The 144,179-nt window shown below is 40.5% G+C and overlaps 2 protein-coding genes and 3 long non-coding RNA genes across 8 annotated transcripts; 1 reads left to right on the plus strand and 4 right to left on the minus strand.

Moving 5' to 3' along the window:
- Window positions 1-55,533: 55,533 nt before the first annotated feature.
- Window positions 55,534-67,376, minus strand: LOC120438266. 4 transcript variants are annotated; one of them, XR_005611748.1, is made up of 5 exons: window positions 67,347-67,376; window positions 58,566-58,677; window positions 57,679-57,828; window positions 57,188-57,246; window positions 55,534-56,215 (listed from the first exon to the last, which is right to left on the minus strand). It is a non-coding gene; the product is annotated as an uncharacterized LOC120438266 (long non-coding RNA). The 4 variants fall into 4 exon arrangements; XR_005611747.1 differs by lacking the exon at window positions 67,347-67,376 and adding an exon at window positions 58,762-59,258; XR_005611749.1 differs by lacking the exon at window positions 67,347-67,376 and having other exon boundaries at window positions 58,573-59,258.
- Window positions 67,377-69,597: 2,221 nt separating this feature from the next.
- On the minus strand, window positions 69,598-72,269 carry LOC120437648. Its single transcript, XR_005611319.1, has 3 exons — window positions 71,749-72,269; window positions 70,112-70,213; window positions 69,598-69,658 (listed from the first exon to the last, which is right to left on the minus strand). It is a non-coding gene; the product is annotated as an uncharacterized LOC120437648 (long non-coding RNA).
- A 13,166-nt stretch (window positions 72,270-85,435) lies between these two features.
- Window positions 85,436-85,936, minus strand: LOC120437647 (zinc finger and SCAN domain-containing protein 22-like; the record flags this gene model as incomplete). The annotated part of the gene is made up of 1 exon (XM_039608177.1): window positions 85,436-85,936. A coding segment is annotated over one exon (501 nt), but the record flags the coding sequence as incomplete, so codon positions are not given.
- A 57-nt stretch (window positions 85,937-85,993) lies between these two features.
- Window positions 85,994-104,048, minus strand: LOC120437649. Its single transcript, XR_005611320.1, has 3 exons — window positions 103,989-104,048; window positions 95,122-95,223; window positions 85,994-86,053 (listed from the first exon to the last, which is right to left on the minus strand). It is a non-coding gene; the product is annotated as an uncharacterized LOC120437649 (long non-coding RNA).
- Window positions 104,049-123,843: 19,795 nt separating this feature from the next.
- Window positions 123,844-133,864, plus strand: LOC120437650 (CD226 antigen-like). The gene is made up of 4 exons (XM_039608178.1): window positions 123,844-124,098; window positions 130,300-130,635; window positions 131,896-132,228; window positions 133,155-133,864. The coding sequence occupies exons 1-4, from the start codon at window positions 124,029-124,031 to the stop codon at window positions 133,346-133,348; spliced, it is 933 nt and encodes a 310-aa protein (XP_039464112.1). The 5' UTR covers window positions 123,844-124,028; the 3' UTR covers window positions 133,349-133,864.
- The last annotated feature ends 10,315 nt before the right edge of the window (window positions 133,865-144,179 follow it).

Consider the following 144,179-nt stretch of genomic DNA (forward strand, 5'->3'; position numbering starts at 1 on the left):
AGCTGTGACTGACACTGGAATTGAGTCGGAGCTCAAATCTATTTTTCTTGATTTTACAACTGCACTCTTCAAACACTCCTCCATCTTGTCTAAAAGTGAAAGTGAAACTACTTAGTTTATCCTCCATGTTATTATATTTAATTACAGGACAAAAAATGATAGAAAAAAAATTTAAGGAAAACAGGAATAGAGCCAGAGGTATTTGAATGTGATACTAAAGAAAACTCATCATTCTGGTCAATGATGCTTCCAGCCTTGTTAATCAGTGCATTGTTCCTGCTGGCATCTCTGGCACTGATGTTGTTCAGTTCCTGGACAGTTTTCCAAGAGATGAAATCACTTCAGCATTACTGAGGTTGGCCATGAGGCCTCCGCCCATTTATATGTGTGCAGAACAGCCACCTTCACTTCAAACAAAGCCCTAAGCTCAACCTGATTGATCCAACAGAAACACATCATCTTCTCAAAAAGTTGCCAGAAGCCATCAAACAGACACAAGAGTTATGAAGGCAGTATATATAAATAATCACCTGTTCTGGAAGTATCTTTATGACTATGTTGTTGTTACTATACCTAAAAGGGAGCTTTTCCTTCCCACTCTTGACAAAGTGCTTGTTCATAGGGGGCCATCTAAATTTTGAGGTTTTCTCTGTGTTATTGTAGGTCTTTACCTTACAATATGAAGCATCTTCAGGATTTGAATTGAGATATATTGTAACTTGAGTGAAGAGACCGACTTCACGTTTTGTATGTTTGTCCTTCATATGACCACTAGAGGGAGATGTTGGGACTAGTATGAATGCGTCTTGAATGACAGTTGATCAACGGTTGCAAAGTTTGTTGAAATCTTTTAAAAGCTTAATTATTTTGGTGCAACTATAATAAATACCTACTATTATTGAAAAACAGTGTATTTTTGCAGTTCATTTTTTTCTGCACTACTTTTCATGTCATGTCAAGTTTTGCATGCACTCTGCAGCATTATATCATTTTGTATTTATGTACCTAAAACCTACCACCTACCATCACCATTGTGGTGGTGATGCAGCATTTAAATGCTAATAATCTAGATTATAGTATAAAATATATGCCTATTTTTAATTAACTGAAATAGGGTGGTGTTGTCATGATCAATAGGCAGGCTGGACTCAAACGCAGCACAAGGAAAATAGGTTTAGTGAGTTTATTTACAGTTAATGTAGAAGTTAAAGTATTTGCTAATGATGGTCTGTTTGAAACTCCAGCCTGTGTCTCAACAAAAACCTAACTGCTCCAGAAGCACTGTGTCGAGGCGTGATCAGAATAGAGTCACACGATCAGTGACGTCTGAAGCTTCATTCGGTTCATCACTGCTTCATTACCTGATTCGGTGGTTTATAAGGAAGTGAGTCATTGGCGGGATTTGTGCTTGTTGCTTTGATTTTGTGTGAGAGAGAACCAGTGTGAGACATGGAGGCAGTGGAAATTTCGAATTCCTCAGCACCCACATCAGTGAGGATCTCACTAACCCATAACACACAGCATCATCAAAAATGCTCAATAATGACTCTTTGTCATGTTCCTCAGTCTGTGGACTCTGTGTTTATGCTTAAGTTTATTAATATTCTGTGGTTTTGTTTATTTTGGGTTGTTTGTGATTATCCCTAGTGCTTTGTATCCTCTGTGCTCTCCTGTTCCATGTTTCAAGTTCCTATTTTCTGTCTCCCCAGTCTGTGTTAAGTTTGTGTGTTTAGAGCTCAGTCAGTGTGTTTCCTCTTTTATTTTGAAAGTTCATGTCTCTTGTCAGTGTTTCTAGTTTTGCTTCCCCTTGTCTCGTTATGTCCAATTAATCCCAGCTGTGTCTGCCTCCTGTTTCCCTGATTGCCCTGTGTGTAGTTAAGCCCTGTGTTTTCTTGTGTGTGTTGCTGGTTTGTCTGTGTTACCTCCCTGCGTCACTCTGTGTTCATCCATGCTGTTCTCCCTGCTTATTGTCCTTCATGTTTTCTCTGCTCCCTCGTGTTCTGGTTTGTTGTTTAGTTTTCCCAGTTAGGTTGTGTCTAAGTTTTGTCTTTCAGCACCCCGCTTGTGTGAAAGACAATCGATCGTGGCTCAAGAGTTTGGAGTTCGCCTTGTAATCGGAAGGTTACCGGTTCGAGCCCCAGCTTGGACAGTCTCGGTCATTGTGTCCTTGGGCAAGACACTTCACCCGTTGCCTACTGGTGGTGGTCAGAGGGCCCGGTGGCGCCAGTGTCCGGCAGCCTCGCCTCTGTCAGTGCGCCCCAGGGTGGCTGTGGCTACAACGTAGCTTGCCATCACCAGTGTGTGAATGTGTGTGTGAATGGGTGGATGACTGGATATGTAAAGCGCTTTGGGGTCCTTAGGGACCATAAAGGCGCTATATAAATACAGGCCATTTACCATTTACCATTTGTGTGTTTCACTCCCCACCAATAAAAGCTCACTCACATCAGCAGTGCCTGCGTCTTGGGTCCTCCATTCACAACTCACATGGCTTGTCTGCCAAACCGTGACACTCTTCTTCCTAAGGAAGCTGAGAAAATTTGGATTAACCTCCAAACTGCTCAGTGCTTTTACAAATGCACAGTGGAGAGTATCCTGACAAACTGCACAGGAACTGCACCACTCAGGACAGGAAGGCTCTCCAGCATGTCATTAAAATGGCTTAACTCATCTATGGAGTGCACCTCCCAGCACTACAGGACATCTACAACACTCGGGTCAGGAAAAGGACACATAACATCATCAAGGACAGCACACACACACACACACACACACACACACACACACACACACACACACACTGTTGACACTCCTGCCATCTGGCAGACGCTCCGGGAGTGTGAAAGCGAGGACAACTAAAAAGCAGTTACTGTCCACAGGCCATCAGGCTACTGCATCACTGACTATTACCAAATTGTAATTATCCATAACTGTAGATTTTCAATTTTGTACATTTATACACAACATAATAAAACTGTAATTACCCTTATCCTGTAAATGTAAAATTCTGCACATGTATATTAACCTGTAAATTTGCAATTTGTGTGCAAATCTCTACATATACACCTTAATTTTGCATACTCTGTATATAATATCACTGTGACAGTGTTGCAACTACTAGTACTTTAAATTCTGATTACACCCACGCACTGTTTTACTTATTTATTACTTTCTTTTTAGTTGTGTGAAGGGAACCTGCAAAATAAGAATTCCATTGCTATTGTAACCATTTGTATTTTGTGGCGTACATGACAATAAACTTCTTGAATCTTGGAGAGCAAATGAAGCTTGTATTGAAAAAAGATTCATTACTGGAAGCTTTTCTTCTTGGTGACATCTGGTGGCCAAACATATAAAAAGCAGATTGAATCTAAAACTTTAAATCAGGGGTCGGCAACCTGCGGCTCTTTAGTCCTTATAGTGCGGCTCTGCGTGGTTTGGGAAAAGTATTTAGCTGAAGTGTATTTTATTTATGTTAGTTCTTTTTTAACTTGTAGTTTTAAATTGGAAGATTATTGTGATATTGAAATATAAAAATAAATTATATTCTATTATTTTTTCATCGCTCAAAATAAGTGTCACACTCGCGGAAGCCGGTATACCCGCCGAAACGCCGTGCATTTATCGAGACTTTCAACCCCAGGTAGGCCAATTATTGATCTTCGGATCCACATTATGTTGGCAGCTGTTCTCCACCGTGAACTATGTTAAAGACAAACACAGCTCACGGCTCACAGATGACAGCTTACAGTCCTGCATAAAGATGAAAGTGACTTCGTATATCCCCGATTTGCAGACGCTGTGCGCAGAGGTTCAGGAGGAGAAGTCCCATTGTACTACGGCAGACCTGACGATGTTTGCATGAACACGCTTTTCAGCATCTCTTGACCACTTTTCACACACGGTTGCTGTACGCATACAGCCAGCTGTAGCTTTTCAGCTCACAGCCCAACACATACCAACACAACAGCAGAGAGAGCACAGACGTTAAGGCAGCGAGGCGTGATTGCGGGTGCCGCTCAGGTGTGTTCGCCTCCCCTGCAGCAGAGCTGCAGACCACGCCCCGCCACACACATTAACCAGGTAAAATACATATTTAGGCAGAATTTTGCAAATATCTATTTTTCATCTTTCAGCAGCATAGTGCTTTTTTTCCAAGTACTTTTTAAAAGTCAGGTCAAGGCTCCAAAAGCCCAAAGGCGATATAAGGAAGGTGGCTCACAACAGTTTTTGTTTGCTACATGGATCATTTTAGTTCAGCTGGGTGTCTTTCCTTTTGTTATATTTCTTTAAGAGTTCAAAATGTGTTAATTACATAAATAAAATGTAATTTTCTCTGTAGCACTTCATAGATTTCATAAACAACACACCTTAGTTGTTCTCACAAAGCATAAAGGTAAAAAACAATATAAACAGTGTTATCTTCATCTTTTGCGTGGAAACCGGGTCCAAATGGCTCTTTCGGTGTTAAAGGTTGCTGACACCTGCTTTAAATGAACTGCTTCATAACTCAGCTCTGCCCACTCTACAGAGCTGAGTTGCCAGCTCTTCTGTTTGATATCATGTGGCATTTCTGTGAGACATCAGAGTACCGTTGTGGTGCTTTGAATATGTGGGGGTTTTTTTGTTGGTTTTTTTTTTTTTTTGTCTATTTGATTAATAAATAATTTTGATGAATGGATATGCTTAAACATGTGTCATGTTGTGTTATCCCTTTGCTGTGACTTATTGATTTAAAATAAATAAATAAATAATGATAATAATAACAAAACAGTCTTATGATTGGTTGGGAGCATGCTTTTGCTGTGAGGTCCCTGTCACCGCGTGGTTATGTTATGAACTGTTTTTGGGAGTATTTTTATTTTTATTTAGCAAAGTATCCTCTCTTCCTGGCTCAATGTCTCTAATCATGTCGCACACGTGTTTCCAGTCTCCCGCACAAAATCACCAAAAGACAGCGAAAAGCCCGCCAATGAGTCACTTCCTTATAAACCACTAGTGATGTGTCCTGTGTGTCGAAGCTTCGAATCGTGTGTCGGCTAATCTCGGGGGAGTTTTTGTGAAGCGCGTATCGAGGCTCGCTTTGATTACGTATGCAGTGACGTTCGAGACCTCTCGGGCAGTCCGTACCACGTGACTGATTCAGGAACTGTCTCGCTGGTTCGCGCCAGATTCGAAATAAATGGGCAGCAAAACACAGCTGATTTCCCATCACACTGTGTTGTGGAATTGGATTACGTACGTGCTACATAGTTACTTGAGCATTTCTTCTTCGATGGAGCCTGCAAGGAAGAGATTTTTTTCCTCTTCTATAAAGTATGCACACAGTAATAAATGTCACAAATGATAAGTACCATAATATAAATAAACAACACTACAGATTCTATAACCTGATATATGCCTTTTAGTTTATTAAAAAGTGAAGCGCCACACAGTTTGTGTCATTATCCAGATGTACATAAGCATGATTACACAGTTATTGGGGTGGGTTTTGATTATCGATTAAAATCGATTCTAGCTTGGATAACGTGATATTGATTAATTAAAATCCTGAATCGATTTTTAATATAAATTTATTTTGCCCGAAACGCCAAATTTCAACAACCACCAAACAGCTAAAACAGTAAATGAGAGCAGGAACACAGATTCTGCTCATAGACGCAAACACAAAGCGCGGACCTGCTGTTGGATCAGAATCAGTGAGATGTCGCATTTCTCACCCGACGATATTGACCGAACCAGCAGCAAAAGAAGATCAGAATTACGCTTCATATAAACATCGTCATGAATTCCCTCTGACTTTTGCTGTTTTGCTTCCACCAGGATAAAACCACACTTCATGCACAGCTCTCTCTCTCTCTCTCTCTCTCACACACACACACACACACACACACACACACACACACACACACACACACACACACACACACACACAGTATGCTTCAAGCACAGTTTCCCCTCTAAAAATCTGTTTTCTACATTATTCGCTTGCTTGTTACACATAAGTCTACCGTTGTTTACAGCGCTGTCAGCCGCTGTTTTTTTCCTTTTACTTACTTCCGAAAAGAAAACCTAATTTCTGCTGTTCAATAGGCTACTGAACAAATGTAAACTTTTTAACATTATGCAAAATTTTTAAACGCTAAGGTGTGTCTCTAATAAAACCGCTATAATTTGCTCTGCTTCAATTCAGCAGCATCAGGTAATGTTCATTTGTTGATTAACGGTTTTCTTTCATTTTTGATCTACTGCTGAATATTTTTATAAAATCGTTTTTCTGTTTTTAGCCTTAGCTTCCTTTTGATAGTTATAAAAATATGTAAATGTACTGATCTATGATCTGAATTATACTATTGACTGACTGTCTGAGCCTAACAGTTACACAATCATACCAAAACTCTGTCCTGATAGTTTCCACTTTCTTTTTTGTATCAGACATACTGAGACAATATTCGGGATAAATAACCATGAAAACAATTTATTCAGTTTAGAGGTTTACTATGGGCAGAAATCTGTGCCATCAGAAACTGAATTTGAATAAGTTAAATTTGAATTTGAATTACTCGGATTGAATCTGAATTGTAACTTGAATGAAAGCTTTTGAAAACTGAATTTGAATTAGTCTAATTTGAAATTGAATTTATGGTTTGAAAATGAATTGATTTGCTTTGAAACTGCATTTTATCCTTTAAAAATTCAGCTCTCGAATAATTTCACATTCACTTCTCACCATTCAGTTTCAGTTCTACAATTCAATTTCAGTTCCAAAATTCAGTTTTTTGGGACTTACATCCGGTTCCGGTTCAAGCGCAGATTAATAGAACTACAGACTGATAGTGTTACTGACGGAATCTACAGCGTCTTGAGCTGAATTAAGACTTCAGAAGTCATTCGTCATGTCGAATGACCAGCGGATAAACTCTCAGGTTGGTAATAAATGTATTACATGTATAAGAACAAGCGTCATGTTAACAATTGATAGCCGTACAGTAACTTTTATGCTTATTGTAGCTGCTAGCTAAAAACGCTAATTTAGCCTAGTTTGCCCTGGATTCAGCTTTGACAAACAAATATGATCGACTGTTTCTAGTAGAATTCCAAAGTTGTCATCTTGTACCCTCTCAGAGCCCTGTATGCTTGCAGAGACCCCTACAGTAGGGAAACATGCAAAACGCTGTCCAAACCTTTGTATTTGAGCTTTATTTATGTCTTACACAGCATCCCAACTCTTTAGCGAACTTAATAACTTCAGCTAAAGTGAATAGTTAGTCTTATTCATTAGTGCAGCGTTACTGGATCACCTCTGTTTGAAGTGATATAATATGATATACAACTATCACTGTGTTTAACTATCATAATAATTCTTAGGGTACTGAGTGCATGCTTAATTAGTTGGGGGTTTTTTAAACATACTGCTCCATTGCTATGTTTGACAGGCTGAAGTTGTCGGGTCACCTCCTAAATCGACCATCTTTTACAGGTGTTTTGTGTCAGAAATGGAGTGTCCACTGAAGACTGAAGATACTGAATCTTTACGCCGTGCCATTGATCCCTCCTGTGCCTTCATCTAGACAAGAGACATTAACTTAACCACTCTCACATGCTCTGTACCTACATCACCTTCCCTGACAGTCGTAGCTTGGCTCATCTGAGGGTGAAATTATAAGAATGTGTTATTTTGCAAAGTGCTCTCTAGGGTTCCTAAATAAAATATGGCATTGAGGTCATTTCTTTTGAATTAATCCCTTCTTCTGAAATATAAGAACCTCTCCTGGTTTAAATGGCACTTTCTGTTCCTTACTTCCTGTTCCACTCCCAACCCCAAATAGATGCTGACAAGCTGACACAGTAACATGGAAGAGGGAAAGAAGCTGGAAAGGACTACTACAAATAAACCTAATGCCTAACAATGAAAAATGTAAAATAAGAACAATAATAATAATAAAGATAAAAGATGAAGTAACAAGTTTTTTGTTTTTTTGTTTATTCCAAATGATCATCCAGATGTCTGTGACATGTGATGACAAACACCATAATGGAAGGCCTTATTCATCACATGCTTAAACTCATCATATATTTTTGCATATGCTGAACAGGCAGTCAGACATGCTGTAACTGTGGGGTGAAAACTGCATAAACACCATACGGCAGGGGTCTCAAACTCCAGTTATCAAGGGCATGGAAAAGTTGCATGACACCGGCCTTCGAGGAATGGAGTTTGAGACCCTGTCATATTCCATATGACAGGTGTGGTTGAACTTCATGAAGACTCTGAAGTTTCTCTTCTCTTCTGGCAGAACAGGAATGTCGCCTTGTCCTGTGAGCCACCGTAAGGATGTACTTAGAGTAGAACTGAGTGTCACCGCCTCAGGCTCTTCACCTTTTCAAAGACAAAGCAGTCATTTAGATAAAATATTAGATATTGTTTACCTGTAAATGCACAAAGAGAATTTAGAAATGTAATTATTGTCAAGAGTGAACAAGCACTGATAGTGTAATCTACAGCTGTGGCCAAACGTTTAGAGAATGAGAAGTGTTGTTTATTTACAAAGTTTGCTGTTTCAGTGATAGTTGTATATCATATTATATCACTTCAAACAGAGGTGATCCAGTAATGCTGCACTAATGAATTAGACTAACTATTCACTTTAGCTGAAGTTATTAAGTTAGCTAAAGAGTTGGGATGCTGTGTAAGACATAAATAAAGCTCAAATACAAAGGTTTGGACAGCGTTTTGCATGTTTCCTTACTGTAGGGGTCTCTGCAAGCATACAGGGCTCTGAGAGGTACAAGATGACAACTTTGGAATTCTACTAGAAACAGTCGATCATATTTGTTTGTCAAAGCTGAATTCAGGGCAAACTAGGCTAAATTAGCGTTTTTAGCTAGCAGCTACAATAAGCATAAAGGTTACTGTACGGCTATCATTTGTTAACATGACGCTTGTTCTTATACATGTAATACATTTATTACCAACCTGAGAGTTTATCCGCTGGTCATTCGACATGACGAATGACTTCTGAAGTCTTAATTCAGCTCAAGACGCTGTAGATTCCGTCAGTAACGCTATCAGTCTGTAGTTCTATTAATCTGCGCTTGAACCGGAACCGGATGTAAGTCCCAAAAAACTGAATTTTGGAACTGAAACTGAATGGTGAGAAGTGAATGTGAAATTATTCGAGAGCTGAATTTTTAAAGGATAAAATGCAGTTTCAAAGCAAATCAATTCATTTTCAAACCATAAATTCAATTTCAAATTAGACTAATTCAAATTCAGTTTTCAAAAGCTTTCATTCAAGTTACAATTCAGATTCAATCCGAGTAATTCAAATTCAAATTTAACTTATTCAAATTCAGTTTCTGATGGCACAGATTTCTGCCCATAGTTTACACATCATTATAATCAAAGAGCCTGTTTCACTTGAATCGTCCACTTGATGGCGCAGTAGAGCAAGTGAATCATTACAATGCTTCGAACCATGAGTCGACCAGTTGGATGGAAAGCTTCACTTCATCACGAGGCTTCATCTCACCATCACTAATCTAAAGTCATCTGTGGACTAATAGCTGATCAGCATCTTTCAGGATTGGTATGAACCCTCATTTAATTTTATTTATACAAACAATAAGTGAAATAACACAAACAACAACTGTAATAATTGTATTAACTACAATCAGAACAAAAGAAGCTTCTAGAACACTCAGTCCAACAGATTCCTCCAACAAATCCAGCCATTTGGTTCCTCCTGGTTGACCTGCAGGTAAGAAACAGATGTGGAGTGTCAGCTGTCAGGTAGATGAGTGAAATAAGTAAGTAAAATTTATTAATGTAGCACTTTTTAAGACAAGAATCTATTACAAAGTGATTTAACATTGATATTAACCCTGGAGAACCCATGGGGTCAAATTTGACCCCATGGGTTCTCCAGGGGGTCAAATTTGACCCCATGGGTTTGTTACACCACTCCAGGACAACTTGGTGTAAACAGCAAACCGAGTTTATTTGGGTACTCCATAACCGTGGCTTTTACATACAGAACCCAAGAATACTCTCTTCTTTTTTTTACAGAACATTTTTTTTTCTTTTTGCCATGACTGCCCTCTACTGGTGGAAAACATGTAGCAGCCAAAAATCCAAACATATAGTTGAATAACACAAATACCAACAGATTTATGCAATGTTCTAGACATATTTTAGCTTTACACTTTACCAAGTGCTACATTCCTCCCCTGCTAAATAAATGTTGTCCCAACATTGACAAAACATGACAATAAGAAACAAAAATAAACAAATATACTTCTTTTTCCTTGTGACAATGTAGAGATGGCGTAAGTTGGGATAGGGTTTAGCAGTGCTTTAAGATCACTTCCACGATGCACTATTGGACCTCAGGTGACAGAATCACACATTACTCGCTTACCGGAGAAGCATAGGCTTATAACAATGCTGAGTTGTTTCCAATAGTCCACATAGAAATATTACCCTCTAAGACATTACTATCACTTTATCACATGCTCCGGAGCTTGTCAACTTAGTAACCATTTAATCACAAATAACCTCATCAAACATAACACCATCCAATGTCTTACGCTACCATCCCAAGAGCATCAAATACTTGTGTCACCATACTGGTAAGACCTTGTAAGTACTCATACATTTTTGAAAAATAACATCATTTAAATTCAGAAAAACTCTTTCACAGTTCAATAATAACTAACTGGTACATAAGCTGGATAGTAAGGCATTTGTAGAGCTGCCCAAGGTACTCCAAACTGTTCATAGAATGGAGATGCTGTTTCACTGGCATACAATGGGTTAACACTGTGACCAATTACTCTTTGAACTGGTTGGCCAAATGCATCATAAGTCAATATTTTCCGTGGACATCTCTCCCTTTGAGATCTTCTCGGCTGCGGTTCCGACAGTTCTGGGTTCATTTCACTGGGCTGATCTGGCGAAGCAACAGTGTCTGATGATGCTGAGATGTCATGTTCAGCGTTACCCTGTCCATTCACCATATCTGCTTGAAACTCTTCAGTGTCCACTCTAAGCTCCGTGCTCTTTCGCTGAAGGTCCTGGTCAAGTTCAGAAGCAGGTGCAGACACCATCGAATCCTCTTGAGGCTGGCAGTGGTGGTGCCTCACTCTCTGAAACCAATACTGCTCCTCATCATCTGAACTCTCTATATGGTTCAATGTATCTTGTAGGTCTCTTTGTTTTTGTGTCTGTGTAGTGCGGCTTTGTTCAGTTCTTATTATTTTGGGAAGCGGTAATGCATTACAGGGCATTAACATGTTGCGGTGGAGAATACGACCTCGTCCAGTACCACGCTCCGGCTTGACCTCAAAAAAGGGCTATTTTCCCCCTTTGAGAGATCACTATGTGAACTTGTTCCTCCCAATAGGAGCGTAACTTTCCCGGCCCTCCCCTCTCTGACATGTTCCTGACAAGTACCCTGTCCCCAGGTGAGAGTACAGCACTTTGTCTCTTCTGGTCATAATGTGATTTTCCTCTTGCCAGAGTCTTTTTAATGTTTCTGGATGCAATGTTATATGCTTCTGTTGGAAAGGCTGTCAGCTGTGTGGGGGAGCCCCCTTGTGGCGAGAGAGCACAGTTGCACTATTGAGCACATGTTCCAGTGATCAGAGTTGGAGCTAACACATAGCAAGAGCCACCTGACAGACTGACTCAGCAGGGGATGTCTACACACGGTGTGAGTTGTGTGCGTCGCTAAAGAACTGTGAGTAGACGTGGAGCCCTGCCTGGAAAGGACAGTTTTAGTCTTTTATGCCATTTAGACATTTAGTGGATTTAGAAGTGCAATGTGTATTGACCTGTTCGCTAGGTGGCTAGTTCATGCTACTAATGCTACTTGTTATGCTACATACTTGCTAGCTGTAAGCTAAACCCATTTGGTGTTTTGTGATATTGTTGTTGTTGGGTGTATTGGCAATCAATGTCATGTGCTGTAAGGGTTTGGGGGTAGTGTATGAAACTTGTGCATGTAAATGTTCATATAGGATTTCCCATTTGTAGTTCTGGTTAGATTTGAAGAAAGCTAATGAATCATAATTCATGACTCAGATGTTTATTACATTCAGTATTCTGTATATGTTCTGTTCACAGACCACACACACCCACACCCCTCACCACTTTGTAAGCCTGCGGTTGCATTACTGTGTTGCTGTACTGTGCTGTTAAGCTAAGGAATCACAGTAAAGACGGTATAACCTTTAACCATGCGTCCTGTGTGTTCTGACCGACACCCCAAGGTGAACACCACTGCTATTCAGCCAACGCCTATACAGTCCTGGGTTCAACCCAAATTGACAGCTTCTTTCATCTGTTGTTGCTGTCACGGTCCTGGGTCGGTTCGACCCAGCATTTTGAGTTTCTTATGTTTTAGTTTATCTTTTGCATTATGGATTGTTCCTTATCCTCTGGTGGTGGTGGTTTGATTATGATTATAAATATGTCTTATTCTTGGTGAGGGATTAATTCTTATGTGCAGGGTTTTTCTCGGGATTATTAGTTATATGCTGTTTTCTTTGTGATACTGGTTTGATTATAACTATGTTCCGATTCTTTAGCTATCTGATGATGATGATGATTATTGGTTTAGGTTTTGTTATCTTGCCCTCATGTTTAGTGTAGGTTTTGCCTGTGCTTAGTCTTCTCTGCCCGTATGTCCCTCTGTCTGTCCATGGTGTCTTGTCTGGTAGTTTTCTGTTTTATTCTGAAGGGGCCTTGTCTTATGTGAGTGTGTTCAGTTTATGCTTCCCCTGCCTCGTCAGTTGTGATTTCCCCCAGGTGTGTTCCCCTCTTGTTTCTCATCCCTTGATTACTGCCTCTGTGTATTTAAGCCCAGTGTGTCTTTGTGTCGGTGTCGCGTCGTACCATCAGATCATGCCTGTGTGTTCCTGGTTCTCCATGTTCAGTGTTCACTTCATGTTTTGTTTTTGTACCAGCAATAAAGCTGAGGTTTTTGAGTTTCAAGTTAGTGTCTGAGTCCTGCGTTTGGATCCTCACCTCCGCCTGCCCGCACACAGAGCCCTGACAGTTGCCATTTGTGAGCATAATCCTCATGTGATTTGCGTTTGTTTGTCTCACTCAGTCCAAAAATTACATCAATAGGGAGACGTGGATGTCCACCAAAGAGTAAATAAAAGTGCGAGTATCCTGTCAAGTCACTAGTTGTGCAATTATAGGCATGCACAACTTTGTTTACATAGTCACTCCAGTTTTCTTTCTTTTCCTCATCCAGGGGGTCCGTTCTTCGTACCTCGCTAAGTAAGTTAGCCGGATTTGAATGTTGATGATTTCGCGTGATCTTGGATCGTTCGGTTCTCCGAAGCTCATCTGGGACTTGCTGTCATAGCAACAGATCCGTAAGCGTAAACCTGCTCGGGAGCAGGTTTACTTTATGTAAACAGGATTAGATCGCGGCCTCTCAGGTATGTCCGCTGCAGTTATATGAAAGCAAGAGCGATATTTTGCCACTGTTTTACCATAAATAAATATTATCAATGTAACTAAAGATAATGTATTTGATTCTTTTATTGATTTCATACAGATACATACAGGTCATTTCCGAAAAAAAGGGAAATGTACTGTTAATCATTCTATTACATGTAGTAGATCATGTCAGATGTAATTCATATTTTAGAGTAGTAATAGTAAATTACTACGTGCAATCAAGATGAGAGACCACGACTATAAAAGCGAAGGTGGATTTGGGAAGTCTGTCGCAGCCATGTCCTGTCCGTTTGTACGCGAGCAAGGAAGGTGCAAGATTGATAAGGAGAGTTTACAGAATTTAGCGTATATTGCGGGATAGACGGGATCCTTTAGCTCGGCGCGACGGTGTGCTCATAGAGAGATATCGATTCTCCCATGAGGGTATTATTTACTTTCTCTCTCTCTCTCTCTCTCTCTCTCTCTCTATATATATATATAGAGATACATATATATATATATATAGAGATACATATATATATAGAGATATATATATATATTATATACTTACTGTACTGTATATACTTACTCCCGACTTACTGTGCATGCTTCAGTCACCCCTTGCATGGGAACAGGTAAAAGTGATGGAGTGTTATGTCAAACTACACACAAAAAACCCCACAATGTCAATAAATGTCACAGTACAAAAAGGGGTGTGACGAGGGGGTGCAGGACCACCACCTGTCTTTATTTGCTCTGCCCTTTTCTTGGTTGCTGTTATAAACAAACAAACAGATTATTTCAGGGTCTCTTGTCATAGACTAAAAGCAATATAAGTGATAAATATTACCATTCTGTAGAATATTCTTATATTTCACTTTTACTTGTTCCCATGTTCTAGTGGGTCCTGTTGTGGCTCTAATGTGAAAGAGGATATGATGTAATATAATGTGGAATAAAATAATATCACATGATATAATGTAATATCATGGATCACTTACGAGTTTAATTTGTCAGCAACTTTCTGCCAGCCCTCTCTCCTTGCTTTTGCAGCCTTTGCAGTGTTCCCCTGCGTTTTAATTAAACTCTGAAACTCCTGATATCCCTCAATCAAGAGTTCTTGGTCTGCTGCCGTGAGATACTGCGCACACTCCTTCGACATCTTCGCCGACCAATCACAGGGTTGCCGATCAATGTTTCTACTATCGATGCGTAGCCCCTTTTAAGCCACCCAGTGATCTCAGATTACTTCATCCAGCTATACTAATCGTCAACAACAGGTGTGTTCGGAGAACCGGATTAGCGAGCTCAAAGTTAGCGCGATGATTTGATCTTGGATGTGTCATTTGATCTTGGATGTAGTAAGCGAGGTACGAAGAACAGGCCCAGGGTCAGCAGCATTGACAGCAAGGTGCGATTAAACCTTTCCACTGGGTTCTGTTAGGGTTCAATATTGAGAGAAGAATCCATAAAAACCACAGATCCAGGCGTGTGCAATTTAGACGGCATTTTAATAAACACATGTGTGAGTTCAACAACCCAATCAGTGTTGAACTGTCTTTCTCATATTCAGACAACTGTTTTATGGGGTTAAGAATTGTACAGCCCCCTTTTCTGTTACTAGGCAGATTTACGTCACACCAAAACCACAATGACTTTTAACATAGAACATCATCTTCGTGTCGACGGCTGATGCTTCCTGTCTCCATTCTCGCTGTCGCTTATCTCCCGGAACATCAGTTGCACTTCCTCTAAGTACTTGGCACACTTCTGCATTTCTGCCCTACCAAAATAGACCTGTTATGGTGTGTGTGTGAGTGCGACACGTGCGTGCGCGCGTGCATGTTGTGTACTGCGACGTGTCATGACCTCTCACTATTTGTCTGTCTGTGCGTGCAGAGTTTGCATCTGCTTTTCTGATCCTTAGTTGACCTTAAACTGAACTTTCCCCTATCAGTGATTCCTCTAACTAAGTGTGTGTTAATCAACGATACATGCATAACACCCTGCTCTTTGGCTTGCAGTCACTCTGCTTTCGGTTTCACTTCTGCAAAACATGCTCTGCAGACAGCGTTTCGTTTCCTGTCTCATTTTGGCACAGAGAGTATTTTCCTGTCTCTGCCCTCTACACAGAGATCATAAAAGCATTAATAACTTTTAAATTATAGATTCAACTCAACCCTTTAAAATGGTTCTTCTTTGGACCTGTAATAAAGGCTATAACCATATATTTGAACATCTGAATGCATCTAACTGCAACCTCACTATTAATACTGAAATGTTAATGATGATTATAAAAATAGCAGCAACTAATAGCAGGACAATATTTCTATTCCTGACACTCCCACTCTTGACCTCTTGACCACAAGAGGTCACCATACTGTGTGTTGGGTCACTCCTTGGCCCATTCAGCTGCTCCCCTGTCCACCCCTGACATCATGGACATTTAGGATCACTGTTCTTAGCTCTGACCCTCTCTTGGCATCCTGTGACTTAACAAATCAGACAACCTCATGTCATCTAGGTGGTCTTAATAATAAAATGCCAGCTCCCACTTGAGAACACTTCATGCTTAAGTGGTCTCTGCTCCTCTTCTGGGTCCCACTCTAGTGGAAATCTGGCCACCTGCAAAGGAAACAAAACACTTTCTCCCTACTATGCTCTAAGTTACTCTGTTCCTCGATTGTTCTCAAAACATGAACCTAATTTCGTATTTGGTTTTGACTTTTATTCCTATATAATCTTAAACATCACTCATCTCAATCTACAGCTTTCTAACAGTCTTACAGCACTGCTGTCATACGTTTCCTGTTTTTCCTTATCTGATCATCAACATCCTGTGCACAAAACTGTCCCTGCTGCTGCAAGTGCCTCTCATCTAAAGTCACCTCTCACCAGCAAAATCATCATAAAATCATTATAACGGCTTATTCTACTAAAAGGATAATAAAAACAACCGCTTTAATCACTCAGTGTAAGCACATAGTTAATTGCTCCTAGATAAACTTCATCATAGCTAAAAGCTGAACTCTAACTGTATTTTGAACTCCCATTTTCTGGGTGATAACCTGTTTGAATATATCATTTTATTTCATTTTGCTGCTTTTAATGTAATGACTCCTTCTAACTTAAACTTTATCAGACTTAACCAAAATATATGAGCTTTCTCCCTTTGCTTCTGTTTTCTGTATTTCTGTATTCTGTAACTGCTTTTTATATAAGAGGACTAAGTTAGAGCTGCATCTGTTATCTCAATATTTTATATGTCACTCAGTTTAGTTACAAGCAAAACTCCTATTCAGTTCCTCTTTCTGTCATTTGTTATTGGGCCAACTCAAATTCAGTTAAAAGCTAAAGGAATTTCAGGCCCTAGGCCTCAAATCAATACTGTCCTGTGTGTTGATGAACTCTGTATGTCTGTAAGCGTGTGCAATCCTTCAAAACTCAGGTCATTCTCACAGTAGATTGGCTAATCATAACGTTAACCAAAAGTTTATGACCCTCAAGAGACGACTCTCTGAGCCACAACTCCGTTAAAGGCACCAAAATGCAATGTGTATGAAAAAATCATTTCTACATATATAATCTCCAATATTATTCATTTGAGTCAGCGAGACTTTTAACATCCTCATAAAAAGCTCTCCTCTACCCTAAAGCCTACCTTATAACAACATTCTAGCATTATGTCACTGTTACAACTTATCCTAAAAATCAAAAAGAAAAATCCCACATTTTCTACTCATAAAATGTTCACTATTTTCCCCAAAGCATATCCTTTATTCCCACAGTTTCCCCTTTAAGTTTTGTATACAACTTCTTATGAACACCGCATTTTATCTTCTAAACCTAATTCAGTTCATTTTAATCCTTTCTTTTAACAAATCCTCAGTTTTACTATATCTAGATTATCAAACAACCCCAATCATTATAAAATCCTAGTAAAACCCCTTTCAAATTAAACAAATTAAATCTTAAATCCCTCTCTTTTTTGACACATCTCATGTGGCAAAAAACTCAACATGCTCCACCCAAGCTTAACAAATTAAAAGGAAAAAAGGTTAGTCATTTCATTTCTCAGAACAGCTCAGCAATTCTCCTCTCCGGTGTTTTGCTCCAGCCCTGAAAACCTGTGTTTAAGGAACAAAATCAATTTAATCATCATGTCAAATCTCCTCCAACTCGTTGCTCCATGCAAAGTCTGGATCCTTGGAACTTCCTGGAAACAAAACCTGTACTTTACATTTCATACTCTCCCTTTATGATCCAGTCTGTGTCATGACAAAAAATAAACTTGAACAGAACAGTTATTAATCCTGAGTTACCTCAGTTAATGGTAACTTGAATCTCATCAAACAATGTTTCCCTTTTAGCATTTAGCATTCTCCCAACAATATAATGTAATCCCATAATCTAACCCCGTAAAAGAAATTTTCTCAAAGCAAACATCAGCATCCCAAAATCAGCCTCCCCAGATTTAAGTCTCCCACTTGTCCTGCCTATGGCAAAAGCAAAACAAAGCATCCTCTTTCTTTTCCTCACATGGTAAATTTGTCCACATTTATTCATTCCCACCTTAGTCCAGTCACTCACATTCACTCACATGCATTCACACATGATATTTTTTTTTTTTTTTTTTTTTTTTTTTTGATCTGCAGCCTTCTGCGACGTCATCAGATGCTCCACATCAGCAAAATGAGCTCAATCATTCGTTTTATTTCGTTTTCCTGTTTAGGAAAATAGTTCTCTATACTTTTGACTGGATTGAATCGATACAATCCATTTTTAGACAGAGACTTGCCGCCAATCAGTCTCTGATTGTAATCAATTATAATTCTGTAAAGCCCACCTGATTTTCGTACTTGGTAATTTTGTCAGCGCCGTCCGTTCACTCTCTTCCAGGCCTGCTTAGAACAAAAATGAAAAAAGAGAGCTGATTATTAGCTCATCAAAGTACCAAACAAAATCACCTGACAGGTTTTTCCTGAGTGCACTACTACAAAAATTTTGGGGCCCCTCTCAGACATATCCATGTCTTAATTAAACACCCTCTCTGGAAATAAAACAACAGCCTCAAAAATCTGAAACAATCTTAAATTTCACCCATTCAACACACGAAAACCTCGTCAAAAGATCAAAGACCGTTTTCATTCAGCACAAGATAAAACCAATTTCAACAACGTATCATCCTTAAATTATAAATTTCCTGTCCAAATCTGCCCCTCTGAACAGACCTGACCACCGTAATCAAATATCCTGATACTTTACCATTATATTTCTCCCAATACTCTTCAACAGCCACTGCTCTCTCTTGAACTGAACCGAAAGCCTCCGACACACACGCACACAGGAAGTGTCTTTGTCACTCACTCACTCCAGCTAATTTGCATAAACCCACAGCTCAACAGCCAACTTAACAAGAGGAATACATGTTTAAACTTTATCACGTTATTGAATTATTTTCATTTTCTTTCTATACTAATCACTTACTTTGATAAATCAGTGCAAGAGCACTCCTGAGTCACTCTTATAGACACTTTTCTTTTGTTTTTTCCATCTATTTTAAATCTTTCCATCAATTGTATTAACCATTCACACCATTCTCTCACTCATACAAGCAGCAAGCAGATCTTCATTGCATATGCTTATGTTCTTAGCCAGGTTTTTAATCAATATCTGTTCATTAAGCTTCAGGAGCTTGTCTTTATAAGGTTAATGCATTTTCTGTTTGTGTGTGTATGGGTATATGTTATTTTGCATCTATGACTTCACAGTCTCCCAGACTTCTTCCCAACTCTCCAGTTAAGCAGTCAGTTTTCTTTTTCCCGAGTTACTAACCCACATTTTGATTTCCCACCTTAAATTACCGCCCTCCTGGTCTTCAGCCAGGAGCTGGGGCTTGCTTTTCAGGTTCCTGGACACATCATGCTGTGAACAATTCAACCAGAAACTTGCCTTAACATATCCATTCATGTTAACCTGTAATTTCTTCAGACTCCTGCATCTGGAGAATTGGCCTGGGTCTGCTTTTACCCCTGAAAATAACAAACTAAGACATTTTCATTATTATCACCAGTGGTTAAATAACCCATTTCTCTATCTCTGATCAGAAACACCAATTATGCCATGCATGTAAGCGTGTTCTTCCTGCATTTTATGTTAATTGGGTGTAAACTGCTTCTTCATTAAATTAATTCATTGAGTTCTTCGTTGCCTTGTGATGTATTCATGTTAATGTACACTACGTGTAAGCTGTTTCTTCATTGCATCCTATATATTCATATTTAATTTATGCATTTCACCACTGAGCTTTAGATTCAAACTATCTCACTTCTGATTCATTTCAAAAATAATCTCACATGTAACAATTTGTATGTGTGTTTTCTATTCATTAAGGTAATGACAATTATTTTCGTTCATTATTCCTACCTTTTCTAATGTTTACCTCTTTGTTATGCTGTAGTGGACATCCCTAAACAATTCATGAGTTCAGGTTTCAATTTTCAATCCAATTATATCCTATATTCTCGCAGTCAAACTCGTCCAGCTTCATCTCTCACTGGTCCTCTCTGCACAATGTCCTGTTCGGGCTTCAAAGCTCCAGCAAACACAGTCTCAACTCAGCTGTTGTCTTCTTCTCTGTTTCTTTACAGTCTTTCTTTCAGATTAAGTCCCAGCATGGCAAAATATCACTCAATGTCCAGTGCTCTTCCACAATTCTTTATCCCACTGTTCAACTGCCCAGCCTGTATTTTCACAGTACATGTTACATTACTCTTACATGCTGCTGCTGGTCGTCAGTCGTCATCAGGGTTAATGGATCAGTGGCACTGCCGTTTGCCTGCTGTATTCAAGTTCACGATGTTCTATCGGTCTTCATCAGGCGATTGACTGTCCTTTGAACTTCTTCTCCGCTTCAGGGACAAAGTGAGAGATCCAGCCGCACAATTTCGAGCCAAAAACTGGCTTATTCTCCCAATTCTTTTAATCTACTTTTCTGCTGCTGAACTCAAGGTTGCAAAGTTGAAAGACGCCCACCTGTATTGACACACTAAACCATATAATTAGTATTATATTCATTTTTCTTAAAGGCTTCATTTGCTTCATGTGCCTAGAGTTAAATCTCTCTCTCTGTGTTCTTTCTGTACACACTCAGTTCCCATATATGGGCATGCACAGTTCCTGTTCACTATTTCCTGTTGCTGCAGCCCCGATACACAGAGCAATATTTCCTGTTCCTCAAACTAATCTAACTCCTTTGTTTTTGTTTTCTTGAATTAAAAACACTTTCAAACTTTAGCACATCCTACTTTTTCATCACCCAAGAAATATATTTCACACTCCTTTATTCCATACACACCTTTAAAAGTTCTAACCTCTTTCAGACGCCATAAATCGTCTCACACGCACTGCCTTTTCTCTCTCAGAGAACTCACGCAGAGTCACTCAAATCAAATACTGACAGCACTCACACAGTTAAAATCACTCGAAATACGCTTTCATACGAGTATTTTGGACATGCCTTCCATGATCAGAAAGAGCAAGTCAAAAGAAAAGAAAAAGAAAACTGAAACCTCTCATCATCCTCACAGCTTCTCCCCACACACACATAACTGAAAATAAAACACACCAACATTTATGGCTCACGAAATGTACATCTATCAAAATTCAGTCATTTACTATACATCCACACTAATATATTCACACTGTATTTACACTCTCATAATAAGCTCTTATATACAGGCATTTAGCAAAAAGCTCTCAGTCCTCTCGAAAACTGAAACCACCCTCTCTGCGCGTCACTGCTGCTCATTTGCATTTACACACACAATCAGTGCACTTCCGGCTGTGCATGACTGACACAGAGACTGATCCTACTCATAGATCTCATATTTTATATTACAGACGTCTTAAATTACAACTGCACAGATTTTTAGGCCTCTTAAATCCTATAAATTTCGACAAATTTATCCATAACGGTCCAACCGATAAAAGTCCCTGACTTTTTGCGACCAATTTTAGCCAGTATTCCGTCCCCTGACGGTGGCCCGATTGCTAATGCCCTAACCAAATTTATCGTAGCCAAAAAGCGCAAATAGGAGACTCTAACTCCTAGCAATTTCAGAGGTTCCCAAGTTCTCTCCCGCTGTCGACGGTACTATCCCTACTGTCCTAGTAGGCCTAAGGTCAGCGTCCTGCCTTAGTGCAAGCGTTACCAAGGAGAAAATGCGCTTCTTAAGGGTCCCAGACTCCTCGTCCTCAAGTAATTTTAGAATAATTTGAAACAACAATCTACACCCAAAACAGGATTAAGATTAAGGACAACCCTCAACAGTTTTGGAGATTCCCGAGTCCTCCTCGAATGTTGCCCGAAACTATCCCTAGTCATCGCTAGGTGAAGGATAAATTTCTCTATCCAGCAGGGAGCGTCACCTCCGAGAAAGTTCTTAGGGTTGCATAACCAATGGGACTTGAACCCACAAAATGACCAAATTCCCTATCATTCTAAAAGTTCACTTCGCAGTCCAACTGCTTTAATTCTCTTTTCATTCCTTTATTCTCATTACTCAGTACTGTCACTTATACTTCCTTATCATTACTTCAACCGGTAAACTTCATGAAAACTTCACCAAAATTAAAACAGACATTCACCAGTAATTTTCAGTGAGTAGACTTTAATTTGACATGCCCAATGTGACACCTTTTGGAAATATATTTCAACAGGCAGTGTCTTACCTTTAAATGCCCCGGGAATGCCTACTCACTTTCACCACTGATTACCGTCTGCCCGTCCAATTACCACGGACCCCGGATCTCACCAAAACCCCAACATTCCTCTCTCTCACCGGAACGAGCCCCCAAATGTTAGGGTTCAATATTGAGAGAAGAATCCATAAAAACCACAGATCCAGGCGTGTGCAATTTAGACGGCATTTTAATAAACACATGTGTGAGTTCAACAACCCAATCAGTGTTGAACTGTCTTTCTCATATTCAGACAACTGTTTTATGGGGTTAAGAATTGTACAGCCCCTTTTCTGTTACTAGGCAGATTTACGTCACACCAAAACCACAATGACTTTTAACATAGAACATCATCTTCGTGTCGACGGCTGATGCTTCCTGTCTCCATTCTCGCTGTCGCTTATCTCCCGGAACATCAGTTGCACTTCCTCTAAGTACTTGGCACACTTCTGCATTTCTGCCCTACCAAAATAGACCTGTTATGTGTGTGTGTGTGAGTGCGCACACGTGCGGCGGCGTGCATGTTGTGTACCTGCGACGTGTCATGACCTCTCACTATTTGTCTGTCTGTGCGTGCAGAGTTTGCATCTGCTTTTCTGATCCTTAGTTGACCTTAAACTGAACTTTCCCCTATCAGTGATTCCTCTAACTAAGTGTGTGTTAATCAACGATACATGCATAACACCCTGCTCTTTGGCTTGCAGTCACTCTGCTTTCGGTTTCACTTCTGCAAAACATGCTCTGCAGACGCGTTTCGTTTCCTGTCTCATTTTGGCACAGAGAGTATTTTCCTGTCTCTGCCCTCTACACAGAGATCATAAAAGCATTAATAACTTTTAAATTATAGATTCAACTCAACCCTTTAAAATGGTTCTTCTTTGGACCTGTAATAAAGGCTATAACCATATATTTGAACATCTGAATGCATCTAACTGCAACCTCACTATTAATACTGAAATGTTAATGATGATTATAAAAATAGCAGCAACTAATAGCAGGACAATATTTCTATTCCTGACAGTTCCCCTGTGGATGGTAGGGTGTAGTCTTTGAATTGGCTATTCCTGTGTACTTCTGCAGCTGTTTGAATAAATGGTTTTCAAATTCTCTGCCTTGATCATGATGTAATTTACCAGGAAAACCAAATTCCAAGGAAAAGTCATTAAAAATTTTATGTGCTGCTGTTTTGCCAGATTTGTTGCGTGTAGGGTAGGCTTGAGCAAACTTGGTGAAGTTGTCCTGTAACACTAAAATATACTCATACCCTCCCCTGCTCTTTTCGAGATGGACATAGTCTATTGAAACCATTTCAAAGGGTGCAGTAGCCGGCATGTGATACATGGGGGCCCGACGCTGAACTGTAGGTTTTTTCTGAATATTACATTTGCACACCTGTGTGATGAAAAACTCAATATCTTTGTACATATTTGGCCAATAAAATCTACTCCTTGCCAAATTCATTACACGGTCCACCCCCAAGTGACCCATTTCGCAGTGAAGGTGTTTGTACACCAGTTCTTTGTAAGATTCTGGAATCACAATCTGAGTATAAGTCAGTCTTTTGTATCAGCAAGTCATCATCTGAAATAAACAGCTTTTTCCACTCATGTAGTAGCTGTTTTACTTTAGGATTTTTGGTCGCTGATGTTTTGTCAAAGCTTGCACCTGTACTCTTTAAGTTGAGAACATAAACTATGGCAGAGTCCTGCTTTTGAGCTTGTAATAGCTCCTGTGTTGTGATTCTGACATCTTGCTGAGTTTCTGTAAGTATTTTATTTACTTCTGGATTGCACGTTATAGCTGATATCCAATCCAGTTGTTTTTCTTCCTGTGTTTCTTTTTTTTTCTTTTTTTGCCTGTCCCATTTGGTTCTTTAGCCGTCAGAATTGTTGTCTGAAGACCAACAAGGATACCCAATGGATTTATTGTGCCAAATGGATTATGATGGCATTGCCATATTGGTCCATTTGATCAACCTTTGTTGTTATTATTTATTTTATTTTATTTTCAGTTGTTACAGACGGGACAGACGTGACTGGGAGATAGGAAAGGTAGAAAGAAAGATGAAGGAAAAGAAAAACAGAAGGGAAGAGGGACAGTGAGAAAGGGCACTTACAAAGACAAAGAAAAAAAATCTCCTGGATCACCTGTTGAGAGAAAAAGAAGAGAAAACAAGGGAAAAAAAACAGAGCAACATACTAAACACAACACCATCATGTTAATCTAGCTAAGTGTAAACAGCAGTAAATACTAAATATTGAATGTTGTTGTGCAGCACGCAGGACAGACAGCGCACAATGTGCTTTGAAGTAGCAGCTAAGAAAGGTGTAGTTTATGTCTATGAACAGTGAACACCCGTGTGCACACCTGTGTGGATCAGCGCGCTTGTATTCAAAAGGTTTCCCCATGTAACGGTCTGCTAGAGGGTGTGGAGGGCCATAGCCTTGTCCCCCAGGGCATGAAGCAGGCATGGAGGAGATCCAGGCTCCAGACATCCAGAGGCCCCAGAGTGCGAGAGCCCAAGGAGGACCACCGGAGGGGCATCCGTGCCACCCTCCTGGGAAGGGCTGAGGAGATCCCCAGACGAGGGGTCACCCAGTAGCTACAGAGCAGAAGCCAGAGGGGGCTGCACTGGCGTGCCTGCCGGCTCTGCCGGCAGCCAGCTGTGCCAGAGTGAACCGAGCTGCAGGCCCAGAGGCCGGAGGCCCGAGGGCACCCCGCGCCCCGGAAGAGGCCTGACCGAGCAACAGGTGCCAGGCCCCCGCCAAGTAGCCACCGGGAGTGAGCTGTGCAATGCACCGACCCCTGAGGGCATCAGTCACCGGCAGGGAGTGTGGTGAGGGGAGATAGGCCTCCACACTTTGGAGGGCCTGGGAGTTCCCAGAGAGGTGGAGTCTAAGACCCGACCTGACATATAGACACAGACAAACAGGCACACACAGACACAAACATGCATTCCCACCCTCATGCACACATATACAAACACTGAGCATTCACCCAACGTAAGGATAGAGGATAGATTTCTTCCTGTGTTTCAATGGCATTTAGTACTGCGCTTAACACTTCAGGCGAACACAGCTCAGTACATTCTGACATGTATGAGTCCATACTAGAAGGTGTTCTGGACAAAAAGTCTGCATCCACGTTACTTTTTCCGGGTCGGTATTTCAGTGTTATGTTAAAATCAGCCAGCTCGGAAACCCATCTCTGTCCTGTTGCATTCAGTTTAGCTGTGCCTAAAACATAGGTTAAAGGGTTGTTGTCACTGTATACTGTCACTGAGGGAGCATAGAACAAATAGTCTCTAAAGCGCTCAGTCACTGCCCATTTCAGTGCCAAAAACTCAAGTTTCCCTGAGTGCCACCTGTAGTTCTTCTCAGCCTGTGTTAATGTTCTTGATCCATATCCAATTACTCTTAATTTACTGTCCTGCCTCTGGTACAAAACTGCACTAAGGCCTTCTTCTGATGCATCAATGTGCAGAATGAAGGGTTCCTCAAACTTAGGATAAGCCATCACGGGTGGATTAGTCAAAATATCCACCAAATAGTCTAGTGCTTTTTGATGGCTGTCACTCCATATGATTTTTTGGGTGGGTGCAGCATGCCCCGCCTTGGCTGACCGTGCTGGTGTTTGGGTGTGGTCAACTGAGAGTAAATCATATAGGCACTTTGCATGTCTTGAAAAATCTTGTACATAGCTTCGGTAGTATCCTAAAAATCCCAAAAGCTTTCTCAGCTCTTTGATGTTTGTCGGTGGGTTGTCCTTCAAAGCTCGTACTGCTTGTGCCTCTTTTTCATCCATTTTGCCCACATAGCGGACCTCATTTTTAAACAAGTCACATTTATCAGGTCTTAGTTTTACTCCCCAAGCCTGCTGACGTTTGAGAACTGATCTCAAATCTTAATATCCTGCTCAAATGATTGACTGTACACTAAAACATCATCTAAATATGGAGTGCATATTTTGTCCCTCAAGCCTTCTAAACTTTCCTCCATACTACGCTGGAAAGCTGAAGGTGCATTGGTGAGTCCAAATGGAATTCTATTCCATTCATATAGCCCCCAGGGTGTTGTGAAGGCGGTATATTTTTTCGAGTCTTCGCTGATTTCACCTTGATAGTACGCTTTGCCTTGGTCAAGCACACTAAACCACGTATTGCCGCCAAGTCCATCAAGGATTTCCTGTATTCATGGAATAGGGTCTCTGTCTGGAATGTTTTTTTTTTTTATTGAGGCCCCTATTATTGACACACAGTCTCAGGCCTCCATCCCGCCCCCTCACACACACTATTGGAGAGGCATATGGTGAGGTTGATTTGCGAATAAAGTCTTTTTTTAACAAGTCCTGAATGTGACTTTTTACTTCATCATAGAGAGCACGTGGGACCGCATTATAAGATTTGGCTACAGGAATCTGATCAGTGAGTTTGATATCCATTTTTAGATTTTTTATGTGACCAACTTCCTCTTTGTGTTTAGCAAATGCGCCTGACTCCTCCCTTAACATTTCCATGACAGCTGCCTGTTGTTCTGTGTTAAGGTGGCCCAAACTGACAGGTGGTTCCCACGGCTCTATTGGTAAGCTAGGTGAGTTCTGATTGTCTTTTTCTACAACCGAACCTATCTGAGCTTCTTTGAGATTCACAGGATAACTGTGTGTTACCCTCTCTATGTTACCTAGATGGGTTTTAGGTGGCAAAACAATGTCATGTTTGGTAACATTAGTAACATAGATATTGACTTTGCAGGTATTGCCTGATACAGACAGCAACTGGCAGTTAGATTTCAGACCCTCATCTAAAGACAGGTTTCCCAGATAGCAAGGAAACATTGAAACAATGTTGAGTCAATATCAGGCGACGTCATTGAAGCAACGTTGAAGTGTGACGTTGACCCAACGTCACTCTTGCACCCATTTTTAACGTTGAAACAACGTCAGGTTTTGATGTTGAATCAATGTTGAAACCTGACATTGATTCGACGTTATATTTTCTAACACTGTTGACACTGAAACAATGTCAGATTCTGATATTGAAACACTGTTGAGCTATGGTATTGATTTTCCACCTCTTTTCGCACAGTTGCTTTTTATGAAAAAAAAAAAAAAAAAAACAAAAAGGTCAATAGACATGTATCATTTGCAAAATACTTTATTAAAAGACAAAGTTTCCTATTTACATTTCTATGTTTCACGTCACTTTTTATTATTTACTCCGGGATGGGGATGGATGATGTGCGCCCCTGCGCGCCACCCGCACGATCTGGAGCATATCTGAGCCATTTCTGGACTGCTTGAGCAAAGACCAACTCAGACAGAGTTCGCCTCACCTGCTGCGCCAGGCCATCTAGGACAAAAATAGACACACACACAAAAAACAAAGACAAAAAAAAAAGGGAATTAGAGCACATGAATAAGCTCTTGTTAATTGTCTTCAGCAGGGAGAAAGTATATGTAAACTCCTAGGCTGATAAACATGAAAGTCACCAGGCGGAAATCAGCAAACTGCCGCATTTGATTCCCAAAGAGCTATAAGCTGAAAATGTGATATGTCTTAGCATGGTGTGCAGCGTATCCTTAAAAAAAAAAAAAAAAACATGGGGTCCTCGGGCTGTACAAAGTGTACAACCCGAGGACAAAACAAGTTAAAGACCAAAGACTCCATCTCCAGATTAACCGGACATGAAAGTCTTGTTATTAAGAAAGACAAAGTAATATAGCAAAAACCAGACATAGGAAATGTGAAACGCACCCAGCACATCAATTGATCCCTTTATTGTTCACTTTAGGCTCATAAAACTACAATAAATGTTAAAACTTACCAAATATGCATCTGCACAGCGCTGTCTCTTTAAATGCCCTTTTTGCTTTGTCTGGTCCTTGGTGTTTTTCCCCTGCCCAGTTGAGTACAGAGGCCAGCTCCTTTGTAATGGCATAAACCATTACATGGCGGACTCGCACCTCCAGTGTGGTCCAGCAGCACCAATCAACGCAAAGCGTCTCACCTATAGACACATTTTATGAGATGGAATTAGCGTGTCTCATGTCTTAAATGTGTATGTAAGTGCTTGTGTGTTTACTTCATGTAATTGATGATAGAAACATGTCATTTAGTTTTCCCTAAAGCCTGATTTTCAAGTCATACAAAGAATAAACCAAAGTATTGGCAGTACAATGTATTTCTATTCCCTTTTGTTGGATATTCATTTGTTAGTTCTTGTAACTGCTAAAAGTGTTTACTAGTTTTTGCCTGTCACATATATTTGTTATACCATGTAAACTGTGAAATTCCAAGATTTTCAAACTTGCCTTGTAATAGTGGCCTCACAGAGTCTCTGGAATCTGCAGAAAAAAAAAATCACAACAAGATGACATTCAGGAGTATAAATTGGTTTGTTTTTTTTTAGATAAGAGTACAATGACATTGTGATGCAGCTTTAAAGCTTTTTTGAAAGCATACCATCTATAGGGAAGACATCAGACTCTGCATGCTGGCGAGATCGCAAAGCTGTGTCGGTTTGTGCCGGAGTGGCGAAAGGTGCCGGAAGCTGGGTGGGGCATTATGATGGTTGCTATCAGTGGGCTGGGGGGCAGACTGGAGTGATGAGGGCTGTTTAGAAAAAGATAATTTTTTAAGTATTTAAGAATACAGACAACTTGTCAAAAAAAGTTTCCTCGTGTCAGACACAGATCTGTACACAGACACTAGACAGTATTTTATTACCTGGTATTTTCACTCGAGGGGCCTGGGGAAACAGTTTTTTTGTAGGCTGCTCATCCTCTGAGTCACTATATGTATACAGGGGATTTGGTCTAAAGAAAAGAATTAAAAACGGTCTTAAGTAATTGTAAATATGCTTTTGGCATATTGTTTCCTAAAGTTAGTTTGATTTCTAACAACACACACAGGAAACAGAGACGTGCAAGAAGGTACAGTATACAATGAATTTTTGAAGTGCACAAGTGTACACTGCTTTGCATTTTTAAAAAGTTTACAAACTTCCACTTTTTGGACTATACTATGTGGTGATATTGCAGTATGCAAGCACCACAGATATGTACAAAAAACAAGATTATAAATTCTTAACAATCAAAGATATGTTTGTGAATAAAAAGGTTTTACTTGTGCTTTCTTTTAAGACTGGTCTGGGTTTCTTCTTCGGACTGAAGGTCAGACGTATCACAGCGTTCACGTGGATATCTCTGAAGACTGCGTTCTGCTTTGTGAAATGTGCCTGGAAATACAAACACAATGTACGGCCAGACATACATTACGTGTGGACAAAAGGTGCAAATGCATAGAAAAATCAGCGGTTTCAAAAATACGCTGGTACGTGTGGACGTAGCCTTATTCATTATTCAAGGCACAAACGGAAAGTCATGTACGCGTGCAACGTACAGTCACGTGGGCATGCTGCGTGAGCATTCAAACTGAGTCTAAAGTTTTCGTGTGCGAATTGAAGCGAGTGCTCTCCAATCATCAAAAGTAACAAAGTCATTGAACACGTTTATACAGTTAACTTTACGTTTATCAATCATATATCACAGATTTAGAATTTTTTGTAGTACTAAGCAACTACAGAGCGAAAGTCTGGGTCAAGCGCAGAGGCGACGGCAAGAACAAAGGAAACCTCGAAGCGTTAAAGCTAGCTTTGTAAGGGAATGTAACAAAGAAATTATGAAACAAAAATGTTTTCTTTGTTGATATACTTTGTTCGCAGTGCAATTTATCTGTTGCCGGATTGCAAGAAGTAGACACAACGTAAATAACAGTAAAAAAACTCGTTAATGTACAACATTAACGACTTTTTTACTGTTATTCAAATGCAAACATGGAAATAACGAGTAGGAAAAAAAAATCATTCATTCTTACCTTATACTAATCGTGGTGCAGGCCAGTGCAGTGCATGAACTGATGCCTTCTCCGGTCAATTCCGCTGAGAGTAAATCAAATGTCCCGCTCTACTGTAGAAGACAACGAATACCTGGGGGGGATGTACCAATGTGAGAGGGGTGCTGCGGAATAGTCCAAGTGATTGCTGCTTTAATTTCCCGGTCAACTATACATAAATTGCACGTAGACACGATTTTTTAAAGCTGGTGAACTAGACCAAGTCATTGATAACAAATGAACAATAAATCTACTTTCTCTGGTACTTTATACCTGATCAGTTGCAATGCAATTTAATGCTCAACTACAAATCGATGGTTTTTGATGGTGACCGGAGCCGAATGATCGTCAACTATAAATAGACGTTTTCTCGACGTTGTTGTTGTCACCTGGTCGACTATAAATAGATCAAATATCAATGACAAAAAAACAACGGTGAATCAACATCGTTACAACGTCTCTATAGTAAGACCGTCGGTTTACCACAGTATTTCAATGTTGTTACAACATTGGCATTTCAACCCCAACCATATACGACGGTTCGGATGAAAAAACAACATAGATTCAATGTCGTCTTGCTATCTGGGTTTCATCTGGCTCAAAAAGCATTTCACTTTTTACCTTCAAGTCTGTTTTGATGGAACAACTAAGGCCGTACATTTGTCCACTCAGTACGACAATAGCTTTGCGTCCTGATCTGACAGGATAAGTAACTATCTCGCTACTGGTGGTGTGGATAAGATTCAACAGTGCTTCTGCTTTGCTTGATCCTACTCTTAGAGAGTTTCTGAGTAAAGACAAGCTTTCACTGGACTGAGTAGTGTCTTTTTTTTATCAGTTCCTCAATAGCATTAAACCCTATTATTGGTTTCTGCATCACATCCTGACTTACTAGGATTGGAACCCGAACCTCATTCTGAGCTACAGCTTTTCCTCTTGGATCACAAAGGCTAAGGCTAACTTCTACCCAACCCTGGAAAGGGACTTCAGATCCATTTACGGCTCTCAAGTCTAAAAGTTCATCCTTACTTAGTAAATCACTGATGGGGTGAACTTCTAAGTGAGGTAAATTGTCTGATTTCCAGCATGCACTCATTATTGAAACTTGGGCTCCCGTGTCCCACAGTGCCTGTGTTTTGCAGTTGTTCATTCTACACCATACTAGACACTTTTTGCCCACGAGCTGTGCTACTTTCCTTTTTTTGGTACTCAGATTGAACATGTTTGGGGGTTGGTTCCTAATTTTAGGATTTCCTGAGTCAGTTGGTGATGCATAGGATAAGCTTTGGGACTTGGGAACACTGTCACATTGGGACATTGGTGCTGAAGCTGTGGCTTGTCCCGCAGTCACAGCCCCGCCCAGTTTCCCTGCTTCTGAGCTCCCCTTACTTTACATCCTTTTGCCCAGTGAGAGTCACTGCCACATTTGAAACAATGGTCACAGTCCCTGTTTTCTTGTTGACATGCAGAGCATCACCTTTTTGGTCTCTGAGCTGACTTTCTGTACACCCTGGCTTGCCTATCACCGTTACCACTTCTATCCCGTTGGACAGTTTGCACTAGTGAAGCTACCTGTCCTGTAAGTTCCCTGATTGCTGAGTTACTTTCCTCAGTTTTTGCAAATAAGGAGTTATCTTTGAGGGTTTTAGACGATTTTGTATCAGGCTGGCTTGAGCAGGGATCAGTAAGTGCTACATTCTGCTCAACTACATTTAGTCCTGTTCTAAATGACCTGTAGGCTTTTGCCTTTAACGCTCTCTCGCTTTCATTGTACTGGGCTGTTTGCATTTTCATTAATAAGAGTTCATCGCTACAGTTTTCATCCTGCAAATATACTCTCATTTCTGCTCTGACATTGTCATTTAGAAGACCCGTCCTAATGGACTGAAAACATTGACTTTGAACAAGTTCTTTGTTGTACTTTAGGCTAGACTGGGCGCACTCAGATGCAAAAAGAATTTTTTGACGCAAATCCAGCACTCTAATCAGGAACTCAAGTGGTGTTTCATTTGCCCCCTGTGTAGCTTTGGTTAATTGCTGGTACAATACTGTTGAATCCGTTTCTGCATAATGGGCTTTTAGAACTTGTCTCAGGCTGGTCAATGTGAGATCTTCTTTCCTTTCCAAATAGCTCTTTAGTTTTAACCCAGGACTGATGGCACGTATGACAGCCTCCACGATCTCAGCTTCAGAGTAGCCCGTTTTTAAGCCGCTTTCCATCTGGTGCTCTAAGCTACTGAAACTCAGCGTGTCTTTAGCTGTTGACTCACCCACATGTCCACTTATCCTGAAGTCTTTTCTAAATCCACCTGATGAAACATTACAGCAGCTGTTGCCAATGCAGTCTCTCCCCCTCCACTGTGTTTCACTGTCCAGCGACGTCCTCATGGCCACCTGCTGCTCCGCTGATGTCCCTTGAGCCGCCTGATGCTCCAGCGATGTCATCGGCCCTGTCCGCCGCTCCGGAGGTGCCCGCGCCGCTGCGAGTTGCCCCTCATGCACAGCCTCCGCATCATCCCCGCTCTATCTGAAGATGAAGACCGGGCCGCCGCCCCCACGCCGACAGTCACTGGCCACGCCTCCACCAGCAAAACCAGCACATCATTTAGCTCCAGAAGCACCGACATGCCTTCATCCTCTCGTTGCAAAAATTCTTCTCGTTCACAGAACTGGCTAATAAGCTTAACGAGAGCTCTGCGAGATTTGCTTTGTATTTCTTCGTTGTCCTTTTCTGTAATATTACATAGTTCACATACTCTGAGCAGTTCTTCCACAGAAAGTCCACATAACTTCTGCTCCAACTCCAACAAAAAATCTTCACGGTTCACAGACATGCTTGAAAGATAACTAAGACGAGTGAAGCTCTCTCAGTGTATCCAACCGGAGAAAACACAGTTTGCGTCGCATTAGCTAGACTGTTGCAATCCGTTAGCATTAGCCCCTTTGCTCTGTCACGCTCCTTTGCCGTGTTCCTCTGTGTGAAGTAGTCCCAAAAACGATCTCGGTGGGACCTCCAAAATGTTACACCACTCCAGGACAACTTGGTGTAAACAGCAAACCGAGTTTCTTTGGGTACTCCATAACCGTGGCTTTCACATACAGAACCCAAGAATACTCTCTTCTTTTTTTTACAGAACATTTTTTTTCTTTTTGCCGTGACTGCCCTCTACTGGTGGAAAACATGTAGCAGCCAAAAATCCAAACATATACCATAGTTGAATAACACAAATACCAACAGATTTATGCAATGTTCTAGACATATTTTAGCTTTACACTTTACCAAGTGCTACAGGTTCTCCAGGGTTAAAAACAGCGCACAGAAACACAATGCACAAGATTATAAAAATTTTCTGTAATGGTTTTTTGTCCGGGAGTGTCGTCTACTGGTTGTAACTTAATCTTGGCTCCATGCAGAAAAGTCCAATGCCTAGGTGGAGTTACCAAACTGGATATCACACCACCAGGATCACAACAAAGATTCTGGTAAGAAAAGGTGTGACCTCACAGCCCATTGTTCCTTCAGTGGGCTGGTTTCAGTCATTATGCAAATGTACTGTTTATAAGGTTTGGGGAAACCTGCAGTCAGCTGAGACTGAAGATGTCACTTGGATGAGTGACGAAACGTTTCTCCCACAAAACGCTACGTCCAGATGAACAGATTCAACTTTTGGAGATTGACTTTCCTGGATGATTGAGAATGCATCAAGACGAAAGGTGTGACCACAGCAGAGAGCAACCAGCGTGTTGCTGTGGACTTTAATAGAGATTGACAGACCACGTGACTTTCGCGCAATGCATGCCGGGCACCAGTGGCAAAACACTGAAATTGCCGCATTAAATGCAAGTATTTGCAGCACCGCAAAACGTTTATTCTCCGTTTTCAGTACCTTCCTAGTTTTTCTTCCCTCACCACAACAGCAATGTACAAAACGAAGGAGAACAATGCCGGTCCGTACAAAGACAGACTCGACGAAAAGGCAAAGAAAAGGCACTTGGAAAAAATGAGTGAAAGGGTCAGACCCTTACGAGCACACAGAGTGGACAAAAGACGTCAGCGTGCTGCCCAACTTTCACCACGCTCAGATTTATAATTATACGGTTCTTGGAGTGAGTGCATACACTCATGAAGTTTTTAGTAACTTCAGGTCACTGCAACAAGCCCAGGTACAGTTTACCGACGGATGGGTACAGGACCTTGAAATGCACCGTGTAGAACACAAGACCATCGTACGAACAAAGGTAAGTTTACCAGTCTCACAAATCGTCTTCATAAATACACATTTGTTAACCGTTTATTAATAGGACCTTTGAGCTCACGGTAATTAATTTGTAGTGAAAAGAATTTCTGGTAGGCATTACAGAAATGTAGCAGTGACAATAATATTGTATGCTGTAATCGCACTGGGCAATTAGTGATACAGAAATCTATATCCTGTGAATAAAAGTATATGTTTTCAGCGCCATATAAGACGTATTAATTACTACAAAACACTTACCTTTGTGGAAATGCTTGGAGCAGACTAACGTGAGCTGGAGTGTATTCCAACGTTATATTAGGTCTTCTGATAGCGGCAATCCAGGCCATCCGTCGCCTCTTCGTGACTTCCGAGACATGGCTTGGACAATTTCTTTTCCACGCCGGAATCCGATAAAAACCAATCGCATTTCCTCTCGGCTTCACGCAGCTGTTGTTCGCCCGGCTTGTGCAGTTAATAATACAACAGCTTCTTGCCATTTTTTGTGTCTTTTTATCGCTGTGTAACTGATTTCAATTGAAAGCCTGTGCCTGCTAGTACCTCTTGCCACGAGTTCCCAGAATCCTTTGCGGTTTTACCCCTGAATGACGTCACATTTTCAATCTCTATAAGGCATGTGTGAAAACTTTACTCCCCAAATTCCACCAATGTTAAGTGTCCTACCAGAGGGGTGAGGACACGGGACCATGTAAACACATCAAGCAGTCCTACAGACTGACACTCCTCCACGACCTAGGACAAAAAAACGTCCTAAATGCATTTAGAATTTATTTAGAACTACAAATTAAATTTCTTTTAGCAATTATTGTTTTTTAATGTCAAAACTCCAACCCTGCTCCTTTATCCGGGCCTGGACCGGCAAAAGTGACCCGAAATAGTCACTCTGGTGGAGTTACTGTGTGTGTGTGTGTTTATAATAGTTTTAAACTTTGTGATCCACAAAACAGCATAGCAGTAAAAGAAGAACTGACTGTGTTACAGTCAGTGCGGGAGCAAAGGCTTCGGTCATGCATGGTTCATTTGCAGTTTGGACGCACAGGTGTGAAGATCTCCTGCAGCGGGGGGAGGACTATCCTTCGCCCGTAATGCTGTAAATAATGTTGTAAATCCAAGTCCATTACATATTCATGATTTGAATCTGGTTGTCTGAAATCCCAGAAATAAACCCTAGACAAAATGAATCTGTGAACTAAGGTGTGGGTTTATTAGGTTATGTTGTGGGGATGGGTGTTCATACTGGAGTGCAAAATTAAAACCAAGATGGACAAGAAAAGTTCAAAGCCATCGGGTCCTCAGTTTAGGAAAAGGAGAAAAGAAGAGGAGGAGAAACAAGCAAAAGATACATCACAGCGACGCGACGAAGGCTTTCCCAATTCAAAGGCTGCTCGAAATGCGGCCTTTATTTCCCTGAATTTGAAGGATGTGGCGCTGTAGACTTCATGGCCCAACATATCCCAGACTTCATAGCGCGGCGGTGGGTTTGGATAATTTTGCCGAACAAAATGGTGGAAGCGGAGCGGCTGAAGAGTAAACTTTTAAAAGTACAGAATATTATGTAACATATATGCAAATGTTTAGTAACAAAAAACATTAAAACATTACTGTTGGCCTGTCAGCAAAGTTATGTGACATTAGTGATGTTTGTACTAACTTGGTTTAAAAGTCTTTACTTTAAAATATACGCCGTTCAGTAGTCGAACTTAATCTTACAGAGAATGTGATGATTTTATGGATAATTAAAGTCAGTCATATATCCACAAACACAACAAGCTGAAAGTCAGTGATGCTGCTCGGTTTGCAGTCCTGAATATGACGGCACAAGCAGGATTCACTGCACTGTTAATGTTAGCTATGTTATATTGCTGCCTCTGTTCGGTGGTGTCGAGCCAAACGGACTTTAACGTGTGTTTGAACGAGCTGACGGTTCACTCGTTAAGCTGAAAGAAAGATGCTTTAATCACAGGAGTCACACATGTGTCCACTGTACCAACTGGGAACTCTTCTTGTTTAGCACTCGTAATAACACAAACACTAAATCCTCCTTCTCTTGTGCTGTTTTGTAGCAGTGTATACACCTGAGACTGTCACCTGTCTGTCTGTCCTGCACTCTCTCTCTGTTTCTTTCTCTCTGATTGTGGAATAAAAGTATGAACATGTATTTATAAGTTACACTTGTGTTTGAATCCTGCAGCTTATCACACATTTGATTTCCATGTGTGACAACTGCAAGTGTCCAGAGTGAGGACAGACTGAGGGACCCACTGCTGCACATCATCTGTGAGGCTTTGCACCCTGATGATCCACCAGGACAAACTCAGCAGTGTGTGAGGAAGAGGAGGAGGAAGAGCAGCAGCAGCTGACAGATGGAGAGAATAGACAGACTGTTCCCTGTTTGTGAAGGACTGCTAGGAAAGTTTAACATAACTAATTGTCTGTCCTGAATCAGTCTTATTAGGTAATGTTCAAATAATGTTATCATCCCAGTGTTTTCAGTGTGGGAGAAAGTACTCAGGGCCTTCAAGTTACACACTATGAAAGGCAGCAACAAGTTTAATATTCAGAAACATAAAGTATGTATCAGCAGCAGAATGGAGCTAAAAATAAATGTTTGTTTCAGTTCTATGAAGCTTTGAGTATTTTGGATTAGTAGCACTGCTGTGTTTGTTGCATCATATTGCTGTAATTGTTTATATGCTTTATATATTCTGAGGTAAGTTGATCTATAGTGTTACATCATATTCTATAAGGATGTTATGTGTTTGTACAGTAGCGGTTTTAGATACGGGCGACACGGGCGGTTGCCCGGGGCAGCATCGTATTGGGGGGGCGGCATCACGGGCACCGGCACAAAAAAACAAACAAAAAAAATGCATCATGCCAGCGCATATTGGGAATGTCACAGGCACCGATCGGTTTTCTATCGCCCATTTGCTGGGAGTAAGGGCGCCCTCCGTTTGCGAGGTGCGCCTGCTGCTTGCGGCACAGGGAGGAGAGGGCGGGGCAGCGGGGGATTCTCTGGCTGGCTGGAGCAGCATCTAATAACCAACTCGCAAAATAAAACAAAATAAAAACAAACCACAACACGAAAACACCGGACATTATGATACAGACTTATAATTTGCACCGATGTTTTTCTATACACGAAAAGTGAGCGCGAGAGCCCTCGGTGCGCCTGCTGCTGAAGTCAAAGTAAACTTTATTGTCATCTCCGCTTCATACAGTCCAGTATATAGAGAGACGAGACGACGAGGCTCCAGTTACAGCAGTGCAAGTATACCAACAATAAACATTTAAGAGTAAAAAAATAAATATACACTTTAGGACTCGGGGTAAAGGGATCAATAATAATTTAAAATATATATTTTATATTTTGTTGATTTAAAGTCTCGACACAACCCGTTTTTAAAGTTTAAAAAAAGAGAAAGAAGAGGAGGAGTGTAGCATCTTCCACGGTCGCTAGAGGCCGGGGGCTGAGCCTATTTGCCTGATGCGCTGTCAACTTTACGCAATAATGCGAGAGGTGGAATTGCTTGCTTGTTTATTAAAGTGCTTGAAAAGTTTAAAGAGCAATGCGATCGGCTCGCGATTCAAACTCTTAAAACATCACAGGCTCTAATGCAACAAGGGGAAACTCGTTGGCTGCGGTCAACAAAAACTACGGTTACCCAGCCCTCTCTGTCAAAATCAAACCAGTGAGACAGACTGACAACGCCCTCTTAATGTCACCGCTAGCACCCACGTGACTCCCGTTACACATCACCATAGCAACCAAACAAATGAAAACCCAGTGATCATTAAAATTCAGTACATTTAATTATGGCTCCTACAAGGAGAAACGAGCAAAAGATACAGGTAAGCAGATGTGTCGTTGGATCATGGCAGGTCATGTATCCCAAAACATTAAGAATCAGAATACTTTCTTAATCCCTAAGGAAATTATGTGGGTTACAGTTCCTCCAAGAAGAAATGGTAAAAATAGTAACAGTAACAGACTAAACTCCAAACAATATATACAATAATATAATATTAATTAGTCAGTGTCAATTGTTGATTTGTCCTGTTCTCATTGTATGACGAATTATGATGTCTGTTTAGTAGCAGTTTCCATACAATGCATACTCTCTCTCTTCGTGTGTGTGTGTGTGTGTGTGTGTTGGGGGGGGGGGTGTTCGCCCAGGGCTCCAAACAGGCTAGGACCGCCACTGTGTTTGTATACTTTCTGCCCAGTTTGACCCATTTAGCACAAGTCAGCCTGTTTAAGGCTCTGATATCTATTCTGTATGACTTAAAGCAGTTATGATGTCGTATGATCGTATGATTTTCTCACCCAATAAAGGAATATTTAATATATCAGTCTACTCTTCATATATCAGAAACAGTTATCACAGCTCGTACATTTTCTTTTTGCACATATATGTAAGCATTGAGACAAATTTAGTAATGCCAACAAATTAAATGAACAATATTTGTCTCTTACATATGATACATCTATACGTATTTATACACTGTAAAAGATTCTTGTCTTTGAGTGAAGATTTAAGGTGATGGGAAATATAAATAACTGAAACTTGAATCTTTACTGAAGCTCAGTATTTGACACAGAGTTCACTCACATGTGCTGTACCAGTGTACCTGCACATGTGATGTGACAATAAGATAAGATGAGATAAGATAACCTTTATTAGTCCCACAGGTGGGAAATTTGTTTTGTCACAGCAGGCAGTGGACAGTGCAAAAGTTACGAAGCAAAAATTAGAATAAAATAAAATAAGAATAAATAGCCTACAGTACACAAGTGTACAGAATAGAATAAAATAAAACACTATATACAGTAGAATAAAATAGAATAAAATATACAATAAGATAAAAACAGAATTCAAATGCCATATACAACTGAGTAAAAATACAACGATGCCAGAAAAGATTATTGCACATTAGTGTTATTGCACATTTGTGGGTTTGTGTGTTTGATCAGTTAAAGTCTTTGTTGTGGAGTCTGACAGCAGTGGGGAGGAAAGACCTGCGAAATCTCTCCGTCCCACACCGTGGGTGCCGCAGTCTCCCACTGAAGGAGCTGCTCAGTGCTGTCAGTCTCATGCATGGGGTGGGAGATGTTGTCCAACAGGGATGACAGCTTCGCCGCCATTCTCCTGTCACTCACCACCTCCACTGGGTCCAGAGGGCATCCTAGAACAGAGCTGGCCCTTCTGATCAGCCTGTTCAGTCTCTTCCTGTCCCCAGCAGAGATGCTGCCGCCCCAGCAGACCACACCATAAAAGATGGCTGAGGCCACCACAGAGTCATAGAAGGTCTTCAGGAGTGGGCCCTCCACTCCAAACGACCTGAGTCTCCGCAGCAGGTACAGTCTGCTCTGCCCTTTCCTGTAGAGCACGTCTGAGTTATGAGTCCAGTCCAGTTTATTGTTCAGATGAACACCAAGGTACCTGTAGCTGTCCACAACCTCGATGTCCATACCTTGGATGTTCAGTGGTTGCAGTGGAGGATGCTTGTGCCTGCGGAAGTCTACCACCAGCTCCTTGGTTTTACAAATAAAAGTGAATTGTTCAGGTGAATTGGTCAAGTTCACTGCTGTAATAACTAATAATGATTAATATAATAACTATAATATTGGCCATATTATATTTACACTGACTTTAGTCTCATGAATAACATAATTGTTATTTACTAGCTAATCTTAAATGACTGTTCAGTACAGAAATGAAGCCCAACAATCATGTTTTACAGTCCTGTGGTTTCAGCCTCAGATACTTATCAAATCACACAAAGCTCGTGTAGAAACAAACAAACAAATGAACAAAATATGTTCTCCTTTATTTCTGTCAAAAAAAGCTGTATGAAACGTCTTGATGCATTCTCAATCATCCAGGAAAGTAAATCTCCAAAAGTTGAATCTGTTCATCTGGACGTAGCGTTCCTCCCTTCACCTCCCTAACCTGCAGTCAGCTGAGACTGAAGAAGTCACTTGGATGAGTGACGAAACGTTTCTCCCACAAAACGCTACGTCCAGATGAACAGATTCAACTTTTGGAGCTGTATGAAACGTTTCCAGCGGTTGGTATCGTGGTTGCTAGGCAACCTAGGCAGACCATCCCATTTCCGGCACTTCCGGCCTTAGCGGTCTTTGAGTACGCGGCCCTTGTGGACCATTAAGGCTGCCTACTTTAAGGCTGCAGAACCTGAATTGGGATACAGCCTAAGGCTGTTCCACTTCTCAGCACCGATCCTCTCTTTCACTGAGTCCTTTGCAAATCTCCTTCCCACGATGACGTTTCCATCGAGGCCAAGAAAAAAGAGTTTAGGAAAAGGAGATAGGCGCTAATTTCGATATTACACCCCACGTGGTTACGTTATGCAGCTGAGTCACGTGACCGCACTGTAACAAATCGCCACAGAGCCAGGAAAAGGGGGCGGAGAAAGTGTGTGTGCAGGAGAGGAATCGAGCAGAGAGAGCTGCTTTTTCATGAAACGGGAGTAAAGTAGTGAACTTACAGGAACATATACCACTACCAACGTTTGGATCGATATCTGCATCGATCTGCACCCTTGTCTCCTTGATCGTAGCCGAGATCAGCGTGAACCACGTGGGTCTCTGCTCCCTGATCTGTTTCTTAAGACTTCCAGCTTCATCACGGAGTGTCTCTCGGTTTGTGGGCTCATCTAAAGGTAAGCACCGAGCTAACTTTAATGTGGGTTCAGTTTATGTTGAGTTTATCTCTGTTGAGAATAATAGATTGCTTGGTATACACTGGAGTTAGACAGACTGTAGAGTTTGTGATTGTCTGCAACATTATAATCTGGCGGTTGCTAGGAGGTAAGAATACAAACAGAAAAATAGTCTTTGAATATGAACAAAGGGTGCAGGGCAGAAGAGCCAACCCCCAGGACATGAAGCCACAGGTACAAGCGTGGGGGAGGACAATCAGCCTTTAGAATAGAGATTGAAAATGTGACGTCATTGAGGGGGTAAAACCGCAAAGGATTCTGGGAACTCGTGGCAAGAGGTACTAGCAGGCACAGGCTTTCAATTGAAATCAGTTACACAGTGATAAAAAGACACAAAAAATGGCAAGAAGCTGTTGTATTATTAACTGCACAAGCCGGGCGAACGACAGCCGCGTGAAGCCGACGGGAAATGCGATTGGTTTTTATCGGATTCTGACGTGGAAAAGAAATTGTCCAAGCCATGTCTCTGAAGTCACGAAGAGGCGACGGATGGCCTGGATTGCCGCTATCAGAAGACCTAATATAACGTTGGAATACACTCCAGCTCACGTTAGTCTGCTCCAAGCGTTTCCACAAAGCTTAGTGTTTTGTAGTAGTTAATACGTCTTATATGGCGCTGAAAACATATACTTTTATTCACAGGATATAGATTTTTGTATCACTAATTGCCCAGTGCGATTACAGCATACAATATTATTGTCACTGCTACATTTCTGTAATGCGTACCAGATATTCTTTTCACTACTAATTAATTACCGTTGAGCTCAAAGGTTATATTAATAAACGGTTACCGAATGTGTATTTATGAAGACGATTTGTGAGACTGGTAAACTTACCTTTGTTCGTACGATGGTCTTGTGTTCTACACGGTGCATTTCAAGGTCCTGTACCCATCCGTCGGTAAACTGTACCTGGGCTTGTTGCAGTGACCTGAAGTTACTAAAAACTTCATGAGTGTATGCACTCACTCCAAGAACCGTATAATTATAAATCTGAGCGTGGTGAAAGTTGGGCAGCACGCTGACGTCTTTTGTCCACTCTGTGTGCTCGTAAGGGTCTGACCCTTTCACTCCTTTCATTTTTTCCTCGTACCTTTTCTTTGCCTTTTCGTGGAGTCTGTCTTTGTACGGACCGGCATTGTTCTCCTTCGTTTTGTACATAGCTTTTTTGGTGAGGAAAGAAAAACCAAGAAGGTACTGGAACCGGAGAATAAATGTTTTGCGGTGCTGCAAATGCTTGCATTTAATGCGGTAATTTGAATGTTTTTCCACGAGTTCCCGGCATGCATTGCGCGAAAGTCACGTGGTCTGTCAATCTCTATTGGACTTCATAGGATAATCTCCAGATGCATCTGTATTTTATTTACTTCCAGCGCAAATACAGAAGTCACAGTCAAGCTAGCCGCCCCGCCAGCCGCACCTAAAATGTGGTTGCACTACTCTTACGCATATTACGGTACGGATGAAGACCGGCTTAGAAATGTGGTCTTTTGTGTCCTGACACTATTTTACTCCAATATCCACTCCCAGTTTTGGTTCATCTCCACTTTTCACCCCATGATCCACAACCAAAATTACTGTTCGACTCAGAGAAAATTGACAATAAAATTCACCCAATATGCAGTACTGTACTGTTAATATCTTCATTTTTGACCTCAGATTACAGGAAAACTGTAAGAGGTGACACAGATATTTCACTGGATTCTGACTCTGGGTGACCCTCACTCTTCACCCTGTGATCCACAGCCAAATTTACTGTACATATATGTATTTACATATATATATATGTATGTATGTATATGTATATGTATGTGTGTGTGTGTGTGTGTGTCCCAGGTGAGTAACAGGAGGAGAAGAGTCTGGTAGAGCAGCAGAGGAACAATTTCAGCCATTTGGACTCAGCTCAGCCACTACAGAGGAAACAATGACTTCAACACAGAAGGTGAGAAAAATATCACAGTTACAATGTTATTGAAACTGTGTGCACAGCTGGTGTGTTTTTAAAAACATGTTAACAGCAGCTTTATCTTTTACATCCTGGGCTCATCCATATATACAGAATCTACATTCAAATCAGAAACCACAGAAGTTACAAGAAAATACAAAGATCATATTTTGTAAGCACACATTGAAACAACGATATCATCAGTTTAACCTTTAATTTCGTAAAAGATTTTCGGAAAAGATTTTCTTCATTGATCAATATTTCTTCAATAATGTCATTTTAATTATACCTCTCATTGTGTCACATCATTGTAATGTGATACTGCCACCAGAAGGTGGTGGAAACACACCAACAATGTTTTTGTTGACATGTTGAATTCCACTGATGGAGGGAGTTTCAGTTTGTTCCACGACTGCATTTCACTCACTGCCTCCGGGGGTGTCTGTAGCTCAGGTGGCAGAGCAGGTCAACAACTAATCAGAAGGTTGTTGGTTCTATCCCAGGCTGCCTCCTATATGCCAAATATCCTTGGGCAAGATACTAACCCCATGTTTGCCTACTGGTGGTGGCGCCAGTGTCCGGCAGCCTTGCCTCTGTCAGTGCGCCCCAGGGCAGCTGTGGCTACAATGTAGCTTGCCATTGCCAGTGTGTGAATGTGTGTGTGAATGACTGAATGTAGTGTAAAGCGCTTTGGGGTCCTTAGGGACTGAGTAAAGCGCTATACAAATGCAGGCCATTTACCATTTGTATCTCTGTCACTGCAGGATCAACATGGAGCGAGAAGTCAGCGCTCTCAGGAGGCTGACAAACCTCACAGAAGAAAGGGAGAGAAAACTTACAGCTGTGACTTGTGTGGAAAGTCTTTTACCGAGGCTGGAAGCTTAAAAAGACACCAACTCATCCACAGTGGAGTTAAACCTTACAGCTGTGACTTGTGTGGAAAGTCTTTTACCGAGGCTGGAAGCTTAAAAAAACACCAACTCATCCACAGTGGAGTTAAACCTTACAGCTGTGACTTGTGTGGAAAGTCTTTTACCGAGGGTGGAAACTTAAAAAAACACCAACTCATCCACAGTGGAGTTAAACCTTACAGCTGTGATGAGTGTGGGAAGGATTTTACCCGGACTGGACACTTAAAAAGTCACCAACTCATCCACAGTGGAGTTAAACCTTACAGCTGTGACTTGTGTGGAAAGTCTTTTACCGAGGCTGGAAGCTTAAAAAAACACCAACTCATCCACAGTGGAGTTAAACCTTACAGCTGTGAGTTGTGTGGAAAGTCTTTTACCGAGGGTGGAAACTTAAAAAAACACCAACTCATCCACAGTGGAGTTAAACCTTACAGCTGTGAGTTGTGTGGAAAGTCTTTTACCGAGGGTGGAAACTTAAAAAAACACCATATCATCCACAGTGGATTTAAAGCACACAGCTGTGAGTTGTGTGGTAAAGCTTTTGCTCAAAATAGCAGCTTACAGAGGCATCTAGTTACCCACTCTGGAATTAAGGTGTACAGCTGCGACTTTTGTGGAAAAAGTTTCAGCGACAAACACTACCGAAATATTCATCTGCGGATTCGCACTGGAATTGATGTTTCCTGCTGTGATCAGTGTGGGAAACTGTTTACAACAGGTGCACAGTTACAACAACACATGTTTAGCCACACTGAGGAGAGACCTTATAAATGTGACCTGTGTGAGAAGACTTTTAAAGCTCCAAATCAGCTGAAAAAACACCAACAGATCCACACCAGAAAGTAACTCTAGAAGTGCAGTTACTGTGAGGATGTATTTATTTTTATCTTGTAATTTTAACCTGATTGTTTGGAACAAGTCTGATCAGTAAACTTTTGGAGTTATACTGAATGAACTGTTTGGAAAAATGAAGAAGTAACCTGAGTGTTATAATATAAACAGTAAAATTTAATTGGACATTGGCAGAGATGCTTTTTATTTCAGGATAAAAACGTTGAAGGAATTCCCTGATTTGCAATGTCTTTGTTTAGAAGCGGAGCGACGCAGATGGATCCATTTCTCAACCCTGTTGTCACTGTGGTGGTGGGAAAGAGTTTCTCTTTGACCTTTGTGGAAAAACCTTCAATCATGAACGGGACCTAAAACCACATCAACGTAGACACACTGGAGACAAAATGAACTACTGCAAAGAATGTGGGAGAGGCTTCCACACACCAAGTACATTAAAAATACATGACCTCTTCCACAGTGTGGTCAAAAAGCACATCTGTGACCAGTGTGGGTCATCCTTCACCACTGCACGTGAGCTTAAAGAAAAAGCATAAGAGAATCCACACAGAAGAGACACCATACAAGTGCAGACACTGTGACAAAAGTTTCTCACAATCAGGTCATCGTAACAAACATGAATGTACACACATGGAAGTGAACGTCAGCTGTGACCAGTGTGACAAGAGCTTCCGGAATCTCAGTTCATACTCCGAACACAAACGATTCCACGCTGTAAATAAACTGTTTCACTGTTACCAATGTGCAAAAACATTCACTTCATTATCTGCTCTGTGCAAACATCAGCCTGATCATGCAGGACTGAAATCACTGGATCACAATGAATCTGAAGAGGGAGAAAGATCCTCTTCTGGTTTCAGGGTCAGACTTAAAAACCTTGAGATCAGGCTCCACAGAGTTCAGATGGAATCTCCTGTAAAGAGTGTCAGCTGATGTCACACTTGGATCTGATGAGGTAGCTCTGATTTCTGGAGCTGCAGTGAATAATCCTGAATGTTACATTTAGGAAGCTGCATGTATAGATATGCATATCAAGTTTATGTTTTTTCCTTTGAGGGATTTTAATTCTCTAAAATGTTATCCCTGTTACATTTTAGTCTTTGTTTCCTTAGGACACAGTAGTGTTTAGTAGTTGTACTTGTTACTGTATTATTAAAGTTATAGGAATGTCTTTTTTACCAAATCAATCATGTATCAAAATTGCAGATATGGATTATATATTTCAATTTCTTTCATTTGTACTTTCTTAGTGTTTCCAAAATTAACTTCTTTTTTTAATGTATTCATTTTATGTGTTACCTCAGTTAAATTGCAATTCTTCATTCATATTTAATGTTTTGCTGTTGTAAAATCTTCTCTTAAATCCTTTTCTCCCAAAACTGCAAATATTTTCACAGCAGTTGCTGTTAAAACCTCCAAAATGAACTAAATCTGTCCACCAGCTTTGAAACAACACCTGCTGTGACTTTATGTCCAGAAAAAAGAAACTCAAGCTAAACTGGTTTTGGGCTGTACTTCCATGTAATACCAGTTTGTACCAGAAGATGAAGCAGTGAGTCAGTGTAACCTTTATTTAATTAGGCAATAAACACAATCTTATTCACAGTGGCAGCAAAGAAATGTAGAAAGATAAAAACAGCAGCACACATCAGGACCATTTTAAAGATCACAGGTGACTACTTTTACTTAATTCAAATTCTGTTAAACCTCTATTTTTTGTTCCTCCTTTCACTTTAGTGTATTTAGTCCTTGAAGTACGGTGGCCCTGAAGTGCAAACCACAAAAACAAATCACAAAACGCACAACAAATTGAAAAGCGCAAAAACAAATTGAAAAGCGCAACAACAAATCACTTAACGCAAAAACAAATTGAAAAGCGCAAAAACAAATTCACTTAATGCAAAAACAAATTGAAAAGCGCAAAAACAAATTCACTTAACGCAAAAACAAATTGAAAAGCGCAAAAACAAATCACAAAACGCAAAAACAAAAACCAAACCGGAAGAGGTAGGTACCAATGCTGCAACAACAGGCATCACTGATTGGATGATGGATCCCGTAGCCTTTTGAACCGGAAGTTGTTCTGCCGAACGTGGTTATGAGAAAGAGCAGTCAACGGCTGTATCCCAATTCAGGGTCTGCAGCCTTAAAGTACGCAGCCTCAACGATCCTCAAGGGCCGCGTGCATTTAAAAACGCTAAGGCCGAAGCGCGAGGCTTGTGAAATGGGACGGTCTAGCCTCCGTCGCGCTGCCCAGGTTGCCTAGCAACCATAACACCAACCGCTGGAAACGTTTCATACAGCTTTGACGGAAATGAAGGAGAACATATTTTGTTCGTGTGTTTGTTTCTACACGAGCTTTGTGTGATTTAATACGTATCTGAGGCTGAGACCACAGGACTGTAAAACATGATTGCTGGCCTTCATATCTGTACTGAACAGTCATTTAAGATTAGCTAGTAAATAACAATTAGCTAATGTTGTTCATGAGACTAAAGTCAGTGTAAATATGATATGGCCAATATCATAGTTATTATATTAATCATAAGTTATTACAGCAGTGAGTTTGAACTCTCAAATCAAATCACTTCTATTGTCACATCACATGTGCAGGTACACTGGTACAGCACATGTGAGTGAAATTCATGTGAGTGAACTCTGTGTCTAATACTGAGCTTCAGTAAAGATTCAAGTTGCAGTTATTTATATGTCCTATCACCTTAAATCTTCACTCAAAGACAAGTATCTCTGACAGTGTATATGTAGATGTATTATATATGAGAGACAAATATTGTCCGTGTAATATGTTGGCATTACTAAATTTGGCTCAATGCTTACATATATGTGTAAAAAGAAAATGTACAAGCTGTGATAACTGTTTCTGATAGAATGAAGAGTAGACTGATATATTAAATATTCCTTTATTGGGTGAGAAAATCAGACCATGTCATAACTGCTTTAAGTCATACAGAATAGATATCAGAGCCTTAAACAGGCTGACTTCTGCTAAATGGGTCAAACTGGGCAGAAAGTCTACAAACACATAACATCCTTATAGAATATGATGTAACACTATAGATCAACTTACCTCAGAATATATAAAGCATATAAACAATTACAGCAATATGATGCAACAAACACAGCAGTGCTACTAATCCAAAATACTCAAAGCTTCATAGAACTGAAACAAACATTTATTTTCAGGTCCATTCTGCTGCTGATACATACTTTAGGTTTCTGAATATTAAACTTGTTGCTGCCTTTCATAGTGTGTAACTTGAAGGCCCTGAGTACTTTCTCCCACACTGAAAACACTGGGATGATAACATTATTTGAACATTACCTAATAAGACTGATTCAGGACAGACAATTAGTTATGTTAAACTTTCCTAGCAGTCCTTCACAAACAGGGAACAGTCTGTCTATTCTCCCCATCTGTCAGCTGCTGCTGGCTCTTCCTCCTCCTCCTCTTCCTCACACACTGCTGAGTTTGTCCTGGTGGATCATCAGGGGTGCAAAGCCTCACAGATGATGTGCAGCAGTGGGTCCCTCAGTCTGTCCTCACTCTGGACACTTGCAGTTGTCACACATGGAAATCAAATGTGTGATAAGCTGCAGGATTCAAACACAAGTGTAACTTATAAATACATGTTCATACTTTTATTCCACAATCAGAGAGAAAGAAAAGAGAGAGAGTGCAGGACAGACAGACAGGTGACAGTCTCAGGTGTACACACTGCTACAAAACAGCACAAGAGAAGGAGGATTTAGTGTTTGTGTTATTACGAGTGCTAAACAAGAAGAGTTCCAGATGGTCCAGTGGACACATGTGTGACTCCTGTGATTAAAGCATCTTTCTTTCAGCTTAACGAGTGAACCGTCAGCTCGTTCAAACACACGTTAAAGTCCGTTTGGCTCGACACCACCGAACAGAGGCAGCAATATAACATAGCTAACATTAACAGTGCAGTGAATCCTGCTTGTGCCGTCATATTCAGGACTGCAAACCGAGCAGCATCCCTGACTTTCAGCTGGTTGTGTTTGTGGATATATGACTGACTTTAATTATCCATAAAATCATCACATTCTCTGTAAGATTAAGGTCAACTATTGTATTATTATATTTTAAATGCTTTAAAACAAAGTAAACGCTGAAAGTACAAACATCGCTAATGGCAAATAACTTTGCCGACATGTGGCCAACAGTAGTGTTTTAATGTTCCTCATTATTAAACATTTGCACATAAATAAGTGACATCATATTCAGTACTTACGTTTAACAGTTTACTCTTCGGCCGCTACGCTTCTGCCGTCTGCGGCAAAATTATCCACAGTGACTGCCGCGCTATAAATTGTGGGATATGTTGGGCCACGAAGTCTACACCGCCACAGCCTTAAAATTCAGTGAAATGAAGGCCGAATTTGAGGGCCACATTTCGAGCAGCCTTTGAATTGGGACAGCCTTCGGCGCGCCGCTGTGACGTAATCGGCCTTGAAATGCAGCCTTTAAGGCTGCAGACCCTGAATTGGGATACAGCCAACATGTTTTGTCCAAGTTGTGGAAAAAAGTTGGTAGAGCAGTCACCAAACTTCCGAACAGAACAACTTCCGGTTCAAAAGGCTACCGGATCCATCATCCAATCAGTGATGCCTGTTGTTGCAGCATTGGTACCTACCTCTTCCGGTTTGGTTTTTGTTTTTGCGCTTTTCAATTTGTTTTTGCGTTAAGTGAATTTGTTTTTGCGCTTTTCAATTTGTTTTTGCGTTAAGTGATTTGTTGTTGCGCTTTTCAATTTGTTTTTGCGTTAAGTGATTTGTTGTTGCGCTTTTCAATTTGTTTTTGCGTTAAGTGATTTGTTTTTGCGCTTTTCAATTTGTTTTTGCGCTTTTCAATTTGTTTTTGCGCTTTTCAATTTGTTTTTGCGTTAAGTGAATTTGTTTTTGCGCTTTTCAATTTGTTTTTGCGCTTTTCAATTTGTTTTTGCGCTTTTCAATTGTTGTGCGTTTTGTGATCCACATGTTTGCAGCTGTTTTCTTGTTGATTTGAAGTTTGTATCATGAAATCCTGATAATGTTAAAGTGTTAGTTATATTTGATGAAGTCTGTGTAGAGTTTATCTTATTAAACAGTTTGGTGTGAAAAATAAAGAAATGGTCTCAGAACAAGTAGTTTGAGCCATGATTTCAGATTCAAACTAATTTAACTGTTTTCAGTGGTACATGTGGAGGTTTATCAGAGGAGGAGACTTGGCTGTTCTCCACTCACACTGAACAAGGATCCTGCAGCTCATTAAAAACTCTAAAATGATCTTCAAGGATAATATGTTTGATTTTTCTTAAAAAAGTGCTGTTGGCATGAAGTTTTCAGACAGTGTGTTTAAGAGCCATTGTGGTTAACATCTCACACATTCCAATAAAGCAGATGTTCCTGCATTGCAACAGCGGTTTGCAGTTGCCTATACCACAGGTTAAAACACTCTACTGATCCCTGATGGGAGAATCATCACTTCTGCCAACAAAGAATAGAATAGAATAGAATAGCTTTTTATTGTCACTGTTACAAGAACAGTGAAAGGCAGTTTGGCATCTCTCCATATGTGTGGAGTACACAATAGCGAATGTATTTACACAATAACAGACAAATTTACATTTACACAAGAAAAGATATGTACAAGTTATACATACACCTGCAAACATACACGCACATACATACGTATATGTATATATACATATTTGCATCCGTACATGCGTACACACACATATGTCCACATACACACTTACGTCTGTATACATACACATACATGCCATCTAACTAGCAGGTGCATTGAGAGGTGCAGTGTGATCAGTGATATTGCACATTGAGTGTGTGTGTGTGTGTGTGGGGGGGGGGGTGCTGTTGGAACTATACTGAATAATGTTATAATAAATACAGTTTAAAGAGGTAAGGGTGTTGGTTGCTTTGAAATATAAACAGAAATACGATTTATAAATAAGGTGTAATGTCCATGAGTGTTGGCAGTGCAGTTATCCTCCAATCAGGGTGGAGGTAGGGCATGTTTGACAGCCTGTGGGTAAAAACTTCTGTTGAGTCTGTTTGTCTTTGACCTGATGGACCTGTAGCGTTTACCAGAGGGAAGGGGGGGGGAAAGTGAGTGTCCAGGGTGCGAGGGGTCTTTGATGATGATGCTGGCTTTCTGCTGAAGTCTGCCAGTATAGATGTCTCTGAGGGGGGTTAGTGAAGTGCCAATTGCCTGCTCTGCTGCCCTCACCACCCGCTGCAGTTTCCTCTTGTCCTCCGCGGTGCAGCAGTTGAACCAGAGCGTGCAGCAGTAAGTCAGAAGGCTCTCAATGGTGGAGCGGTAGAAGTTTACGAGCAGTCTTTGGGGTAATTGGGCCTGATGTAGTTTCCTGAGGAAGTACAGCCTTTGTTGTGCTTTCCCTACCTGGTGGGAGATGTTTGTGGACCAGGTAAGGTCGGCTGAGATGTGGACTCCGAGGAACTTAAAGCTTTCTACCCTTTCTACCTCCTCCCCATCAATGTAGAGGGTGGAGTGCTCAGATCGCTTCGTTCTTCTGAAGTCGATTACCATCTCCTTGGTCTTGGCTGTGTTCAGATGCAGGTTGTTGTCGTCACACCATTGCTTCAGATGCTGAACGTCCTCTCTGTAGGCTGGTGGATGTTTGTTTACAGTCTGATGATGGGACATCATGCTCTGCATCTTCAAAGTTTGTCTCTTGATTATTATTCATACACAGTAATGTGACGTATGTTCATATCTAGTATACCTGGACCAACCTGGTGGTCCAGGTATACTAGATGGAGGCTGTTTGAGTCTGAATGTTGGATGTTGTGTATCTCGTGTTCTCTGGGCTTTGTTGTCCTCAGTCTTTTTGCAGGATCAGAAAACAAAACCAGGAGGATGCCACCTTTGGTCTTGTGATGAAGCAAAGCTCAGTAAGAAGTGTGATTAAATGGTGCCCACATGTGTGCTGCTGAGAAGAATGTACAGGGGTGAAATGTATATTTTGCATCTTCTATGCTTACAGATATGTTTTTCTTGACAGAGGCTCTGCAGAGGTTAGACAAAGCATAGAAAATTACAATTCTGATTTTCATCAGAGGCTGCAGATAAACCATACACAGCTAAAATACAAATACTTGTGAGTTTTAGAATTGAATGTTCCTGATACATGCACATGTTGTACACAGTATGTGCTTTACATTTTACTGTGATTTACTGGGATATTTGTTGCCTGATGTTCAGCAGGAATGGAAATGGAATCAAAGGGAGATGTTTTTATTGTTTTTGTAATGACATGACCAAATCTTCAATATTATTTATTTGCTTGGTTATTTTAGGAGTGTTTCTGAGTGAGGGAGAGAGGAGTCATCATCTAGGTAAAGTGACGTGGATCAGGGGAAAAACTTGTCTCCGCTTTCAAAGGAGATACTCTTAGAGAGAGACGATCCGAGTCATCCTTAAATGATAGTGCTTTTAAATACACAAACATTTTAAATGAACATCCAACTTTGACTGTAATACAATTAAATCTTTGCATGTGTGTTTCCAAACTCTCAGATGGGCAGGATATCAATCTTGGACTGTCTAACCTGCAGGAGAAGCACTGAATGATCACCACACATGAGCATGTTCCTGCAACATTCAGCAGCTTTGCTTTTGGTAAGTAGAGTTACCTAAACACATGCCATCCATTTCTAACAGCCTGGTTACTTCCTGTCAGTTATCTTAGAAATCATGTGGTCACCTGACCTAACACTGTTTCTTCTTGTTTGCCTTAATGTTGAAGTGTCAGATGTCAAACAGCTGGAGAGGAAACTAGACCAGTGTATTGGGATGTTTCACAAACATGTGCCAGATGCTGTTCCTGTCTTTCATGGTGACATCACCAGAGACGGCCCCGCCCACCTCAGGACCTCGTCATTGATCACGATGATTATAATGATGACAGCGAGCGGAACTAAGACTGTAAAAATCCACGACCAAAATGTTTAGATGCTTTCTAATTATTGATGTATACTGAGAGCCTCTTTCTGTGTTTTGTCTGTTTTGTTTGGGTTCTTTTTTTTTTTTTTACCTCATTTGTTACTAACAAAGGTCACCAAACTCACAAAGTTTACACTCTGTATGTGTTTTCATCTTTACCAGCCACACTCTAACTGCAATTGAGAAAGCAAACCCTTGAAATCGTAATTTTTCTCTTTTTGTAGTTGATGATAATTCAGTGAATATACTGCGCTGCTTCCTTTTATTGCGTCACACATTGCTTTAAGTTTTCCGTGTCCAGTTGTTTTTTACTGCTGTTTGAATTCTCTGCATGTTTGACCTTGTAGACTGTTTAATGGACTGCTTGTCTTCCTGTTTGTAACCGCCGCCTGTTTTTGACTAAAGATTTGGATTTCTGACTTTAACACAGCCTCTGCGTGTCCTCCCTTTGTGTCCTCTTCCTCTGTGAATGTGTTGCATGTGTCACAGATTCATTTTATTAACAGCTTTCCCACAGTCAGTTGCATCAGCATTCATTCACAGCACATTTCAGAAGGATTCAGATTAATACAGTGATCTTACAGTCAGAATTATCCTGACAGACTGCCACTGTAAATTATCTTTCATCAGGTCAATTTTAAAGTTCAGTATTTCAAAGCAGGCGTTATGAAGAATCATACTGGCATCAGGACTGTAACAATAAGATAAGATAAGATAAGATGGCCTTTATTAGTCCCACAGGTGGGAAATTTGTTTTGTTACAGCAAAAGTGCAAAGTTATGTAGCAGAAATTAGAAAACACTGGAATGCAATAAAATACAATAAAATAAAATAAAATACTATATACAATAGAATAAAATAGAATAGAATAATATATACAATAGAATAAAATAGAAATACAAATACTATATACAACTGAGTAGGAAAATACAAAAACACAACTTCGTCAGAAGAAGAATTGCACGTATAGCAGTCTTATTGCACATGTGTGGGTTTGTGTGTTTGATCAGCTGCAAAAGTCTTTATTGTAGAGTCTGACAGCAGTGGGGAGGAAAGACCTGCGAAATCTCTCCGTCCCACACCGTGGGTGCCGCAGTCTCCCACTGAAGGAGCTGCTCAGTACTGTCACAGTCTCATGCATGGGGTGGGAGATGTTGTCCAACAGGGATGACAGCTTAGCCACCATTCTCCTGTCAATGGTGTACTTACAAAGTTTTTTAATTATGCTAGAATATTGGAAGACAATAAACTTTTAGTGTTTTCTGCATATTAATTATACTGAAATAGAGATGGTGACCATAACTGTACAGAAGCACTAAACAACTGACAATCTAACAAACATTATTGGCCTGAGCCGTCATGCACAGTGAGTCTGATCCTGTGCTGTGAGAGTCTGACAAGCATGTTTCTGGTCAGTTTGGAAGAAATAATATCACAATGTTGATCTTTTGTTCAATATTCCTTCTCTTTTAGAACATAAACTGTGATCAAAGCTACTTATGTTCACAGCATGTAATAATACTGACAGTCCAGGGCATTGTGGTCTGTTGAGCTAGGGTTAGGGTTAGCAATTCAGACATATGTAATCAATATTACTCTTGCTGGAACAAACGCCTAGGAATTTGTATTATAATTCATGAAATATTCAAATTCAGTATCAGTCATTTTATATTATAACCACGTATCCACCCAGGCTCATGGTGGGGCAGGGCTCTGTCCTGGGATGCTTGAGTGAAAGGTAATGTACACCCTGACCAGGTATCCAGTCTGTCACAGTTGTTTTCAATATTTGGTTCTAAAATATGAGTGAAAACAAAAATCCAACTAGGATTCTTGCGTATGATGGATGAAGTCTGTCTTTGACTGCTGATCCATCAAACCCCCAGCAGGTGAACCTTATCATGACATAAGACAGTAACAATGTAAAAAATTTAACAGCTACAGTCTAAATTTAAAGTGCATTCTAAACTCCTCTTCAATAAATTATTTGGATGTGCAGTGAGTCATTCAGGACTGTAAAACGTGAACTACAGAACCCAGAGTCTTCATCATTAAATCTCTGGTTGCTTCATTTTTCTATCCTATATCAGATACTTTAAAGGTTTTAGTAAAGTTGCATTCTCATGATGAGGCAAAGTGCTTTATGTGTGTGTGCGTGTGTGTCATGAACGGCTGTAAAAGCCCTTTAATTAAAGAACAAAGCGGGGTTTGAGTTCGAGTTACGGCAGACTGTGGCTACTTCTAAATGGAACGCAGCCTTCCTACGGCGGACAGCTAATAACAGGAATCGGGCGCGCGGTCCACCCGAGGCCACAGCAACCACCATAGCAACCGCCTAGCATGTCTTTAAAAACATATTCTTTATTCATAACTACTAATCATTTCACGTTTTTGATAAAGTGTGAAAGTGTTACAGCTGCAGAGAGCTATGGCGGTATCTTTGGAAGCTGTTTGCATAGCTAATAATATACGATGTAACCATGGAGACAGTCAGTCACGTGAGCTAGCGGTGCACGTTTACTACAGTGAATAAGGTGATTGTGTGCACAGCGTCCACACGCTGCACAGGGTAAAGACATTACTTCAATATTGTTTTATATTTATATATATTTGCCTTCTGTTGATCATCACCTCAGGTTCACCATTACAGTTTCAGCATACAAATGCACACTGTTAAATATGAACACATTCAAAAAAATCATGTCTCAGAAATAAGCACAGCTGTTCATGTTTGTCATTATAGTTTTATTTGTAAGAAAATTGTGAACTTCATATTGTGTATCAAGTCAAAGAACATTTGACACGTCTGAGTCATTCCTTTGCCCTATGAGAGCTGGAATAAATATATATCCTGACAGTTACAGTTGAAACAGTAGAGACAGGTAGAAATGGGCTCAGATTAATCTTTGCTTAGTCAGATACCTCCTGTGTTCAGTCCACCGTATTAAAAAACAAACAATTGCACAATCCGTGTGATTTTGCATCCATTTCCAAATCGTAGTCAAGCAGCCCAGTCTCATACATAGGTAACAGAAATGTCTCTAATGTAGACGTGTACAGTGTAGTGTAAGGATTAAAAGATCATAAAGGAAACACTAACATTTATGTGAAACTAATTGTAATAAAAAATGAACAGGTGCTTTATAGATTTAAAAGAAAGAATCTGAAAACAACACTTTTTTGGTCTAAGTGGTCAAAGTAGAAAACAGAACTGATGTTCAAGAACAAACCGTAGCTGCACTAATATTACACATCTCCATTGTTGTGATGAACAGACATGTTGCTTTTAAAAACACATGCAGTGTGTGACCATGACTGTCCACTGAGACCATGAACGCCACTTCGCTGAAGTCTTCTTCTTCTTCTTCTTCTTGCCATTAAAATGGAAGCAGAAAGAGCACGAGGTGCTTTGATCTACTGAAAGGAAAAAGCAGAACATCTGAGCTGAAACCATTAAGATAGAAACAATCGCTCAATGCAGTGTCTCAGGTAGCTTAGCCTGTTACAACTGTTGATACAAGCTCAGTACAGTTAAAACACAGTGTCAGGGAACTCCAGTGTGGGAACTAGTGGCTTTAGGTTTGTAGTCATTTAACTTTCATCCATTCATTCATTTAATTCAGGAGGAAGAAATGTCAGGTTGGTGCAGGCTGGTTACATGCATTTGGTCCCATGCTGTCTTTAACCAAATGACTTGGTTCATTTTATGGCTGGGCTGTATGTGGGGTTATATCATGTTATTTGGGCAGGAGTACCTGTCCTCTGTTAGGCTTAGAAAGTTTCTCCAACAGTTTCTCCATAAGCAGAGCTTCTAACTCTTTTAGCTTTTAGCACATCTGTAGCTGTGCAGGCTGACAGGTTTTTGGTGGCTCTTTTTACCCCACACTGGTTGTGAGTGTGTAAATAGCCCCACTAGTTCTTTTGGGTTGCAGTTAACTTGGGAGGAAGGGGTGGGTCTGCCAGGACTAGATGACTAAAAATGATCTGGGATACATAAATTTCATAATGCATGCATATATCTCTATCAATTAAACCTGGCCTGAGGGCTGCCATTTTTTACATTCAGTTATTTCTCTTAGAAATGTTGGATCTAAATAATGAATGTGTTACAGTTAAACTGACACTGGTCAGTGTAAATGGCTCACTGGGACATAGAAACCTTTAAATTAAATACCATCACCTGATATCGAGTGTCAAACAATATCAAAGCTGTAAAAGCTGTTTACAGTCACAATTTATAAAAACTATGATTGTAAATAAATTCAAACTAGTGAGCTTTTCTCTTTGTGCTGAATATCAACACTGTGACTTCTTAGACTGTAAGCTTTACATCAGCACAGTTGTAGAAGCCGTCACTCCAAATGTCTTTTGATAACAAGAAAAAAATACCTTTTCAGTCCACGGCCTGAAGTTCTTCTCCAAACACCTTCTGCCATCGGCTTTGTCTGCTGGTTTGAAGACAATAAACCACAAAAAGATGATTTAGTCACTTTGTCTGCATCATGCAGCTCGAATGTGTCGTGTAACGATGTTGAATAGCCGTCGTTATCCCTCTGCTGTGTCAGTAGGATTGTACTGTACAGCATCTCATTGATATGTCAGGAATGCTAATGTAACACGATAACAGACGTCTGGTCTTACATCATTAAAATATAACGAGCAGGAGATATTTAGATATTTTTATATTTATGTTACATTTTATAGCTGACAGATATTACTAAATAGATAGAATTTACTAAATGGTTGATGTACATGAAAAATATGTCCATAATCACAAATGACCATGAGAGCCAGCAGAATAAATTCAACTGGACACTCAAAAGACGTCCTTAAATGTTCTTTAAGTGGCAGAACAAATGACCAAACAGTTAATCGCTTACTTGAGATGAAATCTGCTTTGAAAACAGCTTCTAACTGGTTCCTCCTTTAACAGGATGACTGCTCAGGGGTAAGGCCATCATGCAGTCCAGCAACCTTTATGGTTCTGCTTTGATTCACCAGGAACTATTCGGGAAACCTTTCAGCACCTCCTGTGAAAGACACAGGCATAAACACAAACATTTATTAACATGTTCCACAGTCTTCCAGTTTGATTTTCTCATCCTGTGGACAACAATGTACAGGGAAGCAGGTTTATTGTTAACTTTTGTAAGGTTTCTTTACTGAACATATCCAGCTGCAGCTCCACTGTGATCCTGGATAAGCACTTAAGAAAATGTGTCAATAAATGGACAAACATCAACTTACTATATTTATCCAAACAGACGGGACCAATAATGCTTCACTGAGTTAGAGACTTTAACAGTCTCTTCTATGTAAGAATGTCTCGTGATAGACCTGCAAACTTGACAACAAAGGTTTTTCAGACTACATGTAGCTGTCCTCTATGTCAGCTCACACATTTACATTCATGTCACACTTATTTCTGCTTTCCTATTTTTATCATTACATTTTGATTGGATACCTTGAGTTTGTAAATGATCAGATTACATAATTGGGATACAATTCAATACAATTCATGTATCCAATTCAAGGTCGTGGGAGGATGAAGCCTATCCCAGCTGATACAGGACAAAGACAGGCTGCCAGTTATCGCAGGGCTAAGACAATACGTGTAACAGAAAAATCCACTTAAATGTTTGATATTTCTAATAATAATCATAATTATGACTATTAATTAAAATATTATTTAAAGGTTTCTTTATAAATACATTTTGAATTTTTTATAACCCCTAGAATATAAACCTGAGCTGTTTCAGATTCTGACCTCTGACCTCAGTGACCAGGCTGTGTCCTCACTGCAGCTCCCTCTTGGAAGTACGTTTGCTTCTTGTCTTCCCCCAGTGATGACTGCCTGCCCTTAATATCACGTGCTGTACCTGAGGAACAAACAGGACAAACACTTGCCTTCATTTAAGAAGTACATTCATACAGAGATAATCTATGGAAACACACTAGTTCACCCTTTGGGAGGAATCAGTTCCTGTGAAACATTTCTGTAAATCAACATCGTGGAGAATGAATGAAATGAGTTCTTCAGGTGACTCAGCAGATCCACACTGACAAATAAAACTTCTGTGGAAGAAGAATCTGGAATTTTTTGATTTCCAATCCAGTTAAACTATTAAGGATTAAGCAACAGTGCTCATCTTTGCTCTTCTGAAATCTGTGTTAAACAACAACAAACATAAATTAGTAACAAAAATACAGCTGAGTAGAAGCTTTACACACCACCAGCAGCCATAATGCTAAATTTTAATCTTCAAATGTTTCTGAGCCGTCTTCAACCTGCTTTTAACAGAGAAAAGTCCCACAGTCAATGCAGCCTGACTCAATCCTAGATGCTCAGCACACACAGAGACACAGAGGGACTGTTTAAAGTTTAGTGTTAACCTGAGTCACTGATCATTTACAGTATTACAGAGTCTGGCAGTCTTTGCATGATGTCCACGTCACTGTAAGTTTCTAGCTGACTCTCAGGTGTGACAGGTGTGCCAGCAGGAAAGAGTCATAATAACCTGCATCCTGAGGTTTGTCATGCAGGATTAAAGGAGCCAGGCTTTGTTCACACAGCTAGGATTGTATTTTACACTGACCCTGGGTCAGTATAAGTATCATACAGTTTATACGAAGCACTGAAACTTGCACATACTGTATTTATTACAGATGCATTGAAGCTAATCGAGATATTTACTGTCAATCTGTGGCTGCGATTAATCACTTTACTGGAAACTTTATTAACTAGTAACTTCATCAGTCATGACAGAAGCTAATATTTCTGTCCCAACATTGTTTAAACAGTAACAGCTTTACTACAATATATCTACAAATGTATCTTAAAGCTGTTATATTAGCACTCAGTGTATTACTAACATAACCACATTAACATTATTGACACTCGCTGACTTTTAATAGTCATTCTATAAATGCTGTCCGTTTAAATGGTCTTACCTGTAAACACTGCTGTATCCACCGGATTCCAGCCAGAGTGGATTCTGGAATGTGAGTGAAGTTGGCCCCCCCACCTTCTTCAAATCAAACAAAAGTGGTATCAAACGTTTGTGCTACGTTTGTGCTGGTTTGTGCTGCAAAATTTTTCGTTTGTGCTGCTATCATTTTAAAGATATTAATAAAAATTTCTACAGGTCATCAGAGGTCAACCAGCCCCCCCACATTAATTAAATCAAACAAAACGGGTGTCAATCAACTGTGCTACGTTTGTGCTGGTTTGTGCTGCTAAAATTGTTGTTTGTGCTGCTTCTGTTTTAAAGATATTAATGAAAAGGTAAAGGTCAACCAGCCCCCCCACATTACCCAAATCAAACAAAATTTATGTCAAACGTTTGTGCTACGTTTGTGCTGGTTTGTGCTGCAAAAATTTGTTTGTACCGCTATCATTTTAAAGAATTAATAAAAATTTCTAGAGGTCAACAGAGGTCAACCAGCCCCCCCACATTAATGGAATCAAACAAAATTGATGTCAAACGTTTGTGCAGGTAAGTAAATCCCAAAAGGTTGATTCTGTTCATCTGGACATTTTCAGCTGGAGAAACGTTTCGTCACTCATCCAAGTGACTTCTTCAGTCTCAGCTGACTGCAGGTTTCCCCAACCTTATAAACAGTACATTTGCAGAGAAGGAAACTAGCACCACTGAATGAACAATGGGCTGGGGGTTAGTTCCATGATCGTTAGTATGCAAATTCTTATGACCATTGATCAACGACTACTAATCAAAGACACAGATTCTCGAATGGCCATGAGTACCATTCACAGAAAGTGGGGAATGGCTGCAATCACAGCTTTGTAAGATGGTGAAAGATGTACCCTTGGGCCCCCCTTCTCGATTCAGAGATGGTCAGCATCCTGACAGCCCGATGGACGAAGCTGTCTCTCAATCTGTTTGTTCTGGCCCGGAGGCTCTTCAGTATCCTTCCTGATGGCAGCAAACTGAAGACGCTGCTGAAGGGATGAGTGGAGTCACCTGTAATGGAGAGGACCTTGCAGATGAGGCAGGTGCAGCTGCTCTCACTACCCGAACTCATGGCGGCTTCACGCCCTCGGTCCACGCCTTCCTGGATTGGGAACACCTGGGCCTCATCAGACTAGCTGGTATATTAGAAGGAGGAGATCAGCTGTTCAACGCTGGATTGTTGTGAAGGCTCTAGTCAGTACACGTCTAGCTCAAGTTTCCTGTGCCTCCGTCTCAGAGACTTAACGAGTGTTTCTTTGTTCCTAGACTCCCTGGACCCGTGTTTCCCCGTGTGGAGTGTGGAAGGAGTGACTGGTTGCTAGTGGAGAAGAGAGAGGTTGAACTGAGCGCGTGTGTGATTTCCCCGTTTTCCCTGGAGCCCTGGACCCCTGCCCCTCACGTCTTCTTGTATATAGCACTAACCCCGCACTGTCTGTACATACACTTGGTGAAGATCTGTAAATAAACTGTCTCTGTTTAAACGCTACTCAGGAGTCCTGCGAGTGGATCCTCTAAGCAACCCGTGACACCTGGTCTCTGTGACATCATCGATGCACTTTGGGATGTAGGCAATGACAGTTTCTGTATATTCCTGAAAGTCTGTGGTGTTGTCGTGTGTGGCAGCCTGTGGTGGAAAAGCAGTCTTGCAGTGCCTCCGAGGACCCTTCTGGCCACACCTGTACCTTCTTACGAACTGGTTTGGTGACTTTGACCAGGGGCCTGGGGGAACCCATGGCACACCTAGGTTTCTGCCTGTAGTACTGACCCTCATGCAAAATAGGTGGAATTAAGACACAGTTCCAAAAGCAAACACAACTGATCAGTGCTGAGAGTGGTCCTGTTGCTGAGGTTGGGGTGATCCTGTAATTTCTTATGAACTACCTCCAACGCTTCTATGACTGGGATGCAAGTGAAGACAGATGTAACATCTCTCTCTCACTGTACATGTACTGTTTATAAAATTAGGGAAACATAACCTGCACAAACAAAATAATTTGCAGGACAAATGTCTGACATCAATTTTGTTCGATTTGAAGAAGGTAGGGGGGCCAACTTCACTCACATGTGTTTATAAGGTTGGGGAAACCTGCAGTCAACTGAGACTGAAGAAGTCACTTGGATGAGTGACGAAACGTTTCTCCAACTGAAAATGTCCAGATGAACAGAATCAACCTTTTGGGATTTACTTACCTGCACAAACGGTTTACTTACCTGGATGATTAAGCACGCATCAAGACGTTATTTTATTAAAATTTTTTAAATAATAGCAGCACAAACCAGCACAAACGTTTGACATCAATTTTGTTTGATTCCATTAATGTGGGGGGGCTGGTTGACCTCTGTTGACCTCTAGAAATTTTTATTAATATCTTTAAAATGATAGCGGTACAAACAAAAATTTTTGCAGCACAAACGTAGCACAAACGTTTGACATCAATTCTGTTTGATTTGGGTAATGTGGGGGGGCTGGTTGACCTTTACCTTTTCATTAATATCTTTAAAACAGAAGCAGCACAAATGACAATTTTAGCAGCACAAACCAGCACAAACATAGCACAGTTGATTGACACCCGTTTTGTTTGATTTAATTAATGTGGGGGGGGGGTGGTTGACCTCTGATGACCTGTAGAAATCTTTATTAATATCTTTAAAATGATAGTAGCACAAACGAAAATTTTTGCAGCACAAACCAGCACAAATGTTTGATACCACTTTTGTTTGATTTGAAGAAGGTGGGGGGGCCAACTTCACTCACATACTGTGTGTGCAATGAACAGGGCAGAGCAGAAATAAACACAACACTGCTTGATAAGATTGTTAAGGTTTGCTGTGTTTTGAATATGTGCCCCAGTGTGGTTGTCAAACCAGCGCCAAATGAAACTTTCTCTTGTTGAGCATTCATAAAGCTGTTGTGTTGCATGCAGAGGTGGGTCAAGTATCCAAAAATTGTACTCAAGTAAGAGTATCATTACTTTAAAATATTATTAAAGTAAAAGTAAAAAGTAGTCGTCAAAAAAGTTACTCGAGTAAGAGTAAAAAAGTACTTGGTGAAAAGGCTACTCAAGTACTGAGTAAGTAGCGAGTAACTGTTTGAAATGTTCGATTTATTTTATAAATAAATGCTATCAGACAATCAAAAATAAATATACAAATTTTAGTATTTTCAAAAGGAATATATGTAAAAAGATCCACAAAATAAGGCACAATTCTAATTTCAAGATTTCAGTTTTTCACAACGTAAAGCTTTTTCAAGCAAAACCCACAGTAAATATATTCACATTTACAGCAGCCTCAGAGAAAACATTAGAACGAGGCAACTTCAACATAACAGACTACAGCTGATGCGCCAGAATGTCATACTAGGGGTGGTTTTTTTAAATACAAGGAGGGATTAAGTAAATCGGAAACAAATGACACAGAGATGCAACAGGTATAATCAGGAAAAGTTTATTCCCAAGGCGGACAGCAGGAATTTAAAAAAAACCAAAACATCTGTGCTAAAATTCCACAAGAATAGACATTCAAACAAAACTTATTTTGTATACTAAAATACCCTGAAGTATAGACAGTGGATTAACACAATGTTGTATGTAAAAATGTAAAAACTACACTCACAAATAAACACTGAAATCAGAGTAAAACTAATTATAAAAAACAAATACAAATTCCCACTATGTGGATGTACATATGTGTATGGCTCACTTTACCATAAATTGTTTCTTCAGTCAGTGAAATGGTGCTTCAGCTTCAGCAGCAGTTTGCTCTCAAGGTTCTTGCTGTGAAGCTGTGACCATTTGCCAGTGAACAGGAGTCCTGCATGACTAAAAAGTCTCTCACAGGCTGCAGATGCAGGAAGAGCTGTATTGACTTTGATCGACAGCTTCTTGATCTGAGGAAAGCCATGCAATAGCTCCACACCTCCAGTGAATGGACATGAAAGGTATCTCTCCAGTTCCTCTGCTACTGGCTTTCCTGACCCCCATGGATCCATCATCTTCGTCAGTTAGGCTGCTGTTTGTGCTGGCCTCATCCAGCTCTGTGTCTAGGTGATGTCTGATGAAGTGGAGACCTGTGGAAAGATGTAAGGTTTTCAAAAGAATTAGGTCTGGTCATTATAGTGCTGTATACACTGCCAAGCTGCAGATGTTTGTTTGGAGGAAGCCTCCAAAAGATGGCCATACACTGTACGATGTTTGGCCCATTTTGAGACGATTTTTCAATCGCACAACCGTTTTGGGGATCGGCCGTGTTTTGCCTTAATCGTGTGTGCATCATGTAGTATACATGGGGTAACGAAAAGCAGTTAACACCTCACGACCAGCTCCCAATCATCAATCGTATGGTCGCATGATAATCAAACCAGTTTAAAATCCTGTCGCCTCTCACACTGCGCAGCACAAACACAGAAATGAAAGAAAAGGTGGAGCGGCACGGCAGTGCAGCGTGTGATCTGGACAAAAGAGAGGGAGGCACAACTTGTAGGATGAGGCAAGCTCATCCGAGTACGGAAGCGTAGAGCTGCCACCGGGGCAAAAGAAAAATAGAGCTATGTCACGTTATAACATGAAAGGTTTATTGTTCTAACAATATACTTTTAATGTTTGTACAATATACCTTTCACGTTTGAACAATATAATATTTATATTGTACGAACGTGATAATTATGTATATTGCAATAACGTGATATTATATTGTTCAAACATGAAAGGTATATTGTACAAACATTAAAAGTATATTGTTAGAACAATAAACCTTTCATGTTATAACGTGACATAGCTCTATTTTTCTTTTGCCCCGTGGCAGCTTCCACGCCCGTATTCGAGGCTTTTTCAATGTGGCCTCACAAAATTATCACGACTACAACAACCATGAAAAGTTGGATGGACATTGCTGCTCAATCACAGCTGCCTGGTCAATGTTTTTCATTAGTAATTTAGCAAAGTTGATGGTGTCTGTGTCTGTGTGAGTGAAAGACAGAGAGGGAGAGCGAGGGACAGATTTTGTATAATAAGCTTCATGTTATGGACGCAGTTTGAGCACTCAGGTCGCATCAGAGCATCAGGCCTATAGAGATTGACAGACCACGTGACTTTCGCGCACTGCATGCCGGGAACTCGTGGAAAAACATTCAAATTACCGCATTAAATGCAAGCATTTGCAGCACCGCAAAACGTTTATTCTCCGGTTCCAGTACCTTCTTGGTTTTTCTTTCCTCACCAAAAAAGCAATGTACAAAACGAAGGAGAACAATGCCGGTCCGTACCCAGACAGACTCGACGAAAAGGCAAAGAAAAGGTACTTGGAAAAAAATCAAAGGAGTGAAAGGGTCAGACTCTTACGAGCACACAGAGTTGACAAAAGACGTCAGCGTGCTGCCCAACTTTCACCACGCTCAGATTTATAATTATACGGTTCTTGGAGTGAGTGCATACACTCATGAAGTTTTTAGTAACTTCAGGTCACTGCAACAAGCCCAGGTACAGTTTACCGACGGATGGGTACAGGACCTTGAAATGCACCGTGTAAAACACAAGACCATCGTACGAACAAAGGTAAGTTTACCAGTCTCACAAATCGTCTTCATAAATACACGTTCGTTAACCATTTATTAATGGGACCTTTGAGCTCACGGTAATTAATTTGTAGTGAAAAGAATATCTGGTACGCATTACAGAAATGTAGCAGTGACAATAATATTGTATGCTGTAATCGCACTGGGCAATTAGTGATACAAAAATCTATATCCTGTGAATAAAAGTATATGTTTTCAGCGCCATATAAGACGTATTAACTACTACAAAACACTAAGCTTTGTGGAAATGCTTGGAGCAGACTAACGTGAGCTGGAGTGTATTCGAACGTTATATTAGGTCTTCTGATAGCGGCAATCTAGGCCATCCGTCGCCTCTTCGTGACTTCCGAGACATGGCTTGGATTTCTTTTCCACGCCGGAATCCGATAAAAACCAATCGCATTTCCCGTCGGCTTCACGTGGCTGTCGTTCGCCCGGCTTGTGCAGTTAATAATACAACAGCTTCTTGCCATTTTTTGTGTCTTTTTATCACTGTGTAACTGATTTCAATTGAAAGCCTGTGCCCGCTAGTACCTCTTGCCACGAGTTCCCAGAATCCTTTGCGGTTTTACCCCTGAATGACGTCACATTTTCAATCTCTATAGTGTGAGACCCTGCATCGTGACCTATGAACTTCTAACCTCTGCGATTTAATTGTACAGTTTGAGCAGGAGCGGAATAACGTGACTGAAAAAAACTCGCACAGTGTTTGCCCAGCTTAACCTCTTAAGCCCCAAGGGGGTTTCTGAGCTTCCTGCTCGAAAATGCAATGCCTAAATTAAATTGATTATTTCTCTGCAATTACAAACTCTGTCCTTACAATCTTGGAATCAAAATTAAGCTAACACTTGGGACATTTAATCAGAGGTGTAAATATTAAAGCAGATATTACTGTGTCAAAGTTACTGAGACTTTGTGGGAGAAACGTTCTCCCACAAAACGCTACGTCCAGATGAACAGATTCAACTTTTGGAGATTTACTTTCCTGGATGATTGAGAATGCATCAAGACTTCTGTTTAACAGTTAAAGCAGTAGAGACGAGCTGTTTGCATGTTCGTGGAACTCTAGCGTCATTAACCAGGCTAGCTGTTAGCTTACAGCTCACGCTAGCTAACCAGCGAGCAGTTAAAAAGACAGCTGAAGCTGCACAAAACACCCACAAACTTATCTCACTACAACGTATCGCCGGAAATATGACTCGCAGCTCGAGCTCGACACAGCTGCTGTAACATAAAACTGACATCCAGCTAACCACAGCTAAAAAGATATTTAGAGAAAACTTACCGTTTCATCAGGTTACGAGCTGATTTGTTTAACGCTGAAAAGTTGGTTTGTTTTGGCTCTCACTGAAGACACCGACACTGCAGACATAGCTGTTCTTTTGTGCTGCTTTTAAGCGAAACATTCTTTGTATGTGAGGCCAATGGTGTTCATCCTCTTCGGCTCTAGCCTAGACTCTGCCATCATATTTCTTCTTCCCGTGTGTCGCTACTTTGAAACGCTTGGGCCGCTCCGCCCGCCACGGGTTCAAACTGGTCTTGTGACTGTATGGCCACGTCTTATTGGTAAAAAAGTTACCGGAAACTCCACTGACGGCATCTTATCTAATGTGTTAAAACTATTTTTTTATTTTTTTTAAGTAACGAGTCGAATTTTGCAAATGTGGCGGAGTAAAAGTACCGTTTCTTCTTTATAAATGTACTCCAGTAAAAGTAAAAAGTATCGTGCAAAAAAGGTACTTAAAAAGTACATTTTTTTCAAAAACTTACTCAAGTAAATGTAACGGAGTAAATGTAGCTCGTTACTACCCACCTCTGACTATATATCCATATCTGCAATTCTGATACTTTATTAGTTTGGTAAAAAAGACATTCCTATAACTTTAATAAGACAAAGACTAAAATGTAACAGAGATAACATAAACTTGATATACATATCTATACATGCAGCTTCCTAAATGTAACATTCAGGATTATTCACTGCAGCTACAGAAATCAGAGCTACCTCATCAGATCCAAGTGTGACATCAGCTGACACTCTTTACAGGAGATTCCATCTGAACTCTGTGGAGCCTGATCTCAAGGTTTTTAAGTCTGACCCTGAAACCAGAAGAGGATCTTTCTCTCTCTTCAGATTCATTGTGATCCAGTGATTTCAGTCCTGCATGATCAGGCTGATGTTTGCACAGAGCAGATAATGAAGTGAATGTTTTTGCACATTGGTAACAGTGAAACAGTTAATTTACAGCGTGGAATCGTTTGTGTTCAGAGTATGAACTGAGATTCCTGAAGCTCTTGTCACACTGGTCACAGCTGACGTTCACTTCCATGTGTGTACATTCATGTTTGTTACGATGACCTGATTGTGAGAAGCTTTTGTCACAGTGTCTGCACTTGTATGGTGTCTCTTCTGTGTGGATTCTCTTATGCTTTTTCTTTAAGCTCATGTGCAGTGGTGAAGGATGACCCACACTGGTCACAGATGTGCTTTTTGACCCCACTGTGGAAGAGGTCATGTATTTTTAATGTACTTGGTGTGTGGAAGCCTCTCCCACATTCTTTGCAGTAGTTCATTTTGCCTCCAGTGTGTCTACGTTGATGTGGTTTTAGGTCCCGTTCATGACTGAAGGTTTTTCATCAAAGGTCAAAGAGAAACTCTTTCCCACCACCACAGTGACGACAGGGTTGAGAAATGGATCCATGTGCGTCGCTCCGCTTCTAAACAAAGACATTGCAAATCAGGGAATTCCTTCAACGTTTTTATCCTGAACGTCGCCTGAAATAAAGAGCATCTCTGCCAACGTCCAATTACATTTTACTGTTTACATTACAACACTCAGCTTACTGAGAGAAAATGAGTCTTCATTTTTCCAAACAGTTCATTCAGTATAACTCCATAAGTTTACTGATCAGACTTTTTCCAAACAATCTGGTTAAAATTACAAGATAAAAATAAATACATACCTCACAGTAACTGCACTTGTAGAGTTACTTTCTGGTGTGGATCTGTTGGTGTTTTTTCAGCTGATTTGGAGCTTTAAAAGTCTTCTCACACAGGTCACATTTATAAGGTCTCTCCTCAGTGTGGCTAAACATGTGTTGTTGTAACTGTGCATCTGTTGTAAATGGTTTCCCACACTGATCACAGCAGTAAACATCATTTCCAGTGTGAATCCGCAGGTGAATATTTCGGTAGTGTTTGTCACTGAAACTTTTTCCACAAAAGTCGCAGCTGTACGCCTTAATTCCAGAGTGGGTAACTAGATGCTTCTGTAAGCTGCTATTTTGAGCCAAAGTCTTACCACACACCTCACAGCTGTAAGATTTAACTCCACTGTGGATGAGTTGGTGTTTTTTTAAGGTTTGAGCCTGGGTAAAAGACTTTCCACACAACTCACAGCTGTAAGGTTTAAATCCACTGTGGATGAGTTGGTGTCTTTTTAAGTTTCCAGCCCGGGTAAAAGACTTTCCACACAACTCACAGCTGTACGGTTTAACTCCACTGTGGATGAGTTGGTGTGTTTTTAAGCCTCCAGCCACGCTAAAAGACTTTCCACACATTTTACAGCTGTAAGCTTTAACTCCACTGTGGATGAGTTGGTGTTTTTTCAAGTGTCCAGCCTGGGTAAAAGACTTTCCACACAAGTCACAGCTGTAAGGTTTAACGCCACTGTGGATGAGTTGGTGTGTTTTTAAGCCTCCAGCCTCGGTAAAAGACTTTCCACACAATTTACAGCTGTAAGCTTTAACTCCACTGTGGATGAGTTGGTGTTTTTTCAAGTGTCCAGCCTGGGTAAAAGACTTTCCACACAAGTCACAGCTGTAAGGTTTAACTCCACTGTGGATGAGTTGGTGTTTTTTCAAGTGTCCAGCCTGGGTAAAAGACTTTCCACACAAGTCACAGCTGTAAGGTTTAACTCCACTGTGGATGAGTTGGTGTTTTTTCAAGTGTCCAGCCTCGATAAAAGACTTTCCACACAACTCACAGCTGTAAGGTTTAAATCCACTGTGGATGAGTTGGTGTCTTTTTAAGTCTCCAGCCTGGGTAAAAGACTTTCCACACAACTCACAGCTGTAAGGTTTAACTCCACTGTGGGTGAGTTGGTGTTTTTTCAAGTGTCCAGCCTCGGTAAAAGACTTTCCACACAACTCACAGCTGTAAGGTTTAACTCCACTGTGGACAAGTTGGTGTGTTTTTAAATGTCCAGCCCGGGTAAAATCCTTCCCACACTCATCACAGCTGTAGGTTTTCTCTCCCTTTCTTCTGTGAGGTTTGTCGGCCTCCTGAGAGCGCTGACTTCTCGCTCCATGTTGGTCCTGCAGTGACAGAGATACAAACAGAGGCAGTGAGTGAAATGCAGTCATGGAACAAACTGAAACTCCCTCCATCAGTGGAATCAAATATGTCAACAAACACATTGTAGGTGTGTTTCCACCACCTTCTGGTGGCAGTATCACATTACGATGATGTGACACAATGAGAGGTATAATTAAAATGACATTATTGAAGAAATATTGATCAATGAAGAAAATCTTTTCCGAAAATCTTTTACGAAATTGCAAGTTCAACTGATGATATTGTTGTTTCAATGTGTGCTTACAAAATATGATCTTTGTATTTTCTTGTAACTTCTGTGGTTTCTGATTTGAATGTAGATTCTGTATATATGGATGAGCCCAGGATGCAAAAGATAAAGCTGCTGTTAACGGGTTTTTAAAAACACACCAGCTGTGCACACAGTTTCAGTAATATTGTGATATTTCTCTCACCTTTTGTGTTGAAGTCATTGATTGTTTCCTCTGTAGTGGCTGAGCTGAGTCCAAATGGATGAAATTGTTCCTCTGTTGCACCACCAGACTCCTGTTACTCAGCTGGGACACACACACACACAAAGGATATATACACACACACACACATATATACATATATACACACACACACACACACACACACACACACACACACACACACACACACACACACACAGCACTGCTGTCCAGCTTTGTGTTTATCAAAACTCTTTTTACAAATCCTGCTGGAATACGTGAGGTTACAGCTGCAGTCAAAGCGAGATGGAAATAATTAAACAAGCAAGCGAGCGCTCAGCTTCTCCCAGCATGCTGAGCTAATGATTAGTTGGTGTTTTTCTGCAAACAGTCTCTCACTCTGTCAACATGTTCACAATAAACTGTGAACACACTTCGCCAATTTCACGGATTTTTGATGGTAGCGACCTTTTGGAGACTTTTACTTCCAGGTGAAGAATCAGCCGTTTTTATTTGCGCTGGAAGAAAATAAAATACAGATGCATCTGGAGATCATCCTATTAAGTCCTATCTGGTTGTTCAGTGATGACGTGACGAATCCTACTTCCGGGCCTAAAGTAGTCTGCGTTTAATATCGCTTTTGTGTTGTTAACATGTTTAATGTTTCGTATTTTCTTCTATTTAATCTCAAAAAGCTCCTAAAACAGTCAGTGATCACTGTTGACCTCCCTCGGCTTTTATTACCGCTAATCATTTATTAAAGCTCAGTTTTTAAAACCTTAGGATGTAACTACAGCCCAAGCAGCAGTATATGAATGACTAACCTCGTATTGTGGATGGATTATCTCAGTTGTTCTCCTGACTGAAGTTTGGTCCTTTTACAGCATCCTGCCATGCGATTACATTTGTTCCTGACCACCGAGAAACCTCACGTTAACTTTTATCGAGTGGAAAAAAAGTTAGCTTGTGTATATTATGCTAACATAGCTGTGTCGCTAGCGGTCACGTAGCACATCATTATATACCAGCTAGCCAAACTTCAGTAACCCTACAAACGTCACTGCTGTTTAGTTTTCTGTCTTCATTTATGTTGGAAGTGATAACAGAGCTGTATGTTTTAATTTGTTTCCAAAACCCCGCAGTCAGGACATGCTATATTGTATTTAGATAGAAGCTAGCGAGCTAACTTCCTGCTAACTTCTAACTCCGTTAAATGTCATAAATTCCATTTTCATGGATGCCTGGATGTTAAACTCAATTGTTACACCTGGTAGAGCAGAACACTGATGACTTTATTAAAGATGAAAGACTTTAGACAGTTTTTCAACTCTCAGTAATGCCACAGTGATCGTTTGATATATAGACCTGTAGCCGAGTTTAGGCCCAGACACGGCTAGTGACGTCAGACCCCCACGCTTGTACCTGTGGCTTCCTGTCCTGGGGGTTGGCTCTTCTCCTGCCCTGCAGACTATTTTTCTGTATGTATTCTTACCCCCTAGCAACCACCAGATTATAATGTTGCAGACAATCACAAACTCCACAGTCTGTCTAACTCCAGTGTATACCAAGCAATCTATTATTCTCAACAGAGCTAAACTCAACATAAACTGAACCCACATTAAAGTTAGCTCGGTGCTTACCTTTAGATGAGCCCACAAACCGAGAGAAACTCCGTGATGAAGCTGGAAGTCTTTCCAAACAGGAAACAGATCAGGGAGCAGAGACCCACGTGGTTCACGCTGATCTCAGCTACGATCCAGGAGACAAGGGTGTGCAGATCGATGCAGATATCGATCCAAACGTTGGTAGTGGTATATGTTCCTGTAAGTTTACTACTTTACTCACGTTTCATGAAAAAACAGCTCTCTCTGCTCGACTGCTCTCCTGCACACACACTTTCTCCGCCCCCTTTTCCTAACTCTGTGGCGATTTGTTACTGTGCGGTCACGTGACTCAGCTGCATAACGTAACCACGTGGGGTGTAATTTCGAAATTAGCGCCTATCTCCTTTTCCTAAACTATTTTTTCTTGGCCTCGATGGAAACGTCATCGTGGGAAGGAGATTTGCTAAGGACTCAGTGAAAGAGAGGATCGGTGCTGAGAATTGGAACAGCCTTAGGCTGTATCCCAATTCAGGTTCTGCAACCTTAAAGTACGCAGCCTTAACGGTCCACAAGGGCCGCGTACTCAAAGACCGCTAAGGCCGGAAGTGCGAGGCTTGTGAAATAGGACGGTCTCCATCGCGCTGCCTAGGTTGCCTAGCAACCATGATACCAACCGCTGGAAACTTTTCATACAGCTTTGTGTGACAGAAATGAAGGAGAACATATTTTGTTAATTTGTTTGTTTGGTTTCTACACGAGCTTTGTGTGATTTGAAACGTATCTGAGTCTGAGACCACAGGACTGTAAAACATGATTGTTGGGCTTCATTTCTGTACTGAACAGTCATTTAAGATTAGCTAGTAAATAACAATTATGTTGTTCATGAGACTAAAGTCAGTGTAAATATAATGTGGCCAATATTATAGTTATTATATTAATCATTATTAGTTATTACTGCAGTGAACTTGAACAATTCACGTGAACAATTCACTTTTATTGTCACATCACATGTGCAGGTACACTGGTACAGCACATGTGAGTGAACTCTGTGTCAAATACTGAGCTTCAGTAAAGATTCAAGTTTCAGTTATTTATATTTCCCATCACCTTAAATCTTCACTCAAAGACAAGAATCTTTTACAGTGTATAAATACGTATATGTATCATATGAAAGAGACAAATATTGTTCATTTAATTTGTTGGCATTACTAAATTTGGCTCAAAGCTTACATATATGTGCAAAAAGTAATTGTATGAGCTGTGATAACTGTTTCTGATAGAATGAAGATCAGACTGATATATTAAATATTCCTTTATTGGGTGAGAAAATCAGACCATGTCATAACTGCTTTAAGTCATACAGAATAGATATCAGAGCCTTAAACAGGCTGACTTCTGCTAAATGGGTCAAACTGGGCAGAAAGTATACAAACACATAACATCCTTATAGAATATGATGTAACACTATAGATCAACTTACCTCAGAATATATAAAGCATATAAACAATTACAGCAATATGATGCAACAAACACAGCAGTACTACTAATCCAAAATACTCAAAGCTTCATAGAACTGAAACAAACATTTATTTTTAGCTCCATTCTGCTGCTGATACATACTTTAGGTTTCTGAATATTAAACTTGTTGCTGCCTTTCATAGTGTGTAACTTGAAGGCCCTGAGTACTTTCTCCCACACTGAAAACACTGGGATTATAACATTATTTGAACATTACCTAATAAGACTGATTCAGGACAGACAGTTAGTTATGTTAAACTTTCCTAGCAGTCCTTCACAAACAGGGAACAGTCTGTCTATTCTCTCCATCTGTCAGCTGCTGCTGGCTCTTCCTCCTCCTCTTCCTCACACACTGCTGAGTTTGTCCTGGTGGATCATCAGGGGTGCAAAGCCTCACAGATGATGTGCAGCAGTGGGTCCCTCAGTCTGTCCTCACTCTGGACACTTGCAGTTGTCACACATGGAAATCAAATGTGTGATAAGCTGCAGGATTCAAACACAAGTGTAACTTATAAATACATGTTATAAACTTTTATTCCGCAATCAGAGAGAAAGAAACAGAGAGAGAGTGCAGGACAGACAGACAGGTGACAGTCTCAGGTGTACACACTGCTACAAAACAGCACAAGAGAAGGAGGATTTAGTGTTTGTGTTATTGACTATGTGCACGTTAGCATATGCTACTTCCGGTGCGGAAACTCCTGTGGGGAGCTTTGTTTCCGGTGTCCTATTCGCGCCCTGTTTACGGTCCAAAACAAGTTAAGCAAATGAATGAATCAAGCGGCGATTTACATTTCTATAGATGTTTTGGGCATTTAAACAAAATATATCTGTAAATGATGTTCATCGACTTGTCAGTATTTTTCCCCCGCGCCTCAGAGCAAAAGAGAAAAGGGATTCAAATGTTATATTTCTCAGCAGTCCCTCGTTTATTGCGGGTGTTATGTTCTAAAAATAACCAGCGATAGGTGAAATCAAGTAGCCAGTTTTATTTTTTGACGCGTGGACATCGTGGACATACAGTACTGCACTTCAGAGTCACACTGCTAGCGATCGATGCAGCGATTCTGTACTGTACAGGAGAGACGTCACGGAGGAGATCGTCTGCAGCGATCAGGACGCAGGACACAATGTGATGTAAAAAAAAAAAAAGCATGCAAACTTGCACTAAAAATCTGCGAAACAGCGAGGTGAAAGGTGAACTGCGTTAAAGCGAGGGACCACTGTAATTTTGAAGGTAAGTCACAACATACCCTTCGTAAATACTAATGTATAGAAACCCTTACCAGCAATCATTCATTTTTTGTGTGGTTTTTTTTCACGGTTTATTAACATGCTGTGTAGGTGTGTACTTGACTAGCTGATATCGACATAACGGGGAAACATGTGGTTTGACTATTCCTCACCTGTAGTTTGAATGTTGAACATTTGCCTGTTTAAATCATAAGACCAGTCACTATACAGAGATGTGCTTCTGAATGTGGATGATGTGTCTTCTGATTCTGTAATGCAGTTCTGCTTGTGTTGAGTGATGTAAACAACTGATCGATCTAAACTCTTTAAACGTCAAAATTGATCATTAGATTTTTTATGACACAACAGTGGTGAGTGTTCCCACCTTCTCCTCTTTGTAACTTAATGCGATCTTTCCGTTTTCGAGTTTTGGACATGATTTTGGAGTATATCTTCGCAGTAGCGATTGACCGCAAAGTAAAGCTACCGGAAATGTACAACCCCACATCCGGCCTCACATAGTCAATTACGAGTGCTAAACAAGAAGAGTTCCAGATGGTCCAGTGGACACATGTGTGACTCCTGTGATTAAAGCATCTTTCTTTCAGCTTAACGAGTGAACCGTCAGCTCGTTCAAACACACGTTAAAGTCCGTTTGGCTCGATAACATATATCGGCAATATAACACAGCTAACATTAACAGTGCAGTGAATCCTGCTTGTGCCGTCATATTCAGGACTGCAAATCGAGCAGCATCACTAACTTTCAGCCTGTTGTGTTTGTGGAATATGACTGACTTTAATTATCCACAAAATCATCACATTCTCTGTAAGATTAAGTTCGACTACTGAAATGCGTATATTTTAAAGTAAAGACTTTTAAACCAAGTTAGTACAAACATCACTAATGTCACATAATTTTGCCAACAGTAATGCTTTAATGTTCTTTGTTACTAAACATTTGCATATAAGTTACATAATATTCTGTACTTTTAAAAGTTTACTCTTCGGCCGCTCCGCTTCCACCGTTTTGTTCGGCAAAATTATCCACACCCACCGCCGCGCTATGAGTTGTGGGATATGTTGGGCCATGAAGTCTACACGGCCACATCCTTCAAATTCAGGGAAATAAAGGCCGCATTTCGAGCAGCCTTTGAATTGGGACAACCTTCGCCGCGTCGCTGTGATGTAATCGGCCTTAAAATGCGGCCTTTGAGGCTGCAGACCCTGAATTGGGATACAGCCTTACACTCGTCTCTCTGTAACGATGTGCCACAGAATGTCCGCCTGTTGAAACTACATTGTGCAGGAGATGAACTACAAAACAAACATCTTACTTCGTCACAATGTGTTTTAAGCCTGTTGTATAAACGAGAACAGCCTGTTAAAAATTTCTTTTTCATTACAACATTTGAATGTTAAAGAAGAAGGACCCTAAATACACATTTAGGGTCAGATTTACTAACATGTGCAGCAGCTCAAAGACGTCTTTTCGTGTTAACCCTTTAAGACCTACCATAGAACCAAATCCGCCAGAGCTTACTTTATATTTTTTACATGCTGTAGTGCCATTTTTGGGAGCATTTCAAGTTGCTATACATCAATACAACTGTTATAGCCCATATTTTAATAATATGTATGCATTAAGTCCATAGTAACTACATTAATTGCAAAAAAGTGCAATAAACTACAAAAAAATTGAAAATCGCTTTTGTTTTTTTTAACATGTATTTCTGCATAGAGAAATTTAAGAGGCTTATCCCTCAAAACTTTAAATACAAAAAAGTTGCAAAAAATAGTTTACAACAACAGGAAATTTATTTTGAGTGTCTTCATAGTTCTATTTTTGAGACACAACAATTTTTATATAGTGCAGGAAAAACAGAAAACAATCCTATAATGCAAATTTGCAAAAACAAAACAAAACAGCATGTGCATCAAAATAAACTATTTCCAGTAGTGCAATTTGAGTTCTAAGCATTCCAGAAACTATTCAGAAAAGCGTAAAGTCAAACATGACTTATAAAAACACCCATATAGGTTTTCAGGCCTACAAGTAAAAAACTACATTTTCCGAAAATGACGTCACTTCCGGTTTCGGACAAGAAATGGCGGACATGCGATAGTTCGCGCTGATGTCTGTTTCAGTGTGGGAAGTGTTACGAACAGCTGATCGGATCAACAAGGCGTGTTTTTGGAATATTATGTTTTTGTTCCTGCAAGCGCTTCTTATGCAATTTTTGCAAAGCTATATGTGGTAGTGATGGTGAGATGAAGCCTCGTGATGAAGTGAAGCTTTCCATCCAACTGGTCGACTCATGGTTCAAAGCATTGTGATGATTCATTTGCTCTACTGCGCCATCACAGGGGACGATTCAAGTGAAACAGGCTCTGTGATTATAATGATGTGTAAACCTCTAAACTGATTAAATAAATAAATTGTTTTCTTGGTTATTTATCCCAAGTATTGTCTCAGTATGTGTGATACAAAAGAGAAAGTGGAAACTATCAGGACAGAGTTTTGGTATGATTGTGTAACTGTTAGCCTCAGACAGTCAGTCAATAGTATAATTCAGATAGAAGATCAGTACATTTACATATTTTTAGAACTATAAAAGGAAAGCTGACACTTTCGAGACTTTATCTAATCTGTAAGCATCACAGCAGATGCCAACGTAGTCAACGTAGCTGAGGCTAAAACAGAAAAATGTAAATGTAGGCTGACATATTTCCATTTCCATCAGCTCAGTGGAGCAAAGAAAAACCCCTAAATGAGAGATGCCTTCCTTATTTTAGTCAGAAATATAAAATCGGTTTATTTTTCTTTTTATCATATTCATCAAGGCTTATGGGTTTTCTCTCTCTACATTACGTTTCATAGGTTCACAGAATAAAACATCATGATTTATGAGCTCTTCACATGTTTAACTTTTAAAAGGTCCTAATTATAAGTTAAAGTTCACACTTTCATAAATTCAGCTTAAATCAATGTATTCGGTTGCTGATAATATTTTCTTTTGGTGGACTGTAGATCTCAGCACTTTATTAAATAAATAAATTACATGAATACATAAACCTCATTAAGCACCAAATTGTGTAGTGTGTATTGTGTAATTATTTGGACGTATTTTTCCTGAGTGGCTCTTGTGCATGTATTTTTTGCTTTCTCTCTGTGGTTTAGGTTTGGTTGAGCAGACAAGGCTCCATCTTTGGGTGAAGCTGCTATCATCTGCTCTTTGGTCCATGCACTTGTTGCTCATTCATTAACCACCCCACAAGGACGCAGCTTGTGCATAAAGTCTGCATATCTAGTGCAGTAATCAGGCTCCTCAATGCATGTGTTTATATACTTTTTTCCAATGACGTCTCTCTGGCTTTCCAATGTTCTCTGTGTGGCTGAGGAGCTGTCCCAAGCCATGGATCTACTTACCTGCCAAAGCCAAGCTTTAAATTACAAGATGTCTCCCCTGAAACATTGTCTACCTCTGCCAACTGCCTACCCTGCTTCCTATGACCTCCAGCACCTACTGAGAGTGAAACTGTTCCCACTACCCTCACAAAAAAGCTAGTTTCTTTTTAAGAGTTTATAAATGTACATTTCCTTTACACCCTGGGAGATAATATAATATGAAACACGCACACACACACGCGCGCGCGCGCGCACACACACACACACACACACACACACACACACACACACACACACACCAGGTAACAAACACTACAGGACCAGTTTGACCAGAAGATTGGAAGACACACATGCCTCTTTTCCACCCACACAGAGCTGCTGAGGATCCAGTTTTCTCACATACTTCAAAAGCCTTAAGAAAAGATAGAAGAGATTATTATCCAGCATTAGTATCTGAATCTGGAATCATTTCTATGGAAACTAGACTTTCAGCTTAATTTAAACCTTAAATGTAATCTCAGGTAGTCAGGTTTAAACTCAGGTTCAGTTATTCACTGAAAATCCCGACAGACTCAGACATTTAGAACAAACTAAGACCATCGGTGCTGGAGGAAATGTCTGCTGTGGCTGCATCACTCTGCTCAACTTGGCTGTTATTCAGTCTCAGCTGACTGCAGGTTTCCCCAATTCTTATAAACAGTACATTTGCATAATGACTGAAACCAGCCCACTGAAGGAACAATGGGATGTGAGGTCAGTTCCTTAATCATAATTATGCAAAATTCTTATGATCATTGATCAACAACCACTGACCAAAACCCACTGATCAAAGACCACCAGCATTTCCATTTGCCAGAGCTCTCACATACAGTAATGAGTAGAGTAATGATGTAGTAATGATGAGACATTCTTTCAATATACCATCAACTACATACTTCTAAACACAAATGATTACATACAGCATTCTACCATAAGTAAACTTATATAATTAAAAGATTATACTGACTACTAAGTATAAAAGATTATATTGACATTATATTGACAGAGCACAAACTGGATCACATCTTGGAGAAGCTCACTGCAGTTGTGAGTTCTCAGAATCTGCTCTTTGAGCACAAGAATGACAACATCACGGAGCGTAAGGTTGATAACATCATGGAGAAGCTCACGGCTCTCCAACGGGAGATTGAGAGACCAGTCTCGGACTGTTAGAACAGCTTTGAAATTCATATGAGTTGTTCGCACTAAAGTAAAAACCACCATCACTTCATGCGGATACCCCTCCGGCGCCAGCTGCTGTCTCAAGGCTGGAGCTGAACAACAACACCCTGATAACGACTGTGTTTAGACTGTACCTTCCCATTCTATGCAAGGCCACCTGGGTTGGCTGGAAGACTGTTTACTTAGCTTGGCAGGGAGAAGGACACTGTCTCAGCTGAACTCTGGACACATACACACACAAAGACGCACACAGACATATATACACAAGCAGACATACACTCATCCCCCCTCCAAAAGCCTTCGACGCTTATCCCCCTCCGCTGCTGACGGTGGATCATGGAGACCAGCGCTTATGCTGCAGGCCCGGATGTACTGTCTACACTGGCTGTTTCTCACCCTTTACCCACCCTTGTTGCTTGTCATGTGTTTCTTTGGTGTATAAAGAGTTTTTTCATGTGCTATGTGCAGAGGTGTTTTTTTCTGTTCTCAAACTGATCTCCCTGTTGGAGCTCAGTCTGGGGGGTTATTTTTTTCCCCTTATCTTTCCTCATGTTGTGTTTTTCCATTGTTATACCCCTCTGACCTGTCTTCCCCATGTGATGTTTTATGTAATGAAGGTATGGTCGAAAGGGTAAGACGGCACTGGCACGGCTGGCAGCCTTAACCCAATTGCCATCGGGATGAACAAAGTACAATCAATCAATCAATCAATCAAATTGAAAGATGGTGAAATTAAATTAATTAAAAATTATGTGTGTTTGTTTCATTTATGTAACCATGATAATCATAAAGAGGTTATATCAGATTACCCTGAAATTTCTTCAATCTGCCTTTGATGTCGTTCAGTCTCATTTTACTCAAGTTAAATTGATGTTTAATCCAGAGAAATCCAAGTTCATGTTATTCTCAAAAGAGTTATTAGCTACATCTGCTAAGATTAAAACTATCTAAGGAACTGAAATTGAAATGGTCACATCTTACAAGTATCTAGGGATCATTATACAGGTCCTTCTCAAAAAATTAGCATATTGTGATAAAGTTCATTATTTCCTGCAATGTACTGATAAACATTAGACTTTCATATATTTTAGATTCATTACACACAACTAAAGTAGTTCAAGCCTTTCATTGTTTTAATATTGATGATTTTGGCATACATAACTCGTGAAAACCCAAAATTCCTGTCTCAAAAAATTAGCATATTTCATCGGACCAATAAAAGAAAAGTGTTTTTAATACAAAAAAAAGTCAACCTTCAAATAATTATGTTCAGTTATGCACTCAATACTTGGTCGGGAATCCTTTTGCAGAAATGACTGCTTCAATGCGGCGTGGCATGGAGGCAATCAGCCTGTGGCGCTGCTGAGGTGTTATGGAGGCCCAGGATGCTTCGATAGCGGCCTTAAGCTCATCCAGAGTGTTGGGTCTTGCGTCTCTCAACTTTCTCTTCACAATATCCCACAGATTCTCTATGGGGTTCAGGTCAGGAGAGTTGGCAGGTCAATTGAGCACAGTAATACCATGGTCAGTAAACCATTTACCAGTGGTTTTGGCACTGTGAGCAGGTGCCAGGTCGTGCTGAAAAATGAAATCTTCATCTCCATAAAGCTTTTCAGCAGATGGAAGCATGAAGTGCTCCAAAATCTCCTGATAGCTAGCTGCATTGACCCTGCCCTTGATAAAACACAGTGGACCAACACCGGCAGCTGACATGGCACCCCAGACCATCACTGACTGTGGGTACTTGACACTGGACTTCAGGCATTTTGGCATTTCCCTCTCCCCAGTCTTCCTCCAGACTCTGCATGCAAAAGTTGCTTTCATCCGAAAAAAGTACTTTGGACCACTGAGCAACAGTCCAGTGCTGCTTCTCTGTAGCCCAGGTCAGGCGCTTCTGCTGCTGTTTCTGGTTCATAAGTGGCTTGACCTGGGGAATGCGGCACCTGTAGCCCATTTCCTGCACACGCCTGTACACGGTAGCTCTGGATGTTTCTACTCCAGACTCAGTCCACTGCTTCCGCAGGTCCCCTAAGGTCTGGAATCGGTTCTTCTCCACAATCTTCCTCAGGGTCCGGTCACCTCTTCTCGTTGTGCAGCGTTTTCTGCCACACTTTTTCCTTCCCACAGACTTCCCACTGAGGTGCCTTGATACAGCACTCTGGGAACAGCCTATTCATTCAGAAATTTCTTTCTGTGTCTTACCCTCTTGCTTGAAGGTGTCAATGATGGCCTTCTGGACCGCAGTCAGGTCGGCAGTCTTACCCATGATTGCGGTTTTGAGTAATGAACCAGGCTGGGACTTTTTAAAAGCCTCAGGAATCTTTTGCAGGTGTTTAGAGTTAATTCGTTGATTCAGATGGTTAGATTAGTAGCTAGTTTAGTGAACCTTTTCATGATATGCTAATTTTTTGAAACAGGAATTTTGGGTTTTCATGAGTTATGTATGCCAAAATCATCAATATTAAAACAATGAAAGGCTTGAACTACTTCAGTTGTGTGTAATGAATCTAAAATATATGAAATTCTAAGGTTTATCAGTACATTACAGGAAATAATGAACTTTATCACAATATGCTAATTTTTTGAGAAGGACCTGTAAATCAGAATTTGTCATTTAAAATTCACATTCAGAGCCTTGTGTCTAAGTTGAAACTAAAACTAAGTTACTTTTTTAGAACTCAATCCTGTTTCTCCCCCCAAGTGAGAAAACGCTTGATTCATGGAACTTTTTTACTTCTTTACCTTTATTGGATTACGGTAAACTGCTTTTTATGAATGCACCTGCCCACTACCTAAAGAGGTTGGATACCGTCTACCATTGTGCTTTACATTTTATTACTGGCTTTGGAAATCGTCTACATCATTGTTCTTTGTATGCTGCTGCTAAATGTTCATCTTTGTATATTCGCAGACTTTCCCATGTGTTGATCTTTATCTGGTTCCCTCTTATTTATATGTTTATATGTGTAAAACCCACAACCAACACAGCCTTTGTTCTCACAATATCACACAACTGATTGCCCCAAAAATCAGAACAGAATTAGGAAAAAAGGCTTTTAAATACGCTGCCCCTGTTTCCTGGAATTATCTGCCGAAGGAACTGAAATTATTAGAATTGGTTACCTTGGGGGAGTTTAAGTCCATCTTAAAGGAACAAGAGAATAAGTCTTTTACTCAGTGTGATTGTTGTCACCCTTAATTGATCTCTTATTGTATATTTTTAATATGTTTGCAAGGGATATTGAATTTGTTTTAAATGTTATGTATTTATGTGGTACATGTGTTTTGACTTTTGTTGCCATGATGACAGGTCTCTCTTGGAAATACGATTTTCAATCTCAATGAGATTTTTACATGGAAATAAAAGACTAATAAAAATAAAAAATAGTATGCTGCTATTAAGAGGTCAACGCAGCAATGCAACGAATGACAGTTTTCTTCAAATTTCCATAATAAGGTGACTTTCTCTCATAAAAGACGTTCAACATATATTTCATTGCCCATTTCCATATTCTGTATTTATATATGTGTATATATGTATGCTATTTATGCTTACTTTCATATTCTTTTTTCCAATTTTTATATTCTTATTTCTTTACTATAAAAAATTTATGTAGGTGTTCTTAGAGGAGGTTAGAGGAACCTAACCATGGAATTATTTTTAAAAAATCTATTTGCATTATTTCACATGCAATAATTTCTTGGAAAGAAATGATCGTTGTGTATGTTTTCATGCCAGAAGAACTCACTCATGAACACTGGATAACATTTAGTTTTTCAATATTGTATTCGCAAGAATTTAGCCCCACCCGTCAGATTTAAAAATGTATTTTGGAAAACTTAAAGTTGTATCACTTTCATTGAGTTTCATTTCGTAACAGATGTATGGAGTTTTGACAAAGCAGTGTAGTTCACAGAAATTGATCCCCAATATCTAAATATGATTTACTGAACTGGCGTGAAATACACAGTGTGCGTCAAACATTAACCCCAGGAGTAATTCAAAGCCAGAACATGTGCTGTTTTATGTGAAAACTGGGAGGACTCTTTAAAGTGCTCCTGTGTAGGGATGGGTACCGGTGTCCGGTGCTCGTTCTGACATAAACGGTAGTAACCAGACCGAAAAGCAGCGCACATTTCGGTGCTTTATTTTGGTGCTTTTTTTTTCTTTCCGAGATGTCATACACTTCAGATTCTAGCCAATCATTTTACCTTTGCAAGGATAGTAGGCGGGCCCAGGTAGGTACATTCTTTTAGAGCAGAGCTACAGATTAAAAATACCGAAGGCGAAGCGGTCAAAAGTCTGGCTGTACTTCACAGCAAAAGATGCAAACTCAGCAGCCTGCAACAAGTGCTTTAAGCTGATACTGTGATACTGTCAAAGGAGGTAACACCTCAAATCTGATGAAACACCTGGTGGCGCATAGCGTTTTTTTAAAAAGCTGAGACATGCACAGTATTTGATAGCTTGCTGCAAGACCTCACACCGAGCTTATCTACTGCGGGTGTGGTGCCTGTTATCGGACCTGGAGTTAGCAACATCCCCCAAAAACCCGAAGAGGAGAGTCTTGGCCCCTAGCCCTGCCAGTGTAGCAGAAATGATGACGGATGATGATGGCAGCAGCAGCCGTTCTTCTCTGCGTGAGTAGCTTAATGTTGTTTGTGTGTAATTTACGTTGAGTACGCTAACCACGTTATTACATTAATGCATGTAAGGTGAACTAGCAAACAGTCGTAGTTACATGTGGCTGTCTTCTTGTTTGATGGCAGATACTAACTTCACCCTGGCCAAAAAGGCTAAAATGACCCCCCCAAAAAAGTGAAAAACATCTAAACATGAGAGGTTTTTGGACAAATTTGTGATTTTTGTTCATTGCTTAAGCACTGCTTCCAGCCAAGAGTGATACCATATATGCCCTATAGCTGCAGAAAAGGCTAACATAGTCATCTTTTTACAACCTCGTCACCAATCACTAAGTAGACTGAATTGTCTGACCCTGAAACCAGAAGAGGATCTTTCTCTCTCTTTAGATTCATTGTGATCCAGTGATTTCAGTCCTGCATGATCAGGCTGATGTTTGCACAGAGCAGATAATGAAGTGAATGTTTTTGCACATTGGTAACAGTGAAACAGTTTATTTACAGTGTGGAATCGTTTGTGTTCGGAGTATGAACTGAGATTCCTGAAGCTCTTGTCACACTGGTCACAGCTGAAGTTCACTTCCATGTGCGTATGTTCATGTTTGTTATGATGACCTGATTGTGAGAAGCTTTTGTCACAGTGTCTGCACTTGTATGGTGTCTCTCCTGTGTGGATTCCCGTATGCTTTTTCTTTAAGCTCACGTGCAGTGGTGAAGGATGACCCACACTGGTCATATATGTACTTCTTGACCCCACTTTGGAAGAGTTCATGTATTTTTAATGTACTTGGTGTGTGGAAGCCTCTCCCACATTCTTTGCAGTAGTTCATTTTGCCTCCAGTGTGTCTACGTTGATGTGGTTTTAGGTCCCGTTCATGATTGAAGGTTTTTCCACAAAGGTCAAAGAGAAACTCTTTCCCACCACCACAGTGACAACAGGGTTGAGAAATGGATCCATGTGCTTTGCTCCGCTTCTAAACAAAGACATTATAAATCAGGGAATTCCTTCAACGTTTTTATCCTGAACGTCGCCTGAAATAAAGAGCATCTCTGCCAACGTCCAATTACGTTTTACTGTTTACATTATAACACTCAGCTTACTGAGCGAAAATGAGTCTTCATTTTTCCAAACAGTTCATTCAGTATAACTCCATAAGTTTACTGATCAGACTTTTTCCAAACAATCAGGTTAAAATTACAAGATAAAGATAAATACATCCTCACAGTAACTGCACTTCTAGAGTTACTTTCTGGTGTGGATCTGTTGGTGTTTTTTCAGCTGATGTGGAGCTTTAAAAGTCTTCTCACACAGGTCACATTTATAAGGTCTCTCCTCAGTGTGGCTAAACATGTGTTGTTGTAACTGTGAATCTGTTGTAAATGGTTTCCCACACTGATCACAGCAGTAAACATCATTTCCAGTGTGAATCCGCAGGTGAATATTTCGGTAGTGTTTGTTGCTGAAACTTTTTCCACAAAAGTCGCAGCTGTACGCCTTAATTCCAGAGTGGGTAACTAGATGCCTCTGTAAGTCGCTATTTAGAGCAAAAGCCTTACCACACAATTCACAGCTGTAAGATTTAACTCCACTGTGGATGAGTTGGTGTTTTCTTAAGGTTTGAGCCTGGGTAAAAGACTTTCCACACAACTCACAGCTGTAAGGTTTAAATCCACTGTGGATGAGTTGGTGTCTTTTTAAGTTTCCAGCCCGGGTAAAAGACTTTCCACACAACTCACAGCTGTAAGGTTTAAATCCACTGTGGATGAGTTGGTGTGTTTTTAAGCCTCCAGCCTCGGTAAAAGACTTTCCACACAATTTACAGCTGTAAGGTTTAACTCCACTGTGGATGAGTTGGTGTTTTTTCAAGTGTCCAACCTGTGTAAATGACTTTCCACACACATTACAGCTGTAAGGTTTAACTCCACTGTGGATGAGTTGGTGTTTTTTCAAGTGTCCAGCCTGGGTAAAAGACTTTCCACACAAGTCACAGCTGTAAGGTTTAACTCCACTGTGGATGAGTTGGTGTTTTTTCAAGTGTCCAGCCTCGGTAAAAGACTTTCCACACAAGTCACAGCTGTAAGGTTTAACTCCACTGTGGATGAGTTGGTGTTTTTTCAAGTGTCCAGCCTGGGTAAAAGACTTTCCACACAAGTCACAGCTGTAAGGTTTAACTCCACTGTGGATGAGTTGGTGTGTTTTTAGGCTTCCAGCCTGGGTAAAATCCTTCCCACACTCATCACAACTGTAGGTTTTTTCTCCCTTTCTTCTGTGAGGTTTGTCGGCCTCCTGAGAGCGCTGACTTGTTGCTCCATGTTGGTCCTGCAGTGACAGAGATACAAACAGAGGCAGTGAGTGAAATGCAGTCATGGAACAAACTGAAACTCCCTCCATCAGTGGAATTCAACATGTCAACAAACACATTGTAGGTGTGTTACCACCACCTTCTGGTGGCAGTATCACATTACAATGATGTGACTAGGGATGTACAGATCCCGATACTGGTATCGGGTATCGGGGCCGATACTGTAAAATGTGTGCGTACTCGTACTCGTAAAAGTTAACCAATACCATGAACCGATACTTATGTAGCACGGATGGGAATTTGGGAGTAGATAATCATAATTCCCATGGACTTGAACGGCACATAAGGTGTTCACAGTTCACAGAAGAGAACGGCATGGAGAGATGCACGAGGTCAGCTGAACCAAAGTGAGAGACTCGGCTAGTTTTACTGAGGTTAACTTGCACAAAAGAGTGTGTGACTAGAAAGCTAACCGTGTGAGAGCTTCGCAACAGAGTGTGGGTGAAGTGACTTTTTGTTTCAACGGTCGCACCACCGTCCGTGGAAAACTGTGTTTCCAGCCATGACCGCCGAGGCTAAAGGCTAGCCCGGACTGCTTGGCTGCGCCACGGAGGCAGCTGCTATGGACTGTCGGAGAGCTGGACAGTGACTGGCTAACGCGCTGTAGCAGAGACAGCATCGGGTCCGCAGGGAGTGGATTTAGTGTGGGACTGGTGAATGGCGACCTACCGAGCAACGGAACTGTAAGTCAGACTTTTGTGCTCTTACTGGGGAGAAGAGGATTTTTCTCCATCGTCCGGCGTGAGCAGCAAACAGGCCTGCAACAAGTGTGAATGTGAGTGTGTGTGGGGCCCATGTGTGAATATTGTATGTTTAGTGGATTTATATAACGTGTTTTGGAGTGTATATTAGTCAGTGAGTGAGTCACTTACCAAAAGGTGATAACATAAGTTGGGTTGTTTAATATAATTTGAAAGGGAATTATTTCATTTATACAGTGTATTTCATTTGGTTAAGGAATTGGAATATCAATATCATAAAAAAGGGATGTGTTGTACAGTATTTGGCTACGTTCACACTGCAGGTCTTAATGCTCAATTCCGATTTTTTGATCAAATCCGATTTTTTTGTCTGCTTGTTCACACTACAAATAAAATGCGACATCAAACGCGCTCTAGTGTGAACGCTCAAAGCGGCCCGCATGCGCAAAAGAAGATATCACACACAACTCGCTCTGTTTAGACCCAGAGCAAACAATATTGTTTGACTGATGGCCCTTAATATAAAGAGTTCGGACTTTATGTTTCCAAATTTTTGCTTTAAGTTATTTTGTTATTTACATAATAATGCAAATAACCTAATAATGATCCTTTTTGCTGTTTTAGAGGAGCGGTGCTTCAAAGGATAGTTGCAGATTTCTGTCAGAATCTGCAGAAAATACAGTAAAAATAAAATGTTCACATTTCTCCAATGTGGTCTTCCTAACAGTTTCACCGGATGGCAAGAAATCGTTCGCGATGTCCTATCGGGTGCTTCTCCGGCGCTGATAATTGGCGTCTGTCTTGTGTCAGTGACGTAAAAGACGGATTTAATGCGACTTGACCGTTCACACAGCAGTCGCTTTCTAAAACATCGGATATGTATCGGATTCAGTACCACATACGAAAGTGACCTAGATCGGATTTGAAAATATCGGATTTGTGCCGTTCACACTGTCACACCAAGATCGGATACGGGTCAAAAAAATCAGATTTGATGCGCTTTCGCCTGCAGTGTGAACGTAGCCTTTGTCTCTGCCCTTACGTTCAGTAAACGTTTCGTTTGTGTTAAAGAGTTGTGTGGGGTCGTTTCTTTACTACCGGTTAAGTTTAACTTGTGTGTGGCAGAAGTATCGGTTTTTGTACTCGGTATCGGCAAGTACTCAGATCCAAGTATCGGTATCGGATCGGTTTGAAAAAATTGGTATCGTTGCATCCCTAGATGTGACACAATGAGAGGTATAATTAAAATGACATTATTGAAGAAATATTGATCAATGAAGAAAATCTTTTACGAAATTGCAAGTTCAACTGATGATATTGTTGTTTCAGTGTGTGCTTATAAAATATGATCTTTGTATTTTCTTGTAACTTCTGTGGTTTATGATTTCAATTCAATTCAATGGATAGATAGAGCTGCGTGTCATCTGCATAGCAGTGAAAATTTATGCTATGTCTTCTAATGATGCTGCCTAAGGGAAGCATGTATAATGTAAATAGAATTGGTCCTAGCACTGAACCCTGTGGAACACCATAATTGACCTTAGTGTGTGAAGAGGACTCTCCATTTACATGTACAAATTGGAGTCTATTAGATAGATATGATACAAACCACTGCAGTGCAGTACCTGTAATACCTACAGCATGTTCTAATCGCTCTAATAGGATATTATGGTCAACAGTATCGAACGCAGCACTGAGGTCTAGCAGGACAAGCACAGAGATGAGTCCACTGTGAGAGGCCATAAGAAGATGGTAAATGGCCTGTATTTATATAGCGCTTTTTATCATTTGTAACCTTCACTAAAGCTGTTTCTGTGCTGTGATGAGCTCTGAAACCTGACTGAAACTCTTCAAATAAGCCATTCCTCTGCAGATGATCTGTTAGCTGTTTGACAACTACTCTTTCAAGGATTTTTTTTTTCTTTTTTGCCTGTCTCATTTGGTTCTTTAGCCGTCAGAATTGTTGTCTGAAGATCAACAAGGATACCAAATGGATTTATTTTGCCAAATGGATCATCATGGCATTGCCGTATTGGTCCATTAGATCAAACTTTGTTGTTATTATTTATTTTATTTTCAGTTGTTACAGATGGGACAGACATGACTGGGGGATAGGAAAGGGAGAAAGAAAGAGAGGAAGGAAAAGAAAAACAGAAGGGAAAAGGGACAGTGAGAAAGGGCACTTACAAAGACAAAGAGAAAAAAAAATCTCCTGGATCACCTGTTGAGAGAAAAAGAAGAGAAGACAAGCAAAAAAAAAAAAACCAAACAAAAACAAAGCAACATACTAAACACAACACCATCACGTTAATCTAGCTAAGTGTGAACAGCAGTAAATGCTAAATATTGAAAGTTGTTGTGCAGCACGCAGGACAGACAGCGCACAATGTGCTTTGAAGTAGCAGCTAAGAAAGGTGTAGTTTATGTCTACGAACAGTGAACACCCGTGTGCACACCTGTGTGGATCAACGCGCTTGTATACAAAAGGTTTCCCCATGTAACGGTCTGCTAGAGGGTGTGGAGGCCCATAGCCCGTCCCCCAGGGCATGAAGCAGGCATGGAGGAGATCCAGGCTCCAGACATCCAGAGGCCCCAGAGTGCGAGAGCCCAAGGAGTACCACCGGAGGGGCATCCGTGCCACCTTCCTGGGAAGGGCTGAGGAGATCCCCAGACGAGGGGTCACCCAGTAGCCACGGAGCAGAAGCCAGAGGGGCTGCACTGGCGTGCCCGCCGGCTCTGCCGGCAGCCAGCTGTGCCAGAGTGAACAAGTTGCAGGCCCGAGGCCGGAGGCCCGAGCGCCCCTTTGCCCCGGAAGAGGCCTGACCGAGCGACAGGCACCAGGCCCGCCAAGTAGCCACCGAGAGTGAGCTGGTGCATACCTGAGCGCCCAGCCCGGACACCAAGAACCACCAATGCACCAACCCCTGAGGGCATCAGTTACCAGCAGGGAGTGTGGTGAGGGGAGATAGGCCTCCACACTTGGAGGGCCTGGGAGTTCCCAGGGAGGTGGAGTCTAAGACCCGACCTGACATATAGGCTACGTTCACACTGCAGGCGAAAGCGCATCAAATCCGATTTTTTCGCCCCTATGCGACCCGTATCCGATCTTGGTATGACAGTGTGAACGGCACAAACCGATATTTTCAAACCGATCTGGGTCACTTTTCGTATGTGGTACTGAATCCGACACGTATCCGATGTTTTAGAAAGCGACTGCTGTGTGAGCGGTCATGTCGCATTAAATCCGTCTTTTACGTCACTGACACAAGACAGACGCCAATTATCAGCGCCGGAGAAGCGCCCGATAGGACATCGCGAACGATTTCCTACCATCCGGTGAAACTGTTAGGAAGACAACGTTGGAGAAATGTGAACATTTTATTTTTACTGTATTTTCTGCAGATTCTGACAGAAATCTGCAACTATCCTTTGAAGCACCGCTCCTCTAAAATAGCAAAAAGGATCATTATTAGGTCATCTACATTATTATGTAAATAACAAAATAACTTAAAGCAAAAATCTGGAAACATAAAGTCCGAAGTCTTTATATTAAGGGCAATCAGTCAAACAATATTGTTTGCTCTGGGTCTAAACAGAGCGCGTTGTGTGTGACATCTTCTTTTGCGCATGCGGGCCGCTTTGAGCGTTCACACTAGAGCGCGTTTGATGTCGCATTTTATGTGTAGTGTGAACAAGCAGACAAAAAAATCGGATTTGATCAAAAAATTGGAATTGAGCATTAAGACCTGCAGTGTGAACGTAGCCATAGACACAGACAAACAAGCACACACAGACATAAACATGCTTTCCCACCCTCAAGCCCATCCCAACCTCCACATCAACCACAATAGCGAAGGTAGGACCAAACCATGACCCCCCACCTCCAGTAGGTGATGAAGCCGATCAAAGGAGCCCAAAGGGATTGATCAAATGTGGTGGCAGAGGCTGTATCAAGACTAATGTGATCTATTAGATGGTTTTTATATTGATTAGAATTAAGATTATTTTTATTTTTCCAGTTAAGGAGGACCGTTTTCTTGGCAATGCATAGGGCTGTAAAAACAATGTGGGCTGTGTTTATTTCTGCAGTGACCTCATCCAAGTTGCTCAGCAAGCACACTAAAGGGGAGGCTGGAATGTTAAATTTCAGACACTTTGATAAGTCTTCACATATCTCACGCCAAAACTTCTGCACTGGTGGACAGAACCAAAGGGCGTGGATGTAATTGTCTGGTGTATTGCCTTGACAGTGTGAGCAGTTGTTGGAAGATGTAAAGCCCATCTTGAACATCCGATGACCTGTATAGTGCACTCTATGTAGTATTTTGTATTGTATTAATTGCAGACTGGGATTTTAAGCAATTTAAAGGTTTTAAGCATACCTGAGACCAGAAGTTTTGGTCTAAGCTTACTGATAAATCTGCTTCCCACTTTGCAATAGGAAGGGATATTGATTCATCTATTTTAGAAAGTGTTCTGTATATTTTAGATAATAATTTGGGGATTTAAGAGTAAGAAAGTGTACCGCACTTGGTGGTGTTTGTAATTCAGCTTGACTGAGGTTAAATCTCTTTTTACTATGGATTTAATTTGTTGATATTCTAAAATCTTTTCTTGTTGATCCCATATTGTGTAACTAGTCTGACAAATGGAATAAATTCTGTTCCCTCTAATATATGTTCTAAGTATTTAATTCCTTTACAACTCCATTCTGGAAAATTAATCATATTATTGTTTTGTAATATGTCAGGGTTATTCCAGATAGGTGTACGTTTGCATGGCATTAATGAGGACGCTGTCATTTTTAGAAACTCCCACCATGCTGTCAGAGAAGAGCTGATGTTGATGCTTTTAAAGCATTCATGTCTTTTGATGTTTGAGCTGATAAATAGTAGGTCTGAAATTTCTAGATTATTACATAGTGCCTGTTCTACATCTAGCCAGGGCTCATCTAAGAAGCTGTGTTTAAACCATCTAGAGATGAACTGAAGCCTGTTGGCTAAAAAATAGTGATTCAAGTTAGGCAGATCTAATCCTCCTTTATCCTTGGTCCTTTGTAATGTTTTTAAGGATTTTTGATATGAAAGGAAGGTTGGAGATTGGCCTATAATTAGCTAAGACAGCTGGGTCTAGAGATAACTTTTTAAGTAAAGGTTTAACTACAGCCAGCTTGAAGGCCTGTGGTACATAGCCGATTATAGAGATAGGTTGATCATATTTAAGATTGAAGCATTAATTAATGGCAGGACTTCTTTGAGCAGTTTTGTAGGAATGGGGTCTAAAAGACACGTTGATGGTTTGGAGGAATTAATTATTGAAGTTAACTCAGAAAGATCAATTGGAGAAAAAGAGTCTAACTTAACATTGATGGTACTAAAAGTAGCTGTAGATAATATTACATCTGTGGGATGATTATTGGTAATTTTTTCTCTAATGATAAAAATTTTATTTGTGAAGAAGTTCATGAAGTCATTACTAGTTAACGTTAAAGGGATTGTTGGCTCAGTAGAGCTCTGACTTTTTGTCAGCCTGGCTACAGTGCTGAAGAGAAACCTGGGGTTCTTATTTTCTTCAATCAGTGACGAATAGTAAGATGTTCTGACTTTGCGGAGGGCTTTCTTATAAAGCAGCAAACTATTTCTCCAGGCTAAATGATGATCCTCTAAATTTGTGACACGCCATTTCCTCTCCAGCTTACGAGTTATCTGCTTTAGGCTACGTGTTTGAGAATTATACCACGGAGTCAGGTACTTCGGATTTGAGGCCTTAGTTTTCACAGGAGCTACAGTATCCAGAGTCATACGTAGTGAGGAGGTAAAATTATTAACAAGATAATCGACCTCTGTTGGAGTAGTGTTCAGATAGCTGCTCTGCTCTATGTTGGTACAGGGCATTGAAGATGATAACAGTGGGTGGATTATATTCTTAAACTTAGTTACAGCACTTTCAGAAAGACATCTACTTTGATAAAGTCTACTCTCCGCTGCTGTGTAATCAATTATTGTAAATGTAAATGTTATCAGGAAATGATCAGACAGCAGAGGGTTTTCAGGAAACACTGTTAAATGTTCAGTTTCTATGTCATATGTTAAAACAAGATCAAGAGTGTGATTAAAGTGGTGGGTGGGTTCTTTTACATTTTGAGAGAAGCCAATTGAGTCTAATAACAGATTAAATGCCATGTTGAGGCTGTCATTTTTAGCATCTACATGGATGTTAAAATCACCCACAATAATTATTTTATCTGAGCTGAGCACTAAATCAGATAAAAAGTCTGAGAAATCAGAGAGAAACTCTGTGTAAGGCCCAGGTGGACGATAGATGATAACAAGTAAGACTGGTTTCTGAGTTTTACAGCTGGGGTGGACGAGGCTAAGCATCAGGCTTTCAAATGAATTAAAAGTCTGTCTTGGTCTTTGGTTAATTAATAGGCTGGTGTGAAAAATTGCTGCCACACCGCCCCCTCAGCCTGTGCTTCGAGGTTTCTGGTAGTTAGAATGACTCGGGGGTGTTGATTCATTTAAACTAACATAATCATCTGGCTGCAACCAGGTTTCTGTAAGGCAGAGTAAATCGATTTGTTGATCAATTATTAAGTCATGTACTAACAGAGACTTGGAGGAGAGAGACCTAATATTTAATAATCCACATTTCACTGTTTTACTCTTTGGTTCAGATGGTCAAAGGACACTCCCACTGGGTTTAAATCTGGGACTCTCGGCCATTTGACCTTAGAACTGAAGAAGCTTCTCGGATGAGAGGTGAAACGTCTTCAAGCAACTTAAAGAAGTCCAGACGCTTTTCTTTGCAAACTCCTTTGACTACGATGACCTGGATGACTGAGAACCTTCACAGACACTTTGGTTCAGATGTGGATACTGTATTGTTCTTTCTTTGTGATTTTTTATGTTTAAATTGTTTATTGCTGGTTTTTAGTTTGTATTTTGTCTGTTTGGGAGCTGACACAGTCTCAATGGAGATGGGTTTTTGGGGGGGTAGCAGGAGGAGAGAAGCTGCAGAGAGGCGTGTAAGACTGCAACTCTGCTTCCTGGTCCCAACTCTGCATAGTCATATTTTGAGGGGTTTAATAAATTGGTCCATATTTCTAGAAATAAGAGCTGCTCCATCCAAAGTGGGATGGATGCCGTCTCTCCTAACAAGACCAGGTTTTTCCTCCAGAAGGTTTGCCAATTATCTATGAAGCCCACATCGTTTCTGGGACACCACTCAGACAGCCAGCAATTTAAGGAGAACATGCGGCTAAACATGTCACTCCTGGTCTGATTGGGGAGGGAACCAGGAGAAAACTACAGAGTCCGACATTGTTTTGGCAAAGTTACACACCGATTCAATATTGATTTTAGTGACCTCCGATTGGCGTAACCGGGTGTCATTACTGCCGACATGAATTATGATCTTACTGTATTTACGTTTACCCTTAGCCAGCAGTTTTAAATTTCCTTCAATGTCGCCTGCTCTGGCCCCTGGAAGACAATTGACTATGGTTGCCGGTGTCTCTAGCTTCACATGTCTGAGAACAGAATCACCAATTACCAGAGTTTGACCCCCGGCGGGTGTGTCGCCAAGTGGGGAAAAACGGTTAGACACATGAACAGGTTGGTGGTGTACCTGGGGCTTCTATTTAAGACTATGCTTCCTCCTCACCGTCACCCAGCCGCCCTCTTTCCCCAGCTGCTTGGGGTCTGCCGGGGAACAGCTAGCGGGGCCTACGCTATCTTCGGCTGCACCAGCGACAGGGGCCTGGCTAGCTACGGGTGAATGAAGGCTGCGAAGCCGAGTCTCCAATTCAGTAATCCTGGCCCAGAGCTGCAAATATGCTACATTTATTACAGGTATCATTACTGCTAAAGGAGGCCGAGGAGTAACTAAACATCTGACACAATGAGCAGGAAAGTGCAGGAGGGACAGGTGAAGTAGCCATGGTGCTAACGAGTCGGCTACGAGCTAAGCTAAGTGAGTGAATACTTTGGCTATAAATTAGGTAGTGAGCACACAGAAAGGGTGATTCAGATGAAGCATGTTAAGATTATACCATGAAAAAGGAATGTATCAAAAGATTTAAATTAAACTGCTAAGCAGAAAAGCTACTCAGAAACACCACTGTGTTTGAGCAGGAACAGGAAGTGATACTCTACCACAAAGCGAGCGAACACCAAGTGACAGCGCCACCGATTTGAATGTAGATTCTGTATATATGGATGAGCCCAGGATGCAAAAGATAAAGCTGCTGTTAACATGTTTTTAAAAACACACCAGCTGTGCACACAGTTTCAGTAATATTATAACTGTGATATTTTTCTCACCTTTTGTGTTGAAGTCATTGATTGTTTCCTCTGTAGTGGCTGAGCTGAGTCCAAATGGATGAAATTGTTCCTCTGTTGCACCACCAGACTCCTGTTACTCAGCTGGGACACACACACACACACACACACACACACACACACACACACACACACACACACACACACACACACACACACACACACACACAGAGAGAGAGAGAGATATCTCTATATATCTATCTCTCTCTATATATATATATATATCTCTATCTCTATATATATATATATATATATATATATATATATATATATATATATATATATATATATATATATATATAGATATATAGATATATAGATATGTATATGACAGCATTGCTGTCCAGCTTTGTGTTTATCAAAACTCTTTTACAAATCCTGCTGGAATACGTCAGGTTACAGCTGCAGTCAAAGCGAGATGGAAATAACTGAACAAGCAAGTTTAGCTCAGCTTCTCCCAGCATGCTGAGCTAATGATTAGTTGGTGTTTTTCTGCAAACAGTCTCTCACTCTGTCAACGTGTTCACAATAAACTGTGAACACACTTCGCCAATTTCACGGATTTTTGATGGTAGCGACCTTTTGGAGACTTTTACTTCCAGGTGAAGAATGGGACGTCTTTATTTGCGCTGGAAGAAAATAAAATACAGATGCATCTGGAGATCGTCCTATGAAGTCCTATCTGGTTGTTCAGTGATGACGTGACGAATCCTACTTCCGGGCCTAAAGTAGTCTGCATTTAATATGGCTTTTGTGTTGTTAACATGTTTGATGTTTTGTATTTTCTTCTATTTAATCTCAAAAAGCTCCTAAAACAGTCAGTGATCACTGTTGACCTCCCTCGGCTTTTATTACCGCTAATCATTTATTAAAGCTCAGTTTTTAAAACCTTAGGATGTAACTACAGCCCAAGCAGCAGTATATGAATGACTAACCTCGTATTGTGGATGGATTATCTCAGTTGTTCTCCTGACTGAAGTTTGGTCCTTTTACAGCATCCTGCCATGCGATTGCTAGCGATCACGTAGCACATCATTATATACCAGCTAGCCAAACTTCAGTAACCCTACAAATTGCTGTTTAGTTTTCTGTCTTCATTTATGTTGGAAGTGATAACAGAGCTGTACGTTTTTGTAAGGAAGAGGACTCCCTTACTACATTTATTTGTATTATATTATCTGTATAGCACTTTAGAGCACACCTTTCACTTTATTAAAAGCACCTTATCAAGCACTTTATTTAGCATTGCACTTTAAGCATGGATTTGCACAGTAAAACATTTGCACACAAGAAGTTTAAATATTTATTGATTATTTATTGGGAATTTTAAAATCAGTTGGTAGCCTTGATTCAGATCCTGCACAGCTGCTCCTCATCAAGGAATGTGGTGGTTGTCTGTCAGGAGAGAAGAATGGTGATTGAGATTATGATTAAGGTTTACCAGTAAGGAAAACTAATGCAAATGTGTGTGTGTGAAATCTAGGAAGAAAAGTGGCGCAAATAAGTGTTTGTAAGATAATGATTACTCACCTTTCTTGCCTGTGTCCTCTTCAGGGTGTTTGGGCAAATGTTTCCCCGGGGGTCCAGACACCATTTAAAGGTTCCGGGAGAGACCATTGGTTAAGAGAGTGTGGTGAATCTTTTTGTGCTTGGGTTTCTGGGTTTTTATAATATTGGGTTTGGTGTAGAATTAAAGTGTGAAATATTTATTAATATGAAAATGTGAAATGTATTTATGTATTTATTTATTCTAATTGATATATTGTATACTGTGGTGGAAGGTTGGGATTTAAGAATTTACCTAAGAGTGGAATAATGGTTTAGTCTGTGACAGCTGAACATATTTAAGGCTGCTGGTTGTCATTAGAGAGGGATATATAGTGCTGTGAAGAAGCTCGACAAGTGAATTGTTGTAAGGAGAGCTGTATGGGAAATAAATACTTTTGTTCCACTGCACTTGCCTTCGTCCATCTCACTGTGTTTCCAGCCGCTAAGGGCTGCCCTATTACAGTTTTAATTTGTTTCCAAAACCCCGCAGTCAGGACATGCTATATTGTATTTAGATGGAAGCTAGCGAGCTAACTTCCTGCTAACTTCTAACTCCGTTAAATGTCATAAATTCCATTTTCATGGATGCCTGGATGTTAAACTCAATTGTTACACCTGGTAGAGCAGAACACTGATCATTTTATTAAAGATGAAAGACTTTAGACAGTTTTTCAACTCTCAGTAATGCCACAGTGATCGTTTGATATATAGACCTGCAGCGGAGTTTAGGCCCAGACACCTGTGGCGTGTCCAGCGGGGTGGCCTGGGGGGGCACAGGCCACCCCCCCAACCAGACTGGCCACCCCAGGTGCCACCCCGAAGCCAAAACAATAAAATCCAATGAAATATCAAATGTACAATTATGTTTTCACAGTGAAGCTCAGATATCCGAGTGTAAGTGAATGCAGCATCGGCTTCTGCGCTATGAGCATCATGTTAGCAAAGGTAGGAGAGCCAAGCACGAAAGACAGCATCACAGAAAACAGTGTTTTGGCGAAAGATTAACAGTTTAACATAGCTGGACTGGCCATCGAGCATGGCGGAGCTTCTACGGCAGCTAGCAGGTGGATGAGGGAAGGGTAGGCAGGAGGAGGAGAGACCCGAGGCGGCTGCTGGTCCGAGTGTCAGGTGAACTGAACTTCAGGTAAGAAGTTATGACCTGCAGTCTATCTGGGTCAGATATAAACCAAGTTTAGGTGGAGTTTATTTTCGTTGTGCTGACTTTTTACAGTCAGTTACAATAACTCGTACTGCATAGTAGCTAGCATGACAGAGTTTCTGTACAGCTGGGTGGGTGCTGTGATGTAACTGATGTTGAACTTTATTTTATTCATAAGGTTAGTTTGTAGAGTTGTCAACGGCTCCTTAAAAAATGGAATGGTCCCTCATTCAGAGATAATATTACAGGTTTTGTATTGAGCTGAGAAGGAACACAGTTTGTCCCGAACTTAAGCTAGAATGAAAAAGACACAAAGCTGGAGTTATTGTGTCTTTGCTGCACAGCTGCCTCTTCTTCTCTCATCCTCCCCCCTCCCTCTCCTGTTGCTACTTCAATCATGAGACTGATCAGTGATCAGCTGATCAGCTTTTCTCTTTTGTTTATTTATCGCCCACTTTGCGCCAGAAAGAGGAAACCAGCAGATGTCGTGCTAAACAACAGCAGCACGTTTAAGCTTGATCAGCTGTTGTTAGAATTTATTTAATATTAATTTTTAGTATCAGCTGATGTTTGCTGGAGCCACAGCTGTAAAAGCTGCTGGTCATGATATCGGTTTGGATATGTGGTGAGAGGGAAACATGAAGATGAAACCAGGAGATGTCCTTACTGAATCATCAGAGTAGAGCTGGGTGATATGACCCAAAATTCATATCTCGATATTTTTTGGCTGGATGGCGATATAAGATATATATCTCGATATTTTTTTAAAGCCATAAAGTAAGAACAAAAAGAGAGTTCTTAGTCAAAGCTGTGTCCCAGATGTCACACAGGCACTTTTATTAACATACAGCATAGATGTACATGAAAAAAACTACTCAAAAATAAATTATGAGCATTTATTAAATAATGATGCTCTATAAATAAAAAGAAAACTATGTTGTTTTGTGCATAACAAAGAGCTCACAATTGTGCAGTCAAAATGTAAACTAAAAGACGCTGAGCATAATAACAAAGACAGATTTCACAGCTGCTCTGTTTCCAACTTCTACTGCGTGACTGACAGCCTGGAGTTTGAAATCCGCTTCGTAACCATGTCTCTGAACAGGTGCCATTTATGGTCCTTGTACACACAATACGGTAATATTACGTTGAATATTATCTATATCTATTATATAATATCTGTGTCACTGCACCCTTTTTATCTCCCTCGTGAGTTTCCACAACTTTTTATTACCGTAGTTTACATTCACCCGAAGGCTCATCCCGCCTCCACTTGCAGCATCATTTCAGACGTAGTGCAGAAGCTGCAGGCACTTTCTCCTGACGCACCAAACTTTATAATGGGGGACATTAACCATGTCTCCCTTAAATCAACTTTGGGCAATCTGTATCAATATGTATCCTGTCCTACCAGACGGGATAAAATGTTGGATCTTTGTTACGGATCGGTGAAGAATGCTTATAAATCCCTCCTGCTTCCTCCTCTGGGATCTTCTGACCATAACTGTGTGCATCTTCTGCTCATCTATAAAACTGTCTTAAAACGAGAGAAGACAAAGACTAGGGATGTTGACATATGGTCAGAAGAATCTGTGCTTACCTTGCAGGAATGTTTTAAGTGTACAGATTGGGAAGTTTTTATTCAGTCTTGTGGAGATGATCTCGACGCTTTGGTGGATGTTACTAGCTCTTATGCAGTATTTTGTAAAGACATGATTATACCCCGTAAGCGCGTTAAAGTCTACGCTAACAATAAGCCACGGGTCACTAAAAGCGTCAAATCTTGTTTAAGGAAAAAGAGACAGGCCTTTAAAGAGGGGGCTGTTACCGATTTTCAGACAGCCACCAAGGAACTGAAAATTGAAATCTTGAAAGCAAAACAGAGCTACAAAAACCTTCTTGGAAGCAAATTTGCTGCAAAAAATTTTGGGTCTGCCTGGACTTGTATGAAAACCATAGCAGGGTTTCAAAATCCCCAGAGCAGTAGTCAGGTCATTTTAGATGGTTGTGATTCAGACAGAGATTTTGCAAATGCTTTAAACATGTTTTATGCTCATTTAAGTTCTTCTGATTTTAGCGAGGATATTTCGGAACTGAAACAGAAACTGAGAGATACTCAGCACTTTATCATTGAACTCAGCGATGTTAAAAAGGCCTTTCATACAGTCAATGTGAACAAGAGCCAGGGTCCTGATAATATTAGTGGCCGCCTAATTAAATCTTGTGCTGATGAACTCAGTCCTATATTTCAGGTTATTTTTTTAACAAATCCTTGCAAACACAACATGTGCCCTCTCTTTGGAAAGAAGCAGTCGTGGTTCCTGTCCCTAAATCTAGTCGTCCAAAAATTCTAAACGACTTCAGGCCTGTTGCCCTCACTTCAGTTGTAATGAAAGTCTTTGAAAAAATCATCAGAAATGTGATTATGAAAGAGACTGAAGGTCAGCTGGATCCAATGCAGTTTGCATATAGGCCCAATACAGGAGTGGAGGACGCACTTTTGACTTTACTAAATCTGATTCTTAAACATGTAGAGAGTAAAGGGACTTTTACAAGACTTCTTTTCATTGATTTTTCTTCGGCTTTTAATACAATACAGCCCCATATTTTAATTAAAAGACTTTTAGAACAGTTTGAAATCAGGAAAAACCTGCTGGGCTGGATTTTAGATTGTTTAACTGACAGATCACAAAGAGTGAGAATAAATGGGATTCTGTCTGACCCAGTGTTCTCCTCCACAGGTTTTCCTCAAGGGTGTGTCCTATCGCCCTTATTATTCACTCTCTATACAAATATGTGTCAAATCAAAAAAAAATCAAAATTTATTTATATAGCACATTTAAAAACAGCAGTTATGATCAAAGTGCTTCACAAATTAAAAGATAAAATAAGACAGATAAAAATAAGATAAGAAAGATACAACGCAGGAGGAGACAACCATAAAAACCAACCAAATGATAATCAAACTATCTTACATCAGAGCCAGAGTGAAAAGATGGGTCTTTAAACGAGATTTAAAAGACTGAACAGTCTCAGAAGAGCGAATGGCAATAGGGAGGTTGTTCCACAGTCTAGGAGCTACAATGGCAAAGGCACGGTCACCTCTGGTTTTCAACCTAGACTTAGGTTGCATTAAGAGCATCTGGTTTGAAGATCTTAATGCTTTTATGGGATTATACAAATGAAGAGGTTCTGTTAAATAGCTAGGGGCCATGTTATTTAAGATTTTATAAGTGAGTAAAAGAATTTTAAAATCAATGCGAAATTTCCCAGGGAGCCAGTGTAACTTGGCTAAAACTGGAGTCATATGATCATGCATTCTCGCACCCAATAAAAGGCGTGCAGCAGAGTTCTGTACTAATTCAGTCAGTCTTTCATGTCTGTCAGGGCAGACATGAAAACAGGGTCATTATTAAATATGCAGATGACTCTGTTATTGTCAGCTTACTGAAAGAGGGTGAAATTAACCACGGTCCAGTCATTGATGACTTTGTTCAGTGGTGTGAGGAGTCTTATCTCCAGCTGAACATATCTAAAACACAAGATATGGTTGTTGATTTTAGGAAACAACAAAATGGGCACGGAGTCATTTTAATTAAAGGTCAGAAAATAGAGCAAGTACAATCATATAAATATCTTGGGACCATAATAAATGAAAAACTGAACTTTGATCAAAATTGCAAATCAGTTTGTAAAAAGGGTCACCAGCACCTTTATTGCCCTAGGAAACTTGTTCATTTCCACATTGACCAAAAAACTTTAACTTTGTTTTATCGTTCTTTTATTGAGTCTGTTTTATCCTTTTGTTTGGTGGCATGGTTCGGTCAGACCTCTGTCACAGAGAAACACTCTCTAAATCAGATAATGAGATGGTCCAGTGGTCTGATAGGTGAGCCACAGTCTTGTTTAGCCTCCCTGTCCTCTAAACAGGTACAGAGGATAACTTTATCAATCCTTAAAAATGGTTCCCATCCACTAAGGGGTGAATTTCAGCTTCTTCCCTCAGGATGGAGGTTTCTATTTCCGAGATGCAGGACAAAGCGTTATAAAAATAGCTTTGTCCCCGTTGCTGTCACTGAATTAAATAAGAACTGTTTTTGATCCGAAATATTAAAATTACTATATATGTGCCACAGTGAGCTTTATATATTTACTAGGTATGTGTGTTTTTAAAGGGATGCCAAATGCTGTCATTTTTCTGTAAAGCAAATTTACCTTGCCTTTGGGTATAAATAAAGTTACCTTGACCTTGACGCACAGTACGTATTACTCCGCGAGGCTCCTCGGTAGCCGTAATGCTCCGACAATCCATCAAGGGGTGCAGCTCCGTAGCTTACCAAAGTCGAACTAAACCATTTTTTGACAGATTGCTGAGCGCTGTGTATCACATAAAATCGGTTCGCGGTCATCAAGCACAACCAGAATTCATACAAAAGGCGCGCAGTCAACTTTTGAGAAGATGAAAGGATTTCAGGCCGTGCATGGCGTTAGCGTGGCTAGCTCGTTAACACGTTGACGCCGTCCAGCCCCACGCACGGGGCGATGCGCAGTAACTCATTAACGGAGATTTGCCGTGTCCATCTTGTCGCTGCCTGCAGGTGAAGCGATGGGGGAGGAGGGGGAGTTGTGTTCAGTGAAGGAGAGGTGAGGTCGAGTAACGTTGCGTAAAGACAAAAGTGGACGAAAGAGAGGCAAACTTGCGGCTTCGCAACTATAATTATAACGTAACATAGACTATATCGATATAAAGGATATTGTCACATCTTATATCTCGTATAAAAATATATCGATATTTTTTAAAAACTCGATATATCGCCCAGCTCTACATCAGAGCTGAACAGGTGATGGAGAAACAGGTTTACCTTTTAGGTGACATGAATGAGTTGAAGGGAAGTTATGAACTGTTTCTGAGAGACAAATAACACCAGGATCCTTTTCTGAGTAGCTGACAGCTGGTAACTGTGCAGGGGCGGGTATAACAAAGTTATGCCAGGGGGCCAGGTAGGGCATTAACAGGGAAAGGGGGGCACAAAGAAATACTTTTCTTACTTATTCTCATTTAAAATATCTAGCTTTTATTAAATAATTATCTGAATCTTGCGAACAAAGTTTTTATCTGACGTAAAATGTATAGAAATCATACATATACCAACAAGACCGTGTACATCACTGTCACAACAGCGTTTGTTTTCATTCAAAGGCTTCATGGCTTTAATACCTGGTGGGCCGGTCTTTAGTCAAAATGCCCAATTTTTTTGTCCCAGTCCAGCCCTGCAGGTTAATACTGGCAGTGTCACCATGCCAGCTGATTGTATTTCATCATCAGCCAGTGTTGTTCTTTATACATCAATATTACCAAAGTTTATCATAAGGCAGCATAGAAAGTATTTACTTGCTTTCAGGTTTCAGTCAAATGTTAGTCTTTTCATTTGTTTCCCCACTTTTTTCCTGTTTCAAAATCAAACACCAGTTTGTAAGAAGATTATCTTCTTTTTTTTAATAATTTGGCAATTGTATGTTAAAAAAGTTTGTATTTTAATATTCAAAAATGTTTTTGCCCAAAACATATGTGCCCTATATGTCAGTAAAAATACTATGCAAATATTGCTGTCCTTGAATGCTGAGTAAACACTGACAAAGCACTGATTGTATCTCTTGTACTTCATCAACGCAGTATCTAAAAACTTTGCACCGTAGTGGTTAAAACCTCATTCTAATAAGAGTCAAAAGCAAATTCAGTTATTAGGTTTATAGGGTTATTGAATGATGGTTAACTGTTGGTAGAATTTTTTTTAACATTATCTGCCAATTACATCTGCCACCCTTCTCCAAATCTGTGCCCCTACCTGGCCCCCCCAACAAAAAATTTCTAGACACGCCACTTCCAGACACGGCTAGTTACGTCAGACCCCCATGCTTGTACCTGTGGCTTCCTGTCCTGGGGGTTGGCTCTTCTCCTGCCCTGCAGACTATTTTTCTGTATGTATTCTTACCCCCTAGCAACCGCCAGATTATAATGTTGCAGACAATCACAAACTCTACAGTCTGTTTAAATCCACTGTATACCAAGCAATCTATTATTCTCAACAGAGATAAAACTCAACATAAACTGAACCCACATTTAAGTTAGCTCGATGCTTACCTTTAGATGAGCCCACAAACCGAGAGAAACTCCGTGATGAAGCTGGAAGTCTTTCCAAACAGGAAACAGATCAGGGAGCAGACACCCACGTGATTCACGCTGATCTCAGCTAGTGATGTGTCCTGTGGCTGTGTCCCAATTCAGGGTATGCACGCTTGAAGTACGCATTTCAAGTGCGATTACGTCACCGCCACGCGACGACGGCTGTCCCAATTCAAAGTGTACTTCTAATGCATACTCCAAATGCGCCGTCGATTTCCCCAAATACCAAGCGTGGTCCGGTGCACGCTTCGTGATCCCATATATCCCACAATCCATAGCGCGGCGGTGGGTGTGGATAATTTTGCCGCAAAATACGGCAGAAGGGAGCGGCCGAAGAGTGAACTGTCAAAAGTAAGTACTAAATATGATGTCACTTATTTATGTACGAATGTTTAAGAACATTAAAACATTACTGTTGGCCACATGTCGGCAAAGTTATGTGACATTAGTGATGTTTGTACTTTCAGCGGTAACTTGGTTTTAAAGTCTCTACTTCTAAATATATATATAGTTGACCTTAATCTTACAGAGAATGTGATGATTTTATGGATAATTAAAGTCAGTCATATATCCACAAACACAACAAGCTGAAAGTCAGTGATGCTGCTCGGTTTGCAGTCCTGAATATAATGTTAGCTATGTTATATTGCTGCCTCTGTTCGGTGGTGTCGAGCCAAACGGACTTTAACGTGTGTTTGAACGAGCTGACGGTTCACTCGTTAAGCTGAAAGAAAGATGCTTTAATCACAGGAGTCACACATGTGTCCACTGGACCATCTGGGAACTCTTCTTTTTTAGCACTCGTAATAACACAAACACTAAATCTTCCTTCTCTTGTGCTGTTTTGTAGCAGTGTATACACCTGAGACTGTCACCTGTCTGTCTGTCCTGCACTCTCTCTCTGTTTCTTTCTCTCTGATTGTGGAATAAAAGTATGAACATGTATTTATAAGTTACACTTGTGTTTGAATCCTGCAGCTTATCACACATTTGATTTCCATGTGTGACAACTGCAAGTGTCCAGAGTGAGGACAGACTGAGGGACCCACTGCTGCACATCATCTGTGAGGCTTTGCACCCCTGATGATCCACCAGGACAAACTCAGCAGTGTGTGAGGAAGAGGAGGAGGAAGAGCCAGCAGCAGCTGACAGATGGAGAGAATAGACAGACTGTTCCCTGTTTGTGAAGGACTGCAAGAAAAGTTTAAAATAACTAATTGTCTGTCCTGAATCAGTCTTATTAGGTAATGTTCAAATAATTATATCATCCCAGTGTTTTCAGTGTGGGAGAAAGTACTCAGGGCCTTCAAGTTACACACTATGAAAGGCAGCAACAAGTTTAATGTTCAGAAACCTAAAGTATGTATCAGCAGCAGAATGGAGCTAAAAATAAATGTTTGTTTCAGTTCTATGAAGCTTTGAGTATTTTGGATTAGTAGTACTGCTGTGTTTGTTGCATCATATTGCTGTAATTGTTTATATGCTTTATATATTCTGAGGTAAGTTGATCTATAGTGTTACATCATATTCTATAAGGATGTTATGTGTTTGTAGACTTTCTGCCCAGTTTGACCCATTTAGCAGAAGTCAGCCTGTTTATGGCTCTGATATCTATTCTGTGTGACTTAAAGCAGTTATGACATGGTCTGATTTTCTCACCCAATAAAGGAATATTTAATATATCAGTCTGATCTTCATTCTATAAGAAACAGTTATCACAGCTCGTACATTTTCTTTTTACACATATATGTAAGCATTGAGCCAAATGTAATAATGCCAACATATTAAACGAACAATATTTGTCTCTTATATATAATATATCTGTATATACACTGTCAGAGATACTTGTCTTTGAGTGAAGATTTAAGGTGATAGGAAATATAATTAACTGCTACTTGCATCTTTGACCCAGAGTTCAAGCTCATATATATATATATATATAATCTGACAATACATATAATATTGTCCATATTATATTAACATTACCACAGTGAGATGACTTTAGTCTCATGAATAACATTAGCTAATTATTATTTACTAACTAATCTTGAAATGACTGTTCAGTACAGAAATGAAGCCCAACTATCATGTTTTACAGTCCTGTGGTCTCAACTAATCAAAGTGATGTCATGACAAAAATGAATGACCAACAAAACATTTTTTCTCCTTCATTTCTGTCACACAAAGCTGTTTGAAACATTTCTCGCGGTTAGTATCATGGTTGCTAGGCAACCTGAACAGCGCGATGAAGGCTAGACCGTCCCATTTCACAAGCCTCTCACTTCCGCACTTCCCGTACTTGTAGTACGCACCGTACGTAGTACGCGTAGTGTGCGTACTTCAAGCGTGCAGACCCTGAATTGGGACACAGCCTGTGTGTCGAAGCTTCGAAGCGTGTGTCGGGTAATCTTGGGGGAGTTTTTGTGAAGCGCGTATCGCGGCTCGCTTTGATTACGTATGCAGTGACGTTCGAGACCTCTCGGGCAGTCCGTACCACGTGACTGATTCAGGAACTGTCTCGCCGGTTCGCACCAGATTCGAAATAAATGGGCAGCAAAACACAGCTGATTTCCCATCACGCTGTGTTGTGGAATTACGTACGTGCTACATAGTTACTTGAGCATTTCTTCTTCAATGGAACCAGCAAGGAAGAGATTTTTTTCCTCTTCTATAAAGTATGCACACAGTAATAAATGTCACAAATGATAAGTACCATAATATAAATAAACAACACTACAGATTCTATAACCTGATATATGCCTTTTAGTTTATTAAAAAGTGAAGCGCCACACAGTTTGTGTCATTATCCAGATGTACATAAGCATGATTACACAGTTATTGGGGTGGGTTTTGATTATCGATTAAAATCGATTCTAGCTTGGATAACGTGATATTGATCCTGAATCGATTATTAATATAAATTTATTTTGCCCGAAACGCCAAATTTCAACAACCACCAAACAGCTAAAACAGTAAATGAGAGCAGGAACACAGATTCTGCTCATAGACGCAAACACAAAGCGCGGACCTGCTGTTGGATCAGAATCAGTGAGATGTCGCATTTCTCACCCGACGATATTGACCGAACCAGCAGCAAAAGAAGATCCAAACTACGCTTCATATAAACATCGTCATGAATTCCCTCTGACTTTTGCTGTTTTGCTTCCACCAGGATAGAATCACACTTCATGCACAGCTTTCTCTCTCTCTCTCTCTCTCTCTCTCTCTCACACACGCACACACACACACACACACACACACAGTATGCTTCAAGAACAGTTTCCCGTCTAAAAATCTGTTTTCTGCATTATTCGCTTGCTTGTTACACATACGACTACCGTTGTTTACAGCGCTGTCAGCCGCTGTTTTTTTCCTTTTACTTACTTCCGAAAAGAAAACCTAATTTCTGCCGTTCAATAGGCTACTGAACAAATTTAAACTTTTTAACATTATGCAAAATTTTTAAACGCTAAGGTGTGTCTCTAATAAAACCTCTGTAATTTGCTCTGCTTCAGTTCAGCAGCATCAGGTAATGTTCATTTGTTGATTAATGGTTTTCTTTCATTTTTGATCTACTGCTGAATATTTTTATAAAATCGTTTTTCTGTTTTTAGCCTTAGCTTTCTTTTTATAGTTATAAAAATATGTAAATGTACTGATCTATGATCTGAATTATACTATTGACTGACTGTCTGAGGCTAACAGTTACACAATCATACCAAAACTCTGTCCTGATAGTTTCCACTTTCTCTTTTGTATCAGACATACTGAGACAATATTCGGGATAAATAACCATGAAAACAATTTATTCAGTTTAGAGGTTTACACATCATTATAATCAAAGAGCCTGTTTCACTTGAATCTTCCACTTGATGGCGCAGTAGAGCAAGTGAATCATTACAATGCTTCGAACCATGAGTCGACCAGTTGGATGGAAAGCTTCACTTCATCACGAGGCTTCATCTCACCATCACTATAAACCACCACGTGGGGTACAGAGGCAGTACTGAAAAAAGGCTGACTATTCCGCTTCAAATCGATCGTCACTACTTAAGAAACGACTTGGACATTTTGGGATTTAAACTCAACTTCTGTTATTCAGCGAAAACACCAACAGACTCAGAAATTTATCACAATCAAAGTGTCGGATCATCTGAACTTGAGAACACGGAAATGTCTGCTGTAACAGCATCACTCTTCTCGACATTGCTGTTTGTCGGTGTCTTCCTGTTTGACTCTGCAGGTGAGGTTTAAAACCCCACACTTTGGGGGGAGAATTGGTAACATGCCAACTAGATCGAAAGTCCATTATCTAATCTAATTATTTTTAGATTGATTTGGTTTGTCTGGGATACGGCTGATATACTAGGCTGGGTTTAGTCGATGTGGATTTAACGTCTATTGACTGTAATCCAGCTGTGACGGAGACAAAGAAGTGTAATGTGTGTGTCAGTGTGATGTGTTGTAGTGTCAGGAGTCAGTATACAGCTACAAAGCTTTTTGTTCAGTGTATACAAACAGCTGTAGCTCCATAAAGGCAGCATGCAGAGACTCACAGGCTGTGTCACAATTAAGAGACCGCACGCTTGAAGTACGCGCAGTACGCATACTACGTACGGTGCGTACTATAAGTATGAGAAGTGAGAGGCTTGTGAAATGGGACGGTCTAGCCTTCGTCGCGCTGTTCAGGTTGCCTAGCAACCATGATACTAACCGCGAGAAACGTTACATACAGCTTTGATTGACAGAAATGAAGGAGAAAAAATGTCTTGTTGGTCATTCATTTTTGTCATGACATCACTTTGATTAGTTGAGTATCTGAGGCTGAGACCACAGGACTGTAAAACATGATAGTTAGTTAATGTTGTTCATGAGACTAAAGTCATCTCACTTTGGTAATGTAAATATAATATGGCCAATATTATATGTATTGTCAGACTATTATTATATATATATATATATATATATATATATATATATATATATATATACATATATTACAGCAGTGAGCTTGAACTCTGGGTCAAAGATTCAAGTAGCAGTTATTTATATTTCCTATCACCTTAAATCTTCACTCAAAGACAAGTATCTCTGACAGTGTATATACAGATGTATTATATATAAGAGACAAATGTTGTTCTTTCAATATGTTGGCATTACTAAATTTGGCTCAATGCTTATATATATGTGTAAAAAGAAAATGTACGAGCTGTGATAACTGTTTCTGATAGAATGAAGATCAGACTGATATATGAAATATTCCTTTATTGGGTGAGAAAATCAGACCATGTCATAACTGCTTTAAGTCATACAGAATAGATATCAGAGCCTTAAACAGGCTGACTTCTGCTAAATGGGTCAAACTGGGCAGAAAGTATACAAACACATAACATCCTTATAGAATGTGATGTAACACTATAGATCAACTTACCTCAGAATATATAAAGCATATAAACAATTACAGCAATATGATGCAACAAACACAGCAGTGCTACTAATCCAAAATACTCAAAGCTTCATAGAACTGAAACAAACATTTATTTTAGCTCCATTCTGCTGCTGATACATACTTTAGGTTTCTGAATATTAAACTTGTTGCTGCCTTTCATAGTGTGTAACTTGAAGGCCCTGAGTACTTTCTCCCACACTGAAAACACTGGGATGATAACATTATTTGAACATTACCTAATAAGACTGATTCAGGACAGACAATTAGTTATTTTAAACTTTCCTAGCAGTCCTTCACAAACAGGGAACAGTCTGTCTATTCTCTCCATCTGTCAGCTGCTGCTGGCTCTTCCTCCTCCTCTTCCTCACACACTGCTGAGTTTGTCCTGGTGGATCATCAGGGTGCAAAGCCTCACAGATGATGTGCAGCAGTGGGTCCCTCAGTCTGTCCTCACTCTGGACACTTGCAGTTGTCACACATGGAAATCAAATGTGTGATAAGCTGCAGGATTCAAACACAAGTGTAACTTATAAATACATGTTCATACTTTTATTCCACAATCAGAGAGAAAGAAACAGAGAGAGAGTGCAGGACAGACAGACAGGTGACAGTCTCAGGTGTACACACTGCTACAAAACAGCACAAGAGAAGGAGGATTTAGTGTTTGTGTTATTACGAGTGCTAAACAAGAAGAGTTCCCAGATGGTCCAGTGGACACATGTGTGACTCCTGTGATTAAAGCATCTTTCTTTCACTTAACGAGTGAACCGTCAGCTCGTTCAAACACACGTTAAAGTCCGTTTGGCTCGACACCACCGAACAGAGGCAGCAATATAACATAGCTAACATTAACAGTGCAGTGAATCCTGCTTGTGCCGTCATATTCAGGACTGCAAACCGAGCAGCATCACTGACTTTCAGCTTGTTGTGTTTGTGGATATATGACTGACTTTAATTATCCATAAAATCATCACATTCTCTGTAAGATTAAGGTCAACTATTGAGCGGCGAATATTTTAAAGGCTTTAAAACCAAGTTAGTACAAACATCACTAATGTCACATAACTTTGCCGACATGTGGCCAAAAGTAATGTTTTAATGTTCTTAAACATTCGCACATAAATAAGTGACATAATATTCAGTACTTACTTTTGACAGTTCACTCTTCAGCCGCTCCCTTCTGCCGTATTTTGCGGCAAAATTATCCACACCCACCGCCGCACTATGGATTGTGGGATATATGGGTCCATGAAGGGTGCACCGGACCACGCTTGATATTTGGGGAAATCCACTTTAATCACACTCTAAATCTTGTTTTAACATATGGCATAGAAACTGAACATTTAACAGTGTTTCCTGAAAACCGTCTCTTGTCTGATCATTTCCTGATAACATATAAATTAACAATAATTGATTACACAGCAGTGGGAAGTGGATTTCATCATAGTCGTGCTGTAAGTGCTGTAACTAAGTTTAAGAATATAATCCACCCACTGCTGTCATCTTCATCTGTACCAACACAGAGGAGAGCAGCTACCTGAACATTAAATAAACTTGAACACTGTTTATGCTGGTACCTGTTCAGAGAAAAGGTTTAACTTGTTGTTCCTTGAAACGTTATTGTTGTATTGTCACTGTCAAAAACCAAAACAGCAAGCTGTGACTGTAAAGAACAGTATGTGAGGCTCTTTCACTTAGTAGTTCAGTGCAATGCACAGCAAACATGGTTATAATTAAAACTCTGAGCAAACACTGATATACTTGTTGTCATAAGTGCAGATGTTTCCAGCTGTTCAGTAGCAAACATACCTCCAGCAGTCCTACACACCGGTACCTTTGATAGATTGTGGCTGTGGCTCAGGAGGTAGAGCAGGTTATCGTCTAAAGGTTAGTGGCCACTCCAGGCTGCATGCCAAACAGAGTTGCTCCTGATGTGTGAATGTTAGATAGAAAGCAAGTAGACACAGAAAAAAAGTGATCATATGTGTAAATAGGTGAATAAGACGTGTTAAATGAAAGCACATTGAATGCCAGTGTAGAAAAGCACTATGTTTGAGTAAAGTAAGAGATTAAATGACAACAGAAAAGAAGGGTCAAAGGAATTTAGTAGGCTGAAAATATTTTGGCTGTTTAAGAAGCAACTGTTTAGAAGGTTTGGAACAAAGCCATTTGTATTTACCAGTTGAAGCAGTCCATCTCACGTTCATGTTGGTTCTGGACCAAAATTTATATTTAAAGTGAATCATTCTGATCATTATTGTACTTTGACCTTTAACCTCTCTGCTCTGTGTTGTTTCCTCTTTCAGATCTGAAAACCATCACAGCTGAGTCTGGACAGGACGTCACTCTGACATGTCGAGCTCCAAACAACAACATCAGAATTACAAAGTGGAGCAGAGCTGACCTGGAGCCACAGTACGTGCTATTGTTGCGGGATGGTCACTTTGATCCAGCCAACCAGCATCCATCTTTTAAGAACCGGGTGGATCTGCAGGACAGACAGATGAAGGATGGAGACGTGTCTTTGATTCTGAAGAATGTAACTACTACTGATTATGGAACTTACGGGTGCGGTCTTTTCATTGAAGAAACACGCTCATGGGATCACCGCACAATCCACCTTCATGTTGTTCCTCCAGGTGAGTGAGTAGAGTTGAGTGTGTGTGTGATCAGAGGTGAAGCTGCTTCCTGGTTGTTGATGTGTGTTTGTTGTATGGATGAGCTGGTGGATGTCAGAGGTAGACAGATGTTTCTCCAGCTGTTGTCTTTGTGGCTGGTAGTCTAGAGTTGTAGAGCAGCATTGTTTGGGTAAGGTTAGAGCAGAAACAAAGACATTTATGAATCAGTCTCTTCTTCTCTTGCTCTCTAACTCGTCTGTAAACATGTGTGGGGAAACTCAATGTTAAAGCCTACAGCTGGAGGGGGAGGGGAGGGGTGAAGCTGGTGGTTGTGAGTCTGTGAAAGTGAATCCTGCCGGTGCCATAGCTGCTGAAAACTAGAGATGTCACCATACCACTTTTTAATGTCTGATACCGATATCATAAATTTGGATATCTGCCGATACCGATATGAATCCGATATAGCGTATTTTGTAATCAATAAAACTGTTTTTTATAAATATCTTGCTGCATTTTGTATAAGTTCATACTCGAGTTTTAAAAAACAAGAGACTAAAGCTATTCTGTTATACCTGTATGCAAAAAATACACTCCACCCAAAACTTTTTATAGTTCAGCAACACTGATCAATCTAATAAATTTAAACCTACACCATCCTCAATATTCTGGTATTTTAAAGAGTACTTACCTACCTAACTAATAGGGTTGCCAACTCCCAGCAAAAATATTAGGGAACCACCCCCCGCCCTTAATCGATGTAATCAACTTTAAGTTAATGCAAGTGTAAAACAAATGCACAGAAATCAATTATTTTTCTACAATAATTAAATAGATTCAACATCTTTCTTCAACAGACTTGCAGACTGCACAGATGGTACCTTCCCAAAGGAAAAAGTACTATAGCTTACTAGGGTATATTAGACTTAACAGTTACTATATACAGTAATGGACTTCTATACATTTAATCAGATGACCACTTTTGTTGTAAGATTCAGATAATTGTTTATTTAAAGTTTTTAAATGACATAACAAAGAAAAATATTTCTTTGTGCCCCCCTCTCCCTGTTAATGCCCTACCTGGCCCCCTACAAAACTTTGCTAGACCCGCCCCTGCACAGTTACCAGCTGTCAGCTACGTAGAAAAGGATCCTGGTGTTATTTGTCTCTCAGAAACAGTTCATAACTTCCCTTCAACTCATTCATGTCACCTAAAAGGTAAACCTGTTTCTCCATCATCTGTTCAGCTCTGATGATTCAGTAAGGACATCTCCTGGTTTCATCTTCATGTTTCCCTCTCACCTCATATCCAAACTGATATCATGACCAGCATCTTTACAGCTGTGGCTCCAGCAAACATCAGCTGATACTAGAAAGTAATATTAAATACATTCTAACAACAGCTTATCACGCTTAAACGTGCTGCTGTTGTTTATCCACTGGTCTCCTCTTTCTAGTGCAAAGTGGGCGATAAACAAACAAGAGAGACGGGACTTGCAGCAGAAAAGCCGATCAGCTGATCATTGATCAGTTTCATGTTTGAAGTAATAACAGGAGAGGGAGGGGGAGAGAATGAGAGAAGTAGATGCAACTGCGCATCAAAGACAGAATAACTCCAGCTTTGTGTCTATTTTTTAATTCTAGCTGAAGTACGGGACAAATCGCTTCCTTTTCACCTGAATATGAAACTCCAATGGTCAGTCCAGCTGTGGCTCAACATATCAGTTGTTAAGGTTAATGTGGAAATACTATACAAACATTCAGGGATGAACTTACGCACTTGCTTTATTTCTCTGGGATAGTTTTCACCGAGATGAAATGCTGCGGTTAGGAAGCATGTAGCGAGGCTCCAAATGTTCCAACAGACCGCTGACAGGTCTCGCAGACAACAGCCGCTCTATCACGTGACACATACTGCTCCGATGCGCCGAGCTGGGTTACGCCAAGTAGCGCGTTTTGTGAGGTGATTTTGTGATACTTCGGATCGGATTACATTTTTTATTTCTCTCCGATATCCGATCCAGTAATTTAGGTCCGTATCGGACTGATACGTAATATCGGATCGGTCCATCTCTAGTGAAAACGTACTTAGTGCAGACACAAAACGTCCATCAGCTTCAAAGTGTCTCAGCAAATTGTCCCAGTTCCCATAAACACACTCTTAAATCTGTGGAAAGCCTTTCCCAAAGAGTTGAAGCTGTTACAGCTGCTAAGGGTCGGCTGACATCATATTAAATCCTGGGAATTTAAGAATGGGATGTCACTCAAGCTGAACACTCCCCTTTAACAGGAAGAAACCACCAGGGTGACTAATAATAACTATATCAAATTTATATCTCTATAGAGATATATTTTTGATACTTTCAATTATGTTAAATGTTTGATTTTGTATAATGTGTTGTTAGAGAATACATGCTGCGAGTTTAATTTGTGTCAGGTAAGAAAACATTACAGCGCATGTGTGGTAGCAGGTTAGAATGCGCCAGAACGGCAATGGAAATGTTCGCTGTAGCAGCAAATGGTTTTTTGACCGTGACATCATTTGTTTGTATGTACGAGTCAGAAATAAATCTGAACAGCTCGCATTAAGAAGTGGAAGAATTATTTTTTCAAAGCTGGGGACAGAAATTCGCCACTACAAGAATAACATATACAATAGGATAAAAATAGAATACAAATTCTATATATAACTGAGTAAAAATACAACTTTGTCAGAAAAGAGTATTGCGCATGTGTGGGTTTGTGTGTGTTTGATCAGCTGCAAAAGTCTTTGTTGTAGAGTCTGACAGCAGTGGGGAGGAAAGACCTGCGAAATCTCTCCGTCCCACACCGTGGGTGCCGCAGTCTCCCACTGAAGGAGCTGCTCAGTGCTGTCACAGTCTCCTGCATGGGGTGGGAGATGTTGTCCAACAGGGATGACAGCTTAGCCGCCATTCTCCTGTCACTCACCACCTCCACTGGGTCCAGAGGGCATCCTAGAACAGAGCTGGCCCTTCTGATCAGCCTGTTCAGTCTCTTCCTGTCCCCAGCAGAGATGCTGCAACCCCAGCAGACCACACCATAAAAGATGGCTGAGGCCACCACAGAGTCATAGAAGGTCTTCAGGAGGGCCCTCCACTCCAAAGCGACCTGAGTCTCTCCGCAGCAGGTACAGCCTGCTCTGCCCTTTCCTGTAGAGCACGTCTGAGTTATGAGTCCAGTCCAGTTTGTTGTTCAGATGAACACCAAGGTACCTGTAGCTGTCCACAGCCTCAATGTCCATACCTTGGATGCTCAGTGGTTGCAGTGGAGGATGCTTGTGCCTGCGGAAGTCTACCACCAGCTCCTTGGAGGTAGTTCAGCTGGCACCAGTCCACAAAGTCCTGAGTCAGTCCTCTGTACTCCTTGTCGTCCCCATCAGTGATGAGGCCGACTATTGCAGAGTCATCAGAGAACTTCTGCAGGAAGCACTGGGTGGAGTTGTGGGAGAAGTCTGCAGTGTAGATGGTGAAGAGGAACGGAGCCAGAACCGTTCCCCTGTGGGGCCCCGCACTGCAGGCGACCCTGTCCGACACACAGCCCTGAGTCCTCACATACTGTGGTTGGTCGGTGAGGTAGTCCAAAATCCAGGTAGTGAGGTGATGGTCCACTCCTGAGTTCTCCAGCTTGTCCTTCAGAACCGAGGGAAGAATAGTGTTGAAGGCACTGGAAAAATCAAAGAACATGATTGTCACAGTGCTCCCAGCGGTCTCCAGGTGAGCGAGGGAACGATGTAGGAGGTGAATGACGGCATCAGTGATGGGTCCAGTGATGAGCTCACCAGGTGCCGAAACTGAGCCAGGACCAGCCGCTCCAGGGTCTTCATCAGGTGGGATGTCAAAGCCACCGGCCTGTAGCTGTTGAGGTCCTTGGGGCGTGAAGTCTTTGGCACTGGTACAACACACGAGGTTTTCCAGAGCTGTGGGACTCTTCCCAGCCTCAGGCTCAGGTTGAAGAGGTGCTCGATCATCCTACACAGTTGGTCTGCGCAGGACCAGATGACTCTTGAGCTGATGCCATCTGGACCCGCTGCCTTCTTGGCTTTAATCCTCCTCAGTTCCCTCCTAACCTGGGTGGTTGAGAGAGACAGGCTGGAGCCTTGTGTTGAGTGTGTATTGGATGCTGTTGTTGGGGGTGGGGAGGAGTGAGCAGGGTGAGTAGAGGAGGTGTGAAGTGTCTGAGGTGTCAGAGGTGGAGCAGCAGCAGTGGGGGTGGGTGAGTCAGCAGCCGATGTTGGAGACTGCCTCATGGCTGAATCAAATCTGTTGAAGAAACGATTCAGTTCATTTGCCCACCTCACATCCCTCCCAGGCAGAGAGTTCTGATGTTTCTGGCCTGAGATGGTTCTGAGGCCTCTCCAGACTTTGCCAACGTTGTTTTGCTGAAGCTGGTTCTCCATCTTCTGCCTGTAGCTGTCCTTCCCATTCCTTATCAGTCCCCTCAGCTCTCTCTGCACCCTTTTCAGCTCCTCCTTGTCTTTGGATTTGAAGGACCTCCCACCTATAAACTCATAGTTAGTGAAAACAGGTCAGTGCAGCATAACTAAGGGAGGATTCAGGGTCACCTGGTCCAGCCCTAACTATATGCTTTAGCAAAAAGAAGAGTTTTAAGCCTAATCTTGAAAGTAGAGATAGTGTCTGTCTCCCGAATCCAAACTGGAAGCTGGTTCCACAGAAGAGGGGCCTGAAAACTGAAGGCTCTGCCTCCCATTCTACTTTTAAATACTCTAGGAACAACAAGTAGGCCTGCAGAGCGAGAGCGAAGTGCTCTAATAGGGTGATATGTCACTACAAGGTCATTAAGATAAGATGGGGCCTGATTATTTAAGACCTTGTATGTGAGGAGCAGGATTTTGAATTCAATTCTGGATTTAACAGGAAGCCAATGAAGGGAAGCCAAAACAGGAGAAATATGCTCTCTCTTTCTAGTCCCTGTCAGGACTCTTGCTGCAGCATTATGGATCAGCTGAAGACTTTTCAGCGAGTTTTTAGGACATCCTGATAATAATGAATTACAGTAGTCAGAAGTGTTGATATTAATACCTAGGAATTTCAGGAAGAACACTTTACAAATAAATACAAATACAAATAAAGCTCTGTGGTCTCTGTAGTTCCTTACTGAAACATCTTCTAACATCTATAGTCTCCGAACTTGAACCTCTCTGCTCTGTGTTGTTTCCTCTTTCAGACCAGAAAAGCATCTGTTGATGAACTGGTCTGAGTGATGTGATCAGAGTACAGTTTGAATAGTGTAGCAGATTCATGCAGCTATTTAAACTATAATTTAAAAATAAGATAAAATGATCTGACCAAAACTGTTTACGCCATGAAATTTGGAAAACAACAACGAATAAGCACCAAACCAATAAAGAATTTATATTTTTGGATGAAAAAACTATTTATTTTATTTTATTTTTTTTGGCTTTGTGAAACTCCATCTTCTGTCTTTTCCCCTTCCAGTTAAGTCAAATGAGTAAAAGTCATAAATACATAAACCCTAAACCCTGGAATGTCTAAGTTATAATTTTCTGGTACTTTGAAAAACAAATGTGATTCTTAATAATTAGCATGGTTGCATCATAGTTAGCACTGCTGGCTCACAGGAAGAAGGTCTTGGGTACAATTCCACCATCAGGCCTAGAATCAGAATCATAATACTTTATTAATCCTGAAGGAAATTAGGGTTACAGCAGGCAGCACGCTAATGGCACAAAGGAACCTTCTGACCGAACTTTACACAAACATCACATTGGGAAGACATGTCAGAGAGGTAGGCTGATTGGAAAAAAACCAATGAAAATACATAACATGAGGTGAGAGGAGGAGAAAAAACTCCACTCAGACTGAGCTCGTAATGAGAGAACAGTTTGAGAACAGTAAAAACACCCCAGCACAAAAAGCACATGACTGTCAATACACCATAGAAACACAAGACAAGCAACAGGGGCGGGTAAGGGTAAGAGAGAGCCGGTGTAGACAGCGCATCCGGTCCTGCAGCATGTCTGCGCTGGTCCAGTCAACCCGCCATCTGCCCCGGTAGGGCACAAGCATCGAAGGTGTTTGGAAAGGGAGGGGGGATGAGTGTGTATCAGTGTATGTGTGTGTGTGTCCAGAGTTCAGCTGACACAGTGTCCTTCGCCCTGCCAGGCTAAGTAAACAGTCTTCCAGCCAACCCAGGTGGCCTTGCATAGAATAGGAAGAAACAGTCTATGCACAGTCTGTTATCAGGGTGTTTTTGTTCAGCTCTGGCTTCCTCCCACAGTCCAAAGATATGCAGTTAGTGGGGTTAAGTTAACTGGTCATTCTAAATTTCCTGTGAGTGTGAGTGGTTGCCTGTCTCTCTGTGTTAGCCCTGCGAGAGACAGGCAACCTGTCCAGGGTGTACCCTGCCTCTCACCCTGCAGTAGCTGAGCAAGGCTCCAGCCGTCCTTTGGTCCTTTATAACCTGGCTAGGTTTTCGTTTATTACAACAGTTTTTAACAGTTTTGGTCAGATCATATGGATTTTTTTATTAAAGTGCTCAGAAATCCTCCTAGTATGTAAGATTTTACACAACATTCATATTGTGAACAATTTACATTTTGCCTAATCTACTGCATTAGAAGAGGAAATGGATTCTGTTCTGTTCTTCACTCATCACCTACCTGACAGCTGACACCTCACACCTGTTTCTCACCTGCAGGTCAGACAGGAGGACAAGAGAAGGATGGATCTGTTGGAACGATAGTTGGTCTGAGTGTTTCTGCTGTAATTCTTGTTGCTGCTGTTTTTTTTATCTACACAAGACATTGCAAACAGGGCCAGAGACCATACCAGCTTCCTGTTTGTTAGTACCATGTTTGAAATATCTCATAGTTTTTTACAGCTGAACTCTGAGTCTCCTGCTGCAGTTGTTTTTTGATCTACAGAAAACATAAACCATCTCAACGTTCAAATCAGTGTCCTGCCTCCTAATTCTTAACATCTGAACTGTGAGTCAGACGATCTGAGGACAGATGGAAATGAACTATCCTGAACATCCAGCAGACGACTGTAGACATCAGACGTCTCTGCTTATCATCATGTTTAGACTCAGACCAACATTGTGTGTCTGTGCTGTCTGTCAGTGACTCTGAACTTTTTATAGTTATAAAAATATGTAAATGTACTGATCTATGATCTGAATTAAACTATTGACTGACTGTCTGAGCCTAACAGTTACACAATCATACCAAAACTCTGTCCTGATAGTTTCCACTTTCTTTTTTGTATCAGACATACTGAGACAATATTCGGGATAAATAACCATGAAAACAATTTATTCAGTTTAGAGGTTTACACATCATTATAATCAAAGAGCCTGTTTCACTTGAATCTTCCACTTGATGGCGCAGTAGAGCAAGTGAATCATCACAATGCTTCGAACCATGAGTCGACCAGTTGGATGGAAAGCTTCACTTCATCACTAGGCCATCCTACCTGTGTCAGGAAAAGAAGCAGAGTTATAGGTGTTCACATTTAATCATTTCTCTGTAACCTAAATTCTTTGTATGTGTAAAAAGAGAAGTGTTAACAGTTCTCACCTTTCTAGCGTGTCTAACAGTTTAAAATTGCAGACAGTGTATAGGGTACCCCAGCTTACCTGTCCAGCCTTCCACCACACACAATCCAAAGAAGCCTTCACTCAAATGTTTGTCATAAAGCAGAAGCCAGCAGCCACCAGCTGGCCAGGGAGCTACTCATTTGTAGTGATCCCCGGAGAGTGATTGGCCAACTGTGCCCAGACCAGCCAATAGACACATGCCAATCAACTTTGAACTGGCCAATAGGTGGAGGCTTGACACCTAAAAGATAAAATGAACACAAAAGCAAAGCCACATCTCTTGGCACCTAACACACTGTTAAAAAAAATCTATAAATTAACATAATTATTCCTATAAGTGTTACAGAATTTACTTTTTTTATGCATTTTAATAAAGATCAGATGGTGAAAGAACATTACTTATGAAATTAAAAGTAACTGTAAATAAACATGTTTTATGAAAAATGGCATAAGTGACTTAAAAATATTTTAAGTACAAATAGAGCCAAATTAACTAATGTTGCATTAAACTCTATTATGAAGGGTTTTAAAACAAATTAAAGCTCATATTTTCTAAATTCAACTTAAAAAACAAGGTTAATATTTACTAAATACACAAGTATATGTGAAGTCATATCTGATCAGTCTTTTGTATTTGGTCTGTAATTAAAAGCATTTTCTTGATATTTTAAAAATATGATTTAAATGTACAATATATTTATCATAAAATGACATAATACTAACCCAACTGATGTCAATATTTTTATTACATTGTAATTGAATTCAATTGAATACAGTTTTGTGTATTTTAAGCCTGATTATCAGGATTACAGCAGTGTACATTATTCAGTTATGTGCAATGATCCAGGCAGTGAACTGCTACAAATGAAAGCTGTGGTATGATAAAGTAAGTATGATCATGGATTACGTGTGGTACTAGACTCACACTCAAAAGAAAACACTAACACCTACATCGTTTTTCTTCTCTTCTCTCAGGTAGGACTCTTTTGTTTGGTCTGATGGCGCTTACAGCTCTCTGTCTCCTTTTTGAAGCTGAAGTTTAACCTCATCCACCTGATTAATGACTACAGAAAAATGTCTCAGGTTATTCTTAAATCTCAGCATCCATTAAAAAAAAACTTATTGTACTTACAGAGCAACCACAGCAGAGTTTAGATCTTTTAAACCCTCCTCCTCCCTGTCTGTGACTGACTCTGAGGCAGTTTTCTCACTGTTTGGCATTTAAATAAAGTCTTTAGTTTGTAGTAATTAAAAAATACAAGCTGTATTTTTTTTCCTTTAGGTACGAGCAATTCAGCTGAGAGGAAGTGAGCTGCAGGAGATGGATTTTACCTCCTAAATGAGTCTGAGAACGTCTTTCTGTTAACCACTAACATGTAGAATTGAAAAACACTGTAAGGTTTCTCTGGTTCAGTAATGTCTGATACAGCAATCGATCGTCACATGAACAAATGTAAGAAAAACAAAAGAAGGATGGTCTGTTAGTAAATTAACTTATTATTAGTCATATAATTGCATAAAAAGCTCCAAATGCCTGGAACATCACAAAGAAAGGTCCAATTCAGGGACTGCAGTTAAAGGTGAAGCCTTGGACAAAGTTAGTGGCTCCAGTGCTATCCAACTGTCAGTCAAATAGGCCACGCCCACATAATCCAAACTTTAACACTTATAAGTTCCAAATATGTGATGTATAAAAAAATAAAAAATAAAAAAAGCACAAAAAATAAAACTCCACCTTCCTAACAGTTGTTACGAAGGGCAGCGCTCATCTGGAACAAAAAAATCAGCCTTGGTATTTTTGGTCCATGATCACTCAATATAACAGATGGATAGTGAAGTGGTAAGACAACTACTTGCCTTTGGTACTTTAGGTCAGCAGATTTTTATAAATATATATATATATATATATATATATATATATATATATATATATATATATATATATATATATATTTATATATATATATATAGATATATACTGCCCTACAATCACACAAAGAAAAGAGACCAACCCGAAAAATCACATGACCCCACAATAAGCAAGCGGTCTGTTTTTCTTGATTTTACAACTGCACTCTTCAAACACTCCTCCATCTTGTGTAAACGTAAAAGTGAAACGACTAGGAGTACTGAGCTCATCCTCCATCTAATTATCATACATTACAGGAAAAAGTTGATTAAAAATGAGAAGAAAACAGGAATGGAGTCAGAGGTATTTTAATCTGATACTAAGGAAAACTCATCATTCTGGTCAATGATGCTTCCAGCCTCTAGTTGATAAGTGTATTGATCCTCATGGCATCTCTGGCACTGATGTTGTCCAGTTGCTGGACAGTTTCACACTCAGCCCTAAACTCAGCCTGAATAATCCAACAGAAACACATCATCTTCTCAAAAAGATGAGATCCAGAAACCACCAAACAGACACAAGAGTTATGAAGGTTTTATATATATAAATATTCACCTGTTTTGGAAGTATATCTTTATGACTCTGTTGTTGTTATTACACCTACTGTGTGTCAAAGTTAAGGTTTAATAACTGATCAACAAATCGATTTACTCTGCCTTACAGAAACCTGGTTGCAGCAGGATGAGTATGTTAGTTTAAATGAATCAACACCCCCGAGTCATTCTAACTACCAGAAACCTCGAAGCACAGGCCGAGGGGGCGGTGTGGCAGCAATTTTTCACAGCAGCCTATTAATTAATGAAAGACCAAGACAGACTTTTAATTCATTTGAAAGCCTGATGCTTAGCCTCGTCCACCCCAGCTGTAAAACTCAGAAACCAGTCTTACTTGTTATCATCTATCGTCCACCTGGGCCTTACACAGAGTTTCTCTCTGATTTCTCAGACTTTTTATCTGATTTAGTGCTCAGCTCAGATAAAATAATTATTGTGGGTGATTTTAACATCCATGTAGATGCTAAAAATGACAGCCTCAACATGGCATTTAATGTTATTAGACTCAATTGGCTTCTCTCAAAGTGTAAAAGAACCCACCCACCACTTTTATCACACTCTAGATCTTGTTTTAATATATGGCATAAAAACTGAACATTTAACAGCTTTTAACCTTCCCCGAGGCTTAATTATTATTAATCTTTTAACAGGTTTCTTTCTGTAAAAGCGACCCTTTCCGTCCCACTGTTGTCAAAGTGTTTGTTCATAGGGGATCATCTAAATTTTAGAGTTTTCTCTGTTTTATTGTAGGTCTTTACCTTACAATATAAAACATTTTGAAGATTTGAATTGAGATAATTAAGATGAGTGAAGAGACCAGCTGCACATTTTCCATTTCTGTCCTTCATGTGACCACTAGAGGGAGATGTTTGCTTGGGACTAGTATGGATGTCTTGGTTGTCAGTGGATCACCACTTGCAAAGTTTGTTGAAATCTTTTAAGAACTCAGTTGTGTTGGTGCAATTATAATAAATACCAACTATTAATGAAAAAAGTGTATTTTTCAGTTCACTTTTTCTGTATTACGTTTCAAGTCATGTCATGTTTTGCATGCTCTCTGCAGCATCAAATGATTTTGTATTAAAACTTTATGTACTTAAAAACCTACCAAAGAATTTGTTATCTATTGTGGTGGTGATGCAACATTTAACTGCTCATAATCTAGATTATAGTATAATATATATGCATAGAGTTTTATTGTCATGATCTATAGGCAGGCTGGACTCAAACACAGGAAATGGAAAAATATCTTTAGTGACTTTATTTACAGTGAAAGTAGAAGTTAAAGTATTTGCTAGTGATGGTACGTACATTTATTATAATGCATGTGTGATTCTCCTAACATCAAATGTAACACGTCATAACGTCCTGTGGACTTTCAACTTCTTTTAAGTAATGAAAAGGTTCATTACTTGAAGGAATGATTGCCCACTCTTCAGAGCTGAGTTGCCAGCTTCTGTTTATTATCATGTTGCATTTCTGTGAGATATCAGGGTAACGTTATGATTATGGCTATGGTTATGTTATGAACTGTTTATTATTATTATTAGTACTTAGCAAGGAGTGTTCTTTTCCTGGCTCATGTCGGACACTGTTTCGCGCTGTTTTGGTTTTGCGCCGAAACGTCACTTCCTACCGCGTCAGGTACTGAGGCAGGTACTGACTGGGTGAGGCTGTGGGCGTCGTTGATCGATCGTCGGTGTGTGAGAGAGGAGTCGGACATTTTGGCATCGAGCGAGTAAAACTTTATTTTAACCTTAAACTTTATCTCATGATGTCAGGTTTAAACTCAGGTATTCTGTGAAAATACCAACAGAATCAGACTTTTATCACCATTAAAGTGTCGGATCATCTGACCTTGAGAACACAGACATGCCCGCTGTGACTGTGTGGCTCTGCTCCACGTTGCTGTTTGTCGGAGTCTTCCTGTTTGTCTCTGCAGGTGAGATTTACCTGTTAGAAACCTCACAGTTTGGGGGGAGATCTCGTAACTTGTAAACGACACTTGACTCTTTTCTAATAATTATTTTCCTATTGATTAAGTTTGTCTGCGATACAAGTCAAAGTGGATTTAAGGTGTGTTGGCTGTGATCCAGAGACAAAGAAGTGTAATGTGTGTTGTAGTTTCAGGAGTCAGCGGTAGCGGTTTTAGATACGGGCGACACGAGTGGTCTCCCGGGGCGGCATCGTGGTGGAGGCGGCATCACGGGCATCGGCAAAAAACAAAAACAAAAGCAAAAATTACTCGTTCTCATGCTGCCCCGACGTCATGCCAGCGCATGTTAGGAATGGGGAGGAGAGGGCGGGGCGGCGGGGGATTCTCTGGCTGGCTGGACCAGCATCTAATAAAACAAAATAAAACAAAATGAAAACAAAACAACAAACACGAAAACAGCAGACATTATGATACAGACTTATAATTTGCACCGATGTTTTTTCGAAATTCTATACGTGAAAAGTGAGCGCGAGAGCCCTCGGAGCGCATGCTCGCCAGGGGCGGATCTAGAGAAATTTTCTTAGGGTGGCATGAGGGTAGCAAAAAATCAAATGGGGTGGAAAAATCAAAGCCTTTTTTCCCCCCCAAACACACATGAAGGTGGTTACATATGGTTAAAATAATTCAAATGCAGTAAGTATACACGTTTTTCATATAAATATAGTCTATAACTTAATTATTGTCTGTAGCCCACATAATTACACACTTTAGTTACATAAAACATGTGAGTTTTGAGCTTATGTACTGTATAGCCTGTATAATAAATAAATATGTAGCCCAATAAGTATAAAATCCAGAAAGCTACACAACATGGGGCGGTTCATTTACAAACACAAGTCTAACTTAAGTTTAACACTGTTTTTTGTTAGAAAACAATCACATTGTTACAGCTTAAATTACACAAAATGTCAGAAATCTGCACTGTGATGAACAAAAATTTAAACCTAATTTTTCACGATTTGTTGGATTAACCCACTGAGGTCTGAAATACAACCGGCCATTTTTGACTCCTTTTGAGTTTACGTTTGTATTTCACCCTCAAATTGTTTCATTTTATTTTTTCCCCTTGCCTTGTTTGGTATCTTTTCAGCTCAAATGAATTTAGTTGTTATTTTCACTGACATACTGCATTAGTATTACTGATCTGAAATCACACAAAGAACTTAAAATCCTAGTAGTATTTTTTACTGTAAAAAAAAACCACAGACATGTTGAGTAAATTTTTATAACTTGAAATGCAAATATAAATTGTACATTTTGTAAACATATACAACTATTTATCTAAAAATGCAGCCAATACACCTGCCATTTTCTTCATTTTGTACAACCATTTAAAAATATTACTAAAACTAAAATGAGAGAACAATCAGGTTTCGCAATAAGATGCCCCACAAATGATTTGTGCCAGTAAAAAAAAGTTTGTCCACCAAAAGACAGAGGAGAACAGCACAGGGATAAACCTGCAGGCCTGACAACAGGAGGTATATCACTCCGCTGGTTTTCTACTTAGTGACAGTGTTTACGTTGCAAATGTCCCTTTGTGACATTCATTAGTGCCCTCACTGACACACAAAACAAAACAACAACTACACAACAGAACAACTACACAAGACAACACAACACACTAAGTATACACTCCACACTAAACGTCACAAATCTCCCACATCTAAAAACTCTCTCCCTCTCTCTCTCACTCACTCGCTCGCTCTGTCTCGCTGCCGTTACCGTCACTCCCAAAACTCTCCCCTCTTCCTAAACAACCAAATCCCACGTGTTGACTTTTTTTTTGATTGGCCGACATGGTGGATTTTTCCACCGATAGGAAAGAGGTGTTTTTTTTCCTTTTCTTTACTGTTTTCGCACTGTCCTTAGAAAACGCTTAAAACACACACACACAAAAACGTGACGACAGTATTTAGAAAAAAGCGTGGCTTATATACAGTGTTGGGTAAGTTACTTTAAATTAGTAACTTAGTTACATTACTAGTTACTTCTCTAAAAAAGTAACTCAGTTACTTCAAGTTACTCGTTACTTTCAAAGTAACTAGTTACTAGGGAAAGTAACTTTGGTTTTACTCAGAATTCTCTTGTTAATGTGTTGCTTCCGTAACTGGATACCCAGCCAGACTGCCAGTCTTCTAGCTTGCTTACTTGCCACAAGTGCACTGTGCCACCTACCAATAGAAAGGAAAAATAATGTGCACATTTCCACGAGAGAAATCACGCCTGGACCGTCGTTGACCGCCGCCATGATTCTAGCCTGCTTTTTACATCCAACACAAAAACTGCAATCGTGGTGCTTTTGATTGTACTCAGAACTTGGAAATTCTGCCTTCTGAATAGGAAGATGTAGGTAACACCAGACTGCAGATGAGCTGCATACAGAGCTGGACTGGGACAAAACAATCGTCCGGGCATTTTGACTAGAGACCGCCCACCATTATAGGAAAAATCATAAAGCCTTTGAATGAAAACAAACACTGTTGTGACAGTGATGTACACTGTTCTGATGGTATATATGTATCAATCTATCAATCGTTTGTTGTAAGACTCAGATAATTATTTTTTTTAAAAGCGAGACATTTTAAATGAGAATAATAAAGAAAAGTATTTCCTTGTGCCCCTTTTCCTGTTAATGCCCTACCTGGCCCCTGGCAACACTTTGCTAGACCCGCCCCTGCACAGTTACCAGCTGTCAGCTACGTAGAAAAGGATCCTGGTGTTATTTGTCTCTCAGAAACAGCTCATAACTTCCTTCAACTCATTCATGTCACCTAAAAGGTAAACCTGTTTCTCCATCACCTGTTCAGCTCTGATGATTCAGTAAGGACATCTCCTGGTTTCATCTGCATGTTTCCCACTCACCAGATATACAAACCGATATCATGACCAGCAGCTTTACAGCTGTGGCTCCAGCAAACATCAGCTGATACTAGAAATTAATATTAAATAAATTCTAACAACAGCTGATCAAGCTTAAACGTGCTGCTGTTGTTTAGCGCGACATCCGCTGGTTTCCTCTTTCTGGCGCAAAGTGGGCGATAAATAAACAGAGAAAAGCCGATCAGCTGATCATTGATCAGTTTCATGACTGAAGTAGAAACGGAGAGAGAGAATGAGAGAAGAAGAGGCAGCTGTGCAGCTTCAGCTTTGTGTCTTTTCATTGTAGCTGAAGTCCGGGACAAACTGTGTTCCTTTTCACCTCAGTACGAAACGCGTAATATTTTCTCTGAATACCAGACGATTCTGTTTTTTTTAGGGGACGGTTGGAAACTCTAATAATTAACCGTATGAACAAAATAAAGTTCAACATCAGTAACATAGCACCCACCCAGCTGTATAGAAACTCCGTCATGCTAGCTAGCACGCAGTGATGTACGAAATGTCAGCATACCGAAAATAAACTCCACCTAAACTTGGTTTATATCTGACTCCGATAGACTGCAGGTCATAACTTCTTACCTGAAGTTCAGTTCACCTGACACGCGGACCGGCGGCCGCTTCGGGTCTCTCCTCTTGCCTCCCTTTTCCGTCATCCACCTGCTGGCCTCCACCACTTGCTAATGTTATTGAATCTGTGGAAGCTCGCGACATCCACCACACACAGTAACGAGTAACGAGCCTATCTAAATTCCAGTAACGAGTAACGCGTTCCTGGTTTTGGCATAATAACTAGTTACCGTGCTCGTTACCACAATAATAACGTAGTTACTGTAACGCGTTACTTAATAACGCGTTAGTCCCAACACTGCTTATATATATTATCATAACTCTGGATTTACTGGCCTGTAATTAAAATTTAAAAACTTTGAAGTCTGAACTTTCAATGTGGGCTGAAATAGAGACTCAGCGTGGCTGCAGCTTGTTGCTATGTCAGCTTACATCAGTTGTGATTTGGAGGTGCAGCGTGTCCGTGGACCACAGAGGGTTAATAACACTCACCTTCCTTCCATTTCCAGAGTGTAACATCCAACCACCTGTGTAAAAAGCGAAATTCTCATGGTGTTGTTCAAAATGTGCTCTGGCACAATCATAAGCATCGCTTGCTACTGAAAACAAGAAAAAAGCCGGTCCTGCTATGGGCTGAACCATTTGTTAATGGTGGAGGGGGGGAACACTATGTAATATATTCAGTTTTAGCATTTATATTCACTGTTGATAAGTGCTATCGTTTATTGTCATCTCCGCTACATACAGTCCAGTATATAGAGAGACGAGATGACGAGGCTCCAGTTACAGCAGAGCAAGTAAACAAACAATAAATATCAGAAGAGTAAGAAAATAAATATACACTTTAGGACTCGGGGTAAAGGGATCAATGACCATTTAAAATTTATAATTTACAGTTTGATGGTTTCAAGTCTCACACACAGCCTGTCGAAAGGGGAGGGAGACCTGCTGCTTCCATATAGAGCACATTTCATTCATAATGTTGTAAATCCAAGCCCATTGTGTATTCATGATTTGAATCCTGGGTTGTTAGAAATCCCAGAAATAAACAAAGTGAATCTGTGAACTAAGGTGTAGGTCTATTAGGTTATGTTGTGGTGATTCTCGGGTTGAAGGATGGGTGTTCATACTGGAGTGCAAAATTAAAACCAATGGAAGATGGACAGGGCTCCAAACAGGCTAGGACCTGGGAGTCAGTATACAACTAAAGCTTTTTGTTCAGTGTATACAAACAGCTGTAGCTACAGAAAAGGCAGCATGCAGAGACTCACAGTGTCTTAACTGCTCAGACAGGAACCGCCCACCACTTTAATCACACTCTAGATCTTGTTTTAACATATGGCATAGAAACTGAACATTTAACAGTGTTTCCTGAAAACCCTCTGCTGTCTGATCATTTCCTGATAACATTTACATTTACAATAATTGATTACACAGCAGTGGAGAGTAGACTTTATCACAGTAGATGTCTTTCTGAAAGTGCTGTAACTAAGTTTAAGAATATAATCCACCCACTGTTATCATCTTCAATGCCCTGTACCAACATAGAGCAGAGCAGCTATCTGAACGCTACTCCAACAGAGGTCGATTATCTTGTTAATAATTTTACCTCCTCACTACGTACGACTCTGGATACTGTAGCTCCTGTGAAAACTAAGGCCTCAAATCAGAAGTACCTGACTCCGTGGTATAATTCTCAAACACGTAGCCTAAAGCAGATAACTCGTAAGCTGGAGAGGAAATGGCGTGTCACAAATTTAGAGGATCATCATTTAGCCTGGAGAAATATTTTGCTGCTTTATAAGAAAGCCCTCCGCAAAGCCAGAACATCTTACTATTCGTCACTGATTGAAGAAAATAAGAACAACCCCAGGTTTCTCTACAGCACTGTAGCCAGGCTGACAACAACTAGCGTGGCTACAGTCACAATTTGGGACCACCACTCTTTATGGAGCAAACTGTAGTGTGAGGCTTTGGCAGACTCTGTACGTTGCAGCTTGTGGGCTGAAGTATAGATAAGCCGTTGCTCTCTCTGGAGACTAGTGGAACTCGCTCGTTAATATAACCCCAGAGTTACAGTGTATTATATTGATGAACAGTGCTCTGTTTGTAATGAAACCAGAAGAGAGATACGTGGCTTGTTAGTTAGAGGAACAGATAAATGCAGTTAATTTTGTCAACTCAATCTGCATTACTGAAAGTGTGTTTTTGTTTGTTTTTCTTCCTTTTGACTGAGATTCTCCAAAGGAAATGCAAACAAACAGACTGAAGTTGCCTGCAGAGTAAATGAATGTGAACACACACTGTTTATGCTTCTCGCTGACTGCAGAAATATTTATGCTGGTACTGGTTGAGAAAAAAATGTTTAACTTGGTGTTGTTTTATATTTTTATAATACTGTAAAAAATGGCAAGCCGTGACTGTACAGAGCAATGTGATTCAGTATGTGAGGCTCTTTCACTTAGTTAGTACTTTAGTGCAGTGCACAGCAAACATGGTTATAAGATAAAATACTCTGATCAAACACTGATATATTTGTTGTCATAAGTGCAGATGTTTTCAGCTGTTCCATAGCAAACATTCATATGTTTGGGCTCTTCCTATCCATCTTTTAAAAAAAAAATTAAAATAAAACATTCTGGTCGTAATTGTACTTTGACCTTTAACCTCTCTGCTCTGTTTTGTTTCCTCTTTCAGATCAGACAAACATCACAGCTGAGTCTGGACAGAACATCACTCTGACATGTCGAGCTCCAAACAACAACATCATAGTGTTAGAGTGGACGAGAGCTGAACACGGAGCTAATTATGTCTTTTTGTACCGGGATGGGCGTTTTGATCCAGCCAACCAGGATCCATCTTTTAAGAATCGGGTGGATCTGCAGGACAGACAGATGAAGGATGGAGACGTGTCTTTGATTCTAAGGAATGTGAACACTGCTGATACTGGAACATACAAATGTCATGTCTTCATGAGAGAAACACGCTTATGGCAGCTCAGCTTCATCTACCTGACTGTTGTTGATCCTCCAGGTGAGTGAGTAGAGTTGAGTGTGTGTGTGATCAGAGGTGAAGCTGCAGGTAAATTTTCACAATTTACTTTTTGTTTTTTTTCTCTCATTACCTACCTGACAGCTGTTTCTCACCTGCAGGTCAGATTTAAGCTCTGGGCCCCTTGGTGATCCTTTTTCACATGAGCCAAGGTGTTTTGCCAAAACTCCTAAACACAAACTAAACAACATGGTGTATGCTGTACAGTGCAGCGAGGAATGCCCAGACCTCTACATCGGAGAGACCAAACAGCCACTTCATAAATGGATCTGTCTAAAGGTCAAAGGTCACTCTTTCCAGGATGCCAGCGTTCACATTTTGGACAGAGAGGACAGATGGTTTGAAAGAGGAGTGAACGAAGCCATTTACGTCCACTGTGAGCGACCATCTTTGAACAGAGGCGGTGGTTTACGACACCAACTGTCTGCCATCTATAATCCAGTTTTGAGTTCCCTCCTCAGAAGCCTTAACACCCACTCACATCCTGGGCCATCTGACCTCAGGAAATCACATGATAGGGTGGGGCCAGGTTTCACAATGAGCTCACCCGAAATCCTGGCTGATTGTGACCCACACCCGCTTTCACACCTTGGCACATGTGATTAGGTAGAGGATCATCAGGGGGTCCTTTGTCCCTCTTTGGGGGGAAACTCCCACTGGGTTTAAAAATCTGGGACTCTCTAACATTTGGGCGATCGTGGCTCAAAAGTTGGCAGTTAGTCTTGTAATCATAAGGTTGCTGGTTCGAGCCCCGGCTTGGACAGTCTTGGTCGTTGTGTCCTTGGGCAAGACACTTCACCCGTTGCCTACTGGTGGTGGTCAGAAGGCCCGGTGGCGCCAGTGTCTGGCAGCCTCGCCTCTGTCAGTGCGCCACAGGGCAGCTGTGGCTACAATGTAGCTTGCCATCACCAGTGTGTGGATGACTGAAAGTAGTGTAAAGCGCTTTGGGGTCCTTAGGGATTAATTAAAGTGCTATACAAATACAGGCCATTTACCATTTGATCCTAGAACTGAAGAAGCTTCTCGGATGAGGTAAAAACGTCTAGAAGCAACCTAAAGAAGTCCAGATGCTTTTCTTTCCAAGCTCCTTAGACCTGCTGGATGTTAAGAGGTTCATCAAATCCAACATGACTAAAAACTCAAATGTCAAATGAAATAAACAAAATATTTAACGTCAATCATTCTGATCATAATTGTACTTTGACCTTTAACCTCTCTGCTCTGTGTTGTTTCCTCTTTCAGACCAGAAAACCATCACAGCTGAGTCTGGACAGGACGTCACTCTGACATGTCGAGTTCCAAACAACAACATTGCAAAGTGGAGCAGAGCTGACCTGGAGCCAGAATATGTGCTTTTGTACCGGGATGGATACTTTGATCCAGCCAACCAGCATCCATCTTTTAAGGATCGGGTGGATCTGCAGGACAGACAGATGAAGGATGGAGACGTGTCTTTGATTCTGAAGAATGTGACAATTAATGATAGTGGAACATATGAGTGTCGTGTTTTCATTGAAGAAACACGCTCATGGAAGAACAGCGTCATCATCTACCTGACTGTTGTTGATCCTCCAGGTGAGTGAGTAGAGCTGAGTGTGTGTGTGATCAGAGGTGAAGCTGCTTCCTGGTTGTTGATTGTGTTTGCTGTATGGATGAGCTGGTGGATGTCAGAGGTAGACAGATGTTTCTCCAGCTGTTGTCTTTGTGGCTGGTAGTCTAGAGTTGTAGAGCAGCATTGTTTGGGTAAGGTTAGAGCAGAAACAAAGACATTTATGAATCAGTCTCTTCTTCTCTTGCTCTCTAACTCGTCTGTAAACATGTGTGGGGAAACTCAATGTTAAAGCCTACAGCTGGAGGGGAGGGAGGGTGAAGCTGGTGGTTGTGAGTCTGTGAAAGTGAATCCTGCCGGTGCCATAGCTGCTGAAAACGTACTTAGTGCAGACACAAAACGTCCATCAGCTTCAAAGTGTGTCAGAAAAATGTCCACATGATGACTGATGGATGAGAGAGGTCCCATTTTTGTTGTTGTGCACAAATCATTGAACAACACAAACACTTAGAGCTCCTTTCAGTGCTGCCTGTTTTGTTACTGCACACATTTCTGATGGTCCTACAGTCCAACGTAGCAAACATCTCCCTGAAGCCTCTTCATAGAGACCAAAGGTTGGATCAGAGCAGCTGAAAGGACACATCTATGAACGCAGGCAGAGACTTTCTCACAACCTCACACTCAGCTTTAGACTGAGGATCTCTGTTAGTCACTGAGATTACAGATTCAGGCATTTATGATAGTGTAACATGACTAGAATTCAATAACCTAGAACAGTGATTGTGGCCACAGTTTTTGTCAGATGTCCTTTTTTAATTGAAAGCACAGAAAATTCCACCACCAGGTAAATTTTCACAATTTACTTTTTAATTAATGCCTGCACATGAAAAAGAAATTGTTTTTGTTTTTTTCTTCTCTCATCACCTACCTGACAGCTGTTTCTCACCTGCAGGTCAGCCAAGAGGACACAGAGAGGATCGAGGGAACACAGATGCAGTGAAAAAGGATGGATCTGACGGACTGATTGTTGGTTTGTCCCTTTGTGCTGTGCTTCTTGTTGCTGTTTTTGTTTTTCTGATCTACAGAAAACAGTGTCGAGATTCAAATGAGCGTCCTGCTGAGATTGCAATACCTCTTCAAACTTAAGATCATCTCTCATGAAAATAAGATTGTATTATATTGTTGTGGTGGGATGTGCTCAGGTGGGCCATGGCAGGGGAGGCAGATGCACCTGAGCGGCTTACAGTCTGAATTGTCTGTGTTGTTGTTGTTGGGGAAGTATTCAGCTGTAAGCTGGAAAACTAAAGCTCTGTGTTTGTGTGAAAAGTGACAGCAACCAAGAGTAATGAATGAATGCTGAAAAGCATTAATTCGTCGACAGGTCAGCCAAGGGATGAGCTGGCCCAAATTATGGACATGTTGAGGGAGCAGGACGAGACTGAGTGCCACACTCAGACAATCGAGCAGCTGGCAGCTCAGATCGGTTCCTGGCTGGTGCTGCCACCTGCAACCCTTGACCGCAGAGGGAGTTGCAGAAGGCAGAGTGGCAAGAAGAAAGCCATTGTTAACAGAAAACCATAAGAAGTCCCGTTTGCAGTTTGCCACAAGCCATGTGGGGGACACAGCAAACATGTGGAAGAAGGTGCTCTGGTCAGATGAGACCAAAATGGAACTTTTTGGCCAAAATGCAAAATGCTATGTGTGGCGGAAAACTAACACTGCACATCACTCTGAACACACCATCTCCACTGTCACATATGGTGGTGGCAGCATCATGCTCTGGGGGTGCTTCTCTTCAGCAGGGACAGGGAAGCTGGTCAGAGTTGATGGGAAGATGGATGGAGCCAAATACAGGGCAATCTTGGAAGAAAACCTCTTGGAGTCTGCAAAAGACTTGAGACTGGGGCGGAGGTTCACCTTCCAGCAGGACAACCACCCTAAACATAAAGCCAGGGCAACAATGGAATGGTTTAAAACAAAACATATCCATGTGTTAGAATGGCCCAGTCAAAGTCCAGATCTGAATCCAATCGAGAATCTGTGGCAAAATCTGAAAACTGCTGTTCACAAACGCTGTCCATCTAATCTGACTGAGCTGGAGCTGTTTTGCAAAGAAGAATGGGCAAGGATTTCAGTCTGTAGATGTGCAACGCTGGTAGAGACAGACCCTAAAAGACTGGCAGCTGTAATTGCAGCAAAAGGTGGTTCTACAAAGTATTGACTCAGGGGGCTGAATAATTACACACACCCCACTTTTCAGTTATTTATTTGTAAAAAAAAATGTTTGGAATCATGTATGATTTTCGTTCCACTTCTCACGTGTACACCACTTTGTATTGGTCTTTCACATGGAATTCCAATAAAATTGATTCATGTTTGTGGCTGTAATGTGGCAAAATGTGGAAAAGTACTTTTGCAAGCCACTGTATATAAAATGAACTCCGCTTTAGATAAGGTTACTGCATTGTATTCATCTTTCAGTGATGTCAGCAGTGTAGTCCAAATGTCTGACCAGCTGTGTTTTTGTAAGCTCTGTAAAAATTCGATTAGATTTTCTAAGTTAGAGATCTGATCGACTTGTTTTTGCCAAAATAGAAGAGAATGAGATGCAAAAACCATGAGTAAAGCATTTTGTAGTCTCCCATAAGACTTCTGCGTTAACGTCTTCATTGGTGTTGATATCCAAGAAATCTTTTGGCTGGAGCTTAAGCAGGATAAGAAAAGTCAGCAAACCAGATCTAACCAGCCTCTTGAGCAGAGATGGGCAGTAACGCGTTACTGTAATCCGATTACTTTTTTCAAGTAACGAGTAATGTAAGTGATTACCATTGCAAAAACGGTAATTAGATTACCGTTACTTTCCCGTAGGAACGCTGCGTTACTGCATTACTAAAACCGTGAGTTTTTTGCGAGAATGTCTCATGACAGTGACTTAAGCGAGTGCGACTTTCGTGACAACAGCTGTGTGCAGATCAACAATGGATAATATACAGTGTTGGGGAGTAACGGAATACATGTACCGCCGTTACGTATTTAAAATACAAAATATGAGTAACTGTATTCCGTTACAGTTACAGTTTAAAAAGGTGGTATTTAGAATACAGTTACTTTGTTGAAATAAATGGATTACACAGCGGTACTTCCCTGTTTCATATTGTGGCGGGTCAGGATTGTTTGGGTTTGTTTGACAGCTACGTTCTGTTGTTCCAGGCGGCAGCGTTGCGGTTGCCATGGTTACAGGATGACGCTCTCTCTCTCTGCGTGTTTCCTGGGTGAGAGAACGCCTTTTTGTTGTTGTTGTGCTAAGCTAATAGGCAGAATGCTACAGGCATAGCTCTAAAGAATGTAGCTTCATAGGCAGTGTAGTCCGTGCTGCAGCGAGAATGGACTACCATACCCGTTATGTGTCTGTGAGCGAGGGAGGGAGAAAAAGAAAAAGTACGTCACGGAGCAAAAACGGGAGCTGGAAGCATGTAAATATAATAATAACCACTGCAGCCAAGAAGAGTGCCTGAGGAGCCCATTTGTAAGTAAGCTATTAAGACTCAACTGTACACTGTGTTCGTGTTTTCCTCCGGAAAAAATAAGTTCCGTTGGAGCAGCCTTTCAACGCCTCTCTCTGTCTCTGGCAAGCAATGTTGACCCAGACAACAAAGTAAAGCTAGTTTTCGGCTACCAGCCCGACAGGCAACCCAACGTATTAGCCAGAGGTCCCTTTACTACTGTTCGGAGCCGCGGGCCTTCAGTAACAGTAATAAATCACAGCAATAGTACATTCACGTAGTTGTAAACAGCATGATAATATATTAAGTAATCCAAAGTATTCAGAATACGTTACTCTCATTGAGTAACGTAACGGAATACGTTACAGAATACATTTTGGGGCATGTATTCAGTATTCTGTAATGGAATACATTTTAAAAGTAACCTTCCCAACACTGATAATATATCAAGTACGGGAGAGAGTATGAGCGTGCAGCGTTTAAAGCGTGGAAGTACTGACCTTATTTTGAGTTTGATTCCATAAAAAGTGACAAAAACATTAGTGTCAGCTGTGCGTGGGAAGAAAACTTCTTTTTACAGTGAAAAAAAGCAAGCACCGAGTGCGCTACGACTGTAATGTGAAATTCACAGAGAAACTCGGGGATTCTTCAACTGACCGCTGCGGCACACCTGCACCAGGGCAAACCTCCGCCTACCCCAGTCCTGCTTTACAGGTGAAAACAGAGCAACTAACCTTTGACTTTATTTATTTTCTGCTGTGTTTTACTTGCATCTATTTGAAAGAGTGAGTGTAAACACAAAAAAATATTTTATTTTATGTGCTGGAATGTGCAGAAAATAGGTTTAAATGTTAAACAAATTTCTTCCAGTCAGAGAATGTTGCATATAATTTAATTTTTGCTTGATGCATAAAGTTAAAAGATTAAAACTAATAAAACAAGTTTTAAAAAGAGACTTTTCCATTTGATTACATTTTGTATGATGGATTATGCAGAAAAAGTAGAATTGGACTGAAAGATCTATCACTTTATTACCTATTCAGGTTGTAAATCGTGTTTTTAAAAAGTAACTAAGTAATTAATTACTTTTGAAAATAAGTAATCAGTAAAGTAACTTGACCAACACTGTTCTTGCGTGGGGTAGGCATCGAACCGTGACACTTTGTGACCCTTGTAGTAATTGACATAGAACCTGTGAACACACTATCATGCCAGGCTGCATCTCAAAATGCTGCTCCCTGAGAGTCGTATGGCGAGGCAGGGGGGCGAACACATCTACAAAATGCTGTAGCAATGCAGCAACATCTGCTCTCGGGGTTTGTTTGAGATGGTTATCACAATGGAGGGAGGTGGGAATCGTGAAATTTGGCACCTCCGGCCCCAATTCATCTCTTTCTTTAACCAGGTTCACCAGAGAAAGGTTTGGCCTCTCCATGCTTTAAGGAAGCTGAGGTGATAGATATGAATAGCGCCTCACCTGTTTAGCCTTATCACTTCATAGTCAATGTCCCCCACTCACCATGTGAGCACGAAGGTTCCTTGCCATTTGGCAAGTAATTCCGAGCTAGAAAAAGGGAGTAACACAAGCACTTTATCTCCTGGTGAAAATTGCCCGAGTCTAGCCCTTCTGTTGTACAGGTGCTGGTGACATTCCCAGGTCTCGTGATAACCTCCTTAAAGTGTGAAGCTTTGCACTGAATATTGTTTTTAGTCGGCCTCGGACCTTGCTCCTAATTTTCTTTAATAAGGTCCAGCATCTCCCTGTGGCTTCCTGAAGAACTCAAACTAACTCAAAGGCAGAAAATCCCGTGGAAGCCTAAGGGCACCTCCCGCACAAATAATAGAGGGTCCAAACAGCGATAACATATGCGTTCTGATTTAGCCATCAGTCTGAGGGTGGTAGACATAGTCCGAACAGATTCAACACTAAGTATAAGTATAGCTCTTTTAGTGTGTGAGACATGAACGACGTGCTCTGGTCAGTCAGTATCTCTTTCGAGATGCCAACTCAGGAGAAGACTTGAAACAGCACCTAAGCTACACTTTTTTGTGGAATTGTGTGCAGCGATACCTATTCCAGGTATTGCATTGCATAGTCCACCAGAAACTAATACAAAGTGATAGCTGCGCACACTCCGGTGAAATGGCCCGATGAGGTCCATGCCAGTGAGGTTAAAGGGGACCTCCACTAATGGCAGTGGGCGCACTTTTAGGATTGCTGGCTGACATTCTGGGCAAGACACGGACATCCAGTTGGATGACTGGCCAATAAAATCAGGCCATTACTCGCTCCAGAGTTTTATCATATCTCATATGCCCTGCCATGGAGTTATACTGAGCCACCTGGAAAATAATTTCCCGGCAGCTTTCAGACATCAACAACTGGGTCTGTTCGTCCTCTGTGCCAGTGTCACGACTCACCCAATAAAGCCTATCATTCAATAATACAGAGCATGGGTAGGTCTGTGTGGCTTCAGGCCGCACCTGGTCACCATCAATTCCTATCACTTGGTCAAAGGCTGAGTGTAGACTGTCGTCACAAGACTGCTCCAGTGGAAAATCATCCGTGGGGCAAATCACCAGAGCTGTCTGGGCTTTCTGCAGAAACCACATGCTGCTAACAGTCATGATCACATGTCCACATACAGCCCGAAAAGGTAATTAAACCCCAGCCAATTTGTTGGTCATTTCCCCTGGGCATCCCTTCCACAAACTGCTCAAGGACCACCTTTGTATCCAGGCCTCCCCCTTAAATCTGCTGCACCACTCCTCCACTGCAGTGGAACCAGAGACCAGAACTCCAACACAGAAGCTTCTGGAAAGCCTCCTCTCTCCTCTGTCCTCCATATATGTTTCTAATATATCCTTCAACATGACCTACTGACCCTGATTTCTGAGTCACAGGGAGAGAAATAAGAGAAGCATCACCAATGATCTGCTTGTATTCTTGTTAGTCCAACTTAAAGTCCAACATAGTTTTTTTTAAAACTACTTTTTTTCTCTTTTGGTTATCATTACAAATCTCTCAATGACTACAGAAGAAAGATTTTTCACAAAACAAGAAAGCATGACATAAGAATATTCAAAAAGGTATTGGCTGAAGTACATGCTTAGTATGCCAACACTTTTAGCAAAAGATCATTTAGCAATCAGCTGATTTACATCAGGCATAAAGAAAAAGAGCCAAACAATAGAAAAAAAAGATAGATAGATAAAAGAATACATTAACTTAAATTCCATAACAATAATCCAAGCAAAACAACCAAGAGTTTCAGTATTGTTGTTTATTCTTATCTTCTTTGTTCTTATCTTTTTTCTAGTCCCTCCAGTGGCCATATAAAAACCGTGTGAGGATGGTGTTAATGTAACATGTGAATCATAGTGTTCCAGTCAGTCATCAGTGTGTCTCTGCACAGCTGTAATTAAAATGTGTTCAGAGGGCCTCAGTGTCTGAATGGTTCCAGTTCAGCTCCATAACAGCAGCGTCCCCGGTTTGATTCCTGTGTTTCACCTCATATCTGCCTCTCTCACTGAGGGGGACGTAACTACATGGAAAGGAAATAGTTCTTACCCCTTGTTTGAACCAATAGAAAGCTGGTGCTCAGAGGAAGAGGGCGGGCTTTACTTGGTGTCAGTGAGAGAAATGAAAAAAGCTGAAATGAGTGAGAAGGACGATGAAGGAAACATCTGTGCTGTGTCTGCTCTGTAAGTAGAATCTCTGTGTTTGTTTGAATTCTTGTACTTTGACTGTCTGCTCTCCTGATAACTGATGATGGAGGAGAAGACATGAAAAACAAATCAGGCTGAATTCAAGTTCAAAACACCACGAGGACCAACTGCAGGTCTGAACTGACTCTTTATCTTTGCTCAGGAGTCGAGGAAACACAGCAGGCAGTGAAAAGCTCAAATCATTCACTCATTATATCAACACAGCTGCACAGTGTAACAGTAATATTTATATTTAGTACCTACAGTAACAATAATGATGGTTTAAAGAGCTCTTTAGATAAAAAGGAGCAGAAACTGTTTAAAATCTGTTTCGTCAAACAGAAAAAACTTGATGTAAAATGTTAAAACATGTCCATTTAATATTTGAAAGTAATCTGATATTATTATTTTATTTTTCTGTATTACACTTCTGCTCAAACAGTAACAACTGGGCTTCAGATTTTCCTCAAAGAAAAGATGAAAAATGAGTGTAAAAGATGCTCTTTCTTCTTCTTTTTAAATATTAAATATTTTTAGTCTTTTGTCAAACTTGAAATATACTGATATAAAATAGAAAATGAGCAGATGTATCAGAGAGAGACAAGTTTGTGTGTTTGTCAGCTGGTTGTGTTGAGTTGTTCTTTATGTTCACCTCAAATCAACCTGAGTGTCATTTCTCTTTAGTTCTGATCTCACTGCTGAGCTGCACAACAAACCAAGGTCAGTAACCTTCTGTCACAGTTTAAACCTGATAAATTCTCACTGATATGACCTGATTGGGTTCATGTTTCACAATGTAAAGTCTAACAGATCATCAGTCTTTCATTTTAACCCTCACAGCTCGTCTGACTGTGAGTCCCAGCAGCTCTCAGTTCTTCAAAGGAGACTTTGTGTCTCTGAGCTGTGAGGAGGACGACAGCTCTGCTGGATGGACTCTGAGGAGAAACACAAGCAAAGAACAGAGGACTCAGTGTGGAGATGAGTGGGGAAAACCAGCTGGTTTGACTAATTCTTCCTGTAAAATCGAATACATGTATCCATGGGACAGTGGAGTTTACTGGTGTGAGTCCAGAGAGGGTCCCATCAGTAACATGGTTAACCTGACAGTCACTGGTAAGCTGAGTGTGTGGAGTTAGTGTTGATGAAGCTGTGTGTAAATGGATGAAATGCTGTAGTTTGTCTCTGTGTTGAGGTGGATCAGTGATCCTGCAGAGTCCTGTCCTCCCTGTGATGGAGGGAGATGACGTCACTCTGCTCTGTAAAACAAAGACCACTCCCTCCAACCTCCCAGCTGCTTTCTATAAAGATGGCTCCCTCATCAGGAAGCAGCCTACAGGTCACATGACCATCCAGCATGTTTCCAGGTCTGATGAAGGCCTCTACAAGTGTGACATCAGCGGTCATGGAGAGTCTCCATCCAGCTGGATCACTGTCACAGGTGACACACTCACCTGTCTGTGTTTCTGCAGCTTTCAACATTCACAATGTGACGACAACTTAATGACTGTGTTTGCTTTATTTTAGGGGAACATGCCACCACACCTCCACCTCCATCACTCTCTCCTCCTGTTCTCTCTGTGTTGTCATTTGTTGGATCAGTCTGTGTTGTGGTTCTACTGGTGTTACTGGTTCTGCTGGTAAGACGATATGTTCACAGGAAACCTGAAGGTGAGACTCAGACTTGTGAGTACAGTGGGTATGGAACGAATTTGGACTCCCTCAAATTTTCCACTCTTTGTTTTATTGCAGCCATTTGCAAAACTATTTTAAGTTATTTTTTTCCTCATGAATGTACACACAGCACCCCACATTGACCGATTTAGATTTTAGATTTATTAAAAAAGAAAAACTGAAATATCACATGGTCCTAAGCATTGAGACCCTTTGCTGTGACACCCAAATATTTAATTCAGGTGTTCTCCAATTCTTCTGATCATCCTTGAGATGGTTTTGCTCCTTCATATGAGTCCAGCTGTGTTTGATTATTCTGATTGGCCTTGATTAGGAAAGCCACATGCCTGTCTATATAAGACTTTACAGCTCACAATGAGTGTCAGAGCAAATGAGAATCATGAGGTCAAAGGAAGTGCCGGAAGAGCTCAGAGACTAAATTGTGGCAAGGCACAGATCTGGCCAAGGTTACAAAAAAATTCTGCTGCACTTAAGGTTCCTAAGAGCGCAGTGGCCTTCATAATCCTCCATAATCCTTAAATGGTAGACGTTTGGGATGCCAGAACCTTTCCTAGAGCTGACCGTCCGGCTGAACTGAGCTATCGGGGGAGGACAGCTTTGGTGAGAGAGGTAAAGAAGAACCCAAAGATTACTGTGGCTGAGCTCCAGAGATGCAGTCGGGAGATGGGAGAAAGTTATAGGTAGTGACAGGACGACTAGTTGCAATTGAAGGAAAGATGAATGCGAAGTACAGGGATATCCTGGACAAAAACCTTCTCCCGAGTGCTCAGGACCTCAGACTTGGCCTAGGTTTACCTTCCAGCAAGACAATGACCCTGACTTAACTCTGACTAGCACTGACTTAAACCCAACTGAACATTTCTGGAGAGACCTAAAAATGGCTGTCCACTAGGGCTGGGCGATATGGCCTAAAATCCATATCGCGGTATAACTTGAAGTGCGTGCGGTAACGATATATATCGCGATATATTCTTTTCTTCTGAATAACATATTTTCCACACTAAAAGGCGCAGTTAAAATCCTTTAATTTTCTCAAATATCAAGAGTGCGCCTGATGTATGAATTCTGGTTGTGCTTACTGACCTCGAACCGATTTTTTGTAGTACACTGTTCGCAGAAATCTGCCAAAAATGCTTTAGTACGAGTTTGGTAAGCTACGAAGCTGCACTGCTTGATGGATTGTCAGAGCATTACAGCTGCCGTACTGAGGTGCCTCGCGGAGTAATCTGGATCCAAAATGTCGTTTGCTTCAGGTACAAAGTCAAACGAACACTGAGAGTTAAAAATGGTCTAAATTCTTTTATCTTTATTAAAATGATCAGGTGTAACAATTAAGTTAAACATCTAGGCATCCATGAAAACAGAATGCATTAAATTTAACGGCGTTAGAACTTAACAGGAAGTTAGCTCGCTAGTTTCCACCTAAACATGACATACCATGTTCTGAGTGAGAGATTTATGTAACAAATTAAAACGTACAGCTCTGCTATCACTTCCAACATAAATGAAGACAGAAAACTAAACAGCAGTGACGTTTGCAGGGTTACTGAAGTTGGACTACCTGGTAGCAACCATAGCAACACAGCTAGTATGACATTAGTATAGTGAAGCTGGAGGATGAACACCAACTTTTTTCCACTTCTGGTGGTTGGGGACAAATGCAATCGCATCGCAGGATGCTATACACGGGCCAAACTTCAGTCACGAGAACAACTGAGATAATTCATCCACAATACAAGGTTAGTTATTAATATACTGCAACAACATGGGAATAGAGCAGCTGCGAGAGAATTCAACATTAATGAATCAATGTTACGGAAGTGGAGGAAACACAGTTTTTGGCTTTCCCCATATTTCAAAAGTGCAATCTTTACAATGTGTACAAAAATAATAACCTAGCTGTTCTAGATGCAGAAACTTGATCATACAACAATGCACAACTAAACATACAGCACAGCTTCATTGGAAACAGGAAGTAGGCAGGAAACAGCCAGTCTTGACATGTCTTCAGTCACTTTCAAGCAATGATCACCCTTTACCTGGAACTTACATAAATGAAAACACCCCAATGTATGGAGAAGTGAATACTATACACAAAATGATGACTTGGGTCATAACACCATTTAAATAGTTCAGACTTAGTTTTAGGAGGATGGTTAGAATTAATTTTATGTTCATGAACACTGTTTCTAACTGTGATCATATAATGGATGGTTTATATAAAGGCTTATGACGACATTACAGAGAGCTTGGAAATACGAAAAAAATTTTTTTTCCAACTTTTCCTGATTTGATGCTGAGTTTAACCCTGAAATCAAAATGATATATTTTCTTTATTTTTATAGTTTATAATAGTAATTATATTTAAAGCTTTATTAATGCAGAGTGCAATGTTCATATTTTCATTTAAACGAAACTTTTGGTAAGCAACACAACAGATTGTGATCCTTTTAATCAGATGTCTTTCATACCTGAAATCACAATACTTATGTTTATACTCTTCATTTCTTTTTCTGTAATGTGAAACCAAAGTCTGATGTAACCATGTGTCTGTACTTACTGAGTGATGTTCAATGTGAGCTGGACTGTGTGTTTGTGGTCTGTGGTTAACTGAAGCTAACAGCTCTGCAGTCGTCCAGCATCCTGTGTCTCTTTATAGAAACACATGTAGGCAGCAAGTGTTTCACCACAGAGCTGCTGGTCGTAAGATGAGGAAGAAAAATATAGAGATCATTTCTAAAAGCTGTAAACTCTGCACACAGACTGTGAATCTCAATGAGATTTATTACAAATTAAATCCTGCTTAATAATAACAGTATTCTTTTTTAAACCCTCTTGACTGCTGCATTTTAGAATTACCTACATTTTTAGTTGCATCCAAATTAAATTGGTTATTTTCCATTTCAAATTGTAAATCTAACATTTATGAAGTAAATAATTTGGTAGTTTTTGACATCTTGACATGTTGAACCTTCATCCTTGTTGTTGAGAGCTCAGCTCAGTCACTTCCACCTGTATCAGGTCTGTTTATGTTTTACAGCAGCAGCCAAGTTTTCACGGACTCTAAATTCTAC

The sequence above is a fragment of the Oreochromis aureus genome, linkage group 3 (assembly GCF_013358895.1).
Source record: "Oreochromis aureus strain Israel breed Guangdong linkage group 3, ZZ_aureus, whole genome shotgun sequence".
Taxonomy (NCBI): Eukaryota; Metazoa; Chordata; class Actinopteri; order Cichliformes; family Cichlidae; genus Oreochromis; species Oreochromis aureus.

Coding starts and splice junctions, on each gene's coding strand:
- LOC120437650 (XM_039608178.1), top strand. CDS start 124,029: ATGCCCGCTGTGACTGTGTGGCTCTGCTCCACGTTGCTGTTTGTCGGA. Junction 124,099..130,299: donor CTTCCTGTTTGTCTCTGCAG/GTGAGATTTACC, acceptor TTCCTCTTTCAG/ATCAGACAAACATCACAGCT. Junction 132,229..133,154: donor GACTGTTGTTGATCCTCCAG/GTGAGTGAGTAG, acceptor TCTCACCTGCAG/GTCAGCCAAGAGGACACAGA.